General features: G+C 36.0%; 5 protein-coding genes and 2 long non-coding RNA genes across 8 annotated transcripts; 4 read left to right on the forward strand and 3 right to left on the reverse strand.

Annotated features, from left to right (window-relative positions):
• Positions 1–21,705: 21,705 nt before the first annotated feature.
• On the forward strand, positions 21,706–24,418 carry LOC144351882 (uncharacterized). The gene has a single exon (XM_078009135.2). It carries the CDS (start codon positions 21,957–21,959, stop codon positions 22,905–22,907), a length of 951 nt encoding a protein of 316 aa, XP_077865261.2. The 5' UTR covers positions 21,706–21,956; the 3' UTR covers positions 22,908–24,418.
• Positions 24,419–30,626: 6,208 nt separating this feature from the next.
• On the forward strand, positions 30,627–34,185 carry LOC144351881 (uncharacterized). Its single transcript, XM_078009134.2, has 2 exons — positions 30,627–31,866; positions 33,896–34,185. Exons 1-2 carry the CDS (start codon positions 30,627–30,629, stop codon positions 34,183–34,185), a joined length of 1,530 nt encoding a protein of 509 aa, XP_077865260.2.
• A 4,244-nt stretch (positions 34,186–38,429) lies between these two features.
• Positions 38,430–63,955, forward strand: LOC100373514 (GATOR1 complex protein NPRL3-like). Its single transcript, XM_085502403.1, has 13 exons — positions 38,430–38,604; positions 39,396–39,489; positions 43,477–43,609; positions 44,367–44,426; positions 45,054–45,283; positions 51,588–51,690; positions 52,325–52,516; positions 54,132–54,238; positions 55,250–55,376; positions 56,556–56,609; positions 58,131–58,257; positions 60,178–60,376; positions 61,278–63,955. Exons 1-13 carry the CDS (start codon positions 38,490–38,492, stop codon positions 61,438–61,440), a joined length of 1,704 nt encoding a protein of 567 aa, XP_085358529.1. The 5' UTR covers positions 38,430–38,489; the 3' UTR covers positions 61,441–63,955.
• Positions 63,956–65,399: 1,444 nt separating this feature from the next.
• On the reverse strand, positions 65,400–68,496 carry LOC100371106 (uncharacterized). The gene is made up of 2 exons (XR_438285.2): positions 68,264–68,496; positions 65,400–65,943 (listed from the first exon to the last, which is right to left on the reverse strand). It is a non-coding gene; the product is annotated as an uncharacterized LOC100371106 (long non-coding RNA).
• A 1,107-nt stretch (positions 68,497–69,603) lies between these two features.
• Positions 69,604–71,232, reverse strand: LOC102806702 (uncharacterized). Its single transcript, XR_438284.3, has 3 exons — positions 71,140–71,232; positions 70,361–70,512; positions 69,604–69,842 (listed from the first exon to the last, which is right to left on the reverse strand). It is a non-coding gene; the product is annotated as an uncharacterized LOC102806702 (long non-coding RNA).
• A 7,223-nt stretch (positions 71,233–78,455) lies between these two features.
• On the reverse strand, positions 78,456–80,023 carry LOC100373361 (uncharacterized). Its single transcript, XM_002734588.3, has 2 exons — positions 79,410–80,023; positions 78,456–78,828 (listed from the first exon to the last, which is right to left on the reverse strand). Exons 1-2 carry the CDS (start codon positions 79,810–79,812, stop codon positions 78,461–78,463), a joined length of 771 nt encoding a protein of 256 aa, XP_002734634.2. The 5' UTR covers positions 79,813–80,023; the 3' UTR covers positions 78,456–78,460.
• Positions 80,024–80,035: 12 nt separating this feature from the next.
• On the forward strand, positions 80,036–120,971 carry LOC100373213 (inactive rhomboid protein 2-like). Of its 2 annotated transcripts, none has more exons than XM_085502404.1 (15): positions 80,036–80,391; positions 85,004–85,227; positions 102,789–102,979; positions 108,544–108,743; positions 109,823–109,975; positions 111,237–111,484; positions 112,453–112,701; positions 113,338–113,449; positions 113,939–114,013; positions 114,635–114,796; positions 115,305–115,393; positions 115,887–116,112; positions 117,902–118,002; positions 118,486–118,639; positions 119,656–120,971. In XM_085502404.1, exons 2-15 carry the CDS (start codon positions 85,016–85,018, stop codon positions 120,091–120,093), a joined length of 2,610 nt encoding a protein of 869 aa, XP_085358530.1. In that variant the 5' UTR covers positions 80,036–80,391; positions 85,004–85,015; the 3' UTR covers positions 120,094–120,971. The 2 variants fall into 2 exon arrangements, with proteins under 2 accessions (XP_085358530.1, XP_085358531.1); XM_085502405.1 differs by having other exon boundaries at positions 111,294–111,484.
• The last annotated feature ends 925 nt before the right edge of the window (positions 120,972–121,896 follow it).

Below are 121,896 nucleotides of genomic sequence, written 5' to 3' on the forward strand. Positions count from 1 at the left end.
CAATTTCAACGGTGTTTGAATTTAAACTGAATGTATTCTATTACTATTGCTGCGGGAATCAGAAATGAATGTGTTATATAGTCGTAAAAGAACCTATGATGGGATTACGAACGTAAAGGGGTGAATGAAGGTTATGTCGTGAATGCATGTCGTAAAAATGACATAGGTGGCATATGTGTATGTATTGTACGTTATATATCTCGCATGTCTCATTACTGGCGTCTCTTGTGTGGAAATTATATTATTTGACAAGCACATTCGCAAAAAGAACAACGGGAATTAGACTAATACAAATGTATCTATTTCCCAAGCGAAAGGGTTGTATGACTGCGTGTGATATGTTCATTAATCATTTCACCACCTTTCTCTCCTAAATTTTCTCCACTTTTTTCTTTTATACTTCAATATTTCTGGAAATGAAAATTTGAGTCAATTTTCAGTTTTTATTCTAAAATTTGCCTATTTTGAACCACTTTTCTGAAGGAGAGTGCAGACTATTAACAGGACTATTTTGCGAATTTGCGATGAAAAGAAGGAACTGGTGGTGTAAAGGTTAATGCCCGGGTTATATATGGATTCAGCTTCCATGTGGCCAGTTGTGTAGATAGCGAGGTAGAGTAGCCATGCTCAACAAACTTATTAAAAAAATACACATGCTGATTTCAAAGAATTTCAGGGATCTATGGAACCAATTACTAAGTTGTAAGCATGGAACACGCCCGCGAACTCGAAACTCGTCTAGCATATGAAAACATATGACCGTACAGTGACAACAGCCTTTGACAACACTGATGAAAACCAGAGCCTTACACCGATCGCTAAGAAAATGTATGTACACGAGAATATTGGCACTTACATATGAGGTGATTCAGACTTGTAACCTACAGCACAAAAGAAATGGTATCACATTCTAGTAACTCGATCTCTATTTGCGTCACGGTGATGGTTTTATGACACATTCTAGTTGGTGTGTACTGCCCTCAACGGCATAACACGAGTGTAGCTATGATGTAAGACGAGTCTATAAGTCACTGCCAAGCATATATACGTGATGAACAGTTTAATGTCAATAACATTATTATGTATAATTTGTACGTGATTTAATAAAACAGATAAATATACTAAAATAAAAACAGATAATAATAAAACAGATATAATATACTAGTTGTCCATGAACTAATATTTAATTATCGCGTACATGTATTCCATTCACACTGGCGGATCCAGAAATTCGGTAAGGGTGGAGCGCGCTCCTATTGACTTGACCTCTGGTGGGCTGGGTTTGTTACATAATTTGTCATTTTGTTTGCGGGCTAAGGGGGGGCTGGCGCGCCTCCCCCTAAATCCGCGCGTGATTCAGATGAACACAATTATTCAGACGAAGGTCTTCGTGGTAGACTGCGTGGTACATAAAATTATTTATATAACAGCGCCCTCTCGTGTCCGAAAATTGATCTTATGCTTGTATACTTGATATTTACTGGCGGCGTGATTTGAAGTATTTTATCTAGAATTGAAAAAATTATATTTTTTCCACATTTCTGTTCCGGAGTTACTGTCTACAGCTAAGTTTCATTCGCAATATAGTGACAGGCAAAATGAAACCGAATCTCCAGTTTACTAAGGAGTCACATACGGTGGAAACGACAGTTCTACGAGAATCTTTGGCCACTTAGCAGTCCCAGTGGTATATCCATTCATGTGCATATTTTCTCTTCGAAGAGGTACCGCTCTTTCCTCTTTTCCTTTTAATAAGGAAGTTTTATTTCCTGACCTCGATGCGTTATTAAATTGTTGCTTGTCAGATGGCTTTTGTCAAATAATTTTAGAGATAATCTAATTAACCCGAATCTCCAACATCAGTAGAAAATATACATCCTCATTAAGAAAAGATTGGGATATATTTACCAACAACTAAGTCAAGCATGCACAGAACAAGTTGATTTGATTGGTCGCGAGGTTCCGACGCAACACACAAATAAACTAATCCTATTTTCCCGTGTAGTGTGCGTCCGACTCGGGAGATTTCACACCAGTATGTTAATTTGTGACCTTACGTTTTTTTAAAACGCACGAATGTGGGCAATAACTTTTATTTTTTCCTTATGGGGCAAAACAGGCAAAGGGATAACCAAAGTTGGAATTTTGGGTGAGTAGCATGATAGTTTTTTTCGGCCCAGTGTTTTTGTATTCATGTGTTTTGTGTGCTCCGGTCATTGAAGTGCGCCCTCTGTTATGTGTTCAGAATTGGCCAATATTGCTGAAAAAACAGCTGGGCTAATCATCTGACCAGATGCTGAAATCTCTGAGCATCGTACTAGTATGTCATTAGAAATTCTCGTAAATCGGGCATGTCTCATTTGTGGCATTTATATTTTTTTTGAAATTTACATGTGTTTCAATGGCAGGTTTAATATGAATGTGTGGGTACATAGATGGGTTGCCACCAACAGGCGCGGACCGAATGTCTGCGCAAAAATGCGTCCAGAGTGATCATTTTGGACGTCTGCTCAAAGTTTAGTTCGGTGTTTCTTGTCCGTAGTTGTGTGTAAAAAAAAAAGTTCACAACAGTTGATAATGATTATCATATTAATGCACAATGCCGTGAAATCGATTAAAAATATGTAAGTTTTGGTACCAGTAACCAGGCCATGGGACCATATAGACATTTCCTATAATACATATATAAATCAATACATCAACACTTCTCAATTTAATATATATCTCCCCGCTCAGAACCGCTTGGATATAATGAATGGACCTGGATGTCACAGAGAAAGACGCTCCTAGGGACATGACGGACAAACATACTTTTTCGGCGAACGCTCTATCTAGCACACGCACATCATCCGGTACATCAGAAGTTGTCTCTATAAACAGCCCGATGCAATCATGATTAACCTGATGTTCATTTAAATTTTCCAGAGGCGTTGTTACCATGACAACGAATAAGACATTTAATCGTGCATCGTGATTAATTCCAGTAAACTGACTACAATCGTGTATATAAGCTAGCTAACTTGATTACGGTCACGGCTGAATGATGGACAATCAATTCAAGATCACTGGTTTATTGAAAATGTCTGCGTCACCAAAGAAAATAAATCCACCTGGGTACCTAAACCGGTGATAAAGAAACGTGTATAAAATGCAATCAAGCTCCGTATTTAAAGTGGTAATGAAGCAGACAAATAAAGCAAACACTGTACAGTAATAGAAATCACAGGTGCTGCCCTGGAGGTAGTTTCTCGTCTCGGCGAAATCAGTCAGCGGAAAAGGACGTGTCTATGTCGGAGTATACATACACGGTGAGGTCGAGGTCGTGTTTTATAGAAAGTAGTCAATGTTTCAAAATGTTACATCATTTTTTTCATGGTGGATTTTTACATAGGTGTAGCGGTGCCTTGGTACGAAGTGTTTCTCATATTTTATTTCACGGCTACTTTTTTTATATCGGGCTTGTTTAAAATTGTACAGATTTTATAACCAACGAATGACTCCAATGAGCACCTTCTTGCTGACAAACATTTAGATATTAAATATGAGAGTTTTATGAATAGAGGTGAAGTAAAATAGTAAATATAGATGTGGCAATCAAGTGTTTTTACTAGATACCATCCAAATAACGTAAGTATGTGAAACATCACACACAGAATAAGTTTAAAACATAAAATGTGAAAAACATATAATGTATTCGCTGAAAAAATGTATGATATAGAAAAAGGAGATATCCCTTCTTGTTCTTGTCTTGCACATTTGAATTTGTTTTCGCTATTTCAGTGTAAATACAATCCAGTGCAAACACATGTTTTACGTTTAACTAATCAAAAGTTAGTGAAAATGTCATACAGCGACAGTAACTGACCTTCAAAAGCTAACACTGAAACCTCCGAAACCCAGCCTGTGTTTACAAATTTAACCAACGACACTATATATTCACATATATTTTAAATAGGCGTCTTAATTCAAGGGCGATGCTCAGGAAAACTTTACGAGGCTCAAGCCAGTTTCAGAAGAAGTTATTCCACAATTAATAACGTTTTCATGTTACAATCCGCGGTGCAGAAATATATCAAAAAAGAGGGGGCAATTTTACTGTGCCTTTGTGGATTCTTCAAAGGCATTTATGAAGTTTGTGAAGAGTGGCACCAAGAGGAAATATTTGGAATGTGCTTAACATTCACTCTACGTTTTACGGTTTTATTAACGGTTAAAGAAAGTGTTCTACTGAGCTTTTTGATTGCCGCATTGGTGTAAGACAAGGTTGTATATATGTTAATTCCCTTTCTCCTAATTTATAAATGAATTAACTTTTGCATTAATTGGATCAAAGGAAGAGTTAGCTGTCGCCAGATTTAGTTGGGAATTTTATTGATGTTGTTTGCTCACGGTGTAGTTTTTTTCCGACTGTGTAATTGGTTTGCAACGACTGTGTAAGTTATTTTGCGAAGTTGTTTTCCTCTCGATTAAATTGGTTCTGTACTACCAAATTGCTTGCTCAACAATGTAAACAAATATTACACAGTTTGTCAAAAAACTATGTATACGTACGAGAAAATTTCGTCCACAACTTTATGACCATTTCTTTAAAATATTTGACACAATGATAATGCCTATATTAACACATGGGTTTGAAATTTGGGTTTACCATGGATACTGAGCAATTGAAATACCTTAAGAGATGCATCAAATGTTGGGCCAAATTATTACGTATGTCAAAGATAAGGTAACCTACAAATGTTAGATTGAAATATCGTTTACATTTGGATTGGCATAGTGATATTTAAACTATGGAATAACTAGAAAACTGTCGATTTTTTTTTAATTCGCCTTGAACCTGAGCGATATTTATTTTCCGTGCCTGTTCCACTCACAGGTATTTGTTATTCCGTGTTCGTTGCTCGTCTCATTGTCCCGGAGAGAAACAGGACAAAAGGATATTGACGAAACGAAACTGCCCTTCATATTAGATATTGCCTTCATATAAGTGCGGTTGACACGTACTGCAATCTATGGAATCAGTACTATTCTTTAAAACTGAGATATGAAATTTACAAAAAACTTAAATGTAATTTTACTACATGTTTGATTTATTCATGTAATATTTATATTGGGACCTCGTGCCTTTAACTGCAACACGCACGTGGTAATTGATATTGTAACCAAGTTTAAGTACATGTAATTAAATGCCAACATTCTTGGAACTAACGTAAAACATTTTTCGAAAAGGAAAGTTAATCATGCTGGAATCTTCATGGACTTTGTTGCTTCACATACGTACGACCTCTTGCCTCGCCATGAATGAACTTTAATTTGAATCTCTTAAAGGAGCCAAATTATTGTGTGTAGCGCCATTGATGCTAAAATAAATACAAGACGCTTACGCCTTTTACACGTTTACCTATATTTATGTGACAGACTAAATCCACATTTGATCCGAAAAACCAAAGCGCCCCATCTACCGACTCCACGCCACTGATCCATACGTTTATCGCTAATCCTTAGCTTACTTCTAAGACTCGACAGACTTACCTGAATTCCCCCAGAGTACGATCCGTACTCGCTGATCGGGCGAGCATTCGGCAGAATATTTTGTACCACCAGTGATATTGCATTAGCAGTAAAGCCCCGAAATAGAAGATATGTAACTATGTCAAATACCGCAACACACGTGAGTGTTGTCCGCTGAATACCATACTGTAAGTTGGACGGATCATATTTACCAACTGATTACCCAGATCACTCAAATGTGTTCACTTAATTTCGGGTAGAAACCTATTGTACACAAAAAGAGTTCACCAAATCTTTCTAAGGACTCAAATTATCAGAATTCTCATTTATATGAGAAGAACACGTGCAATTGTATGATCTCATTAGCATGTTTGTATACTAGTGTGTTTTCCATAAATAACACATAATGCATACACTTACCGGTACTTAGGACCCTTAGCGCCCTGGCTGGACCTGGCTGTCGTTAGGGTCCTCCAGGAGTTCCGGTCTGCTGCCTTCTGTTTGCAGTCGCCCAGGTGAGGTCTAGATCTCGAAGCTCCTTTTCTGTCGAACGTCTCCATGTCACCTTGGGTCGTCCTCGTCTCTTCTTTCCCTGCGGCTTCCAGGTAAGGGCCATTCTGTGGAGGGCATCCGGGACATTCTTAGCACATGTTCTAACCAGCGCCATCTCCTATCCCTAACAACTTCTGAAAGTCTTGTCTACTCAGCCCATTCCAGAAAGTCCATATTGCTGATGGTGTTTGGCCAATATACACCTTTAATACTCCTCAGACACTTTGTTTTGAAGGTGTCCAATTTCTTTGGGATCCTCTGGGTCATCTTCCAAGACTGGCACCCATAAAGCAGCACACTCAGAACATTGCTTCTGAAGATCCGTAGCTTAGTGATGTGGCTCTTGGTTGGCGTTAGTCTCCTTGGCATCGACATCTACCTCACTGTCTCCATCAGCAGACATCTTTCCGTCCAAGTAGATGAACTCAGATTCCCCTACCACTGGTTGGTTGTTGACGGTGAGTGGCTGGGTGTTTTTTGGATTTAGCTTTTTGAGTTTCGTCTTTGAGATGTTGATGCAGAGTCCCATCTTGCCTGCAATTGGTGTGAGCGTCCATTGGATTCTAGTTCTCTGCCCATCTGTTGTTGCATTCATAAGCCAATCGCTTGCCAGTATAAATAGGAATGGTGAAAGGATGCAGCCTTGCTTGTCTGTCAGTTGGTTTCCACAGATACTTGAAACCTTCGTACAGGATCTTGATGATGTTGACCATCTTGGCAGGGATTCCATATCCTCTTAGAATTTTCCACAGTGCTTCTCTGTGTATACTGTCAAAGGCTTTTTCAAAGTCAATAAACAGTATGTAGAGGCTTGCATTCCATTCTATGGTTTGTTCAAGGGTCTGCCTCAGTACGAATATCTGGTCAGCGCAAGACTTGCCTTTTCTGAGACCTGCCTGTTCCTTTCTGATCTTCTCCTTCATTGCTGCACTTTGTAGGTTAGAGGTACTGCATACAAGTGAAGAAATATTACTTGCTTGCAAAAGTTGTCTTTGTTACGCCGTAATTGAATCAGGTATACCACATCGACCTTCATAACCAATTCTTAAATAGGTTGATTTCGTTTTTAAAATTGAACTCCGAGATCATCCATAAAGTTTTAGTGAGGGTCTTGGTACTATTATATACCAATTATTTGATGGTATGAAATCACGAGAAATATGTAATTTAACTCAATTTTAAATGACTTTCAGGGCGTACATAAGGTGACGATTGTTTCGGCTACCCATCTGATGTTTTTGTTCGAATTTCATTTGTTAACGTTTCTGAAAGTATACTGACACGAGTGTATATACATAAAGTTATCAGAATTCTCACATGACCAATTTTAATGCACATCAATCGTCGGTATGTGTTTAAATTTCAAACAATTATTATTTTACACGCGTTGACATGTGACCACGATTAGGAAAAACTGTAATCAATTTGTAATTACATTATCGATTCAAATTCAAACTTTCTACATGGATCCCACGTGACGTATACAACGCGTGTAAAATTCTTCAATTGTTTGCATGGATTTTTCTTTGGGTCGATCGATTGTCACGGTCACATTTCAGCCGTGAGACTGTGGAGTGTGAGTATTTGGTGAAGTAAAGATCCGGGGCAGCATATCATAGTAACATGAATGTGGTTAAATATAGTGTGAATTTATTTATATATTCTACGATTTAAAAATAAAGTGAAACTGTGCAGAGGAAATTTTGTATTGTTCTCATTTCAGAAATGTACATATGGAAAGTAATTATAGTTGCTATTTTATAGGTTCACTTCCGAGGCTGCCTATCTGGGCTTGGTTAACCTGAGTTTAATATTATGATTTTCTCCAGTCACTGGCAGATCCAGAAATTCGGTAAGGGTGGCGCTCCTACTGATGTGGGCTGGGTTTGTTTGCGGACTGAAGGGAGCGCGCGCCTGCCAGTGGCACCCTCCCCCTAAATCCGCGCGTGGAAGTGGTTGCGTGGCCGTCAAATACCGTTACTTTGGGAGAGGTTGAGCGAGAATCTCGAGATCGCTGTTTACTGAAAGTGTTTATTCTCACTCTCTGAGCTGTTACAGTTGAGCACCAGAGAACACTGAAGTAATAATTTTAAACGCGCAATAAACAACAACACACAATGGCTAACAACTCATGTGTGGTTACACGTTAAATAACATTGTTCGCTGTGTAATTTAGAACTATACGAGGTACGGAAAACGAGAAAAATATCATTGTCGATCTTTTTCACTTTCAAATTCATTAACTACAACAAAGTACATTGCTATTTCTGTCGACGAGTTTCGCCAACAACAATGGCTTTGGATTCAGATGGAAGGTCGTACTCTTTCACTTGACCAAATTGCTTGATCGCTTCTCAGTTTGTGGAAACTCATTACCCTGTCGTGTTGAGTGAGCGGGCTGAGTTACGGTGAAATGTTCTGATTAGCGATTGATCCCATTACAAATTAAGGGAGAATGCATGGTAGGAAAACTGCGTCAAATTATTGTCGTCTTTATTTAGTCGTGAGTTAGTGTTTTTTGGATGATGTTGCCGTAATTTTGTTGGTATTTTCCCTCTATCAAAATCTACCACCCGCCTCACCCCGAGTTTTTTAATGGCCAAACCCTTATAGAGTAAACAAGCCGGACATACTGCGAGACGGATGGGGTTTTGAAATGAATAGTCTGTCATCACGAATGTCGAACGGACTTAGTTCTTTTCTCTGGAAATAGTTGATGCATGTATGCTGACTGTAAACCATGGACAATTTAGAATGCCCTCTATTGATTATTTTGCCGATTTTTGTTTTCGTGTAAAATGTAATAACACACAATCGTGTTACCTGGCAATTGTGTAGAGTGATAACGTTCATACAAATAATCCCCATTCTGGGCACACCCCGTCCTAAAATGACACTGTTGTTTCGTCGTGTTCATTCGGAGTATTATAACAACAAGCAAAGATAATAAAATATACTACATGGGGTCGTGCTACCATATAAAGGAGAATAACGAGGTGACTGTGGTGTGAGGGCTTGTTGCTTGGTACGTGCCGGGTCAAAGTACCACATGCCTGTGTTGGTACTACGCTTAAAGAAATCATTGACAGCCTGGTATACACGTTCACGTAGCGAGAACAAAATAAAACAGCGTCGCTTGCCATTCTGTGTTACGTTCTCTGTACAGTACTGAGCTTTGTGTTCGGCAAGGAATTACCACAAAGAAAACAAACTGCTAGTACGGCGAACTATTTACTCCGCTGTTGTTATGGTAACCATAGTAAAAATGATTACTTATAGGGTTCCCAGTTTTGTATATGTTTTTTGTTTGCTATTGTTAAAAGTAACGTGGCAATCGGGTTACCGCGTTAGATAGTCTTGTTAGCAGGTAACACAAATCTCAACTGCTCTAACGAAGCTGTTCTACCATGTTTTCTTTGTCCTCAGACTATTTCTGTCACCAATAGCCCGAGTCATTAGTTAAAAACCTGCATTAGCTTACGACTAAATAAACATCGTAACATCGGAAGAATAACTATGTTGTGTTAATAAGAGAAAGTCTCTATGTGTTCCAAAGGCCGTGTGGGCGATGTACCAAAAAGACAACGAGCATGCGCAGGGTGTTAAAATCCACGCCGTTGCTAGGCCGACGCCGATTGATTACGCACGTCTCGTTAGCCAACCCATAAAACTTTTAGACTTACAACTTTGTTACACTTGATTTTATCTAGTAGGTTATTCCTCCAGATTTAATATACTTGAATCTGTCATCTGTTATGTTCGCTGTATGTGTTGTTGCCTTCAGTCGTTTTTAATAAAAGGTTCTTACTTGCTATTTTTTTCTTGAGAGGAATGAATAGAGTAAAAACCCGTAGGGATATTAAAAAGTTATGCAAAATAGGCCACAACTATTGTTGGTGTTTCATACTGGGGGTCCTTGGAGGTTTCTTATAAAGAAGTCAAGAAATGTAAGTCTTGAAAACATGTCAATACACCGGTTTAAATACGTGCACAGAGATGAGAAGAAAATCGTACATCAGTGTCATTGTGGGCAGTTCGCGGGAGGTGACCTCCATGACATATAATTACTCAGTAGACGACACATGATTTGGAAGTTCCATGGTCCCAAAGGTCTACGGGGCAATCGGTAAAATTTGTCAGAGTAAGCGTTTGATCCACGCAGCACGCTCTTGTTTCCACTGGTATCCGCGAATGTAGAACAATAGACAATGTACACAGTTACAGAGTGGTACACGATAATCAAAACAAAGCGTGACAAAGCTTGTCAGTTTCTTTACACACATAATATAATTGTTTCGTTTTGTTTACAGTGGTCATATATTACGTAGCGTGCCTACCCAGTATTCCAAAGTTGTGTATCAAAATAATGTACCCTCTTAAAACAGAAGGATAACGTAAAATAGCTCAATTTCACACTTGTTAAATTCGATAAATATAACAAAATGCTTGCGAATGATGATAACATAATACATCCAAAAATATCTCTGCAAATATTAAATACGCATTAAGAACGAGAACATGTATTTTTGTATATTGCATAATGGCAACATTAACGCTGATGTGGTCAAGTGAATGCAAAAGTACATGGGGTTGATGAGATAAGGGTTGATGCAGTGTCACTATCATACAATATTTCCTTCACAATGCGTCTTTAAATTAAATTGTTGCTTGTTTTTGTTTTTAGGTAAAGCGGTTATTATACATAAACCATATATTGAACCAGCAAGTGATTTTTTTTTCATGTTTGTTACAGTATTGCAAAATTAAATTGTATAAATTTACAATAAATACACCAATCGTTGCTAAGAATATATTGTCATTACACATACTCCAAGCAAATGTCACGATGACGTCACTGTTTCTTCATCATCGACGCTCCAAAAGAGCTCAAGCTTAGATACACGCTTTTAAATGCGTGGATCTGGTAGAAATCATGAATTTGCAACAACATATAGCGTGCACGTGCATAAATAAACAAGTGCACGTGTAGTCTGAAAATGTAAAACTGTGGACGGATTTAAATTGTAACATTTCAGAAAGTTGTGTAGCAAGGATCCGGGGCTTCATTATACAAACATTACCACTGGCATGCCAGTAATTTCCTCAAAATGCAGGAAATAAGTCTGTTCAAGGCAGCTAAAAATGTTGAAACCACTTGTGTAATCAGGAAACATTGTTTAAAATGTTGTAATGTTGGTAGATTTCACAATTATATGCTGACACCGATCTGAGTAAGATTTGATTGGCTCAGTACGAGTGTTTGTTATCACATTCATACACTGTCAATTCTATGACAAATACTTAGCGAGTCCAAAAGACTCGCACAATTAAAAGTTATCCGATTTCACGGACAAAGCACTCAAGGTTTTTCTCTCTATATATTTATTGTTAAACAACACTCTAGGTAATGAAGTCGGGGTCGTTTCAGAAAAATGCCAAATCAGTTTTGGTTCAAAGCACGCTCCAATTTAATTTCAGCTAATACGCGATGGAGGCCAAGAGTTGCTTTTTTGTGTGTATCGCGTTCAAACGTAATTACTTTGATTCTTGGTCAAGATGAAACGTGAAAGAAAAGATTCATTCCTAAGCTAGATATTAATTAACATAATGTCATATAGCACGATAAGATCATTTAGGCCATGCGACGTCATGTTGTCCTATCAGGCGGGCTGTCTGATTGGACTATTAAATAATCAGGGCCAATAATATCAGCCAATGGTATTCAAAATATTTTGATGCTTGCCGGGTTCGTGAGAATTAAGACGTGATTCGGACGTCGTAAAGTCCACCCTCACAGGTGGTTGCCGTCACTATGAATCTGAAAGACTGGCATTAAATAATCAATATATTGATATTGAATCAAGTTGTTAAAAACGTTTTTTTCACAAAGCAGTGCGTTCATTGTCATATGGAATTGCTTGAGAGATTTCCAATAAGAGGCAGTTTGAGGATTCCAATTCAAAGCCTGTTTGTCGGTCGCTTAGCCGTGTTGTTGTGGCCGTACAAAGCCTTGCATGTGGGTTTGTAAAACGAGACAGGTCATTATCATTGATCTTTGGGCCGAGTAAATTTGCTCTTGATAAGAAAAATCGCGTCCAATGTCTGTAGTGAATGAACTGGTACATTATAGAGGGTGGGTGGTGTTTTCAGTACAATCAGTTTTATGACTTTACTTGTATGTACGTTGCAGGTCAGAAAGAAGCCGAAAAATTTTTGTTTCATTCTTATACTGAAGTCAGCGAGTGCATGTTTATAATTAAAATATTCTTGCAAAAAATGATACATGATGTATATCTAACATTTAAAAATATCAAATCCAAACGAGACGATTAGATTACAGAATTAGAGCTCGTTAGAACAGTCTATCCTCACTACATGAGTTCATCATACAACGTAAAACTGCCATTTGGGTTTATAAATATGTAGGTTTCTCAATAATTTATAACGCACATGCCTTAGTTGTTTTCAGTGTATATTCCAATTGGCAATTAATGTGAGGCGGTCTAATTAAGATTTCATTAAATTAATTAATGAGAATGCAAAATGTACGGTATTTGGTTAGATATACAAATATCAAAAAAAATAGTTACTAGTATTTTGATTTGAGCGTGCATCGCCACGTAACACTGTATAAACAAACAAGTCCCTGATAAGTTGGTTTTAAAATAAACAACGAGCCTGGACACAGTAACGCCGATAATCACTATGTCGATTTATAATTGTAAATGTGGACGGTGAACTTAAATACCCACAGACGTAGACTACGTCATTCATCGATAAACGTTTTTATTTTACCTGACACGCCGTACAAAATAATGTGCCGTGTTTAGTTTGTAACAACGCGATTACGTAGAAACGGGTGTCTATAATTTATCGCTATTTGGGGGGGGGCAAACATTGGGTATAATTCTTCGCAATTTTTATCTCCAAACTGTTCACTTGATATAGCTATTATGATATAGGCCACAATGGAGTGCCTGTAAAACGGACTTTGGTTCACCCACAGTTGCACAGGTTACTTGTAATTTGCTTTGCCCTTAACAACGCCTCACAACAAAGCCATGTTTGGTTTATACGATTATACTCCCGTGCCGAGAGATAAATCTCAAACCCCGTCATTTTAATGAAGCCGAATAGGTTAATTTGATCGCGAGAAATTACCACACGGAGAGGACACTGAGGTCAAGGTAGCTGAGAATTGTAGATTTTGAGTTAAATAGGGTGGTTTTGATTTATATTGAGGTCGCCAGTGCGTGTAGGAATGTCAAGCCCGCAGACCGTTCCAGATTACATTTATAAAAAAGGTTATTATTATGTATTTATAACGCTTAACAATTCTTATAGACTTCAAGTGCTGTATACCCTCAGTTCTCTTAATATTTCCAATTCCCCTGGCAGAAAATGGATTGACTTTAAACAAAAAATTCAAACGTGTATTCTCAAATCTGGCCAATGTCGGCAACGCGAGCTGTGTGTTTTATAAGGCACCATTCGAAGGAATTCTGCGTTTTCAAATTGAGCTGGAACTAGAATATCGACATTAATTTTGGGGAAAAACACATTTGTTTGTCTGTTTCCTGAAGATAATAAAATAATCATTAATCAATTTATATAAAGAGTTAATCATACACACATTATCAACATGCACATAAAGTGCAGGGAATAAAATAGTCGTCATTTCAGCGGCGACGTCTGCTCTCTTGTGACGGAGCTACTAATCATTGCGTGTACCGGGAATGACGACGGGTCTCGGTCATGTAAAACTTTTGGGTGACTGACTAGAAGAAAATCCACAGACGTTGATTTCGATTCCCATACATGTAACGGTAGCGAGATTGATTTCTTCTGAGGTAGAGGGACGTGAAAATCTTTCGTTGTTGTGGCGTGCGTTCCGTCACTCCACGGACGGCGGCCATTCTGTTTCTTTAGGCTTCCCTTCATAATGGAGTCCACAGTGAGCGGAGGAAGACGTTCCTCGGGCTGCGATTGACTAGAATGAATATCTCTTCGGATTTTATCCGCAGTTCTTTCGCGTCTTTGTGCAGTGTATTCTTTCTTTGATGAGGGCAAGTTGTCCACAATACTACGAAGACTCAATCCACTCAGATCTGTCAGTTTTTGTGAACCGTGCTTCTGTTTTCTCCGGAATTTTTTCTCGACGTAAAGGTCGGTTTTTGATCGGTGTAGCCACGTGTGCGGCGCTTTGATGTCGTCCCGGGGATCTGTCAGGGGTAACGATCGTAATTCTTCCTTGCTCCGCATATATCCGTGAAAGGACCTTTGCCTCAGAACTACATATTTGTCCAGACTCTCGTTAACAAGGTGTTTTTTGACAACGATTGTGGAATTCGTAGGTTGAATAACGTCGATCAGATCCGGTTGTTTCTTGGGCTCGGCAGTCCAGTGCGGCCGCAGGCGGACCAATTTGACGTCCGCCGGGTCGCGCTCGTCGACGGAGCCTGACGACAACGAGTGTTGGTCGCCCTCGCTTTTTGCCGTCGAATGTTCGTGGTACTTGTAGCGATGGGTGCAATATCTCGGAGTTGTGTTCGACGCTGTAGTTGAAATCGTAGCTGTCGGAGTGATCGGCGACATGCCCACCTCCTGCGCCGGCATTTCGCCTCCGTCGTCACCCTCACAGGTACAGTCGACTAATTGACTTAACATGTCTTGATCGTTCTCTTGTTGTACCGATAGACATCAAACAAACAAATGAATTAGACTGACACGTTTTGCCTGCAACTTTAAATCAGTTCCTTACTCATGGCCGACAGACTCGAACTTTGTCACCATCAAAATGGTAGCCATCGAGCTGGCAATCAAGTCGACTTAATAGGCCGTTGAATTACATCCGCGTATGATTCCCCATGTAGACAATTCTGTAGCTCACCAAACATGATCAGTTCCTGTGTCCATTTAATCGCGTCGAGTTGCTACGGCCGAGCGGGTTGGTGTGGATAGGTTGACGACACAGGCAACCATTAAACACAAGTGTGACTCGAGGCCGATCAACGTCCGCTGATCACAGCTTGCCAAGTAACCATAAACAAATGGTTATGTGGTAATGAAGACAACCACTTAGTTATTCCGGGTTACTTTGCTCACAATTCAAACTATGTATTGATCTTCCTTTTACTGCCCATTCATCAATCCAAAATGCTACAATGCCGTGAATACCTAATCTTCGCCCAATTTGCATATAAATGCTCCTACGTCGACGAAATTGACTCTTCCGATGACAAAGGCAGGATCTCAGCGTACACACTCAGCCTGGTTCGTCTTCTTATGCCAGGCACTGCGTACAACATACGTAACGAGCTAAGTTGGCACTCTTTCCGCTGAGGGCGAAAGAGAAAATAAATGGTGGCCCGCGGGAGATGAATTCTTCGGCATTTAGCAATATATCACGCAGCAACTGTAGCGAACTCGCGCTCACAATCTGCATTATTATTACATTACCCGGGCAAAAATCATTTGAAATATAAAATATTAAATCAGATTGATTGGCGTATTTTCATATTTCACGTATTAATTAGGTCAGATAACACACGCCGATAACACGCAAACTAAAAGCCTTATCGAACAAAGGACATTCCACGTACTGAACCATTAAAAAAAACCGTGACGTATTAATTGAAAAACGAGATACACTTCGACACTCGTTGACACTGACGTCACGATAAAATTGAAAATGCAAACATCAAGAGACTAGTTCTAAAAATAATGTGATGGAAATTAAACGAATCTGTGCGTGCCACGATTTGAGATAACACTTATTTAAATATCCTAGCTATTAAGAAATCTAGCACATAAATCAAGCGTGGCATGCATGATTAGAAATAATGTCATCTTTAATTAATTTGCATTCCTAATGATCGGGTTGAATAATTAACTTGGCGCTGTGCAACACTTTCGTTTTAATGCTTTTTTTGAGAGCTTTCGATGAATTGTGTTTTTTACAGTGACCCGTGACACCAGCCAATCGTACATGATGAGAGGAGTAATTACGTTACCTTGGTTCCGTGACTGAAATACTAATCAGTTCCTCCGTTATTTTACAGATCACGTGATATTGCCTCGCTCTGAAGGTGATTTTTACAAGTGCGTGTCGTACCCGTCATTGGCTCACTCGCCCATTTCATACAGTCATCATTCGTAAATCACGCAGGATACAACCGGTTGTTATGAACGCCGAAATAAAATTTAAAAGCGTAGTTTTTTTTTGGGGGGGGGGGGCTTTTTTTATTTGAATTAATGGCGCTTTAAACTTTGTTTGATCAAAAGACCATTTCTAGTCATCAGCTTATATAAAAGCATGGGTGCTATATGACCATGTAAATAACCCTGCATGGGTTAAGTTCGTTTTCGATGTATTACCCTTTGTCTCCACCACATTACGTGTGCAACTGGAGTCAGTATCGAAGGGTTAGGTTAATAGATTAGGATTTCCGAAAATCGTCGCCATAATTGGGAACCTATAAATGGTACAGTACAAAATCCAACACATTTATTTTGGTCTTGATATTCTTGCTGAGGGCAGTGTGAACTATTCTTTACCTGTGTGTTGCGTTGGCGTCATTATTTGAAAGTAAATTACTATAAATGGACAATTAGTATAGTATACCTTGACACTTGGACAAAATGGAGACTATTATAATATCAAAGTACGATTTGATTTGATTTTAAGTAATATAAGTAAGAAAGTAATGAGCCCGTTATTTGGGATTCCAGTGTTGATACAAAATACTACTACGTCATAAGAGCCAGAATGTATGCGATTATGTGCCTTCGCAAGACAAGACGCGAACGGGGCGGGTCACTTGGTTACTGCTCGGACCAATTCAGTGTATATTTAGAGGGGAGGCTTCCCTAAAACCGCCGTTATTCGTACGCACATATAGTACCATAATGACGTCATTTACAAAGGTGTCCCCTCTAACCGAGTATCCTGAACCCGCCCTTTTAATCAGATCAAAAGTTCACGATGTGTTTTAATAATAATTTTCTGGTAGTTTGTTGAAGTGTTGGTAACAATGAAAGCCCATATGTATGTACGAGGAGATAGTTGAAATAACACAAAACAAGGTGAAATAATATTTTTTTTAAATCGATCGTAACATGATTAACAACACAAAGCATGGACCATCCACAAATAAGTGCGAAACGCAACTTTTACGTCTGTAAATACTACTAGAAAAACAGCAAAAGTTTCGAGTATCAAGTTGACTAAGTGTAGTACTCTTTGAAAATCCGGGGATTATATACCATTTGTCAGTTACATTTGTGAAAAACAAGTTTATAACAGACGCTGCTGTGCGGCAAATCCCCTAAAATATTCACTAATTCGCTAAGGCGAGTTTTGATAATCCCCCCGTCGCTATTTTCCGTCGGTGCTCTAACAATAGGCAGATGAACAATGCCAGTATACCCAAGAAAGAAAACAAAGTGCAATTGCACCGTACTGTGGCAACCCGGCCAAGGGTGCGTTTTAATTTCAATGACTTGCTATAGTGGTATGAGTTATTAACCGACTACGCCGTGACTGTGAAAAAAAAACAAGATCTCGTGCATTTCATGGCTTGCGTCCATGGTAACCATGGCGATGACCGCGTTATAGAGGACGGTCCATTGAAAGCAGTGTAATAGACTAGGGTATGTTTATACATGGAGCTCTATGGCATGTTGGATACTACGCCTATTAATATACAGGCGTTTGTAAATTAAGGGCAGTCAGTGATCTTCACACTGGGTCGTGTTCGATGTAGCACCCACGCAACATACACCACTTTCATAATTTGTTTGCATGTAATTCGAACGCGCACTGCAGGACGTCTATACCACTCCGAACAGTTTCTCAGAGGACATTTTCTCGACATGCCAGCCTGAATGCAGTGATTGGATGATCCGTGCTCAACATCATGGACATACGGTGAAACAGCATGTTCTTCAAATGCCTGGGATGTTACTGACGAATTTCACCATAAACAGTTAATTATTAAAGAGTCAGTGGTTTTAATAAATTGAATGCACCAATCACGTATAAATATATCGGCGCAACAATAGTTTCTTCATATTAAAATGACATTATCTACAGCTACGCAGTTAGATCGAACGTTGAATCGCTACGATTAAAATATTCTAAGCTGTTTACAGGCGAAATGCAAAATGGGCCAATGACATCATCAAAAATGATTGTCGAAGAATATTATTACGTCACTATCAACTTAACTAGATGCGATTTTGAAAATGTGATTTAACGTTGAAACATGAAGCTACTGTGAGTCAAAGGTTCCTTATATTTCCTGATTAATACTACAAAACTTCGACAAATAAGTCTTGGTGTTCTTTTAAATCTACAGTAAACGAATACCAAGTCGAGGTTGAGATGAAAACAACAATACATAAACGTCAAATACTATGCTAACGTGCAGTTATTACATGTCGTTCTCGTCACGGTTGTCGGCAACCCCGGTTGGTAACATTGATATGTAAAATAAACACACACATCTTAAATTGGTAGGAATATTGAATAGGGCGTGTAATTATGTTAAATGTACCCCTGTCTGTTACTGCTGCCCTGGTTTGCTCAATCATTGCAAATGTATATAGTTATTAAGACAATCTATATAGCATATAAAGTCCTGCTTCAAGACAGCAAGTGCAACACTATCGAATACCGATATATAATTATTATGATAGTGACTATAATTATGCTGGATATACACATTATATATAAGCTTATAAAGAAAAAGCAAATGTGTCACCATGGTTACACTATCTACACTACATAATAGTGTATTATAATTTAATATATTTCAGAAAAAATATCAAATGAAAAACAAAATTGGATCGATTGTGGACTATATATACTTCCGCTATACTAATATTCATGTTTCCGATTTTTGGTTATATTAAAGTCTGTAGTACCGGGGTGGGCAGTATCTGTAGTACCGGGAGGGCAGTATCTGTAGTACCGGGGAGGGCAGTATCTGTAGTACCGGGAGGGCAGTATCTGTAGTACCGGGGAGGGCAATATCTGTAGTACCGGGGAGGGCAATATCTGTAGTACCGGGGAGGGCATTATATGTCGTACCGGGGAGGGCAGTATATGTAGTACCGGAGAGGGCAGTACATCTGTCATCAGATACCATTTTGGGGCCAGAGAAATAGAGGAAGAATTTCATATTCAGTATCATCCATTGAAAAATAATCGTTATTTTGAGCTCATTCCGAGCAGGTGTTCAAATCCTAGAACGATTACAAAAGTACTTCAACATATGTGTACTCAACACTCATTTCATTTCTCAACTAGTTACACATCTACTCAATATTGACGTAGAGCTGCGACCACCAAGTGATTCAGTACCAAGTATCTGTACTGTATTGTGTAACCATGGTGATCGTTACGTGATTGAGGTAAAACAAAAACATACAGTTAATGATAATATGGTAGCAAAATACGAAACGGAAATACATTAGGGGAATTGTTAATAATAGGCGATTGTCAAGGATGAAGAGCAAAGCGAATCACGATGAATATCAAACAAACAAATAAATACATTTATATAATATTCTTTGTAGATAGTTTAAGTTGTATCTTGAAATGTTAAGTCTTAATGTTAACAAAGTGCTTTCTCATATTAGAGCGATTTCCGTTCGGATCATGTATTCTGGTTACTACCATGTTACTAGCTGTGTACAAATGTTGGTATTGCCGTTGGTGGCGCGATTGTAACGATTCTACATACATCGTGCCGAGTGTCTTTTGAAGACCAGAACAACTTTTAAGAAACTGAGTCGTACATTTTATCACAGTATGAGTTCGTGTTTTTTCACATTATATGTATTAGAGCATACATTGCCTCATTTCATATTAGGAACTGGTGAACAATCCTCACTCAACTATCAACAGAAGCTTAAAATGTTATTACGTTTAATGTATATGTAAAAATAGACGAGTACGCCAACCTCGGTGACTATTTTCAGAATTACCAGAATCTATCCAAATAATAGGATATGCCATACGTCACAATTATAGATCCACCACATGAGGGTGCACTTTTAAAAGTGTATTCGAATAAAAACAAAAGATGGGTAGATACAAATATTTGTATTCTGGTGGCGCTGTGAAAATAGCAGAATAAAGTGAGGAGTGAGATAGTGAATTTCAGAAAATATTAATTTATAGAAATATTTTGACAAAATACATACTAGATAATTCGGTTTCCAGTCAGAAAAAAAGACAGAGATGCCATACCAGTTTCCATGGAAGCAAGGTTATCCTCACTGGGTCAAACAGTGAAACTCTGTTTATTAACACATCGCGTGACTAACTTTGGAAATTTCCGGGTCTTTTTTATTTTTCCTCACACTCAAAGCAATATGGACAACTGTGAGAAAATAATTATTTACGCAACTGAATTTTGTTAACATGATTTTTTTAGTACATAAAACCTTGTTCGGGCAGGAAATACTTAGTATAACAGTCGTTCAATGAAATACTATATGCGCATGCGTCGGACTTGCCTGTACGTACATACAATTAATAGCTCGTGTTTTTGGGTATTCTATTGAACAAACACTTCTATGTGTGCAGCCGAAACTTTATTTTTATTTTACGATACATTTTACTCTAATGTTTTGTTTTGTTGTTTTTTTGAAAATGCAATATCGAACACTATTATTCACATTGCCTCTTTTTAAAGAACATTGGGCAGGAAGCAATCGGCTTTTTCTGTGCAGTGTGTATTTTGAATATGTCTTTTGTTTATTCCACATTTAATCTGAAAATTTAACTTAAAATGTAACTAAAACTAAGAGCCAGGCAAACTTTTGGTTGTAATATCACCCGGAAGGTAATAGAGACAAGAAAGAACTCGCGGTTATGAAATGAAATTTGGAATATTCCGCTATGCCAGACATTTGCTTGTTTTTTCTTTTTGTTTTTTAATTGTTTTCTTGTTATACCAACAAGTCATCCTTGCTTTCTTTAACTGGACGCCGAGGGCGTGTAACGTAAGTCTCAAAAGTACATCAAGCTGAGATATCACGTGACACCTATAATAACACTGTTATTAAGTGATCCGTAATCCACCAATGTTCCAACCAAAACAAAACAATTCAATTTAGGAAGCGATCCGGTTTGACGAGAGCCCGGGCAAACAAATGAGTCGCAGTCAGCCGAGCAGAACGATGCTCTGAGAAATGCTAGCTCTGGAACGTTCAATGTCAACTGCGAACTTTACCTTGTATATTGTATTCCCTGGTACGAAATTCGAGTATCAGTAATTTACACATTATTATGAACAGTTTATGTTTATCGTGTCAGTGGCGATATTCTTCAATATGTTGCTACGCTCGCTCCTGTTTGATCGGTGGTTAAGGGAAACCCCACCGCGAAACTCGGCTAAAAGTCAAACAGGCAAAGTTCTGAACAATAGATAAATCAATAATCTGTTTTAACCTCTTTTAAATGCGGTATAATCATTGCCTAACTGCGTTATTCGAACCTTTGCGGTCGATACCTAACAATGAGTAGTTGTAAAGACGCCGCGACATTCAGTAAATTAATACCGCTTTTCTCGTCGTGGTTTTTACTTGACGACGCAACTCAATCGTCTGGTGCCGGCTACGTCGCACGTTTTGAAGCTTCTACAGAAGGGAACGACAGTTCTTTATTCGGATTGAATCGAAAGCATCTATGGGTCAATTATCGACGCTTTCTACAGTGTGAATGCTGGGTAAATATTTAGGCACTCAACATGGACCGGTAAGCTATTCAAAGGAATGCTAAATTACTGAACACGCGTGTTGTTAGGCAGACTCGCGGCGACTGAGACGCCCTTCATTTCACGTGTACTAGGACCACAACAGTTGGACATCAGCAAACCACTATGCCAAAGAGAAAGAACCAAAGTAAACTGACTTTCTCTGAAGAACGTTCTGCGAAGCCGCTCATCGATACCTTAGCGACTGTCTTCGCGGGTCAGACAGCGCGCACTGCGGAAAGTCAGAAGTATCGAAAATGGCTACCAGGGAAGAGCAAAGTTGGTCGGATTTTACTGCACGACAACGGAGGTCAGGATAGACTTTTAGATATGAAAGTTTCGGGATTAGAGCAAGCCCAGAAGAGGACGGCCACATTTTTGGCTCAACAACAAAACTCGTTCGTCAATCGCATGGAGAGAAAACAAGACGCGTGGACAAAAGAACATTCGCGACGTGCCGTTCAGTTAAACCAACTCGGACCAAAGAAACACCAAAACGAGAACTTGGGAGATTCTCCGCGAACTGAGTCTGGGAAGAAGGACTTGAATTCAGCAGAATTGTCCTTGCCAAAGATTCCCAGATCTGCGAGGAACGATGCCAGCACGCCCGATCTGACACCCAGATTTCGGTCTAGGAAACCAATGCAATTTCCTGGTATTGGTAATCACACCAACAACCATGTTTCAAAAATAGATGACAATAAAACGGACCAAGAATCGGAGGAAAAGTCCGAAGAGAAAAACGGAAAGCATGTACGTGAGGGAAAAGCTCGCGAAAAATCGACTATTTCCGAAAATTTGCCGAGGATAACAGTGACGAACGAGACTAGTCACAGAATTAGAAAAAGACGACGACAACTGACGCCACCGAGCATTACTTCCCTCAAGCCTCAAGACGACGCACGGTTCACACAGCTGACTAACTCCCTTTCCCGTCTGCATGTTTCTCGCAATAACCAAGTGCTTACTGTCAGTGCTGTTGTTTCGGGGTTTCTCCGTGGCAATAAGTTTTTGAAAAAATGGAAACATAAACATTCACGGGATAAGGCAGACACCGACGAGTTTTATCTTACGTAACAATCAATTCAGTTGTTATTGTAACAGTAGTTGTATTGAAGTGCAACAAAACGCGATAGTTAAAGACGGAAAATCAATAATTGCAATTAGCAGAATTTAAACAGAATATCTCGTCACACTATTTTTAGCAGGTTTACAACTGGATACAACTTTAAATCGATAATCCATGCTAGCTGTCTCAAGATCGATGTTCAGTCCTGGCAAATCATTCTGAATAATGACGTCTACATATTCTATTCGAAGTATATTCTTTGAAGTGTTCAATATTTGCACTTTTTATCCGACTTTGTGTCTTGTAATTGTTAGTGTATTTACACTTATTTACGCATGGCCCCTTTAAAGGTAGTAATGAAAGCATTAACGTATGTTACTTTCACTCAATGCACCATGCTAAAACCTACCGACGTGAAGTTTAAACTTCGTTCCGTTTCTCCATAATACACATTTCTACGAACGCTCACGTTCAATAATTGCTTGCATATTGACTAAGATACTGCACGGTACCTCAACCCATATATGCAGCTACTGCTTAATAAAAAAACGTCAAGAGACGTATACGTCGACGACACAGAGGGTGACACTGGAACCAATGAACCATTTTATGTGTGTCGGTACACCACTGAGTGTCTACCACAGTATTTTGTAAATCTTGAACTACGGATATTTGTAATAGTTGTCTCGGATTTGTAGTTATTTGAAGAACATACTGACAATATGCAGATACACACAGGGGTGCAACTTGCATATTTGCATTCCATTGCAAGTCTGTGTGATTGTAAATTATTATATTTGACATGAATTGACGACGTGAATTATATTTCAGCTATGAATGCAAGAGTGTATTTTTAGTAACAACGCTACACTTCGCTGGCCGAAGAGGGTGTTGTTGCTGTTTTTATCGAACATCTCAAACTTGAGTCTTGCACGGTTTGCATTGTGATACGAAGCGTCGGACTGTTAACGTGACTTAAAAATCATGTTTAAATGACCCCAACGCATTTTTGCATGTCAAAGCTTGCCAACAGTTCTACTTACCCTTAGGAATGAGGGTTGGATTTCATGTTGAACTTGGAGACGAAAGTGGAGTTTATTGTTATTGTTAGGTCAGTGTGCTACATTTAAGTCTGTAACCAAATGATACTTGTTCAACTTGGTTCGGAATCTGCGACAGACTGACATGCTTGTGAGCCACATTTAGCATCCCACACGCTTCCCTGGATGAAAGTATGAAACGTTGAAACGGAAACTGACATAAGACCGCCACGTACTGTGCAAGAACGTGGTCAAATTGAGTAAGGCTTGCCAGTGGGTAAATACTCACACAATGTACTCTTTACAATATGTCGTGTGTTTGTTTTTACTTCTCGAATGAAATAAAATTAATCCCCGTAAACCCGGTTGCATTATTCCAAGCAGAGATCGGGTTTTGTTGCCATGGGGGAGTGGTTTTCTGTATTTTGGGTTGCTATTTAGCTGATGGGAGATTAAAGTACTTGTATTATGTTTTCAAATGCACGTCGTTCTTTTGTATGGAGTATTTTATTGACCAGTCTGTGTATGGTTTGTCGAGAGAAAATCTATGTGCGTTGTATGGCAGTGGCTCACGGCCATACGCATTATTTGAAAGCATAAATTGTATCCTTAGAATTATTGTCATTAGGTATATTTAGTTTTATTCTATTTTATTTTATTTTTTAATAACTTAATCGCTTACTGCATTACATTTAATATTGTTGCATTTGCATTTGAACATGATTTTTTGTTCTAAAATTAATCCCAAAAATGAAAATGCACAGTTTATAAGTCTAACCCCAAAACGCAAAAACAAATCGATCGATATAGAGATTTAACCTATTTATCGGACGGAGAATTCCTATTATGGAGAGTGTTGTCACTAATATATGTATGTACGTTGATCCAAAGATGTCGAGTCAATTCTCGACAATTCTCTAATATATCAATCCCTGGCCGTGATATACGACAAATGTACACGACAATTCAGCCGAGAAAGCAAAAAAAAAATGAAAAGATTGTTCACAAACGGGGAAGGGCAATCATCACGACAAATGATTCGAATTACCCCACCCCAAATGTACCCCTTCTCAAGTTGATATGCTGTCAAAATATACCTGGAGCTGTTTAATACCGGTGGGTAAATAAAGATAGAACTGGTATGATTTATCGAGTTATTTGAAGGGGACTCATAATTGAAAGCAAATCGTTTAAGGTATTTGTTAACACTCTAACGCCGAGCTCGTTCATACTATTTGCTTTCGATATATACAAGTTAATCACATATTTGCCAATTCAAACGTTGTCAACATTTTGCTAATAGTGCCTCAATACGTCGTCTCTCTATCTTGAGTATATTATAAATGAATGACTATGTGTGATATTTCGTTGTGCTGAGAGGGGAACAGTACTTTGTGAGTGATTCGTGGATATCTCATTACGCGATATCATGGTTACCGAAAGCACTATTCAATTCACTTGTCGAACGCCTTAACTTTTGACATTTTTTTGAATCTCTGTCATTTTCTGTGAATTCCGTGCCATATACGCCACAAGAAGGATAATCACTCGACCAGTCACGACTCCGTCAACTGTTAACACATCGATAGCTTGCAAGGATGAACACTATTGCGTTTCATTCGAAGTAAATGTGGATTTTTCGCTCACATTGATTTCCACACACAACGCCAACGATTAGACAATCTCTATTCATCTTACTACCTCAGCCAGAATCGTTTTCAAATGAAGAAACAAAAAAAGCAAAACTACGTAGTATTTTATATATCGTATCTCAGTCGCCGAAACAACGTAGTTTTTTATATATCGTATCTCAGTCGCCGTAACTACGTAGTTTTTTATATATCGTATCTCAGTCGCCGTAACTACGTAGTTTTTTATATATCGTATCTCGATCGTCGTAACTACGTAGTTTTTTATATATTGTATCTCGATCGTCGTAACTACGTAGTTTTTTTATATATCGTATCTCAGTCGCCGTAACTACGTAGTTTTTTATATATTGTATCTCAGTCGCCGTAACTACGTAGTTTTTTATATATCGTATCTCAGTCGCCGTAACTACGTAGTTTTTTATATATTGTATCTCGATCGTCGTAACTACGTAGTTTTTTTATATATATCGTATCTCAGTCGCCGTAACTACGTAGTTTTTTATATATCGTATCTCAGTCGCCGTCACTACGTGGTTTTTTATATATCGTATCTCAGTCGCCGTAACTACGTAGTTTTTTATATATTGTATCTCGATCGTCGAAACTACGTAGTTTTTTTATATATCGTATCTCGATCGCCGTAACTACGTAGTTTTTATATATCGTATCTCAGTCGCCGTCACTACGTGGTTTTTTATATATTGTATCTCGATCGTCGAAACTACGTAGTTTTTTTATATATCGTATCTCGATCGCCGTAACTACGTAGTTTTTATATATCGTATCTCGATCGTCGTAACTACGTAGTTTTTTATATATTGTATCTCGATCGTCGTAACTATGTAGTTTTTTTATATATCGTATCTCGATCGCCGTAACTACGTAGTTTTTTTTTATATATCGTATCTCGATCGTCGTAACTACGTAGTTTTTTATATATTGTATCTCGATCGTCGTAACTACGTAGTTTTTTTATATATCGTATCTCGATCGTCGTAACTACGTAGTTTTTTATATATCGTATCTCAGTCGCCGTAACTACGTAGTTTTTATATATCGTATCTCGACGTTCCAAATCTTTGTCAATCAGCCTATCACTCCGTGTCACACAAGTCTCGTAGATGTTGTGTCGCACTTTGGTCCACTGCTCCACCCCTATAGGTATTAGTCTTCCATTGTTTATTTAAGACGGGACAAGTTCAACATCCGGGGAAGCTATATGTCAAATAATGTAAACAACCCACCACTCCTTTATACCACAGTCCCTCTATCACTTATACAGGGACTGTGTTTATACATTCTTAGCAATATAGGACACATCGCAAATATACGGTCAAGTGGATGTTGTTTCTCTCTTTCTCTGTACTTGTATCTCCAGAACCCAACCCCCCGTCAATAGAATTGATGGTATAACTCTGAGTCCCCCACCTATATTATAACACAGACTGCGAAAAGGGATAGTTGAAAAAAAATCCATAAGATTACACAAGAGAATCATATTATAATTTTATAACCTTATAAGTTTAGTTTGCTCTGCGCCAAATTAGAATTGTTAAATTTCTAAACAGTTGCAATAAAGTCCTGCTTTATCATTATCCTATTATTTAATTGTCTATGTTGTCGCGGTTTGCACTATGAATTTGTATTTTGTTTTGCATTGTAATTGTATTTCAGTAAATAAATTTACTGTGCGGTTTAGGGTTTAGTCGGAGTTGCCCAAATAGGTTGCAATGAGGTAGAAGTTAAAATATAATGATGAGTAGTCAAGATTTATCGAGTTTAGTTTTTCATGTTTATTTCATGCAAGTGCTTCACATCTGCGCCTACGACGAAGAATAACTGACTGTCTACGAAACGTCGAAACAGTGACGTTTCATGGTCAGTCTATTTTAACACGTGTTTACGTAGGATATTGACATTTACACATACAATTAGCGATATGTCAACGTCAGACGAAAGAATAAAATAAACACCTGGGTAAAAAGACCAGACATGTCTCGTTTCATAGGTAGATCGTATACGCACGGGTTTGGACCGCCATTTATGAACAGTGTGTTTCCATGACGACATATTTGACGACATCTGTCATATGCGAATAGTGGGAAAAAACAATTACAATATAAGTAATGCACTTTCAATAGACAGTCGGTCGTTGGGTCGCTCTCAATGGCAACAGTTGGCTTAGTTTTAAATATCGACATTTTACGTTGCCACATTTCGCCGCGATATATCTTGTCGTTTGCCGCTTTTGTCTTTTTCATTTCAGACATAATCTCCTTGTGTACATCTTTTACAAATGTCTCACAATTCAACTTGAATATTGACGAGATAAAACTTCAAACTACTGGTATTTGTGTGATTACAAGAATTATAGATTATATATGTGTTATTTTGCAATGTTGCGTTATTCGACGTGTTCGACATGTTCGAGATCAGAACCGGTGTATACGCTGGCATCATTCAGTGTTGAAGCTACGGGAAACACAGATGCAAACAACACAGATTTCATTGAAAATGTCCCGAAGATCTGTAGCACTCGCCTCAACAAAGAAATTAATTCTATTATCGCATTGATACATCTGTGCACGGTATGTGTTTACGTGGGTTAACTGAGAGGAGGCACTGAGTGGTATAGTACTTACATCTTTATAACGTTGCCAAGCAGGTGTGGCAGGAGTGAAAAAAAAATATGTAAAACTTTGCCTAAACCGTGTGGTGTTTGTAATTTGACGGATTGAAACGTGACACACGAGGGCGCAAACACTTGTTCCCATCTGTAGTCGTCCTAGTGATGAACAGCTCCGAATTTGAGTTCCAGACAGTATCATTTTAATCATTATTTCTTGCGTTGAAGTGCTTATAATTTCGTAACGTTACGCATATTGTTGTTCATCCAACAATCAAAAGTTTACGATTTTGCTATGGTTTAAAAACACAACTAAACAAATATGTTTTATATATATTTGTTTTAACAGTGCCTCCGTTATGTGCTCTCTGATCCATGCAGATTATTGAAATATTGCTGCCAACTCAGAATATAATATCAAACATTAAGATGGCGATACTCAGACGCGACAGTTAACACTTCGTAGTTTGCTTCATATGGTTCGTTAACTTGTTGAATTTATACCAAAATCGGGAAATCTGTTGTACCCAGACTTTAGGGATAACATCCACGGTGATATCATTATTTAAATTTGGAAATCGACGCGACCAAAAGATAACTAATCACCCAACCCTCCCGTTAAAGAAACGCCCAGTCACGTACCACCTGTATCAGATTTTCTGCATCTGGAATCATTGCAACTAAAATAGATGCGAAGACTGTGTCAATTACGCGGCTTGAGAAAAATGGATTTGAGAGAGTCAGTGTTGGTGAAAGGCATGCATATTACTGGAATTGCTGTTACGTAACTTATTCCAGAAGTCGATATACGTTAACTCACGTAAAACTTAGTTTTGAAAATTAGACTGTCATTAACGTCCAATATCGACAGATACAAACGCAACAATCTTATTGAACTCAATGATTTTTATTGCTTTTTTGGCCAATTCACCACTGATTTGCGTGTTAGGCAATTCATTTTATTGCAATTTTATTCTATATTTCATGCTTTCCTTGTCACTCGTCTTGCAATCATAAACGGCGTGATTCGGCTCAGTTTAACTAGACTCGGATTGCAAAATTAGTTTGATCAATTCATCCACTTCAAATTTTCAGAATTTTATTATTAATTTTGTCGTAAATAAATGTTAAATACGATTTTGTTTCCAGATTATTTTCCAGATCAGGCTGATTACATATCTCCCGGTAGATCCATCTGTTTAAACACTACAGATCGTCTACCACTGTATCTATGTGCAATTACTCCCGTTTCGATGTATACGTCGTTTTCAAGTTATTTTGGGGGAAAGAATGCCCCCTGCGAGCTTGGCGAATGTGACAGCTCACCAATTGTGTCACTCGTACGTCATTAGAGCAGCAGTCATGTGGCGTGTGACGCAAACTACCCTCCCGTCTGGCGAGGAAACATGCCACACGTGTTGTACACCTCTTTCACCTCCACCTGCACGTAACAGAAGGTGTGGTACACGATGTTCTACTCACTAAGCTCCAAGCGAACACATGACACGTCAGGCAAGCCTGCCTATTAGTGATAACTGTTCAATCACAGTCGTTATTCTTTTGCCATCTATCCCAGGGCTCATATTATTGTTTTCCTTGCATCAATATGAAATGCTGTATTTACTTAGCCACAAAATGCAAAATTCAATCGACAAACTTGAGACGATAGGATGGAAACAAATATATATGTCCTTTTCTATATAGTGTTCATAATCAGTGGTATTATGGGCGAAGGCATGTAATTGACAGTTATCTTAATCGGCGTCACTATGGAAACGATGGTTTTGTATACTAGCATAACGGACGCACACTAATAACGCTTAATTAAAGGCACAATTATCTGTGAAGCAAAAAGTTCAATCCGATGATGGAATGTTTTGATTTGTTCGTAGCTGCACCTGAAAATCGTAGCAACGGTCTTATTACAGGCTAACGGCCCCTAAATTAATGTGTCTCTAAATAAAATAAAAAAAACAGACAATGGCCACGATCATGTTAATTTAAATGTAGAACATTCCCAATTGTCCGAGAACGTGACAGCGTGATCAATCTGCCCTGTGGGAGGGTCAAGAACAACAATGAACGTCAGCGTTAAGTAACTCCGTATGTCGATCAATAAATTAGTAAGACAAATCGATGGACAGGTCACTCACTAGCTCGCCGGGCATGCTGACCAATGATTGCACCAGCCGCTTATCATACAACTACACGACTTTTGATTGCCCACTGTCTATCTCATTATTTGAAGTACCCGATTCAACGAGTCGCTCATCACCAGTATACAGTGCTAGCGTCGACAGGACAGACGTACTCTGAGTAGTATCTCGTCTCCCCTACCGATGCTGGAATAGTGCAACATTGGTTTTGATTCTTTTCAGTCAGCGAAGGGAGCTGAAGAAAAATTCAATAATGTCGAGCAGTGCAGTTAATAATCTGGTTCTACTAAAAGCGGTATCTGTCGGAAGGCCTCGACAGGTAAGACTGCTTTTAGAATCAGATGTTGGAACAGAAACTGAAGACGACTGTGGACAGACCGCACTGATTCGGGCATGTTATATAGAAAACTTGAACAACCAGTTAAAAATCGTGAAGATGTTACTGAAAGCAGGTGCTGACGCGAGTAAGACAGATATAGTTGGGCGTACCGCATTGTCATGGGCCTGTCTGTATGGCAGAGAGAAGGTCGTCAGTTGTATACTGGATTACCGTGACTTGGACTTGAATCAGTCCGATATGAACGGGTGTACAGCGTTATTTCACGCTGTCACGTCTGGCAGCGCAGCTACTGTGAAGTTTATGGTCGACTACCTACGAAAATATGCGTTATCGGTGGATATGCCTAATTTTAACGGAGTTACTCCACTCATGCAAGCTTTGAGACTCGGACACGATGTATGTGCAAGTATTTTGATACATCAAGGAAAGGCTTCCACAACCAGACGCGATAAAGATTTTTTGAGCGCCAAGGACTGGGCGGAAAAGACTCGAAAGGCTAAGAAAATGGAAAGACGGCGTAGACCAACGTTCCCTCCAATAATTTCGAGAACCGCGGCCAATGTGATTCAGTTCCGCGAGAACCGAGCCCATCGCCGCGGCGGTTCAGAAACGGACGATGAAGATGGGTACAACTCAGATTTTTGGTCCATTGAATCGACAGATAAAACGAATTCCACCACTAGCATTGACAGAATATCATCCGACTATTTACAAGATTCGCCGGATTACACCGAGGTTGGTGCCGAATCGGACGATAACGGAATTGTTAAGGACCTCAGTGACGATGAGCAAGGCGATTGTTGTTGGTCGGAGGAAGAACTATTCGCAGACGACAATGAGAGTCTTCAGACCGCATCGACTACTTACTCCCGACCGACACACGGACAATACCGACGTTTTCACGATTTACCGAAAATATATTCTATCTATTCCAACCAATTATCTTCATCTTACAAACCCGCATACAGATACCAAAAATGTGCCCGGAACAAGGTTGAAACACCACACAATGCGAACTGCAGTCTAGACTGCTGCAATGGAGACACTGCAGTGAGACCGACTATATTTGTGACAGACGAGATGATCCAGCGAGCCGTTGTCGCCAACAGGTCACTAAAGAAACTTGCTTCCGCCAAAGGGGATAATCAAACAGGTGGGTTATATTTCGTTGTCATTTAGAGTTGGGAGCACCAAAAATACAGCAACTTTGTACTGAACCAAGCAAAGACGGGGGGGGGGGTCGCACTGGTGAACAGACATGTTGAACTACAAAAAATAATACATCTAGATTCGATTCAATCTATACAAATTGTACTATCAATACAACAAAACCATTTCCTTAATTTATATAATATTTATAAATCTCATTGGCAGTTGAATCCAACCAGCAAACCAACGAGCGCAGTGCGCATTGACGTCATTAGATAACGTTCTAGTGTTGTCCCATCGGCGAATAGAAACGTAACGTTTCAATTTGAATTTTTAAATTTATAAATATTTATAAAAATCACAGAGTTAACATTTGAGTAGCGGCCTTTCGGGCATTAACATATGAAGTCACCGGTACAATGAAACAACCCCTCGGGTAATGGCCTGTAACTCTCTAACTGTAAGCACTCCCATTAATCATTTCCGGTTATACTATTACACAACAACTATTCGTCTCACCGCGTCGTTTTTTTACATGGGTCCCTTGCGAGGTTAACAACACGTATAAAATATACGATATTGTCTGTACGATAGTCGAACGCGCTGCGCGGCGACTGTTGCGCATTGACATATTAGTCGTGACTGTGCAATCTGTACTTATTAGGACATCCTCTCAATCATGATTCGCGGGCGTATTAAAATACCAATGCGTCCATGTATCTGGGATACGACTGTATGGCTAATGGGAGTCGATTTGGCATGGCTCTTAAAATGCAGCGGTCAGTCCCCTCATGGGTTTGATGACGGCACGTATACACACCAAGTTTAACGATGGTTTCATGTTTACGGGGCAATTAAGGTATGCAAGGCGAATGAGGCAACAACCTGAATAATGAACAATGAGTTCTCCCATTGTTGGTGGTATCCGTGGGTGTTCATTTCTCTGCACTGGCACTCCGAAAAAAACAAGCACTTGAACTTTATCCAATCAGATCACGAGAAGGTCAACATGATAAACCATTTCTCGCAATGTCAGATTAATCACTGAGTATAGCGCGATTTGTTGATTTGATGAAGTGTGCTTGAGATAGAACGTGATAGTGGTTATAAATCTAGTGAATTATTTTTACAATTCCTTTGATTGAGTGCCATACCAAAGTCATGAGAACCACTCGTCCCAGCGAAAAGTATATCACCGATTTGATGCCAACATTTTCTATTTATGCATAAAAAATATTATTGAGTACAAATGATCAGTATTCATGGAATCACGTGTCTTTATGTTAATTTCATTTGAGCGCACATCTTAAATGTTCGTGCGTGTGTCTTGCATAATGACAGGGTGTGGAGTGATGTACATAACTCATTTCTCAGTGTTAATAAACTACGTATGTATTTTAAAAATGGTAAATATACATGTTTATTCGTGAAAATTATCGAACCTCAATGGCTAGGTAGACCAGTGTGCCAGTGGGTGGCCAGTAGTTGGGTCGATTCAAAGCTTCTTACAATATTATGCCCGATTGGCTACTCAACCCTAACACCTAACAGTCAGGCCAATCAGAGAGCAGCTAGCTTATTTTTCGACGTATCAAATGCTGCCTTGCATATATGCCTTGACTCAACTTCAATAGTTGGGCATCGCACCCAAGAGAATTCATCATACCTTCAAATTCATTAAAGCTGATATACAAATAATGGCGCAGAACTTCAATACAATCCAAATGTGTTATTCGTAATTGAAACCTGCAGACACGAGTAAAAAACAAAGAGATCTCTGAATTAAAGTTAGACGGAAATAACAATTTTCTTAGAACTGAACTGAAAAATAAACACAAAGAGAAAGACGTGCATTGAACTGCCACGATGATATATGCGACTCCCAGGGGCAATATTTCATTATTATTGTAACTTAATGAATCACATTGGAATTTAAAATTATGATAACTCTATATTTATTATTAATTCACTGATTTGAAATACTGTTTATTGTTTTGTATTTATCATATTCACGGTTTCATCCTATCTTGCAGTTCGAAAAGGTCGTGGACGCTGGGCCGACTTGAGGAAGAAGATTGCCGCTAAGAACATAGATATTCAGAAATCGGAACCAAAGCTTCCTCTGACGAAACAACGTCATGGCAACTCCCCAAACAACAATGGTGCTACAAATGGGAAAAAAGATGGAGCAAAAAAGTCGGTAACTTTTCCATTACTTGGAGATGGAAAGATTCCTCTTGTTTCTAGGCAACTCGTTGAGGAGGAGAATGAATCGGATGCGATGTTGCTATTGTCTACAGACAAAGACGAAGATGATGAATGATGAAAATCATGGTTAAACACTTTATGAAATGCAATATGTGTATACATAGTCTGTGACGACATTGAAATGGTTATCTCTGTTCCTTGCTTCAAATATTTTGCACAGTTTTGGGACAATTTAGCGTCATCGAGGGGGAAATCTTGCTTGACTCAAATTTTCTTGTTGTGCACTGCTACATTCATGTGGTTGTGAGTACAAATATATCACAAATGGCACGAGTTGAACTAGTCCTTTCAAACATCCAACCATCGATTCAATTCCAGGTAGTCAATGTCAAGCAGAAATTATTCCAATGCCGGATTTTTTTCTTCAAAATGCAGATATGTCAATCAATTTGTTTTTACTTATTTGTTTTACTTCATCATACAATTTTTTTTTGAAAGAAGAAGAACTTAATGTGTGTGTGTTTCTAATTGACAGATAACAGGATTTTCAAAATGGAGGTTTTCCGAATAAAACAAATATGCGTAATATTTGTCAATATATATTGTTCATATTGATGGGTACGACAATGCCATCCGCAATAAAGAGTTACGATACAACATATTGTGTTTATTTTTTCGAGGAAATGTACGATAATGGTATTAAGTTTGAAAGATTATTTATGTTCAGTGTACAGGTTAGGATTATCGAGAAACAAAATATGGTGTATGAGGAATGTTAGAAAAGATACTTATATCGGAAATACTACTGAGTAGTACGGTTAGAGCCATTCACTGTTTTTAGCTGTATTTTTCGGGTTCATTTCGAATATCCGACAATTTCACTTTAATTTACACCTCGGTGGAAAATTTGAACCGCGGTGAGAATATTTTTGTCCGCGGTGGAAATACTGTAAAACATATCTTTTTCGCGAGCATGTCTTTTTCGCGAGTTTAGCCAGAGAACTGATTCGCTAATTCAAGATGTCGCTAATGACTTTATTATAAATTCAAAATGGCCGCCAAACAAAGAAATCAACAATGACAAGTGAGATTTGCTAAATCAACATTTCGCTATTACGTCATTTTACCACAATTCGCTAAAATTGCAAGCCGCTTTTTCAACATGTTTTACAGCATTTAAACCGCGGTGAGAATAATTTTCTCCGCGGTGATAATATTTCCATCGCGATTTGAATATTTCCACCGAGGTGTAAATTAAAGTGAAATTGTCGGAAATTCGAAATGAACCCGAAAAATACAGGTGAAAATGTGAGAAATTCGAAAAACAGTGCATGGCCCTAACAAGCCACCGTAGAATAGTAAAATATGAGGAGAACAAAGATTGCTCGCATATGTAGGTACACCCAAACTGAAACAAATTACACAAATCATGAAATGCGTATGACGCAATATGACGCAATATGACACAATATGACGCGCCAGATAAAACATATTGCATAATTGTGTCTGCACTTACGCCCCAACTGAATAATGGACAACAATGGAAAGATACTACTAGTACTTCCTAGCATTTCCAGGTCCTTTCAAGACAGCCAAAATGTGAAAAAGGATACCCTTTTTTGGACAATTTGTGAAAAATGTGTGCCACTTTTTATACTATGGTTCCTTATTGGGACATTTTTCTGTTAGAATTAACGAATTTTTTGGCTTGAACTATGCTTTTTAACGATTTTCGAGCATTATATCAATTTTATAATTTCTGTAATAAATGCTGAAATTATTTACTCGTACTTCATCAATAATATATATACAGCCTGACCTTTTAACCTCTCCGCAGTCTGTAACCTGTCTGCACACCTAATGAATCGTCGATTTCTCACTGGGAATAAACAACCCCGATAACACAATAGCTTTGATATGCACATGAGTGAAGTGGATGCCGATTGTGCCCGGCAACAGAAGGTAGAAATACAAAACACATTTTGGGTGTATGTGTTGCGATAAGCTGCCGATCCCGAAATCAAATCAAATCAAAACAACGGTTTTTCACATAATGTGGGATATATTTTAATTCATTTAAGACATCGGTTTATACTTAACCTTGACATTCTTAGTGCCAGAGTCATTACAGAGTATTTGGTACAATCTCATGTAGCCGAAACATCCCAAATACTGGTATCTGCGCTCCGATAACGAGAAACCAGTGTACGCCCACGACCGTCTATCGACAAGTCTCTAACTTTAATACACAAACAATCTATATTTCGCGATGTCGCCGACGATGAACGATACATTACAGAATTATATTGTCAGTTTTGTTGTTGTTGAAACTGTCTTCATTATATTATTCAGTGATTATTGGCTTAGTTCAATTTCTTTCATTATATCAATGGAACCACTATTGGCGCCACGCTGATGTCTGGATCTGTGCTCGTAGAACATCTAGTTTAATATACCGTATTATAATATATAATTTCATAATATAATAGACACTCTGATTCAACATACAGCAAGCAGTCATGCATTGATGAGAAAGTAATACACCATTACAACAGTTTTGCGATCACAGCCCATCGTCTTATAATCTGCGTAGCTGGCGGTATCGTGTACTTTTAATATAATTAATGTATACTATATATACTGCACCTTTCCAGCTAATCAATCGAGTAAAGTAGTTTAACCTCCAAACTCCAACTTCAAATATGAAGTTCACATTACGACAGACTTTGTTTGATTTTTTTTTTCAAAGGGGTCGCGTCTACTCAGTCATACTTATAATCATTCACCACCGCTCATTGACATGCACGTTTCGGTGATGTTGACTGGTGTTGTTTTTCGCGCGAATAAAAAAAGTCATAAAGCCCATCCCATCCGCCTCCAACGTTGCCAGGGGCAATAAGCGTGAACTTTAGAAACGATATCGACAGGTATACGGCGCAGGATAATCGCAACGCTGATAACACTTATCGCATATAATGTTGTGTACGTTTTGGTATTAGAACAAGTAGCTACAAGGTGAACTTGACAGTGCGTTACATTTCATCATGATCATAACTCGAAATACACGAATGTTCCGAAACCCGTCAAACGAACACGAAAAAGCCAAATCATATATTTAAATTGAAGTTTGGTATCACTAAACTCTAACATTTCATTGCGCCTCGGTTATATAAGCCCCACCCTCACGTGCAAAAAAGTGTGTACTCCACCCGTCCCATTTCAATCTCTCTACTGAGAAATGCTACTTCTATCCCGGACTTCCATGAAGTATGCAGTGAGCTGTTTAAGATCGCGACTACAAACCCACTCCTTTGATTTTTTATCAATATTTACACATTTCAATGGAAGTCGAATCCAACCAGCCAATCAATGCGCGCAATAACGTCATTTGAAAATACTCCATCGGTGAAATTTACAAATATGGGTTTTCGTCGGTGATCATTTACACTGACCAGATAATAGTCAAAATCTCAAAGAAAATGGTTAAACAGTAGGTTTTCAAAACCCAGAATATGGTCGTCTCCATGTATGTTAGTCCATGGAACGGTGGTCGATTTCCCTGTTGTTAGTCAATCACCCAGTGACTACTCATCCGATGTTTATTATGGCGACTCTGAATAGCGGTAGCAAGAAATCACGCTAGGCAACGGAGCAATCAAAGGATACCGAGTGAATGATCGATGCCTGTCTGATTCGTGTTATTGAACAACGTAAACGGCGCAATACTACTGGCATGCAGCGGCTGGAGACGTTATAAACTGGGTCGTTAGATTCCGCTCGTGTTTATAACATAGCATGTTTGCACATCTCAGATGAAATTGTATGGTTACAAACTCTATTGAACGAAAATTGCTTCTAAAAAGGAAAAGTAGGATGGATAACAATGGAAAATACGGCGATGATTTTGGTGAAGTTATTTATAAAATAATATTTGTTCATGGTGAATATCGTTGCAAAACTAATTGCATAATTTTAACAATATTGTGAGATACATTTAGGGCGAATGCCGAGGAACGACCATTTTGTTAAATTTGTTTAGGCAAAACTTTCCGACACTCAATGTAACTGCTGTCTCTTCTGTCTATAATGCCGGTCATCATATAGCGAGTACATTGTTCTCTGCAGCATGTTGTATGTTGGAGAGTACATTACAGGGCAATTTAAAGCCATAACGGTGTACAGTTTTGGATTCCTTCTCTTCAAAATGTATGCCGTGAGTTTATAGAGACTCTCCAATAAAAATGGGGCAACTTGACCGGAGGAATTGCACGTGACTGTTGGCGCTACGTCTGAACTTTGGTGAACTTTCTAGCAAAGCACTGTGGGTCATACTACTACGACCTTGTGATTGGCTCTCCTGGTTCCAATATGGCGGCGCCCATGTGAGGACGATCGTTTGAGCGTAAGCTTTTTTTAAACATGTCCAAATGTAGCCCTATTGCAGTAATTTTGGTATCATCGGGTTCGAGAGGAGAGCGACTGCTGTTCAGATATCCGTATGAGTTTGATGAAAACAAAGAAGTAACACAGTTAAGTAAGTTAACGGTCTCAGTGCCTGTCAGTGCCACCTGTGTTATCGGAAGTTGTCAACAACAGTTTACTTACCCACCACGAGCGTTGGTACAGTAGACTTTACTACGGCGCACATTAAGCATCTAGATATGTAGTTCTGGTCCTGAAAACAAAAATACCTTCTAATTTTGTTCACATTCAATTATTATTCCTCCTTTGGGGGGATTTGTAGAGCTTATTTGAAGTAATATCCACTTTTTAGTCCAGTAACCCCTCTCCCTTTCTCCCGAGCTACATACGGCTTTTATAATTACTGGCATGTTACTGCTGGTGCGGTCCCAATGGAAACGAGAACCCCCAAATTCACAGACCTGTACATAGAGCGAGTATACTATTAAAGTACAAATCTCCAGAATTCCCACTGGTGTCAGGTCTATTAGGCCCTGGTCGTTCATGATCCTGGTAAATAAAATATGTTACGGCTCTGGTTTCGATATTACAGCCCCAAAACAGGTTGGTCGTTGCGACCCTGCCTGGTATAAATTATATTTGATATGTGTTCATATCTGGTGTTAATATATTGAACGCACAACAAATATATGTCCAAACCAGGACGTAATGTCTTTTTTTTTTTACCAGGGCCAGAATGTCTAGAAATCCTCCCACTACAATGTACCATCACTAGTCTTGCTTACATTGGCTTTCTGTGGAACTACCGGTACTGCTTGATTTAGTTTTAACACTAGGTGGTGCTACTATAGTTTGCTCAACCATTCATAAATTGACTATTTATCAGTGTATATGTCTGTACAGATTTGCCGCATAATCCATATGCTCTTATAGAAGAAGATGAGGAATCCAAAGATGGCAGAGCTTGTAGTACTATAAGTCAGGGGCAGCTTGCGGGGTAAGTGCTCTTTGCTGATTTATTGAAGTTCACATTTTTAGCATGTTCACATTTATTTATTTGTGTCTCTTTACGCTAAGGTAAACTAATGGGAAACACAGGGATGTTTGCGATATGGCATGCCTGATTTGGAACCACTTTGGATGTCATTTTTTCATAACACTGTTATGAAAAATATTACTTTTAATATTATATTTAAGTAATGGAAATTGAAAAAAAAAGTATTGAAAAGTCTGATATATTCATTGACATACAGGGTCCATAGTGTTTGGAAAATTCTTTGACAGTGTTTGGATTTTTTGAGGTCTGGAAAGTCTTTGAGTTGTCTTTAAATTACAGGAAAAATAAACAAATCTTTGAAAAGTCTTTAAATTTCTTCATAGTTATTATTAATTTATTTTAAAAAGGCCCATTTTCTTCAGAACTACCATATCCTCAGAACGTTTGGTGATGATGTAACATGTTGGCCTGAATTAAGGGTCAAAATGTATTGGAAAAATGCAAGAAGGTTTGGGAAAAGGTCTGGAAAAGTCTTGGAAATCATTTGGCTCTTTGTGCTATGGACCCTGAAATAAAAGTATTAAAAATTAAAAAAGTTTTTATCAATATTTAATATAATTTTAACACTCGGGGCTTAAACTTTCTTTGGTGACTGTTTCCAACAAATTACAATAATTCCAGGCACTGATTTGACGCTGAAGTAGTGCTAGATGTTGATAACTTACTACAAAAGATTACACACTATGTTTTCACATTTACATAAGTTGTTACAAATAATGCAGACAGCGCACCGGAAGAAAGCTCCGCCCATAAAAGTGGCAGTACATTAGTTTTGAATTTCTCCTCCAATAAACGATCGAGGCTCTCAACTTAGTTTTGTACTTCAATTTGCGTCACATGTTATTTCAGTGACAGGGCGCACACAGTGCACAGCACTGTAAAGAACGTTATTTTGCAGAACCAGCTGACCGACTGATCATGACAGAATTATTGATCAAAGTGTATTCATTATTCCTGCTATGGAAATATCCGTATCACGTCGATGTATATAACTGAAAACTGCCTGCAACAAATGTCCTATAAAAACTTCATCCAGTATATCAATAATGAAATTGAATACATAAGTAGTTCTCGACGATGAGAACCAAAAGGTTGATGTGCCACCAAATAATCGCTTTAAAAAGTTTATCACTGACAACACACAATCACACGTCAGGGGAGGGTTGCCGCCGTACACAAGTAGTTTTTATCGAATTTCCCGTCCGTAAATGCGCAGTCTCAATGTTTTATAATATTCGACATAGTCTATAACGTTGTCAGTTTCCTGGCAGCATACTCTCGGTGGTAACAAACCGTTTGACGATATTATAAGCTGTCTGCTTTGAAACACCATTTTGATCTCTAATCTCTGCAAATGACAGTCCACAAAAATACAAATCGACAACTCTTGTTCTCACTTCAACTGGTTTTTTGACTCCTTGCTTCTCCATCGTTGTGCTTAAACAACTTGGACAAATGCCGATTTGTAGTCGCAAACTACACGATGACCGACCAAAAGTGAATGAAAGACAGGCGCGCCTCAAAGTCTAGGTGTACCTGACTTTGTAGCAAAAATATGTGTATATTTCTAGTTACAACTTCTGTAAATTTGAAAACAAAGTGTGTAACCTACTGTAGTAAGTTATCAACATCTAGCACTACTTCAGCATCAAATCAGTGCCTGGAATTGCTGTAAATTGGTTTGAGAGTCCTAAACTGTATTAAATTGACATGGTTCACCTAAAGGCAGTTGAAGTTTTGCACTGCTTTGAATGCAACTGTGTGTATATGCAATGCATTATGAGGGAGAATATTCTGTTGTACAATGTATATACAATGGAAAAAATATTATCACATTGGAACCGCACTAAATTAAATTTAAATTAAACAGCTCCAAAATTCCGCGATTGCAAACGGCACACACGCATATATTTTGAAGCGTTTCGTTCAAAGTAACGACGTCCATCAATCTGAGTTTTTCTTTGGACTTTTCGAATACGTTTTCTGCAACTTCAGACTGCAGTTTCTTGGCTGAGACGGGGAGGAAGTTACAGTCATCAGATTCCCTTTCAGATTCAGTAGACTCAGATTCACTTTCAGAAGAGCTGGAAAAGTACTGTTCGTAATAAGAACCTCGATCGCTGTCACGCAATTTTGCTTTCGTACTCTCTGGCATTTTGTCCGATGTTGTCTTCTTTTTCCTGCCTCTGCATCTTTTCACTCCGCGTGGCATGTTGGAAGCGTCTACGTTCTGTCTGTTGGACCAGTTGATCACGCTTGCGTATATAAACAGGAGGCCAGGACAGGAAGTCACACACCGAATGTGTGCGTAGGCCAGTAACATATTTGCATATACTTGTATCAACAGTGACGTATCAATCAAAGAGCAACGTAAACACTCTTTCCGGATTTTTAATCACATACGCGTGCCTTGATTCCCTATATTTTAAAATGGATTTTTGAGTAGGTTTCACATATGATAGAGCTCCAAAACTTTAACAGTTTCTGGCCAAGACTGTCTTGGTAAGAAAAAGCCAAAAAATAATAAAAATCACTCCAAGTGCCCATGAACCTACATCTATACCTTAAATGTTTTAAAAATTTGGGAATTCATACAAATAATATTGTATTTGCCTGTATTAGTAGCATGGTGTGTCTATGATCAGATATTTAATGATCCATTATACTATACAGACATGTGCTTTTAATAGAGCATACATGGTACCGGTACATGGTACTTTTCGTAATAATTTTATCATGATATTTTTACTCTTTTCTTAATAAATTGTGTGATGACCCGATATTTTTTTTTAGATTTGGTCTCCTCGAGGTAACCTTATAATAATGAAATCAAAATCTTTTTTTTAGTGAAAGGTGCTTATAATTTTTAAACAATTTGAGTTGTTCTACAGGCGTGTATAAAGTTGTCAAACAGAGCTGTTTGCAGTAAATAAAGTTGAAATGAAAAAGCATTTTTACACTAGTGTCAATTGTTTGAACGATGATCTATGAAGTACCCTATTCAATTCCAACTATACTAGCTAATAGTGGCGTTCGTGATTCTGGACTCAATCTCTGTCCTGTTGGGTGCTCAGGACCGAAACTCATCATGTGTTGAAATTTGCTGCCTGAACGCTCGGCATGAACAGAAATCACACCTTTGGTGTTGAATTTAAGAGAACATATGCTGATTCATACTAGTATGAAATGACGATGAAGGGAAGTGCAGCTATATATGGTTGGATGCTATAGTAATGAATGAAATAAATTCAAACCGTCATCAGCCACACATATTTATGTGCTGCTGCAACGGTTTTTTTGTTGTTCCAATGCTACATCACCATGAAAAAACCATTGTTTGTCAATTCTTCTTTGCCGTTCATGTGTACGATGACTCGTGATAAATACCGTAACAGCAAATAAATATAATTTCAATATAGCAATTATTATTATCATCATCATATGCGTATCGTTTTCCATGTTTGTGTCAAATATGAGATCAACGAATGAGGGCGTGATTTCGACACGAGCTGAGTCGGCCCCAAGTGGATCCAGACAAACATGAACACGACTGCTGTAATCCCTCTGCAAACACAAAGGATTACAAATTTCGGGAATCTCAAGATCCCATAACATGAATGTAGCAAATGTTCTGCAATATTTATTCTCATGGCCATGTTTAGCTCCCCTTGTAAAGAAAGTGTTTATGATTACAAATTTATTGAGATCCTTATTTTTTTTAACTACCAGTCTCAACTTAGACTGACATAACATTTCCTAAAGGTCTAGTGGTGCAAATAGATTTTATTGCTTCATCAATACTTAAATCAGTTGTCTATTCTGAATTGGGGTAATAAAACTTTATATGTGAGCAGTATAGCTATTTATTACACAATGGCAATTCTAAAAATAATTTACTTAAATGTTCGTTTTTTGACTTCTCAACAGGTACTCTGATGAAATTCTGGCTCACATTTTAGCTACTAAAACCGAACTGTGTGGTCGGAAATTTGAGCTGAAAGTGGATGATATCAGATTTGTTTGTCACCCAACGATAATACAAGATGTCAATTCCAAGTTGGTATGTGTTTGATTTTGTTTAAGCTTAGGAAAGAAATTCTGGTTCATGTGTTAATATGAAAAGGGCTGCATCACTGCACTATTTTGTTTTTTAATGTCTTACAAGAAGAACAAAAGTTATTCATTAGATATTAGATTACTGTTTGGTTACTAGAACTAAGTTGGATTCACTCACATGACACCCCTCCCTCCTCTCCCTCATTTCAAGAGCTGAATATAAAAAGAAATAAAAAGAAAACTGCTAATTCAGCAACCGTGAAGATAATTTCTATCAATCATGCCTGTATTCTTGGTCTTTTTAACAGCCTGTACGCAATTACCGGTAGTCATTATATAACATGCGTCTATGTGGCATGTTTTACAACATTGAGTTCATGCAGCAATTTCATTTCTTGTCCTAACTTTTTATTCTTTCCTAACTCATGCATTACATCTTTCAGTTTCATGTTCATATTTATTTTCTAATAATAATAATAATTCATGGCCAAAAAGTTAGAAGCCGGAAATGGTGGCTGAAAGTTCTATGACTGAAACTTTTATGCACAATATAATAGTACCTTGGCAACTTGTGAAGTCATTAAGCAAGACATTGCTTATAAAAAATATTCTTGAAATCAAAGGATTGAAGTATACAAAGTATGATACAATACAATGATGTTAACACCTGAAATCTTTTGTTGAATATGAAAATTCATCTTTTTTAAACCAATATTTCCAATAAAATTCTAAAATATATTCTCTATTTCTACATTCTATAGAAAAAACGAAGTAAAGAGGCGCCAACTATGATTCTTTTCAATGTAGTGTTTGCGTTACAGGTTAGTTTGGGACATATTTTATAACAAATGTTTATGTTACTGTGTAGTATTAGTATTGTATGCACTTACATGAATTACAGAGGTACTTCTGTGGTCAAAATATTTCCTACTAGTAGTTTAATAATCCAGTATACAGGAAATGCAATTTTGGTGGGGCTTACGCGCACTTGTAATAATATGAACACTGTATCTTTCATTCTCATCATTCTTCTTGTATCTAAAATTTATTTTACAACCATCTTCAGATTTTCGGATCTTCAGAAATGTAAAAACCAAACTTAGACAATATTTGTCAGCTGTTAGGATCAAAGCATGGAAATTGTTTTCGTGTTGATATGAAAAGATCTGAATGATTTGTCATACTTTGCTTCCAATATTGATTGTGTAATATTTAGTATCCTGATTTAGAAAAACGCTTACTGTAGGTATGATAGTGCTTTGAATGGCTAATGTACACTTCCCCAGATTTAACCATCAAAAATAAACACTGTTTCTGATGAATTCTTCATTTAGCTTGATGTTCCTTTTCAACAATAAGTGTTGACACTCCAATAAATGATGAACACATAATAAACACAGAACTTTCTGTGCGCCAAAATCATGAAGTGTAAATCTCCCTCTATCCAGGGTGATGTGTTCCAATCCGTGGTCCACTGCTATCACGATCTTTCCAAAAGATTGTCCATAGCTTTGAAACATGAGGAAAGACGATGTGGATTCCTGAGTAGTCAAGCACAGATAATGCTTTCAGTACATGATGAAGTGGCAGCGCTCCCCGAAGACTGTCTTGACTCGCCGTTCAGACTGATGTTACCAAAAAGTAAATTGTGCAGAGACTTGAAAGATGCTTATGAAAAGTAAGTTTTTTTCCTGAATTTGACTGTTCAGTCACCAAAGCACAAATAATATTCAGCCTTTAAAATAAAATAACAATAATGATAACTCGAAAAACTTAACCAGTATGACTCTAAAAATTGCACTCACGCTTGTTGCAGTATGCAAGTATTTCATCGTATCTTGAATTTTGTCTTTACTATGTGCTGTATTTTGTTACTTTGAAGTCAGGTAAGCCATGTTTATAGTCAGAAGGAAACTTATAAACTCAACTGTATTAATTCAAAATCAGTTCATTCAAATTTAAATGTAACAACATTGTTTGGTTGAGCATGCATCTCTCTGCATTCCAAGATGTGCTCACACATAAATTAAAATGCGTTTAGACAAGCACATGATCATAAACTGTATAACTGTTATTTGTCATTTGAGTATAATTTTTTTTAAATAATTTATAACGTATCCGCCTTACTTGATTTTAGTATAAATACATACAATATTCATTAAATTTCTTTCTCATAATGCATTGTGCTTTTGAATACACTGGGTTTTAATGTAGCTATCTATAATTAGAGTGACAATGAAGTTGGTTTCAATACAGAGCCCTGTACAGTATTTAAGTGTGGTGTAATCTTTATTTTCCTACTGAAAGCCTCTGTGAATAGCCAAAATGAATTTTGTGTTAAAAATGAACCACTTTTATAGAAAAGCAATTAGTAAAGGTTGATTATATGTTAAATTACTATTACATATGATTGTCTAAATATGCTATTACTATACTCTTTGAGACAATAGTGTACTCCTCCATTGTATTCTCGCTATCCTGAATCTGTGCAAACATTATAACGTTTAATTTGGGAATGACACTTCCTAAAACATTTTTGGTGTAGCAGGGTTTGTGTGACATACAAATAAACCAATAATACAAACTAAAAAATGATGCATGTATCAACTTAAAATATGTTACACTGGCGTAATGGGGCTTAAATATGAATTGCAATGTTCATTCAACTGTATTAAGTTTATCTTAGGTGGGCAGGCTCGCATTGTGTGTCAGTTTAGGTTGTTATATTGACCTGTATACATTGTTAAAATCAAAGTAACATAGAGCTAAATAAAGATTAGCTCCATGTTCCAAAAAGTTTTTATATGTACCAGTTTGTATATTATTATGTCATTTGACATGGCCATGAATTGTTACTATAGTAGTGCTCACGCTACACGAAGTACGGGTTAAGATTTAAGCTTAACTCGCATATTTGCATTTTTGCTAGACCCAATTGCGTTCACGCACTGCAAGGGCCAGTCCTTACGGGCTAAGGGGCGCCATCAGCTGGTGACCTTTGTTAATTAAGCCGCTGTTTACGAAAAATCCTTCTAATTTAACTTGCATATCCTGCTAAGCATTTTTCCTGTTCCTCGGCGAGGTGTTCAACTGTCTCAAGATTTCGCTGTCTTTCCATATACTCAGTAAAGCTTTTGTCTCTTCGTCGCTCCAGTTTTTGCGAGGGAATGAAGTTTCATACACACTGAGCTCAATTGTCATTTTGGAAATGAGAAAGTTGCATATATTGGATCACATGCATAATATTCACACCTAAAGGTTGCCACAGAGGGCGCTTAGCCCTGGGCTTAGCGTTCACGCACACTTCGTTAGCCCATGCTAAGGGTCTGGGCCGCGTCTTAAAATCATATCAGATTTTACCCGTAATTAGCATTCCTCAGCCCGTGCTAAGCGCTCATGCACGTTTTCTCAGCATGGGCTAAGGAATTGACCTTTTAGCCTGTGCTTAAGGAGCTGTGGTGAAATGCAACTTATAAATGTTACTTATTACTGCTTGAATGAAAAAGTACACAAAAAAGATAAATATACGGTCAGACAAAACACCATTATGCGCATTATTTAGTGGTTGGCATATTTACATCTTTTGTAAGAATTGCTGGTGATTACGCCAGATTATGAGATCCTTATCTTTTTATTTACAGTCGCAACTTACGTTGAGGTTGTAAATTTTTCTAGTAAGGACATGGTATAAGTTTCTCCATAATGTTTGTCTTCGGAGAGACTTAGATGAAGTACATGTTTATTGTGTCTTATCAGTTGCACTTGAACTATAGCTTATTTGTAAACAGTCAGTGAATGCTAGTAGAACAGTAATGTTTGACAATGGATTATTCCTTGATTGGTGTATTTACATAACCATGGATACTTACATATCACTGGAAACATGCACAACTTCTCTTTTAATTTACACCATTTTCCGTGAAATTATTCTCCTGACAACAGGATTAATATACAGTAGCACTAGGCAGCACTTTGTTTTCTCAACTTTCAATAATTATTGTAACTAGGATAGAATAGGATGGGATATGGGATAACTATGTCACTGTGACCCCCCCCCCCCCCACATGAAATCATAAACCCTTTTCTCGGGTGTATGGTTCAAATGTGTTCCACAATTTACATGCTTTCAAACAATAACAGACAGAGATTTCAAAAATGTCACCACATCTTTTCCACTACCACAAATGTATCTGAAATTCTATAAGCTGCGACCTGTGATGACCCTGCATTTTGTGATGATATCTTGCAATTCACATCGCTTCAAATTTAAATCTTCATAACGCATATCACTGAAGTCACATACTCTTATCTTTATGAATCATACTTATAGTTGGTGATCATGTTAGAAATCTCGCATCTTCTCTGGGTCCTCAGGATAAACTTTCAAGGAGAAGTTATCAATCATTGCCATTGCGTATCTGTTTTCTTTGTGTTTCCCCAAATCTATAAATGTTAACATTGTCAACATTAACAGCTGGTCAATTTGTTTTACCACTGCACAGCCTATTTAAGTGAGTGGGTGGGTTGTCTGCCCTGGCTGCCTTGGTGTCCATCATTCATCAACGGTCAAATAGGGGTAAAAGGTCATCGTTTATTTTTCCACTTGTGTTATAATAGTACAATGACCTAATAATCCAGTTCTATACTGAGCTAGTGTTCGATTGTAGTTATGTATATATGGATCAGATTAGGTTGTAATACGGATTGTGCCTTATTTCACTGAAGTTTCATCATGTACCTTAATTACGTTCATTTACAGCAGAGAAGCACTTCATAAGTGTGACAAACACCTGTATTTGAGTTTTGTTTTTGACTCCCATGTGCGAAGCACAAAATGGGAGTCTTTGCAGTTAGTGTGTCTGTATGTGTGTATGTGTGTATGTGTGTATGTGTGTATGTGTGTATGTGTGTCCGACTGTTCCACTGCTATCTCAAGAACCATACATCGGTTTTTGATGAAACTTGGTGCATAGATGCTCTGGGCCAATGCGCAGATTTGATTAGGTTTTGGTAAAAATCCATGCTCGTTAATTACCTAATTTGCATGATAATTAGCTAATTTTTAGCTGTTCTATGACTGTTCCACTGATATCTAAAGAACCACTCATTGGATTTTGATGAAACTTGGTACATAGATGCTCTGAACATATGCGCAGATTTGATTAATTTTTGGTAAAAATCCGTGCATATTAATTACCTAATTTGCATGATAATTAGCTATTTTTTAGTGGTTCCATGACTGTTCCACTGATATCTAAACAACCACTCATTGGATTTTGATGAAACTTGGTACATAGATGCTCTGAACTAATGCTAGGTTTTGATTAGTTTTTGGTAATAATCCGTGGATACTAATTACCTAATTTGCATAATGATTAGTCAATTTTCGGTTTTTCCACTGATATCTCAAGTACTAATCATCACATTTCAATGAAACTTGGTACATAGATGTCATACGACACTGCACAGACCTGATAGTTTTTATGGTAATATCAGTACATATTAATTACCTAATTTGCATAATTAATTAATTTTCAGCATTTGATATAAGTAGTTAGCATTACATTTCAATGAAACTTGGTACTTACATACTCAAGGACTATGCAGAGATTGATTGTTTTCGATAAATATTTGTGCATATTAATCACCTAATTTGCATAATTAGTTAATTTTCAGCTTTTCCACATGTATCTCAAGTACTAATCATCGCATTTCAATGAAACTTGGTACATAGATCCTTTAGGACTATGCAGAGACCTGATTAGTTTTAGGGTAAATAATTGTGCATATTAATTACCTAATTTGCATAATTAATTTTCAGCTTTTCTACTGATATCTAAAGTACTAATCATCATATTTCAATGAATCTAGAATTATGCAAACCCAATTAGTTTCCGGTAAATATTTGTGCATATTAATCACCTAATTTGCATAATTAACCAACTTTCACACTGATATCTCAGGTACTATACATCACATATCAATGAATGTACATGGATGCTGTAGGACAATAGACAGACCTGAATAATTGTGGGTTAAAATCTGTACATATTAATTACCTAATTTGCGTAATTAACCAATTTTAATCTTTCACACTGATATCTAAAGTACCGTAAAAACTCCAAAATTTCGACTGGTTTTAAATAATTTGTGTTAGAAATGTGACGTGTTTTTAGAGTCAAAATTAAGGTGCATTTTCGGACGGTCGAATTTTTCAGAATAGAAATCAGCAAAAAAAAATGGGGATGATAGACAGTGTGCTTCATTAGTTTTTAAAAAATGCAATGTCCGTCAATTGACGTAAACTTCCTCATGTTTCACGGTAAAAGCAAAGGTCGTGGCCGAGTTGTAACTCAAAATCTAAACAAAGTCATCAATCAGTGAGTATTATGACAAGCAAAACAAAACATCAAGACGCGGAGAAGAGGTCAGCACAAAACTAATAGGTCAAAAGACAAAGCTGTCTCGCACTACCTAGGAAAACTTGCGAATGTTCGAAGTACAGGTACCCATTGGACAAAAGATACATGGAAGTTTAGCAAACGATCTCCCCGACCCAGTGCAATGTATCCGGTTAGAATCAAAGCTCACGTGTCCCTTATTTGAGCACCGTACCGGTGATTTGAGGGACCAAATTCTGCCGTAAATTCGCCCTTGGATTAAAAAATATAATGGGATTTAAGAAAATAAAATGGGACTTTTAAGGTGTATTTTGGCGTCATTTTTCGGACATTTCAATCAATCCTGCCGGCTAAAATAGAGTCTAAGTTTTACCGTAGTCATTGACGTTTGTCTATTCAAGAGTACACGTGTATGATTTTTATCGTGACTAGCGTGAGCGGGTAAGCTTCCTTTCGAGAATGAGCTGTTATCACTGTGAACAATGTTAAATTATTCTTCAGATGACCAGTTTATTTTTTAAAAACAACTAATTTTTTTATTTAAAAAAAATCATGCCGTTTTCGCATCATCCAGCTTTTTGATTGGTTAATTAGCGATTTGACCTATTTGACCTAAGAGAACATGGCGGATATCCTACAGCATCAAACGTTTATACGAGATCGGAATCATTCGCTTACGATGAAACTAAGTTGACTTTTATTTGTATTTCATAACCATTCAGCAAATTTATTTTGTGTACATTATTATAATCACTACTGAGTACAGTAATAATCAACAATTCAGAAACGCAGCATGCCGAGATTTTTGTGTTCGTTTTTATTTGAAACTTCGTTTATTTAGAATATATTTTCGTTACCAATAAAATAAAAATCTCTCAGTCAATCAGAAACCCGGATTCATGCCTTTGAGGAAGGTCCCGTTTGAACGCTCACATCGTTTTTTTTTTCGTTTGGGGGAAAACTAAAACTGGTCGCAATTTTCGAATAAGAATGAGTCGGCAATTTTTAGTGGAGTCGAAAATTTGGAGGTGAATAAAACACCGAAACCCGGCAAATAAATAGGCGTTCAAATTTTTAGAGGGGTCGAAATTTTGGAGTTTTCACGGTGCTAATTATTCCATTTCAATGAAACTTAGTACAAAGATGCTCTAGGACAATGTACAAACCTAATTAGTTTGGGGTAAAAATCTGTTCATATTAATTCCCTAATAAGCATAATAATTCATAATTTTTTGGTTCTAATCACATTTCAATTAAACTTGGAGACATAGATTTTCTGTTACATTGCGCAGACCTCATTAGTTTTACACTCAAATCTGGTCATATTAATTTTCTGATTTGCATAATTAGTTTTCAGCTAAGTAATTTCGAATTATATTTAATGTGTCTCCAATACTCTCAGCACATGGGAGTTCTTTCTAAGCTTTCTTTGATTGTTAATGTTGATCCATCTATGGTGTATGCAAGTTTAAATGTCTAAGAATGATAGCAATTATTGCACATCGCATATACAGACTTGCCAGTGATTCTCAATACAAACAAAAATCATTATAAGTTTATTTTTAATTTATTCGATTTCAGTCTATGCAGTTCAGGAGTTGTGAATTTGCTCATTAATAACTGGATTCAAGTCAGTTTTTGTCTGCCACATAAAGTACACAATGTGGAACAAATGCGTATTGATGTAAGTAAAAAAAAATATTATTGGTACTGGTAACTAAAATTCCATCTTCTGTCTAGAGAACACGATATTGCACCCACTATGGTGCAGCACCCTGTATGTGTATAGCTACCTGGGATGTACTATAGAAAATAATTTTTTTTACCAGATTTAAAGTTACATACCGGTAGATATTCTCTAAGTTTTGAATTCTCTGGGTGTGTGAAGGAAACAATACTAATGCCTTCATTGTGCTGCATGTTTTCAAAGAATCAAACATTGTATACTGTGGGATATATTTTCGCTTTAAGTATTCTGCAGTATGTGAATATCAACCATGGCAAAATATGATGTTTTAAGCAACTTCAGTTCTTGTCTGGAATAGACATGATATCTGCATTACAATTACTACGTAACAGTGAGATCAGGTACAAATGGCTTTAGTTAGACATCTGGATCACGTTTATCTTTGTTTGCTGTTTTACATACTATCCTGTTATTTAATTATAGCTTTCTTAGCGAATAAACCAGTTGTTAGTTGACCACAACATCGACTTGTACATACTGTCCAATCTCGCCCACATTTCTCCATCAACATCTTATATAGCACCCCCTTGTGGGGAGGATGTTTCTTACTTTGTTTTTATTCTGTACATAGCCTGATGTTATAGAGAAGAGTCTAGCTGCTATTAGACCCTACCATGCAATGCTGTTACTGGAAGAAGAAAACGAATTGTTAGAATTTTTACCGTTAGACTGTTCACCCTCACTTATTAGACTAATAAAGCTGACTACACCACTAAAGAGTTTACAACTGCTCTCTCAGGACTGTGACCTGGCCTTATCACAGGTACTGGTGTTTAATAATTTAAATATAATTTTTAACAAATTCAATTTTTAAACTAAGACATTATGATGTTTACCATAAAAATACATTGTTTGATTAAATTTGTCAATGTATGTTATGCTAGAGAGATTCATTTCCTTTTTTATTAGTCCTCGTCTCAGGTGCAGCCTGAAAGGCTGATTATTGATTCTTATTTCATTTTTCAGTCTGTGACTTCTCTAACATTTTTCTCAAAAAATCTGCAGCAGATATCAATGAAACTTGACAGGTTGATGAACAAGTCTCTGTTGAATATGCACATAACTTTTTTTTTCCAGATCTGAAAATCTTTGAGTCTTTTTCATCCAAAACTACCTCTCCCTACTGCACTGAGAGAACAACTGAGCATGCTCAGAATAAATAATTAGCTTAGATTGTAATACAGATGGGTCGTATCATTACCAATCTTAGTAGAAAAATGTAGAGGGGTGTCAGGGCTACATTTTGATCTGAATTATAGTGGTGTTACTGAAACAAACCCAGGTCCTGGTAATATACAAAGACCTGAATTAACAAAAAAAGTCAAGTTGTTATTAAAAGTACATCAAGGTTTACTCACATTTATAAATGCAGTTTCTTGAACTACATGTATGAGACATAGTTTGGTTGCACTTTTAGACCCGGGTCAATGAAAGTTTTCAGTTATCAGATTAAGGGAAATCACTTTATGATGAGTTGTACCCACATAGACTACATATTAATTCAATTGTTTGCAGATGTTCCATGTATTATTTTAACATGAGTATTTTATAATTAAATAACGGGGACTGTGACATTCATGTCTTGTTTTATTTTATTTTGTTTAATAATAATATGCATTTAATATTTTATTTATTCAATTTATTAATTATTTGATTTTTTAAGTTTTTGTAACTGCAAAAGCCCATGTGATGATAGGTAAAATAATAATACAGTAAGTTGTACGTAATTAACATCAACAAAAAATCACAAAATAATAATAAATATAGTGCCAATAAAATACATCAGATTTTTATCAGATTACTGTGATTGATGCACACAATTACAGCCAGTCCTGAGTGGTCCTTGCATGTAATGCACTAGAAACTGTAAATAAACTACCGTTCATCAGTGATCTATTAGCTTTTCTAAGTTTTTCCTTTACTTCAAATTTTACTAGACTCTACCCTCTCTAGCGGTATCTATACCAAAATTTCCCTTTAGTGCGATTACTTTTACGTTTTTTTTTCTTGTGTGAAGTTGAGAAGCATTTTTCTAGAAATCTGATAAATTGATATTTCTTCTTGTCTATGACATTGAATGAATGAAACAAGTGAACTTTTTAATTTCGCCGTTGGGGGCGCACTTTTACTATGCCCATCACAGGTTACTGAAGCATTGTTTCATGATTTGATTTAAATTGAATGGCTGGTAGCCATTTTGTTTTAATTCTTGTGTGTTTATACCTTTTTCTGGATTCTCTTTTTAACTTTGCAGTTGGAATAAAATATAAATGTGCACTTCACTGTGCCATTTTGGTTATAAATACATGGTATAAATTGCTAGCATAGCCAAGATTAGAGATATTTATTCGCCATGATTTGTTTTTTCTCCATTACAGGTTTTCCAGCTAGTTGGTCATTTAGTATACTGGGGTAAAGCTACTATTATCTTTCCACTGTGTGAGGCTAATGTCTATGTACTTTCACCAAACTGTGACTTACGAATGTAAGTGGCTTTCTTTTTGGACACAGTTCCAAAACAAGGAATACCGATATTTTGTTGTTTCCGTCTCATATGTTTAGAGCTTACATCTATTTTAGATTATCCATGTCTGTGGTTGCTTTGTGCGTTTTAAGCACTATTTGATATATTTGCCAACTTGATTAGACTTGAACATTGAACAAAGTAAATCAGCAATTAAACTTTGGATTATATTGCCCTCTATATAAAAAATAATGTTATGCTTGTATTTTGCTCATTTTAAATGCAGAATTTTAAGGCAGAATGCACATAAAAGTGTAGTGTTACCTTATATGTTCTATCAGTAGAGCATACGCTTATGTACAGAGGTATTTTTATGGTCAAAATAAGTCATATTTTAATGTTTCAGTACACAATAAATACTATTTTTTGTTTATATTATTATGGAGTTGCGCTTCTAATAGAGCAAATACGGTAGTACAACTAGTACCCCAATGACTTGATAACAAATATGTTATCATACTAGAAGGAACAAGATGGAAATTAGCTTCACTTTTTCATATAGCTGTAATCAAAATAGTAAACTTTGTGTATTATATGAATTGTGTTTGGCATATAACTTCTAACTCCAAACCCAAGGCTCAAATAAATATTTCACAGGTGCTTGTGTTAGAGCAGGTCTAGGTGACACTGATATAGCTTATGGTGGTGGTTGTCGTTCACCCTGCAATTAAATTATCATAGAAACACTTGTCACACAGTCCCAAATATTAAATAGGTTCCTGAGACAAAATAACAGGATGTGCATTTTTCACTCACAAATGAAAAAGTCAGGAGAGTCAATGATGTTAATCAATGTCCTGAGTGGTTGTCAGCACTGAATGTTATAAAAGCAATGCACAGACAGTACTGTAATTTTACATTATTTTATGATTTATTTTGTGCACTATCAATGCATGACGTACATTTTCAATGTATATATACACATCTCAGGTCAATCAAGGGTTATATAAGTTTTAAATTTTCTGTCAATAGGACATCACCGCTGGTAGAGGAATTCACAGACAAGTTTCCAGGTCAATCATTAACAGCAGTCTTGTCTAATTTTTCATTACCATTACCATTTGGAGAACATCGGAATCCGCTCTTTGAACAACAGCAGGTATTATTATCGTTTTATTTTTGCGTCTATCAGTTCTCTTCATTTGATAATTTTGAGGGTACTTGTAATTACAAAATCTAGAACTACTGAAAACGAGTGAGTTTATGAAAGAACTGGTCAGTGATTGTCTTTTGCTAGTACATTTATTCACAAAACGTTTACCTGCTACCAGTACATATTTGTTTTGTGTTTTCTAATTTGATGATAATCTCAATCAATTCTGTTTACACAATCACAACCTTTACCAGCATCCACTACAATCTATGATGTCATTGGTTAAAATACTGTGGAATACTTTATTTTCGCTGGAATTAATTTTCGCTGAAAAGGCTTTTTGGGTGTTTTGTATGGAATTTATTGTCACTGATTTTTTTGTGAAATATAGGAAAAAAAGTAAATTCGCTTGATTTTATGTTCACGAAATCATCCCTTCAGCAAAAATAGCAAACATAAATTCCAAGTGAAAATAAAGTATTCTACAGTATGTTTAGAACATCAATATGCATTTTGTCATGTGAATAATTACTCATGAAGACATTCAATTTAAACAAAAACTAAAACAGCAAGTAAACAAAAACTAAAATAGCAAGTGTCATTATAACTGTTATGATTTCTCAAGGGATTTGTTCAAGTAATAAACTGTGATTCACAAGAAATCACTGAAAAGTCACAGGGAAGTAATTCAGTTGGGGCTCCAATTGTGGTTATTGTCTGCGTATATCGTCCATCTTTGATCTGAATCATGAGCTGAATGGCATTCTGTTTTTATGTCAGTTTTATCTTTAGTAAGATCTTGTAATTGTAATCGCAATTCATGAAAATCACTGCCATTGAAGTTTTTAAATTAATTATATCTTGTAAAATTTGCAAATAATTTTATCTCATGAGATTGAGCGCCAAAGTCAATCTTTGTTATCTTTCATATAATAAACCTGCGTAAGTGTTTTCATATTTTTTTCAAAGATTTTGATTAACGCCTGTAGTAGATGAGAAATTATGTTCATTTGGTTCAAAATTTCAGAAGAAATTTTAGAAAATTTCAACAAAAATAAGAAAAATGTTGGTTTAAATTGTGGAAGGGCGACCATTTCTTGGTCATCATAATTTGCAGTCAAAATAATCTTATTGTTGCACATAATGCATTGTTCTACTAAAGGTTTTTTTGTTGTTTTTTTTCAGCTGGATCAAGTAAGGATAGTGATGTGGTTATTACAGAATAGATTACTAATACAGGTACTTTTCATCCTTGTAATGGCTTCTGTTCCATGCAGGAATGTATTGTTACTCTCAGTGGCTGACACATTTCTTTTTGGAACTTGTTAAATAGGAGATGACATTATGTGAGAGCATGTAGGACTGAATTGCATATATGAATTGTAAAATATTTTCTGATTTACCCAGATGTTGTGAAAATAATACTGTGACCAACAGTCATTCAGACCAATAAATCACAGCACTATTCAGAAGTTTTGGTAAATGAAATAGTCAATTAAATAGGATCCCAAACAATCACAAACATTTGGACATTCTTTAATTCATCGAAAATTTACTGTTTGGTACATGTTGCCTATGATTCATGCAAATTCAGACGCTAAGCTTAGGGGATGATGTCGGAGTGCAACTTTACTTTGGGATCTGAGTATACTTTTTTAATTCACTGTCGATTGCTGTCAACCACTTTAATTTTGCAAGAGACACATTTTTCATCACGATGAAAATTTGTTTCTGAACCCTACAATATGGAATGTGTGACTTTTGCAAAATTTTGCCATAAAATACTGAAATCACAAAAAAATGTCTAGCAGTGAAAATTAAATTGCTTACAGTATACCCCCAGTATATCAAGAGTGCCGAGTTTGAATACTTGCACATGAAACTAAAACTGTACAGTATACCCCCAGTATATCAAAAGTGCCGAGTTTGAATACTTGCACATGAAACTAAAACTGTACAGTATACCCCCAGTATATCAAAAGTGCCGAGTTTGAATACTTGCACATGAAACTAAAACTGTACAGTATACCCCCAGTATATCAAAAGTGCCGAGTTTGAATACTTGCACATGAAACTAAAACTGTACAGTATACCCCCAGTATATCAAAAGTGCCGAGTTTGAATACTTGCACATGAAACTAAAACTGTACAGTATACCCCCAGTATATCAAGAGTGCCGAGTTTGAATACTTGCACATGAAACTAAAACTGTACAGTATACCCCCAGTATATCAAAAGTGCCGAGTTTGAATACTTGCACATGAAACTAAAACTGTACAGTATACCCCCAGTATATCAAAAGTGCCGAGTTTGAATACTTGCACATGAAACTAAAACTGTACAGTATACCCCCAGTATATCAAAAGTGCCGAGTTTGAATACTTGCACATGAAACTAAAACTGTACAGTATACCCCCAGTATATCAAAAGTGCCGAGTTTGAATACTTGCACATGAAACTAAAACTGTACAGTATACCCCCAGTATATCAAAAGTGCCGAGTTTGAATACTTGCACATGAAACTAAAACTGTACAGTATACCCCCAGTATATCAAAAGTGCCGAGTTTGAATACTTGCACATGAAACTAAAACTGTTATGAATTGATTTTAATCTCTTTAAGTAAATACATTTGACAGTATTTGACTTTCTGTTATGTTCCAGCATCTTCTTGATTTAGAGAGCTACATGGAATTATTGTTCATTAGTTAATATACTTGTGGTGTTAACCATAGTTTGTTATTTGTTATTTTGTTTTAAGATGCACACCTATGTTTTCTTGGTGGCTTTAGACATTTATCTCGATCAAGAGGTTACCTCATTGAGGCCACATAGGTTGTCTGAGCGGAGTTTTGGTAGTTGTGGAAGCACCGCTGAGAGTCCGGGATGTGAGTATTGTAGAATGTAAAACCATAATACATATACTGGTTAAATTTCACTTTAATTTTGACAATTGTGTTTTATAGTGTTCACATGAACAAAAACTCTATCTGTGTGTTTTCTATAATGCACATGGTTGTTCGCTTGTTCCTCCTATAACTAAGTTTAGCCAATAACTAACAAGTATCCATTTACCGGTACATATTAGAGAATACAAACAACGTTGAGAGTCACATTGCCACTTACTTTTCATCGTCCTGTCTGTGTTACGATTTGTGTAACTGTAAATGCATTAATTATTCACAAAATTTTAATTTCGCTAGTTTCACTGATAATCCGCTATAACATTTAATTATTCACTAGGTTTTAATTTCGCTAGTTTCACTGATAATCCGCTATAACATTTAATTATTCACTAGGTTTTAATTTCGCTAGTTTCACTGATAATCCGCTATAACATTTAATTATTCACTAGGTTATAATTTCGCTAGTTTCACTGATAAACCGCTATAATATTTAATTATTCACTAGGTGTTAATTTCACTAGTTTCACTGATAATCCGCTATAATATTTAATTATTCACTAGGTGTTAATTTCGCTAGTTTCACTGATAATCCGCTATAACATTTAATTATTCACTAGGTGTTAATTTCGCTAGTTTCACTGATAATCCGCTATGACATTTAATTATTCACTAGGTTTTAATTTCGCTAGTTTCACTGATAATCCGCTATAACATTTATTTATTCACTAGGTTTTAATTTCGCTAGTTTCACTGATAATCCGCTATAACATTTAATTATTCACCAGGTTTTAATTTCGCTAGTTTCACTGATAATCCGCTATAACATTTAATCCACCTGTCAAATTACTATAAGAACACAGTGTCTCCAAACAAATATGTGAACTTAAAAAACCAGTGAATATGCTCAAAATAGTGAAATTGAATGTCAGTGAAAATGTATGGTTTTACAGTAGGTCTGGAGCAAATACTGGATTTGCTGTATTACAAGCACATCTCTAATAGAGGTTCATTAAATAAAAAGCATGTATTATATACAAGATCATTAAAATATGAATTATTTTTTTCATAGACACACTTCTGTTATAAAAATATAAATACGGTATACACATTTTGGGAGCAGAACTGTGAAGTTATTTCCTGATATCAATTATTTGTGGGGCTGGTTGATACAAGTGATATCATGGCCTAGTATAATTCATGAACTGAAGGTAGTGGATAATACAGCCCATGATGCCACTAGTGGCAACCAGGTCTAATGAATAAGTGACATCAGGACAAAGATAGACAAATTCAAAGTACTGTAAAATACTTTAATTACGCTTGGAATTAATTTTTGCTATTTTTGCTGAAAGAATGATTCAGTGAAAATAAAATCCAGTGAATATACCTTTTTTTCTATATTTTACATTCAACTCGTCAAAAATCAGTGAAAATAAATTCCATACAAAATACCCAAACGTCTTTTCAGTGAAATTTAATGCCAGCTAAAATAAAGTATTTCACAGTATACTGAATTACACTTATGAATCGTATGCTGATAAGGCATGGCGGTAAAGCTTGTCGGGGGAGACTTATTTGCAGTTAGGGTGTTGATGGTTATCGGTAATCACCAGAAATGTAACTCTTCCATTGATATTTTTACAGATTAATAAACTTTCATTCGAGATTGAGCTCGTGTCACTACACTAATTGTTATCCAATACATTTCTCCTATTGCTAGAATAAATATGATACCACCACATGATTTGTTTTTCTCTGCGTACTGTTCAAACGTGCATGCATAAAATGTTTAACGAGAATATTGTGACATTTAACATACCATACATTTACTAAATACATCGATGTTGGATGTTCCTAGTACATGTGTCATATTGGAAACATTTTTTTTTAAATTTTTTTTAGTTGGATCGGATGATGTAACAGTGAGTCAGAGTCTAGAAAGCTGTTCGTTGAAGTCTACAGATGTGGGTAGCGATGAAGATATACAACTAAAAAAAGGATTAAGCGATAATTTATTATCAGAACTTTCAGAAGCCGAACAAGCTAGTGTTTTGAGTATACCTGCCGCCAGCAATGAGGAAGATCTCAAATTGTTTGCAAGGTTTGTCTCATCTATCATGTCTGACTGTCATTGGATTTAATAGTTTGTTGTTGTGGATGTATATTTAGATTCATGTTGGTGGTTATTCAAATTACTCTTGTATGTTGTTAGCTGTAAATATTTTAACATTTATAAAATGTCGATTCAAATTCAATTGTGAAGTTGTGATTAGATATAAGGGCACTGCACTCTGTGTGTGAGACCGATTGCTCTTTGGACAACGCTAAGGTCATTTCAAAATTGCATTCATCCACACCAGTGACATCAAAAAGGAATGTTGTTTTTAGTTTTATCAAAATATTTATAAAATAACTATAAATCACATCCATTGGTGATAGGAAATGAGAGTAACAAGACACGCAAATATTATTTCGCATATCGCTATGAAGATGACACTATTTAGACACTATCATGGCTATATTTCTAATGACCACAAACAATAATAAAATGGTAGACAGTTGGCTACTCAGTATTTTACAAAAATGGAAGGTTGTAGACCACTACCCAAGATACTGCTCATGAGCAGTACAAATTGTACATTTCGCCTAGACATCCAAAATTGTAGTATTATGTACATGTATGTGCCAATACCTACATTTAAAGAAGATGTCCAGCATGCACCTAGAAACAGGAAGTGAGCACCCTCTAGTGGCCACTCTAGCAATAAAAACATACAGGTCAACATGAAAAAGGTTGGGTTACCAGAATTTTTTTTTTTATTTTTTATTTGGTCTAAGTATTTAAACCAGCTTAGAATAAACAGCTATAAAATTGCTACACTGAAAAGGTTTTTATTTTGTAATCTTATCGTTTTATAATTTATATAGTGTGCAGTTTTAATATTGATAACCCTTGATGATTTGTAGTGTAACTCACAACATATCATGTTCATCTTTTCTAGGCTATGCCCATACTTTCGTGGAAAACACCACCTGGAAGAGATCATGTATTATGAGAATCTCCGAAGGTCACAGCTGTTAACGTTGCTTGATAAATTCAGAGACGTACTCATCACATGTTCTCACCAAGATGCTGCCACAATAACCTACCAGGAATTCCTGTAGACTCCCTAGTGCACTGTCCACAATAACCTACCAGGAATTCCTGTAGACTCCCTCGTGCACTGTCCACAATAACCTACCAGGAATTCCTGTAGACTCCCTAGTGCACTGTCCACAATAACCTACCAGGAATTCCTGTAGACTCCCTCGTGCACTGTCCACAATAACCTACCAGGAATTCCTGTAGACTCCCTAGTGCACTGTCCACAATAACCTACCAGGAATTCCTGTAGACTCCCTAGTGCACTGTCCACAATAACCTACCAGGAATTCCTGTAGACTCCCTAGTGCACTGTCCACAATAACCTACCAGGAATTCTAGACTTCCTAGTACACTGTCTATAAAAACCTACCAAGAATTCTAGGCTCCCTAGTACACTGTTCACAATAACCTACCAGGAATTCCTGTAGACTCCCTAGTGCACTGTCCACAATAACCTACCAGGAATTCTAGACTTCCTAGTACACTGTCTATAAAAATCTACCAAGAATTCTAGGCTCCCTAGTACACTGTTCACAATAACCCAACATGAATTCATCTATATTCATCTACTACCTACCAGATATTTATTCACACCTTCTAGGAATTCATCTAGACTCCCTAGTACACTGTCCAAAATAACCTAACATGAATTCATCTATATTCATCTACTCCCTACCAGATATTTATTCACACTTTCTAGGAATTCATCTAGACTCCCTAGTACACTGTCCATAGTAACTTACAAGAACTTACTTACTCCCTAGTACACTGTCCACAATCACCTACCAGGAATTCTTCTAGATTCATTCTTCTAGTAATAATATTTGCGACTTGAATTAACCAAAATGTAATCAGGAATTAGTGCTTTTATAATTATTATATACAATATGAAAGTGCAGAGTATGAATCTACATTTTGATTTTCAAGAGGACTGTTTAAATCTCTAAAACCCTGGTATAAATACACATATACTGTAAACATCACATGAAAACTGTTTTATGAAAAAAAGAGGACCATCATCTGATAATTTTTAAGCTAATTAGTAGGGGCCATTATGCTTGTATTTTGATTATAAATACGAGGGGGGGGGGGTAATACCAGGTAATTCTGTCCATAGGTGGAACTAAATCAGTAATACTGACGTCAAATCGCTTTACACTTGCAGGAGACAAATTTTCACGAAGTTTTGTAACAGTGAAAATATTTGTGTCAGATGCCATAAAATCCTTGTATCGCAAACATGTCTAGCAGTGAAAATTAAGCCAAAAGAAAAAAGATTTTGCTTTTCACTCTCACTCAAATTTATGGGATGACGTGGTTTTAATTTTGTTTTTTGTATTAGGATTATTTATTACCAGAACATTTTACATAATACTCTTCAATATATGCATTGATTTAAATCGACAAAATATTCTTTGAAACTGAAATAACTAGTAAAATGTTAAAAATCAAAGAAAAACACAGTGAAATCAAATAAAAAAAAAATATTTGGTGTGTTTATGTATGGCATTGAGATGTACATGCGTACCAACACCAAGTAAATTGGACAGAGCATATCAAAGTTAAGAGCTGTGAAAGGACACATGGACTTTGTCCGCGAAGGCTAAAAACATTTCCTTATTCTACCATATGTGGTACATGAAATTACAACAACAAAATGTGCAGGTTACAACCTGACATGCATGATACCGAGAAACAAAATCTATTTTTGTTTTTTGCCCTTACTTTTCATCATCTATTTGTATATACACAGCATGTATAATTAGAATTAATTATTAATATTCATACATTGAGTAATTAAATTAATTGACTATTTTTGTCATTCTAGTGACTGTATTTTTTCAATACACATGGTGCAATATTTAAAAAAAAAAATTAGTAAAATCTCACACGTCTATCTGAACTGTTATGTACAATGTAAAACTAATGTCTGATTTCTACCAGTTCTGATATTGTCTTTGGTCATCCCTCTCCTAACCCATACACCAGACACCCTAGTATTTCTTTCATTCTGGATGTCACAGTACATGCGCTAAACATTTTTGTTTATGCACCATATGTTTTGGTTTAGGGATTGACAATTTGAAACTCTGGGAAAGAGGGAGAAAAAACAATCAGCATGGAAACAAATTATGAAAAAAAATTATCCTGGATAATCTAGAGCAATAAAAATCCTAAAAATGTTCGATTGCAGGAGTAAAGCAAGGAAGATTACTACTGCATCGCAGTTTTTAATAGTCAACCCCTTTTGCTGCAAAGTGACATTTTTTGGGTAAAATATCATTCATAAATGTATTTATCAATTAACAATATCTTGTATAGTTTCAGCCTCAATGTTGAGTACCAGTAGTAGTACCACAGATACGTGCCATCTTGGATTTCAGAATAATTTTCCCATGAGCCTTTGATTCCATTGTATTAGACATGTGATTATCATACATCTCATGATTGGTTAAATTTTAGAGCTTATTTTTTCATCCATTATTGTGTGGCTTTACTGAATTAAAGCATGACTTTATTTTATACCAAGTTTAATATTGTTTTTTTATTAATCAATGCTTACCCCCCGGTAGGTTTGAATGTTACATGGAATGAGCAGTTTTTCTGTTCTGGACTGCGTACACACCTGTATACTTCAGCTGACAACTAACGTTAGGCTAAAAAATTGTTTCAACTCTTAAAGCATTTCAATCTTACTCAGATTTTGCATGCTGACTCTATCTTTTTATGGTAAAACTGGTTAGTTGCCACCGAGGGTGCTCATTCACCTGTTATGAGATGCATGCTGAACAAAATCTTCACATAAAAAAAAATGTCTTGTATATGTACATCGTCATTATTATGAAAATTTCATTTGCAAAATGCTCCAGCATGGACCGCAAGATCAAATAATATAATAAAAAGATTTACCTTCCTTTACCCTATCATTATTTTCAAACTTTTTATTTAGCCTTACCATCAGTAAAAAATATTCAGTGTTCCTACCAGGAAAAAGCTGAAGCACAAGATCTAGGAATCTTGGACACTAAGTACTGCAAAAGCAATAATTTTAACTGGTATTTAAAATCTATTTTGAGTACACTGAATTCAAACTAATGAAATTTCAGAGAAACAATGTGTCCTATTGTAGTTTTACATGACAATTTAATTTAGCAAATTTCACTCGTCTGAGTGAGTTCAACCCCATGAATAATTAATGCAATGTAACAATGTAAAGCTACAAAGATGGTAAATCTAAGGCGGTACTGCCCACTATTTCAGGATAACAGTGCAAGGATGCAAATGTTTATGCAAACTGTGTTATAGTTCAATTTGTTATCCCATAGTTTAATTTTGTCAGTAAATCAGCAATTTGTTGCAAGACAGAATGGGAGAAATGGTGCCTAGTTTGGGTGTAAAATTATGTTTCATTTGAAGGTGTGCAAAGATGGGTCAATTTCAAGTGTTCACACTAACTAGGTTGAGTAGACAACATTTGTGAAAATGAACGTAAAAAAAATGTTCAAGGCATTTTATTTGAACAACTGGGAACCATATTTCTTCATAGGAAGATTCTATACAGGCAACATCTATTCATAATTTTACTGTGTGTGTTTTAATCTTATTATTGATTATAAAATACTGTAACGTCTCATTGCAAACAATTAAGCTGATTGGTCAGAAAAGTCACATGACATTACACATTAACATATAATGCAGTATGCTGTTACAATTGTGTATTTAATTTATTAAAGTGTGTTGTTCGTTTGGACATGTGTTCAATATGGGTCCAATGCAATGTACACAACGCATGTAAAATACAGCGTCTGTTCACACAAAATATGAACATTTGCTGTGCTATGACAACTGCTCGTTAATGTTGCAGCTGATTGTGAAATCTAAGTCAATGATGCTTGAATTCTTCCCCCTTGCGGCGTTATTCAAACAAAGTGAATCTTGCTAGGATGTTATGAAAAAAAGCAGTCCTGAGTCTTGTAGCTGTGTTGTTACACTATATTATTTATTAAATTTATACTTTAGAAATATAAAAATTCATTAAAAAATTGTTGAACCTAAATTTGTCACCGTGGTGTTAATTAATTGTACATTTTTCGGCATCATTATCACTGATTATTCGTGCCTTTTAAATTCATGACAATGTATATGTATGTAAAACTTCACAATAATGGTCACATGACAGCCATGTTACAGAAGGTATACCGGTAGTTTGTTTAACAACTTCTTAGTTTTAGTCCACATGGTGGCGTAATTTCTTCCCGAGATGAACAGTGTCCTTGTATTTGCTGCAGTCGTTCAGTCTCTCGAACGCTGGGTAGTCGATGACTTGGAATTAAATGCTGGGTACTCCTCAGTTCAATTCGTAGTGGTGATGTATCCAAAATCTGTTTCCCACTTTCTGAGTAGCTGCCTCCATGGGCCGGTCTTGATAGCCGTGCAACCATTTTTCGTGGTGCTATTCCACCTGTTGATCTACGAACTGTTTGTCTTGTCCTCGTCATGGCAATAAGTGTTTATACAGAAACCTGTAAATACACAAATATTCAACTGAAAAATATGAATTGGAAGGATCTGTTGGGAATCCTAAATGGTGATCAAAATCCTACTTTGAAAGAGCACACAGAAAACTAAATTTATGTAAATCAGTGAGTTGTTTTCACCACCAGACTTTCTCGACCAAATTTCTCAGCATTTTTTTTTCTCATATATTCTGGAAATGAACCTTAATTTTAGAGACAAAAATTTTTTAAGTTTTTACTCAAAAATCTCCAAAAATAATGTGCAGACTATAATCAGGACTATTTTGTGAATTTGTGATGAAAAGAGGGAACTGATGGTGAAAAGGTTAACAAGTGGTCTTGAAATGCGTATATTGAAGAAAAAAGAAAAGTGTAAAGTGAAAGAAAATTTTGAATGCATGTGTACTATAAAAAATTCCTCCTCGTTTTCAAGTGGTTAATTTTAATAATCTGTTTCAACTTAAGGGGTAGGGGATTCCTTAGTTGATTGCAGTAGAAAAAGTTTGCTCACTAAATTTTATTTTTGTTTTGATGGATACATTGAATTTTGGAAGTTCAAAAAACCCATATCCAAAAAAAGTAACCTTGACAACAATACACTACATGATAAAATAAAGTCGCATTTTACATAATTCTTAAAATTTCAGCAGCAGGTTTTGAAGACCTTGAGGTCTCACCACATCACTGAAATAAATTGGGAAAAACGATGTCAGCTGGTTATGTCAATCTGATTAAAATCTGATGTATTGTACGGCGTGAAATTAATTTAATTTTCATTATTATGTAATTTTTTGTATCATTATTACTTGCATCTTATTTTGTATTACTTTAACTATCACCATATACTGGCTTTCACGGTTTCAAAAATCTTGAATCTATGTTCTTTGTTGGCTTAATATTGCTCAATTTAATTTTTAGGATGTGAATGTTTGTAATTTTTTTCCTGATTTGTAGTAAATATTGGTGAATTGATTGAAATTTATTTTATTATCACAGCTGACTGTGTCCATAACGATAGAAAAATGTTACCATGTTGTGAAAAAAAAATCAGTAATGTGCAATGTTAATAATTCATGGACATTTGAAAGAATAATCAGCCATATTCTATTAAAACAGGATTTGCAAATGAATTCAGAGGACCATGAAATTCTGCAGTCTAACACGTGAGGTGACAAATAATTAAAAAAAATAAAAATTACAAAAAAAAAATGTATTGTATGCCAAAACTGTACGGTTTGAAGTTTTTACCATTTTAATAAATTCTATTGTATATTTACTATACTGGGGTATTTGTTATTATCTTGTATTTTTTTTCTTACAGACATCTAATTTTTGGCTATATGTTTGATTACAAATCAATAGTTGGATGTCTCTCAACTGCTTTTGCAATTTTATAGTCAAGTTTGCAAAATTCCATAATTTTTATTAACCACTACTTGTGGAAAGTGGTTTACAGTATTTGTCAATAAGCGGATACTCGTATTATTTTTGTGTAAGCCGTTACCAAGTAGGTAAATGGTAGCTTAAAAATCAAATGCAAAACAACATATATTTAGATTCTGCTTCTATTTCGCAAAAAAACAACAATATAGGTTGAGCCGGTGCCAGTACATGCAATTTCCAACCTAGAACCCCCTCCCATTTATAATGGTCCATCCCTAAAGCTATTGGTGTCATGCTTAATTTGCATATATACATTATCACCAGCCTTGTAATAATAGTATTACAGTGATATAATTATTGAAAACCAACTCGCCTTAGATCTTGCCCAGGGGATTTTAATGCGAAACTTAAAATAACAAAACACTAAAAATGTGCCATTTTTCAGAAATTTTAATTTCCCTATATGGAAAAGAAAAAAAATGCATCTCAAGTTACAAGCTGGCGTGACTAGGACCCGGTGTCGAAAGTAATGTTTTAAAACTGCAACATTCAATTACAATGTTAATAAAAATTCAAAAAGTGACACAGCAGTTACTTGTTATGCCGTCTCTCGCACATTTACATGCAATCCGGTATTAATCAAATTCAAACGCCTGTTGTGGTCACGTGATGCAGCAACAATTAGCATATTGAGGTCACCTTGGGCCTTTGATTATATCGAAACTGGATGCGATTCATAATCAGCCGTGTCTTGACAAAAGTGTGGAAACGAAGGTCGACAATTATTAACACTCACAAACAAAACACAAAGTGAGCAGTGACAGAAAGCTTGCAACTGTGGATGTGCGCCTACCAAGTCCACGGCGTCCACCACAGACTGAGACACCCATTTTTTTTGTCGAGTTGAGCTACATGCAGATAACATCAAAATTAGTGAAAATACCTGTATTTGAATTCTTCCGGTGTTGACTTCTTGAATAGATAGCGCCAGAACAGTTCTCAATAATCAACTACATACCTCCAGGTATACGGTGACATTCAAAATGGTGGATATATAAACGAAACCCCAAAACTGTAAACAAATGCGGTGGCGCTCCAACGACCGGAATTTCGTCATTTCTTTAAATATACTTTCGACAAGTCCATACAAGCTCTTAATAATATACAGTAATTTTCTCTGCTTTATTTGATCAAACGTTTCAATTATACGAATCTAGAATCAGTTGTAATAAAAAGGGGGCAAGGATTTGTTGACAGTTTGTTGTGGCCACCACAGTTAGAAATTACAAAACAATCGAACACTTCGTCGCACTGGGCGTCCTCCACCATTTTGGCGCCGTTTTTCAATCTATTCGGGCCGATCGTAACACGTCAATACTTGAAAACATGCAATTTTCCCCCGAAATTCCCGCCATTTCCAGCTAACTAACGCAAATGCTGTTTGGAATGTTATCGTGTAAGGTTGACTATAAAGATCGACATTGGAGGGCAAACAAACACAATAAATAAACTGCCATTTTATGATTAACACTTGAACATGTTATCTAAACATATCTCAGCTTTATGTTTCTCATCAAGATCCAGCATCAAAAATAAATACTCCGGGAAAAAAAAAAGTTAACAGTAATACACAAATAACTGTTCTATAGGGGTGGGTGGGGCGAGAGTCCTTGCATACAACCCTGCCACAAATAACACAATACAACCAATCATTTGATCTTTTCTGAGGATTTTATTTAATCTATTCAGTATAAAAACTTGATTAGGCTACTTTCCATCCGAAACACTGAGTATATTTCATTGCATAATATAAACAGCTGTGTTTTTTTTCTCTATCAGTACAATTGAAACATATATAATCTATATTGTATTCTTGAAGTTCGAGTTCATTCGTCATCAGCTTGTTGATACATTGAATGAATGGATAGCCAGCAATTCTAATTCTAGCAATAATTCAATCTTGAAATAAGATGAGCAATATGTGTATATTTATAATTTTTGTTTCCAGTGAGGTAATCATTTTTTTTCAATTCATCTAAAAAAAGCAAAACTGTAAGGAAAATGTAGTAGCCTAATGTACAGACAAAATTGTATTAATAATATAAGACTGAAAAATATTGATCTGTTCTTAAAATAAACAGAAATGGAATGGATGTGTACATGCGAAACTACAACAAAACAAGCAAACTTACTAACAACAAAATTTAAATAACTTCCCTAGACAGTAGGCATAGAGGAGACCTTTCAAGTTGATAATAAACAGAAAATAATAATCTTTGCTCCTTGATTAATTATAAATGTTTATTTAATTCAGTCATCACTGTTTCCTAGTAACTGCTTCCTTGGTGACTCCACTCTTCATTTTTGTGTTGTTATCCAGTACAGACAGTGTTGCATTGGAATGTTGATTTGCTATAATGTATTGTTGTTTATTAGGAAATGTTCTCAACAACTGATCTCATCTAAACCTCCTGTATGCGAGTTGGAAAAGTCCTTTTAAAAATAAATTACTTCTTCTTTCCCTGAAAAATAAAATAAATAAAAACATCAGTCAGACAAGGTATGTTCCATCACATTTCCATATCGTGCTACAAAGTTCAACAATTATAAGTTGTGTGACCTCATCACGAAATGCATTTATTTTTTTTAAAAATTTTATCAAAGAAATTGACCCATGTATATGATTAAGACATAATAATAATAATAATATTTGTAAAACAACATCTTGGAAATGAATTTGACACTGTGTGACTGACCATACACACTTTAGATCAGAAGAGTCTATGGTACAACTATTACTATGTGTAACGCACGTACTGAACAATTGAACATATGGACGTGCAAACACACAGAAACATTTCCTGTTCACAAAAAACCTGTGCGCACATTAAAGCTTGCAAAATGAAATTTACTACAAATAGTCAGAACAAGGACATAATACTGCTGGACAGTGATGAAGCTGTAGCACCACTAACGATTCCAGTTCCAACCTTGACCGCCTTTTGTTGTTGTGGATCGGATTTAATTGATCAACTCTTACCTTTCCCTTTGCCGCCTTCTTTTTCTGCAATCTCTTTGCGGGCTTCTTTGCCTTTGCTTTGGGTTTTGGCTTCGCTGCCTTCGGCTTGGCAGCTTTTTTCGCTGCGGGCTTCTTTGTTTGTTTTGTCTTGGCCATCTTCTATCAGCGGGAGTCTAATAATTATTGACGATGACAAGGAAGAACAAAGAAAAAAAAAGGTCAACATATATGAACGAAAATTCTCTGTATTTTGGGCGGTCACTTATTAAGAATCAAAACGTTAATTATTTCATATAACATAATTTGAGTAGTATGTTGAATAAACTCATTTATTAAAGATAATATTATACGCCTGCTCTCACAATATTACCACCCCCTCTAATGTTGCTTTCTTCAGAGTTTTCGGAAGTGGTTGACACCCTAAACAAAGCATAACGGCAACCGGTTCGAAAAAAATGGACATTTCGCAAGATGTAAAATTAACTGGAATATCATGTTGGGTTTAGTCCAAAACAAAGACAGTTGTGACCGGAAGGCGATATGAATGAACATCAAGAATGAACATCTCTGGACAATACGATGACATGGAATACTATGCATATTTTAGCGACGTCAAAAACCAAACAATTTGAATTCAGAAACTCGTTAGCAAATTTGCGCTCAAATTATAGTATAAGAAATATGGAATGTTTATGGGGTTAACAGGCGTGCAATGAAATGAATGTACGCGTCTTACAAAGAGTAACATATACATAGATGTTAAATATTAAATTCCATACAAAACAATTTGAAAAAACTACCTGGTTACAGTCGCTTTTTTAGGTAGAAACTGTTAACGGCTTCTATCGTGCAGCGCAAATGATGGCGTCGTGTTTATACACAAAGCTTTGTACACAAGGTCAAGAGGTGTGGCTACCAGTTATTGACGGATAATTCTGACACACCATTGGTCACTTATCTCCCGCGATTGTTTATTTGGGTTCAAAATGAAATAAATTAATAGATAATGAGCGTCACCCGATGAATGGCATGGCTCCTCGTAGGAATACTCCGTGAAAATGACGGTTATGCCTGCATATGGAGGCTGTGCACAAGCCAATAAAGCAACGACTTTAAATGTTCAGTGTTTCGTAGGGCTACTTAGTGTACCTATATAATTTGAAATTTAATATTTCTGAAGAGCTGACAAATATTGCACAAGTAGTTATTCTGTTTTTTTACATTCTGTTTATAAATTTAAACCTAAATTTGCGTGTCTGGATCCGAGGTATGAACCATCAGCGAAGGATATAACACTGCCATCATGGTTTCGAACGGAAATAACAAACAAAAACGAAAGTTCAATCTTTCTGCCCTTTGGGTGGCCTGGTATTCGCCAAAATATGGCGGCTTAACATACAATATATTATACAAAGAATAACTTCACCCATTGGCCAAATGTTTGTACATATGAAAAAGTATTAGCCATTTCTGTAGTGAATGCAAAAAGAGAGAAAAAAATCGGGTCCGATAATGTACATCAAGCCGTTCCAGCCCACATTTATATTCCGATATTATTGATAATATATACAAATTTAACACAACTAACGTGGAATATTTTCACTGTTAACGTCTTACGATGTTATTTGCAATTCCCCCCTCGTTTATTTGTGCCAGCAATTTAAAACTGCAATCGTGAGTGTTAGGCGTTTAGCTACTTTAGTGAACATGGAATGTGGCGAAACTGTTGTCAATACTACTCGAGATTATGAAGTGTTCTGAAAGGTCGTTACATTTCGTATTTTAAAATAGGATTGGTACTTTATCCAATAACATAAAACGTTACCTTGTATACATTATATACACTTCCATTACCGCCGATTATCAGTAACCAATTACGTACATCTTGCCCGATCTCAGTTCTTTTGTTTTTACACAACTGCAACGTTGCATATAAATAAAACCATGGCACAATGGCACAATCATTTGAGCTACTATCTCCAAGTTTCGTACTTTTTTTTTTTTTAATTCACGGGCAAGCTTTCCACCCATGGGACCATTCCCGTGACAGCGATCTCAGACACTAAAGTTTGTTTCAGTGGTCTGAACAGCTCGTCACAGTGCTTCAAAGTAGTTATAATTTTGTTTTCAAATAATGGTTTGTAATTCTGTTATGTTGCCAGGACACAATGGAAGCCCCTTCTCGTTGGCCGAGTGCCAACAACGGCTTGCGAACGACCAGGTCTGAATTCGTTTTTCCCACCTCGGGGGTCATATAACAAAGACTTGAAAACATACATGCTGTATAAAATTCGTGAATGACGAGGACAACGTGAATAATTTAAATATGACAAAGAGAAAGTGAAATGCTTTTATTCTCAAAGTTTTCATAACCCAGTGGATGTGATCCTCGGGTCTATATTGTCACATACATCAACGAAGCTGTACTTTTTTTCAGTCATTTTTCTTGAAGACAGAAACAGTGAAAAAGCAAGAGCTACTCTTGTATTATTTACGGTGTATCAATTAATGGTATCCCCTACGTCCGAACTCACTCGCTTAAAAAAAAATCATTCATGCCACTTTAACCTATCTATTCGATTCTTTGAATTCAGTACACAATTTACAAGAATAATAAAATATATTTTTTTTACTACAACCATGGACCAATAAACCTATGTTGGGGGGGGGGGAGGGTTATTTTCGTTCAATATTTTTCTGTTCGTACAACGTAAGTTGAAATTCTGTAATCACAGGCTAGACGTACAACGTAATCAATCAAATATTTTTTTCGTACACCGTAAAAATGTGTTATTTTTCTCGGTACGCTCAAGAATTTACATCCAAATAAAAAAAGTCGTAAAGAATACTGTATTCCAGGGAAATTACATTTTCAAAACTCTAAAACGACTAGATGACACAATTCACTGCAAAATTCAATTTTCACCGTAAACTGTAAAAACGTCTTTTTTTTCCTTGTAAATTGTAAAAAGCCCTTTTTATTTCGCGTAAAACTGTACCAGCTACCCACTTGCCTCCCCTCTATGTTTATAGGTCCATGCTCCAGCGAGCGTCACTGGTTTAGCCACGCCCGACTGTACCGAAACGAGAACAAAGCAAAGCAAGGTACACACTGCCACTCAAACTACCACGTGACTGCACTGTGGGAAATTTACGATCACGTGCACACAAAGTGCAGCTTTTGTTACATTATTATGAGCCATATTTTAGCATACATGTGGATTTTGATGAAAATATGAAATTAAATATTAACAGACATGGCACTTGTATGGTTTCACAAAACCTTATTAAAAGTTTTACATATATATATATATACATTGCAAAATCATTTTAATAATTTTGTTTCAGAATTACATAGCCTAGATTTGTAGAAAATTAACAATAGTATTATAATTTTATACAATTTTCAAAATTGACAACTATGGTAACCAGGTGTCTAATTTAGCAATGAAACATTTAATTAAAAAAAAAAACGAAAAAACAAAACAAAACAAATATTTGAAAAAATAAGTCTGGAGTCAAATGAGTTGGAGAAGAGATACTTTATAATTTTGGATGCACAACATTGTTATGCTAATTAGGCACTTCACTATACTATTTTGTCAGTCATTTGTTTTGGTATTCTTGGACCTGTAAATTTTCGTATACAACTGCTGTATCTTTTTGGATCTACGATTGGATATCTTATTTCTACTGTTCCTGGAAAAGACACTGGGGGCGCAGGTGCAACCTAATCTAGACTTTCATGTTGATACCCTATTATACTCCAAAATTTGCTTTTGTGAATTGTTCAAATTTAAGTGTTGCTTGGATGAATGGTCTGACAAAATAAACAAATATTTTAACTTCGAATTAAACGCTAAGCACATAAATGTATTTGCATTTGTGATTATGCTAATTAATATTCATGAGTAACCAGCACTCCCACTGGACTGGCCAGATCTGCCCATTTACATCACCTATTTCAATGATATTATTGTCCTATTCATGAATGATAATTGCCAACATTTATTATACGATGAATCATGCAAAATGTGCAGGTACTTAACTCATTATAATACAAAATTTGAGGCATTTGTTTTAGTTAAACCATATATTCTTGTGTTTGCTGTATACCTACTCCCTTTTTAGTTGCACATGTGCTTCCATAAATTAAAGCTGTATCAATGTTTAAAATAAACCAAATTTTAATAATTCAATATAAAATATTTTACATGTGCTTCTAATAGAGCAAATACAGTACGAGTCATGCATGTGCTTATGTAAAATTTTTGTGCTGTTTTTAATTTTATTTTTGCCTGCTTACGAGATTAAAAACATGAAGATTTTATAATCTTTCAGCACCATATAACAGTAGCAAAAAGTACTAATACAATAATATTACGCCGGTATTACTAACCACATTAATAATATGTAAACCCATAAGATAAAATACTGTGTTTTAAAATAAGCAGATTACCCATATCATGATCTAACTGATGCATATTAATGAACAGTTAACAAACAACATTAATTATGTTACGGTGGATTGAGCACACCTGAAATTCTACACAATGGCAAGCATTAAGCAAAACAGTGCATTAAACCAAACCTTATTTCCTGTTTAGGTGTGCTAATATTCATACAGGAAATACAGTCCATTTGTAGAAATACCAAGGTTTAATGAAGTAATATTAAAAGCAGGAGAGTCGTCACATGTGTCAGATGGCCATAACGTGTCATTGTTTACAAACTTGCGTCTACCCATGAGCCTTTGTGTTTTTAAGCAGGTGACGACCCTCTCGCTTTAACTAGGTTGTGGTATATTAACCTTCTGAGTGCCAACGTTTGTCATTTTCCACAAAACCCGCCTGCATAATTTTGGATACTAGTAAGACCTGTAACCAATGAGAGAATATAGATATTTGTACACAATCAACATCAAAATTATAGAAAAATTAGTACAAATGGGTAAAATTACAGCATTCTAAGAGTTTAACTTGGTTGATTTACAAAAGTACCATATAAATTATAACTGTAATACCGATATGGGTTTCATCATATATATATACATTTATTTTATTACAGTATTTTAGGCCTTATATACAACAAAAAGTTTACAAAACAAAGGAATGAGCATTCCATCTTAATCAACATTGGAAATAATATTGTCTCTTAATTTGAAATCATAGATTATATACTTTGATAAAGACAGAAGTACAAATGGGTTAAAAGTGAAATAAATTTTTATTTTTGATGGGTATTTGTAATAGTGAGGAAAGAAATTTTTTCTCTCAAATTTTTGTGTAAGGGACATTTGCAACAAAAACAAATGCAGATATCAGCAAGAGAAACTGGTAATTTGAGAGAGTCAATGCCTATTTAAAATAGGAATTTTTGAATGACTACAACTCTTCTGTTAAGAATTGTGGTACATGTCATTTTTGCACCTGCAAACAATATTTAAAATTCTCATTAGATGAGATTGCAGTGGATTTTGTCAAAGTTTATACAACCTGAACAATGCATTACAAAGCTGGACACTTAAGGTGGTCCTACAGCCCGGGACAGAAGTAAAATTTGCCATTCCTACAACCAAATGGTTATCCTCTTGCCTATAGAAAATCCTCAAAATGCAGCAAAAAGGTTTGGGTTAATGTAATGTTCAGAATTCTGAAATAAAAATATATGGTTATCGAACTAATTCTTCCACGAAATGACTTTGTAGTTTACAATTGGAACTTATGGTAGAAACATTCCATCATATCTCAAAATTTTGTTTGGTGACCTATGCTATAAAAATGATATGTAGTGTTATGAGAGCTACATATGACTGTTGGCGTGAAAAATTGGGGAAATTTAAATATTGGTAAGTTATCCATGGAACCATGTTTTTTTTTTTTTTATGAAAAATGTATCAAAATGGCCACTTTTTGGATTATTTTGTACATATTTTCTTAAAAAACATTCTTCTTTTTTCGTTAAACTTAAAATATCTATGACTTGCATGTATGTGAATTATTACACAACAATGTTTGAATGATTTACAGTGATTATTTTTTTTTTCCAAGTTTTATTTTAACAAACTACCTTAACATCAAGCTCTGCATTACACATATTTTTACAAGAGAGAAAAATTTCATGAATTCTACAACTCAGTAAACAATTGGCTGGTGTTTTATAACACAAAGCGCTATCGACTTTCACAAAATGTTGTTTTCATGAAATAATCATTATATCACAAAAATACTTTAAGCAGTTTACAGTATATTGCATCAATTTGAATTGTGGCTAAGCCAGTGACGTTCGCTGGAGTAAAAAAAAAAACTTATTATTCCTGTAAATTGTGTACTGATTCGAAAGAATCGAATTGATAGGTTAAAAAGACATGAATGAGTTATTTTTTGCGCGAGTTCAGACTTTAATAGGGGATATCATTAATGGATATACCATAAATAATACAAGAGCAGCTTTTAGTGTTTGACTGTTTCTGTTTTAACAAAAAATTATTGCGAAAAAACAAATCAAATGCGTTTCCCTGCACTTGGGAGAAAAATAATAAATTGTAAGAGATAAGCAAGACGTTTCTTTTGTATTGCTGATATATAAATCGGTTATTAATTATAGTTGGTACCCTGTTTTTATTTATAACTTATAAGCAAATTCATCTGTACCAGATGTCCAAGTAATAAGTGTAGGTAAAGGAGTAAATAGTCACTGGGTTTTATTTGAGTGGATTGGACGGTAAATGGATATTTGTACGTCTTATATTTACTGGTTTGTGCAAGACGTCAAGCATTCTATGACTAACTTAGAATTCACTGGCTTTCAATTTGGCATATTTAAGTAGCCAAATAGGCAAAATTTTTTGGAAAACAAAGTGTTAGGTCAATTACTGATTATTTACAAGTTCATTAACAGAATGCATCCTGTCGCTCACTGGGTAAGTAAGATATTTGCAGGAAATGATTTCTCCAGAAATTACTTTAAACTAGCTATAAAGCGTTAGATTAGATTATACCATATGGTAAAGCCAACAAGAACAGACATGAACTAATGTGTGTGTGATGATTAATTTCTAACTACAAGTATACAAATAAATGAATATTTCAAAACTAATATAAGGACATTCTCATCAAAAGAAAGTATGTAAAATAGCTAATTAAAAAGCTTATTAATAGGAACAGATTACAAGTTATGAGGCAAACGACCGGACTGAGATCCAGTTCTGGAATTGTGAAGATGTGCGATTTTGATACATTTTTTACATTAAAATAGCTGCCATTCAGCCATCTTCAATCAAATCATGAAACAAACAGATACCAGAGTAGTGTGACATCTTAGAGAAACATCTTTTATCTAGATAATCTTCTTCACAGGAAATATTACCAATATACTGTAAAATGATTAATTTTCACTGGGTTTAAATTTCGCTGATTTACCATTTCAGGCATATTCAGTGGGTTTTAAATTCACAGTTTTATCATTTAGATAATGTGTTCTGTGCTAAATTTTACATATTCACTGGGTTTTAATTTAGCGCATTTTCCTGTCAGCGAAATAAGCAAAATTAAAACCCAGTGAATAATTAATCCTTTTACAGTACTCTATCATCAAATTCATGTAATTTGGCACATAAATCAATTATTTCAGTGGAAATATTATTATTATTATTATTATTATTTTTTAATCAATGTCTATTTAATAATTATATTTAGAATTTGTTCACACTTTCCAATTTGCATTTAAAAAACAAAAAATTATAACACTATATACAAATAAAAAATAAATAATACCATATTTGTATCTAACAAAAATAAAAAAATATATTTTGTTAACTTTATACAAAAACTATATCTATATCAATTACGTTAAAATAACCATTCCATTTGGAATAAATATGCCTCACAAAATATTATAATAATTTTAATAATTCAGTACACAATAAATGCAACTAGTGGTTTACATGTGCTCCTATTGGGGATGCACTTCCAATAGAGCTCTGCAATAGATACCCTTTTTTGCTTTATTTAATATTAATGCATATGCTTATGTAAATGGTAAAGGTGAGTCTATGGTCATAATAAGTCATATTTCAATAATCCAGTATACAATAACTGCACTTCTATTGAAGATGTGATTCTAATTGCCTTTCTCAACTTCTTTATTCTTCACACTTACGTTCTTATTCCCTTTGATATAAAATCTGAGTGGTTTGGTGGCCCATTCTTTGGCATAATCTATACCTATTCTGGGACATTCAATGATTTCAGATGCGTCAACATCTACACCCTTTTCAACCCACATCTCATCAATCGTTGTCAAATCTTTACAATTAAAGTTTTTCTTATCGATTCTCATAGCCTGGCATAATTTAGACGGTCCGTTGCAGAGTTCGTGGTCTTTGAACGGTTTACTTTCTTTTTTCCTTTTCTGTGATCTCGAGATATGCATCGCTGCCAGTCCATTTACCGGATCTAATGCCCGGATCAAGACTGCTGCACCTTCTCCTGTGAAAACAAATCATGATCATTAGGTATTGCCCATAATTAATAGAACAATAGGTAAAAATAGTAACACTTGCAAATCCATAACATTATATCCACTAAGGAATATATAATATTAATTTGTTTATTGGCATTATAATAAATAAAAGATACATGCTGCAGCTAGAAATATGATACCCATGTCAGAGTTCACAAACGGGAGAGTTGTGTTGTATTTTCTAATCACAAAAAACATAAAACACACTGTATCTCAGATTTAATCAAAATATATTACCCTCTTAAACCATCGCTACAATTGTTTTTTCTAGTTGAATGCATGCCATATACATCTTAAAAGAGAATGTAGAAAAAAAGTAAATAAAAGTTGATATTTTCAAAGAAAAAACCCTCTACTCCATGTTTTTTCATATATATTTTAGTTTTCACTTTTTTTTTTTATTCAGTCTTATTTTATAAAATTCTAAAAAAAATTGTGACCTGTTGTGATAACTGCAAAATTGAAAACAAAAGAGCAGTGAAGAAATTATAAAAAAAAAATACACAAAAAAAGAATCTTGTTTTTAAATCAGAATGATATCTATTACCTTGACTGGATATATTTACACATGAATACAATCCATACACATAATAAACATAACAAGTGCCAGGATCCATAAACATTGCAGCATTCTTCTCTGTTTTCTTACCACCATAAGAATGGGCACCTTTATCTTCACCTCCTAGGTAAGCCTCTGTCTCAACAATCTTGCCAGCCAGTCTCTCTCCATCTTCTGTTTTTCTCACTAAGATTTTACCCAGTAAATCTCGAGCTAAATCAACGCACGACTTTTTATAATATTCTTTCATCAACCTGGAATCTGTGCTTTTAACAGCGAGTTTCGTTTCAGTGGTCTCGTTTTTATTTTCGCTGACTGTTGTCTTTGGTATTTTTGCAAGTGTTGAGGTCGATTTTGAACTTGCGCTTCGCTTCCCACGTTTGGACCGCATCGTTTATCCCGAAGTAACCTGTTGCTTGGCAACTATCTTTCTAGTTCGTTTCCTCTTTACTTCTCCCACGGTATAGTGTTTCGTATGTGAGCACTCAGGCTGACCGATACGCATTCGTCTTCGTAACGCAAGATATACTACATCAAGAAGACAAGAAAATGCAACCACAGCAGAATGCATTGAGCTTGCTGAAACACGCTTCGGGCGTAAGGTCATGGGTTATAGTTTGATGCGCATGCGTTAACGCAGGAACTTGACTGTTTCTCAGTTTCTCCATTCCTGTGTGATGGTGTTTGACTCACGTCTTTTTTTACCAGCGAATGAACCGAAATCGTGTCATCATCATAACCACGTATTCCACGGTCTGTACAGATATATGTTATTCATGTGCAGCAAGGACGAGAAATGTTAGTTTGTGTCAGCGTGTGCGACTTCGCTAGCTGTCACACAGGAAGAGGTGTGGACACTCGTATACTGAGGCTGAGCGCGCATCCATTGAACATTTCCAACTCGATCCCATGCAGGAGGATATCAAGGACAACTGAAAACGTCAACTGGACTGGTATTCAGTAATTCAAGGTAGGTTTGCATGACAATGCAACATGACAACGCATCAAGATCATGTCACTTCTAGTCGATCGTATATCCATTTCGTTATGGCGCAATACCAATAACAGGGAAACCCCTTGCTGTTTAATTAGACGATGAATATTAACTCACGTTTTTGTAATTGTTAGAAAGTGTGTCATTACACATTCCATGATTGCAGAGAAAGAAACTTTGGTTTATCATAATCATCATTTTTTTTAACATTAATTATGTCGGATTTAATATATTAGCATGACCAAATTCCTTTTAAAGATTTATTTAGAGTAAGAATCGAACTTCTGAAAGTACTAGTCATGTTCAGAAATAGACACTGTGTTCTTTCCTGGGAAATTCCCCAATACACAGATGAACTAATGAAATATGATTCTCTGAGCATGCAGATCACATGTGATGATTCACCTGTGGTAATTGTGTCCACCCATAAACAGACACTGGGAGACACCCATCTAAGTAGGTGACATCACGTGTCCGTAACAACTGTTATAGTAGACATATTCCTTCATGAGCTGATGTATCAATTTCTAAAAAAAAAAAAAAAAATGGTAATATCAATTAAGGAAAATCACCAAAACACATGAAATAATTAGTATTTACAAAGAGAAATGGTTAAAATAGTTGCAGTCATTTTTATTTACTTATTTTGGTATGCATAGATAGTTGAGTTTCCAGGTAAATTTATTTTGGTATGTAGGTTGGCCCAATTCAGAGTTACATTCCTTATCATTTTAAATGGGTTTACTCATATTTTGTACTTTTTTTGTACTACATGGTAACATGGAATAGCACATTGTTGTGAGTAGCTGTACTGTATTTTCAGAAAATTGGCAAATAGAACAGTTTTATAAAACACAATATTAAAGCAAGATAGGAACTAATTAAACAAAGCAATCCAAAAGGCTGCCATTAACTATTACTGTAAACCGCTTAATTTTCACTGCTGGAAATTTTTTCAATATCAAGATTTGATGGCATTTGTGAAGGAAAAATTTTGTGAAAATTACTGAGACTCGGTGTGCTACAAAATTTCCCAATTTTCACTGACTCGAAAAATTTGCAAAAATATGCAAAATTAACCATGTATTATTTTCCCGAATACCCGGTAAATAGACTAGTGATCCCAGTAATTTATTACACCCATATTTTGACCAGAAATACAATGAACTAATTCCGGGTGCCGGCATTTTCATTTACGTGAGTAGGCTTCTACAAAATAAACAGTTTAATATTGTATTTGGAGCTTATATACACAGGAAGTATTGGCTTTAGGTGTTGTTTCCGGTAACCCAACCTTTGCCTAGATTTTGCATGCCTGCCCTTGTATCTTTCTGTGTGTGCAACTAGAAAGAAGAAAGCTTCTGGACTAGATTTTGAAATATATGCTGGACAAATTTTAAATGCTGCCTTATATATACATTATCTAAGTTTATAAAAATGGTAAAAAAAGTATGTTTTTGTATGGACCAAATCCGCCACAGTGTTACAGAATAATTAAAATAAAATTAAAAAAAAAACTAAACTTCTAATGAGGATAAAATTGTTTTAACCATATTAGCTAACACTATCTGTACATTTTTATTAGCCATTTCAAACTTCTAAATAATGTAGTGCTGTGTTCCTTTATATCAAGCAATATGGTTTCCTGGTGTTTAATTCACATTCCTGTGGGTAACAAGATGCTTTTTGACAATTTTTATACAATATATAAATTATGATTTGAAAAAAAAAATTACTGTCAGCCATCAGTGGCAAAAGTTACACTGTTTTTTTGCAGCCAAATCAAAATGAAATTTGCCATTGGTGATTAGCAAGGGTTAGCAGAAGCCTAGCTACTCTATTTTTTGGTTTTAATGTTATTTATTTTTTTTGGCCTTTGTGGTGTGAGGAGTTCTACCTTGACCTTATATAGGACCACACCCAGTGGGTATTCCGTGCAAACTTTCTCTACCAACCATACTGGCAATTATTGTATTTTATAAAACTTGTGTGACTGTTAAATAATTTAATCATATCATATTTGCTTCGTTAGAAACACACTTCTCTGTGATGTTCAGCAAGAAAATTCAGACATAAATATCTTGCGAATATCGTAACTATTACATTTATTGTATCGCACATATAACTGGCCTCATCAAAGACTTCAAACTAAATTTTGCCGATAATACAACTGACTTTAAAGAGAGATATTGCTTATCAGTAAATCAAGAAACAAACTGAATTACAGTTACCAAAAAAAAAACACTTGTGAAGTAAAGGATTATAATCAAATATATAATTGGTATGAAATGTTGGTCTTTTAATTAACTAATTAATTGGTGTCACTCATTATGCATGGTAAAATCATATTTAGTTTCAAACAGGGTATACCGCAACTATTTAAGGTATAGTGCAGAACGCTGCATCTCAGTCAACTCACCGCGTAACTATAACCTGTTTATAATGAATATGAATATACGGTACAATATGGCAAACAAGATTTACATTTTCAAGATCAGTTGTTTCCTCGATATGACCCTGTTAAATAACGTCAAAACACTGTGAAGCACAATTTGGGTATATATGCAAAACCCATATAAAGCGATTCTTAGAATGCATCATGAACAATCTCCAATATACCTAGAGGGAACAAACCTAATCTTATCACGCCAGAGGTATTGAATTTAATTGGTCAAACAATTTAATTAAATATTCCACTTTTTCATGCCCAGTTGTATATTGGATTATTATATTACATGACTGCCAGACTTTACTGTTTCTATACCCCCCCTTGCTGTGACATCCTTGCAACCAATATACTGTGAAATAATTTATTTTAGCTGGAATTAATTTTCGCTGAAAAGACTTTTTGGGTATTTCGTATGGAATTTATTTTCACTGATTTTTGGCGAGTTGAATGTAGAATATAGGAAAAAGGTATTTTCGCTGGATTTTATTTTCACTGAATCACTCTTTCAGCGAAAATAGTGAAAATTTATTCCAAGCGAAAATAAAGTATTTTAAAGTATATATACATTTACTCAAACTGTAACCTCAGCCATGAAATTTCCACTCCCTGGATCACTTACAGACTGTATAATGGCTGACGTTTTGGATTACTGTAAAACCATTTGTTTTCACTCGCATTTAATTTTTAGCTCCGCTGTCGACTTTGTCGAGCGGAGCTTATCATATGAGTGATTGTCCGTCGTCGTCGTCCGTGTCAATGTTTTACTTTTTTCGACTTCTTCTTGAAAACTACAAGCCTGAATGCTTTGATACTTGGTGTATATGTACCTTGGGTAGACCTCTCTCAGATTTGTTCATTTCATGATGATATCTTCAATTCTCTAATTTTGGTGAATATTTTTGTCATTTTTAGTAAAAAGTGATATTTTTGACTTCTTGTTGAAAACCGCAAGGGCAATTGCTTTGATATTACATATATAGGTACTACATGTCGACCTCTCTCAGATTTGTTCATTTTGTAATGATATCTTCAATTCTCTAATTTTGGTGAATATTTTTGTCATTTTTGGTAAAAAGTGATATTTTCAACTTCTTGTTGAAAACCGCAAGTCCAATTGCTTTGATATTACATATATAGGTACTACATGTGGACCTCTCTCAGATTTGTTCATTTCATGATGATATCTTTAATTCTCTAATTTTGATGAATATTTTTGTAATTTTTGGTAAAAAGTGATATTTTCGACTTCTTGTTGAAAACCGCAAGTCCAATTGCTTTGATATATTATACATATAGGTACTACATGTGGACCTCTCTCAGATTTGTTCATTTTCTAATGATATCTTCTGTTCTTTAATTGCCATGTGCATTGCTAACAGCGGAGCTATCTCAGCCGACAGGCTGCTTGTTTAATTTTTTTTACTATTTTAATATTTTGAGAAATTTCACTGCGTTTTAAGTTCACAAAGTTGGCAGGGAAACAATAAGTTCTATTTTTATTTTACATGTTCAGCTGGATTTAATTTTGTGGATTTTACTAAATTGAAATCCAGTGAAAATTTAGTGCAGCCACATGTATCTTGCAATTTTTATTTTCACTTGCATGTAATTGAGTGAATTTTAGCGCATCCAACAATACAACCAGAATTCATTTATACATGTTTATACAACTAATTTTCTCAATAATATAATTTATAATATATCTGTCACTGTAACACTATAAGGTATAGCGTGCCATCATTTTGCGGTATTTTACTGGGTATTTTCATCCTACCATATTAGAAAATGCGAATTCCAAATATGGAATGACTACGCTCATAATAATAAAAACAAACATGGCTGCCACCAGGGTTTGACCGGACTCCATACAAAGAAGTTCGCTGATTCTGTTCTAAACTTTTTAGATTTCCCATGATGTATCCTTGGTAGGAAAAGATATATAATAATAAGGTTATTACGATGATACCTCAAAGTATACACTCAGACAGTACGCTGTTGCATCGACCTCGATACTGCCGCTGTACTGACTTCGTGCATACTTTGAGGTATCTTCGTAATAACCTTATAGTATATTTATTATCATAAACTTTGCTTTTAAATTACTGTAATAATAACACCATTTTTTTTTGTACATTGCAGTTCTTATAGACTATGATTCAACCTGAACCATCTAGAAACACAGGAAGAATCGCCACCCATCATAACCCACCTGAAAACCCAAAGTCAACAGGCGTAATGAGACACTTATCAGAGCCCGCTGACTCGAAAAACAGATCGATTGAGCTGGTTGAGTCTGGAATCGCTACTAGTACGCCTGCAGTTTCCACTAGACCAGCAATTCAGAGACAACAGTCTGTGAAAGAGTAAGTAGAATCTCTAAAATATGAGTTTTGCATTTACTGTCTTTTAAAATTGGATTCGTACAGTGTACTCATTTTGATGTATTGTTTAATTTTTGCCACTAGAAATTAGAAATGTTTGCTGTTTCATTATTCAAGGACAAAAATTTTGTGAAAGTCACTTGTCATTTTCCTGTCTCAACCCAGTGAAATAGTCACTGCTATGATAATTCCTAGTCGTTGAACCAGCTTATAAATTGACCATTGTCTACTTGTTTTATTGTGTCTATAGCTCCGTTTATGGGTTCTTTTGATGCTAAAAATACATGACCGCAAAATAAACCTGATTTAAGTTCATAGATTGCATAGATTTACCAAAGTCGCAAATTACAGGCATAAATCAGTGTTAATAGTGAAAATTACACAAATTGTGATTTCTATTATTTTGGTTAATTTCACGCAATCTACAAGAAAATATCATGCATATTTGTCACATGCCTATTTCTACAGTCCAAGAATGTGAAACAGTGGAGTGTTGAAAGTAAAACAAACTTACTGAAATAACACTGAATTTGAATGTACCATTGACACGCTTGGTATGCTAATTTTGGTAATCATACTTGCATACACAATGTAGCGAGTCTGCTCGTAATATTTACTTCACTTCACCAAAGTTTTTTCAAATTTCTTGTAGCGACTGAATCTAATTCTAAAACACATGAACTCGCTAAAATGAACCACTTTCACCATAATCCTTAGAAAATGAGCCATATATAAACTCTGAAGATATGGACAGATTTCTGATAGTGTATACAATAAATATGATTCATATAATAAAATATGATTGCATGATTGACAATCAAAACTTGCAAATGTTTATCAGGATTATATTGTAAACTGATAAATAAATGGCACAGAATATGTCTATGATCATAATAAGTCATATTTTAATAATTCAGTATACCATAAATGCAATTTTTTGTTTATGTGCACTTTTATTAGAGATGCGCTGCTAGTAGAGCAAATACAGTACACATATTAGTGTGAATTTATTCTGAGGTTTTAAAGATTTTTTCTTTCTTTTTTTCTGAGTGGAGATTCTATTTGCTGCATTTATATTGTTTTATGTCAGGTTATATTTCCCAATGTGACTCATACTTGCGATCAGTGTTCGAAATTAACTGAAAATTATAACAGGCCCGAAGGACCTATGTCAAATTAAAACTGTAGGTCCTTCTAGCTAACTGTAGGCCCTGATATTTAACAAACAATGACTAAACGGATAATACAAGCTTGCAATTGCAAAACCTTTATTTACTAATTAATCAGATATATTAATCTGAATCTGACATGCATTTTGCATCGTGTTCACAATCTTACTAACCGACAGCTGACCGTAGGATCCTCGACAAGGTCGGCAATACATCGCCTTGTTGTTGTTATCAAAAAGTAACTAGTCTTTGAACTCCGCCTGCCAGCTAACTTGGAATGTGCATGGTTTACGCCTAGACCGTTCGAATTCTTGCTGTTTGTCACACCTTTCTTGTGTAGTTTGCACACGTTTAGCAGCAGGCTCCTGGCAGTTTAAATATCGCCACATACTTCGATGTAGACGAAATTCTGCAACTATTGATACCAGCGTGTTTGATGCAAATCAAAGATGGCTTAAGGTAGCGGGAGTATTATTTGCATACTTGTTTTCATCTTCTAATTGTGACTACAAATAGACCCAGGAAAGTATATATTTTTGAAATCGCAAGACTTCAAGCTTTTTAAAGGTGTGTTTTTCATGCCCGTATCTGCATTCTACGGTGCGTTACTTAATCAAAAATGAAAAATTACTTTTTTTGTAAAAAAAATAACATAATAATTTTAACATGTGTAGGGGCATCCAAATGTGTAAGGCTATTGGAAACCAAAAAAATAAAGGAATGGGATAGCTATAATACGATAAAATCGGCAGATGAAAACACCAAAATCAATGATTTTTTTTCAGTGGCTGTGTGACCTTGTGTCTGACACATTCATATGCAAATGACTAATCTGTGAAATAAACAGGGGCGGAGACAAACCACCCAAATGTTTAGAAACACTCATTGTGTGTCAGATAGCTACTGATAACACATCCTTACATTGCTTTGTCTTGAGTTAATCTTTGAAACTTATAGACACACAGATTAAACCTGTGTTGTTGATTTTGGAAAACACTACTGAGGCTGCCTTGCTTCCCTTCAGAAAATCTACATTTTAACCAACTTACATGACATTCTAGGTTACGTTGACTTTATCAGATGAAAGTTTATAGTGCATTTCATCAATTAGTAAATAAATGTGAAAATCGTAATTTTCAACACAAATAATAGTCTTGCTACCTTAACATAAAATGTAAGCGCAAATTCTATTGGTTTGAATCGGAGGCTTGATCGGCCTACAACCAATCAGATCGTTTGTTACAGTTCCCACGTTCCGCACATTTCGCGATCATTCGGCGAGCCTGAATTATGACTCAGGTCGATGAGTGATGCCATTTGTTGATCAAACGTGCAAGAAAACGCAATTGTGAAACAATTCTGAAGTTAATATCGATATTTATTATATATTTGGTCTTACAATCATACTAAATAATGGAACGAATAGAAATTCATGGTCGGTCACAAGGACTGATGGTTTTTCACAGCTCTAGGCCCTTTACACCCACTATCGGCGTGAGGCCGACGGACCGACGTTAATTTCGAACACTGCTTGCGATTTCAAAACCTTGTCTGTTTGATCCCAGTAAGTGTTTTGTAGTAATTACTACTGGCTGAGTGATGCTAGTCAGAGTAATTATAGGGGTGACTAGGAACAGAAGGGGACACTTATCAGATTAATACAGGGGTGACTAGAAACAGAAGGGGACACTTATCAGATTAATACAGGGGTGAGACTCTAATCTGATTAACACAGGTGTGACTAGAAACAGAAGGGAGACACTAAATACAGGGATGACTAGAAACAGGGGAGACACTAATCAGATTAATACAGGAGTGACTAGAAACAGAGGGAGACACTAAATACAGCGATGACTAGAAACAGAGGAGAGACTCTAATCTGATTATTAAACACAGGTGTGACTAGAAACAGAAGGGAGACACTAAATACAGGAGTGACTAGAAACAGAGGAGAGACTCTAATCTGATTATTAAACACAGGTGTGACTAGAAACAGAAGGGAGACACTAAATACAGGGATGACTAGAAACAGAAGGGAGACACTAAATACAGGGATGACTAGAAACAGAGGGGAGACACTAAATACAGGAGTGACTAGAAACAGAGGGGAGACACTAATCAGATTAATACAGGAGTGACTAGAAACAGGAAAGACACTACTCAGTGTAATAGGGTAATGAAAAACAAGGGGAGGGGGCTAATTTTTAGGAAATAATGTCATACAGTACAGTTCTCGCGGAAGCTTTGGCTTCACTTCAGCTTCACTTCAGCTTCACCTTCGCTTCAGCATCGCATCATTATGGCATTGTTATGGATTCAGCATCGCATCAATGTCGCGACATTAAAAAGTTAGGCGGTTATCGCTTCGCTTCATTGTGGCCTCATTATGGCGACAATGTGGCATCAGCATCGCTTCATCAAACAAAGAAGTACAGAACTCATTTCGCCCAACTTCTCGCTCGCTTCCGCTTTTCAATCGCTCGCTTTTGCGACCGCTTGTTGAATTTCTGCTTTATTTTCGACTGTGCAAAAATTCGGACTACTAACAATTTTCTGGTTTTCATAGATCACAGTTACTAGTTTAGTAACCGTGCATGGATGTTGAACAACCGTCAAAAGTTCAAATATTTTTTGTTTTAACTATCTATAATTATATGCACGCAATCTGACCCTTTGACCTAGATTTGGCTGGGATTGACTATTTTATTTTAAACAATATTCTGACGCACTGCTACAAAATGTATTTCAACAGAAGTACGACATGGTTGTCCGGGTTTCTTTTCCTGACTGTGTTGAGTTTACGATTTGTATAATTATTGTTATTTCGCCCAAGGAGTACACAAGCCGAAGGACCATGAAGCTAAATAGAAGTCCCACGCATGGACTGAGTGAAAGAAAATATTTCTAAGGCTAAAATAAAACCTAATATCTCTTTGTGTATTTGTCAATTTTGCATATATTTGGTGTGACAGTATGTTCGTAAATATCTGAAAAAATCTCGTCTTTCGTTAATAATTTCATTTGTCTGAAATGTCTACCGACCGTGTCCCAATAATTTGTTTGGAATATCGATGCCCGTTGGTTTCTCCAAACAGTCCCGACGTCCATTATTCAACACAATCAGCATTTATTTATCGTAATTCATGTCGATCATGTCCCGTAATTTGCGGGCTGTAAAACCAAATAATTAAACAAGTACTATTTATTATATATATTTTTTTACCTCATGAAACTACAACACAGCGTAGAGTTGTCGCGGTGAAACTGTCGCCTTGAACTTCAATCATCCATTTCTCGCCTTGAAATAAAATTTAAAAAATTCGAAGAGCATCGGGGGATATATTATTAACCAGTCTTACCAATCGCTAGCTTTATTTTATTCAAATCCATAAAATTCATGAGTTTTTTGACATTTGTTGGCAACTTCCGCGCTAAAAATGGTTGAAAATGTGGGTGTGGTTCTCTCGCAAAGTCCCGTTGATAATACGAACAAATATGGTTCTGTGACCCAGGTCGTGCTCCGATCAGGTGACTTTCAGCAAATCAATGATGTTGTAACAAAGCATATTTGACGCTAATTGAAGGGTCGTCGTACTGTCCAATCTCCGGCGTCGATTCACTGTGCTGTGACAGGCTTCACAATCATTCACTGAAAAACATCGGTATATTTTGACAAACGGCTGGGATTTGACCTCAGTTCAAAAAAAAAAGAAAAACTGGGCTGAGATACAAATCAGTTTTGCAAGTTGGGAAATAAGGTAAACCAGATTGGGGTCGATGATATTCAGTATCGAAGGACTTCCGTGTGTATAATGAGTTTCAAATTGTTCATCGACTGGTCACCAAATATTTACGGCTACAACTAAATGAACACTTTTTTTCTGAAGCCCAATAAATTATTTCTGCATGTCAAGTGCTATTCGTTTTTTTACCAGGCCTGTGGCTTGTTTTTATTCGAAAATATTTTTTTGTGAGAATACTTTTAAAGTACGTATAGATCGAGCTCAGGTCACTGATCGTGACTTAATTTTGAAAATTGGATGTAAAATTTTACCTGACCGATGCCACCACAACCATCCAATCATAGTTGGAAATGTACACACTTGTTTTGGAACTTTGTATCAAGATGGCAGGCGACAACGCCGACGCACCAGGCGGCGTTCGCGTGTTTTGCATGTGTTAGTAGTCCGGGCATGGGATCGGACTCGGCTAAAACTAAACGAAACACAGAAAAATACCACCAAAATGAGGAATCTGAATCTGTTCTCTTACCAGCAAATAAAATGAACGAAAATAAGGTAATTTTATAACAAGAACAGTTTCATTTCGTATAGCAAATTGTGTTGTTTCCGAACGACGATTGCATCGTGTGATTTAAATTTATCACGTTTTTCCTTGCAGTCAATATGACACTCGTCACCTTGCAGATTGCAATGTACTTCACATAGTTTTTGGTACCCAATACTCGCAACATTAAATAATTAAACAAGATATCTTTTTAAAATGTCATTTTACTCTTGGTCATATTATTTTATTCCCCTTATCGCTTTGAATTTCAAATCGATTACATATCGAACTTCTGTACACGTGTTTTTCTCTACTGCCTTTCCATGTGAAAATAATGAGGTCATACTCATGTCACAATACTTTGAAGCTGATGCCATGTTGATGCCATGAGACTGCGAAGCTGAGGCCACGATGATGCCACAAAATAAGAGAGGCGAACACAGCTTCAATTTTCAATGACGCGAAGCTGATGCCACAATGATGCGATGCTGAGGCGACAATGAAGCCATGCGTATGCGACAATGATGCCACAAAAGCCAAAGCTTCCGCGAGAACTGTACTGTAGCTTGTGTGTGTTTTAACCATTTCACCACCAGACTTCCTCACTCAAATTTGTCTGCACTTTTCCTTGAATTCTTCAATATTTCTGGAAATGAACCCTAAATTTGAAGCCAACAGACAAAATTTTTAGTTTTTACTAAAAAAAATGGGATATTTTTTTCCCAATCTTCTGAAAAGAAGTGCAGACTATTTTGTGAATTTGTGACGAAAACAGGGAACTGGTGGTGAAAAGATTACACTTTTACCATGCATGTAAATTGTTTATTATTTGTTGGGCTTTTGCAATGCTGGTAAATTTTTAGAGACATGGGACAAAGTACATATCCCATCATGCATCTTAAACAAGGCATGTGAAACACAATTATTTGTTGGGCTTTTGCAATGCTGGTAAATTTTTAGAGACATGGGACAAAGTACATATCCCATCATGCATCTTAAACAAGGCATGTGAAACACAATTATTTGTTGGGCTTTTGCAATGCTGGTAAATTTTTAGAGACATGGGACAAAGTACATATCCCATCATGCATCTTAAACAAGGCCTGTGAAACACAATTATTTGTTGGGCTTTTGCAATGCTGGTAAATTTTTAGAGACATGGGACAAAGTACATATCCCATCATGCATCTTAAACAAGGCATGTGAAACACAATTATTTGTTGGGCTTTTGCAATGCTGGTAAATTTTTAGAGACATGGGACAAAGTACATATCCCATCATGCATCTTAAACAAGGCATGTGAAACACAATTATTTGTTGGGCTTTTGCAATGCTGGTAAATTTTTAGAGACATGGGACAAAGTACATATCCCATCATGCATCTTAAACAAGGCCTGTGAAACACAATTATTTGTTGGGCTTTTGCAATGCTGGTAAATTTTTAGAGACATGGGACAAAGTACATATCCCATCATGCATCTTAAACAAGGCCTGTGAAACACAATTATTTGTTGGGCTTTTGCAATGCTGGTAAATTTTTAGAGACATGGGACAAAGTACATATCCCATCATGCATCTTAAACAAGGCCTGTGAAACACAATTATTTGTTCACATGAAACAATGCAACAATTGTGGCTGTTTAAAAAAACAGAATAAATCATATGAGAATTGTGGTTTTGTGGCAATATGGTGAGTTCTTTTGACAAGTCTGTGTTTATTTCATAACATTTTAAATTGTTTTTCAAGTTGTCCAAAGCTATCTTAAAATGAGTGAACAGAAATAAACATATTGGCTGTATATTTCATCAAACAGATTCCTTTTTGTTTTATATTAATCTTTATTTTTCAATCATAACGTACACATTCAAGGCTTGGTTAATAAACTCGTCTATATTGTGCATTTGAAAGAGTATATTGATCCTAAGAAATATTGGTATTATTGTATTTGCTTTATTATAATTACAAACTCAAATGAATACAAGTTTGACATCAATATTGTCATTGCAAAATTGAAAGATTTGAATAATATGATGATGACTGATTTAACAAATATTAAATAAATTGGATTCACCACATCAACTATGGCTGGAGAGGAAATAATAAATCCTTTATTTAAAGGTCAATTATTAAATATATAAATCTTGTGAAAATTAAATTGTATAAAAAAAAATATTTGGTGTTAAAATAATAATATTTCATAGTGGGTAATCCACACTACAGATGCTCACTAGTGTTACATCAGAGGCCACCTCCGTCAGAGTTTGTCTGTTATCCAAAACTATTTGCGGATAATAGTTTTGATGAAATATAGACTGCACTATAAATAAATAAATTTAATTACTATTTTAGATTTAAAATTCAAAATGAAATTTGATAGTGTTCACCTAACTGAATACTCAATAACTGTATTGATAACTTGTTTGAGTAAGTGTGGTTTTTGTTGTGTCTGGGATTGTCTATATTGATTTAACACTGGGCTTTTTGTGTATTTATCGTAGATTGCTTGATGGAATTATTGAAACTGTTTTTCATTCATTCAAGTTGTTGCACTGATATATATTCGCCATTTTAAATAAATCCTGCTTATCCTATAACATTTGAATCCTGTAAGCTTTTTAATAGATGATGTATCTTTAATAACGGTTTACTGAGATATAATTGCAATTGTGGATAAAACCAGTGTGAAATTACAGCATTAATGATTTAACTAGAAAATTTATCAAATATTAATTTTTTTTTATATATATATATTAAAAATAAATTTCATTTGAGTGCCATGGTTTTAAACATATTACTGACTATAAGTGCAGTCCGATGAGCAAATCAATATGACTGTTGAATTTGATTTTACTCTGATTTATAATACTACTTTTGATATTGCAGAATGAGACAAACATTATCAAATATCACAGTCTGTAACATTAAGTTAAAAATACATGTAGCTTACTTTAGAAGATTCTTAAGAAATCTTTTGCTCAGCAGGAAATTATTTCATTTTTAATTCAGATACTGAATTTTAACGATTTTGTTTCTGGATATCTTGTTTGGTATTCACTTAACCAACCAAACATTTTCAAAACAAATGTTGTTTGTCTTCTTATCTTTATCAAAGTGTTTCATTTCTGGTGACTATTAAGCACATATTGCATGGCCATGAGGGCACTAGTATACGTCTATTTCCTGGGGGGGGGGGTACCAACAATACCTGCTATTTCATGAGGCCGCAGGCCAAGGGAAATAGCAGGTATTGTTGGTAATCCACAACCCTGAGGGGAAAATAGACGTATACTAGTGCCCGAATTAGGCCATGCAATATGTGTTTTATAACACATTACAGGTTCATACTAGGAACGTGCATAGATCGTCTGTCGTCTTCTTCTCGACGTCTGCTAGCGGTGTCCCGATTTCTTCACAAAACAATGTAAAGACGCTTCTAGAAAACCTGATTGCGTCCTTCGTCTTCGGTGCATCTTTATTTTCTACTAGTGTGTCAAGTTCTTCTTCTGAACTGAAGCTAAATCGTCCAGTTTTTCGAGGTGGACCATCTATATCAGCGACTGAACTAGCAGACGACATATTAGAAATCGCACGATCAGGTGACCAGTGATGTCATCCCCGGGCACTAGTTAATGTACTAGTCTCCTTAGGGAACTAGTAATTTCCCTGGCGCTACTATGGTAATTTAGCCGATAACATGTGATCCTGTCTTGACCAATTACAGTACAGTATTAACGAATGATGTGTTATAATGTGTTATATTGATGATCATGAACAGTTAACTGCACTGTGAACCATTTGATTTTTGTCACTCTGATTTTCATGATTTGTTAATAAAAGGGCAATCACAAAATCACAAATAATGACCAAATTACTGTCTAAAAGCTTCTAGATGAAATTCATGAACATTTGTGTTAAAGCTGCTTTCCATAAATGTATGTACAAACCGCAAAGCCAGTGTGTCCAATACATTTATATACATGCATGCAAGTTCATTGTTAATTCTCAAACTCGCATGCATTTTGTAATCCATTTCCATTTTATAAATAAGCAAAAATTGTGAAATTTAAAACACATGAACATTTTGTGTTGCCCAATCAGTGGGTCCTTGCTGTTGCACATAACCGACAACTTAATAAAGCGTGAATTCATTCGTAGATGCACCATTCTTAGTTTTGACTTTGGTTGATGTGAAGCACATTTACACCACATTGCGAAATCATGAAATAAAACTCACAAAATTTTTATGATTCTACAGTGAAAGATATTGCATATAAATTATTTTCAAAATTCAAAGTATCGGTAAGTGCATTTTGTGCATGCTTGATTTACATGCTAATGTTATTGTGCATGACATTCAATGGCTTGCTGATAAATAGTGGGAATACTTGGACACACTGGCTTTGCAGTTTGTACTGTCAGTTGTTATATGGCAGTGGTGTTTGACATAAATTAGAACATCACATTGTACGAGATTAGAGTCTAAACTAGCAATTTATTGAAACCTAAGGAACATTCAATCACATTTTTGTTTTCTGAAAGTAGTTCAGAAAGTATCGTTTATTATATATTTCCGCGTTATTAGACCAATTTACATTACCATCTGCTTAGACCAAAATCAATGGTATAATTAATTAATACAGAGAAAATTACATAAAATTACCAGTTTTACTTTAAGTTGAAATAAAGGCAATTAACTCAAACAAATTTCTAGAGGCGTTTGTGAAGTATATGGTCTGCTGAGTTAGAAACCAGGCTTTGTGTTTGCACACAATGCAGTTAAAAAAGGGTGGAAACAAAAGAAACCCATGCAAAATGAAAACTGTATTCATTAATAACCTTGACCATGATTCTTTATTTAATACAGATAACATCTCCATCTGTTCTTACCCCAATTATAAATTTTGTGATATTTAGTGTGTTTTTTTTTTGTCAAAAGACAGAAAACTTGAATGTATATTCATTTTGTTTCGGTGGCTGTTAGAAACATAGAACTCAGTAACCAGTTCTCTCTTTTCATCACAAAATAGTTTATAGTCTGCACTTTCCTTCAGAAGATTGGGACAAAAATAGCCAAATTTTTTGAATAAAAGCTGAAAATTGACTCAAATTTGTTCTGTTGGCTCCAAAATTAGGGTTCATTTCTAGAAATATTGAAGAATAAAAGAAAAAAACGGTTAAATTAAAATCCATCTACCTTATGTAAGAGTAACAGTTAATTTTTATTGCATCTTTAAAAGAAGAACATTTCTATCAGTTGTTAGCAATAAATATATGTGTAACATCAAAAATAACATCAAAAGAAAATTTGTTGCAATTTTATTTTGTGTTAAGCATCTGTTTACAAAACTTCTAATGCTTTTGATAATTTCCTATTTTCTATTTTTAAGTAGATATACAAGATTCTAGGAGAGAATCCAGTATCTATCAGGACTTCTTGTCAGTCTAAATAATATTTAGGACAAAGTAATTCATCTTAAATCTCATTTAGTGAACATTGTTTACAAAATCTATTTTCTAAGGGTATGACTTCTTTTCTCTTCTTTTCTTTTAAACATAATAATTTTTTGTTTTATGGTATATGATGTATCGAGTTATGATATAGAATACTTTGTATAAATACTGGTATGAATTGTCTTTGTTGGCCTCCCTTCTTTTTAGCTCCGCTGTCGACTTTGTCGAGCGGAGCTTATCATATTTCATATTATCATATTACTTTTTCGACTTCTTCTTGAAAACTACAAGCCTGAATGCTTTGATACTTGGTGTATATGTACCTTGGGTAGACCTCTCTTAGGTTTGTTCATTTCATGTTGATATCTTCAATTCTCTAATTTTGGTGAATATTTTTGTCATTTTTGGTAAAAAGTGATATTTTCGACTTCTTGTTAAAAAACGCAAGTGCAATTACTTTGATATTACATATATAGGTACTACATGTGGACCTCTCTCAGATTTGTTCATTTTGTAATGATATCTTTAATTCTCTAATTTTGGTGAATATTTTTGTCATTTTTGGTAAAAAGTGATATTTTCGACTTCTTGTTAAAAACCGCAAGTCCAATTGCTTTGATACTACATATATAGGTACTACATGTGGACCTCACTCAGATTTGTTCATTTCGTGATGATATCTTCAATTCTCTAATTTTGGTGAATATTTTTGTCATTTTTGGTAAAAAGTGATATTTTCGACTTCTTGTTAAAAACCGCAAGTGCAATTGCTTTGATATTACATATATAGATACTACATGTAGACCTTTCTCAGATTTGTTCATTTTGTGATGATATCTTCAGTTCTCTAATTTTGGTGAATATTTTTGCCATTTTTGGTAAAAAGTGATATTTTCGACTTCTTGTTGAAAACTGTAAGTCCAATTGCTTTGATATTACATATATAGGTACTACATGTGGACCTCTCTCAGATTTGTTCATTTTGTGATGATATCTTCAATTCTCTAATTAATTTATTTTGGTGAATATTTTTGTAATTTTTGGTAAAAAGTGATATTTTTGACTTCTTGTTAAGAACTGTAAGTCCGATTGCTTTGATACTATTCATATTGTTCATTTTCTAATGATGTCTTCAGTTCTTTAATTGAAATGTGCATTGCTAACAGTGGAGCTATCTCAGCCGATAGGCTGCTTGTCTTAACATTGGTATATACCAACAGTTTTTGTTTGAATTTCTCTGGACTATTCTATTCAAAATAGGGTAGGAGGGTTAAGAATTTGTTCACAGTGCACACAAAGCTATTGAAAATAGTTGGAACATTGTTTCTTTTTAAATTTCAATTTGAAACCCAGCATATGCAAACTTTATCACTTTTTTTTGAGACAATGAGTGGAGCTTATTATATTTACTTCTATCAACAAGTTGGCATAATTTTTTTTTTTTTTTTTTTTTACCTTTTGAGCAAAGGGGTTTATATTGAAAGTGAATTTTGATGTGAGTGGGTGTGGCATTGTCTGTTAACGTGAAGGACCATTATGGTAGTACAAGGGACATTTTTTTAGTGCAAAATTTGCATATTGTGATGGATGCTTCGTTGCACATGATATACAAGTCAGTCTACGATATGTTAGCTACTAGTATTCTATGGGGTGAGAATACCGCCAAAATTAGCTTGGTGTCATTATTTGAACATTGTTTAGTTGTTGGATCTTTATTTGGAAACTTGTTTGGTTATTATTTGGTCATTATTCGGTTATTTGGTCTTTATTTAAACATTATTTTGTGCTTATTCCATAAGTGTGTTATTACTGCAGCATTGTATTGCCATTGTTTCATTATTCCAACTTTATTTCTTAATTATTTCATTATTGTGCAATTATTACAATATTATTTTGTCATTGTTTCATAATGTTACAATTGTGTAGTTATTTAGACATTATCTTGACATTCAATTGTTATAAGATTTGGTTATTTTCACGTCCAAATGTCTTGATATTTGGTTCGCTTGACTTGCGATTACCTCAACATTCGGTTCGCTTGACTTGCGATTACCTCAACATTTGATTACCTGACCTACATTATCTAACACCGCTATACATGTAATATTCAATCCATAGTCCATGTTGATAAACATATATAAAATTAAATTACTTAGTTTTTCTACAATATCTAGTTTCTAATGGTCAGACCTTAAGAAGTTTGACACCCCACCCCCCAAGGTAATATATGTTATCTTGTTTTCACCTTTGACCCTTAGTGGGGTCATATTGGGGGCAATGTTTATTTACATTGGCAGGTACACCTTTGATATGTCACTGAAAGCTGTGTCATAAAATAATCTTTATTTATTTGTGTTGTGATGGTAATCATGTGATTACATCATTTTTACGCGACACAATTTTTTTTTTTCTGGTCGTGATTGTTCAAACTTGTCATCATGTGATCTTGACACGATGCTGTAGTCATGTGACTACATTTCAATCTGGTCCACAAGTGTCAGTATATAAATACACCTGTCATTGTGGTTTTCAGGACTAGGGACTGTACATTACATATCTAAAAGTTATTTCCTCATTGTACTATTTAAAATTAAAATTAGAAAAACCGCAAGCATAGGCAGCTTCCATCTGGAAGAAAGGTTGACATACTCTTGTTTTTTGCAAACACACGCAAGTTCAACTTTTCAAAGCTTATTCAAATTTGTTGTTATTTCACGCAAATATACATTGTTGCATACATGTGTGAACTGATTCTAACAAATTATCTGCTTTTCCACTTTGCTTTCAGTGTAGAATTTCAAACATGCCAAAGTGACACATCCTCTATTTTAAATCTTACCAAGACATTTATTCCTCAGCTCCTGAGAGCGAGGTTATTTGTAGATATGTTGGCGATCGCTGCTGTGTCTGCGGAAGTACTATGGGAGATTGCATGATGGGAGTGAAAAGTTTTTTGATCAGTAAGATAATTTTAGAAAAGTGAAAACTAGAGTGACTGTGAAATAAAGGTTGGTTTTAAATATAAAATATCATGGAATCTGGATGAAATAATGAAAGGAAATTGAACGGGTATGAAAGGGCAGTAAATGTGGCAAGAATGCAAGGTCAGAATCCAGGGATCAAAATACGTCACAATACATCCATCATCATCCATCGGATGTCAACAACTATGGATGCGGTAAAAGTCTTGATTTGCAGTTTGCGTGAATGGCTGGGAAAAAAAGTCATGTGCTTCAGTAACATTATTTGCTGCTTTTTTGTGCAATGGAAATTAATGCTGTCAAATGACATTTCCTTCTAGTAAACAAAACAATCCTGGGACGTTTATCTTGAGAAATTGAGAAGACGAAAATCTCTTGGGACAGTCGTTGTTGTGAAACAATGGACATACTTCCCCAGGGTATCCAGGATAGTTTTGATTATTAGAAGAGGGAAACTGCTGCTTTATGGAAGAGCAAATTTCAATGTCATTGGCCACAGTAATTCTAAATCGATGTTGGTTTTAATTGGTGTTACCTGGTGTAGAAGTACAGTCAAACCTGTGTTAACGACCACCTGTGCAGAGCGGCCACCTGCTCATAGCGACCACCTTAGTACAGTCCCTTCGCAATTTACACGTTAAAGACACTGGATATAGCGACCACCTGTCCAACGCGACCAGCGACCACCCTATTGTAGACCTATTCACACTTTAACCTTTGTATAATGACCACCAACATTTCCATTAGACGGTCTCAGAAAAAAGACAATAGCTACTTGCGAATCGCTAACAGGAAAGTGGCAATATGTTACTTTCAGATTTCCGAGTAGACAATCTTTAGGGCTATAATAGACAGGAGTGACCATCGCAACTTGGTTTGTGAAGTTGCGAAAAAGTAAAAAAAAAAGTTGAATATCATCTGAATGTAACGTCTGGAGACTGGAAAGATTCAAATTAAAACAGTTTCATTCAAAGTTTGAAATGTAAAACTAGATTGTTTCCGATCGGTACTACCCCCCGGTATACTATCGATCCCCAGCCGGCCAGCGGCACTTCTGTGGACTGTCTCGCACATGAAGAGCAAATTCCTCCCGTCTCGAAAACAAGAAAAATGAACCAGTTTTATTGAATGAGAGATGTTTTATTTACCTTGTCGACATGAAATATCCAAACAAAATAATAAAACATTCGTTTATTTCGTTTCCATCGCGGGATTGCAAAATCCGACCTATTTTGGCCGCCATGTTGTTTGTTGTTGATCGTTATAAATTATGCTAATGAAACTAGCGCATGGGCAAAACGTATTGTTACTGAGGGGTCATCTCGGGGTTATTCTCAACGAAAGATGTTTTCTATTTTGATCCTCTTTTTTTATAAACGGTAATATCAATAATTCGCAATCGAGAAAATTCGTTTGGGCAGTTTTGACACGTCGATGCTTGCAACAAATAACTGTAAAATTGCGTGTACGATGATCGTGTTTCATTTCCGGTTCGTTTAACTTTCTAATTCAACACCCACCGAGAGTTGGAGCAATTGTTATGAGTTTGGTAAATTTTGTTTATTACCAATGCTTCTTCATTTTTAATGCTTGTTTGTTTGTTTTTTCAAACACGGCAACTTTGTCTGTGCATTTTGTCACAGTGTACAATCGACAATACTAACGATGGGACTGATTACCGCCTGTGATGGTATATGTGTAGAGACTGGCGAATAAGACTGCATGGCGAGAGTGTGAAAGTCAGAGCTGAAACGCCAATGCGGCCGATCGTTGACAATCGTTCTTATGCATTAAATACACCAATGAATCCATGGCCAGAATCACTTGGTTTCAGTGAATTTACATGATATAATTTGTAGTAAACAAGTAAAGCTGTGTAATTATCAAGATGAAAATGAGTGACTTATTAAAAAAGACCTATTCATTGTAGGTTTGTTTTTATGTTTTGCTTATGATCTGCCTTAAAATTCCGGCCCTAATTAATATTCATGATTAAATGAATAAATTAGGCCACCTCCATATAAAGACCACCTGTCTATAAAGGACAGTTTGGCTCAGTCCACTGACTGTCCTTTATAGACAGGTTTGACTGTAATAACATTACGATGTTTTCGAGTTTAATAGTAAATTATTAATATTATTAAAATATACAAACATCATTTATATCAACTTGGAAAAGTGAATGATAAAACGACAATCAATCAAAACAAAATGAAATATAAATAAATTAAGATCATACAGAGAATTAAAAAACAATTTTGCTTCTGAAACCTACCTTGTTACCCTGCAAAATATTGAGAAGTGCGAAAATTTAAATAATTCCGTCTCAGTGACCATAACTTGAAAACTGAGACTGACAGACACAATGCAATACCCCTTGCTAATAGATTATGTAACCTTTGTGATCAGAATCAAGTAGAAGATGAGTATCACCTAATGATGTCATGCAAAAGTTGTACCCCCGATAGAAATGTCTTATTTGAAATGGCAAAAAAACAAAATTTGTCACCAAAGACACAATTTAGTTTTCCTAAACAACAGTGGTCTAACACTCCCTGTAGCAAGGTACCTAAAGAAGTGTTTTGAAATAAGACAGCAACCCCAGTGATAATTTTCTTTCCCAGTTAAGTTTTGCATTTTTTCTATCTTTTTATTGTATAATAATCTAGTCTTAATATTTTCTTTCTCTGTTACAGTAATGTATTAGCTTAGTTTTTTGTATGTTTTTATTTTATTTTATTTTATTTATTTAATTTTTTTAACCTTTTATTCTTTCTTAAACATTTGTAGCCATTGCCAATCCCTCCGGGGAATGTGTAAGTGTTAATAAAATTAATATTATTTAATTAATGACCCCGCACATTAGTGATTGGCCTTGGATAGTTGAAGAGATTTTTAAATGGGCTACTCGATAGAAGTATTCGCTGTGACTCAGGACTTTTTATTCAGGTTTATACAACGCTTACATGTTACTGTCAGGAAGGTTTAATGTCTTATTTGTATTTGCACAATGTGAAAGAGGGGTTTATTGTCAAAGGGTACTAGTATATGGGTGGTTGTATGCATAGTGAACTATACAAAATCTGAATTATGTCACCAAACTGTACGTTTTGATTACTCGTATGCAATTGTAAGATTATATTTCTGATATACTCGAAGTGAATCTCAGCACTATGCTTTTTATAATAATTTCCTTGAAACTGTACAAAAAATCACAGACTTTCATTATTTTTTTTTCATAGTTTTTCTAAATTTCAGTTTTTATTGTTCATAATTATTTACAACAATAACACTTTTTTTCTGTTGTGAAACCATTTCCAGTTATTATGAATGTGTACACGACAGCTTTACCCCCACACAATAAGACATGTATGGATATGTGCGAGTATGTTTCATGGATTAATAGGCCACTTCTTTATATCCCACAATGTCTGGTAATTCTAACTAACTACTATTTTGCAAAATTTGCGTAGCCTTGCTTCTACTCCCATATTGTCCTTAACAGTGAAGGTTAATGCAGATATATTGTAAATTACACAGAGGTAACACTACAATACATTTCCCTTTACATTCCCCTGCATTAAACAACAGTCTTTTGTGCTGAGGCAGTTATGGTTCACAACCATCACCAGTTCTCTTGTTTTAAATTGATAGGCGAATCAGCAAAGGCACTGCTGGTTTCTTTGGTGTCGGGGCAAACTGTGATGAAGATCAGAAGAAATGGCAGCAAAGGAGGTGTCGCGGGAGGAGTTTCCGGCGTTTCAAAAAAGATGTCGTGGAGGATATTCAGACAAGGAGGATGGAGCAAGAGCTGGAAGGAATTCCGCAGATTGTTGATCCTTTGGGTAAAGAAAATTGTTTCTGTTTTAAATTAGCCCACTGTTGCTAAGTTGAAACTGGCACACAGTCGTTTAATTGGGGGAGGGGGGTATTTTGTTTTTATTTTTTGACTGTGAAACTGTGAGTGTTGATTGCAAAATAGCAAAATTAAATACCCACAGGAATTACAAAGAACACCCTTCTCAGAATTTATTTTAAGTGTTCCACTTTTAAATATTTCACTTTAGAGAAATTTTGTTTTTTGGGGGAGGAGGGAGATTTTAATGATCAAGGACCTTAAATTAAATAAAATATTTTTACTTTTAATTCATTTATAACAATGCTACTCCAACAACATTGTAGTTTTTATTATAAAATAATGTCTGTATTTTACCGTTTGTATTTCACAGACCAAAATTTATCAGAAATATCCCCAAGTCTGAAACTATTGTCTAATCAAAAAGAAAGTCAAAAAGAAGAAGTGTGATTAACTTCCTAAAAATTAGTGCAATGACAATTTACATATTTATTTCAGGAAATTTTAATTTTAAATATTGGGACAATTAGCCACAGTTGTAGTTCTTTGGATTTCAAGAGTTTGGTAAATGAATATATTATTTTAGAGGTAAAATTTACAAAATTTACGTATCAACAAATGAATTTCTCTGTGTTTCTCATAAAGGTATGAAAATTGTGGTTAATTGTTGCTGCAAAATATTAGCAACAAACTAATGATATCAGCATTTTACTAGTGTAGCTAGCCTTAGTGATAATGAATGTTTTGTTTTGATAACGGGCAGTAATCGTCTCGCAGCACATAATTGAATTTTGTGTAAATAAAATTTTACACATGTGGGAACGTATGGGTATATAAAACACTGTAAAATATTGTAAATTCACTACATTCAATTACCCACCATAGACTCCGGTCAGTCAAAATGACTATTTTGAACTGTAGGCATTAATCAGCGATTCTGCCAGTGACGGAGAGATAGAATCTAGGTCAGGGGAAGCCCCATGACCCCAAGATTCTCTGTCCCTTATGTCACGAACCACATGACCGAGGCCATATGGCAGCGACATTAACGGCTGTACAATCGCTCTTCTCTCATCTCCTCCTCCTCATCAGGAATGATTCGGAGCGGCTCTGCCTGGCTCTTTTGCTTTTTCCTGTCTGGGTTTCCAGCTTAGGGTTGTTGCCGCTGGGCGGCATTTGACATTCTTACTGGTAGGATAAGTTTTTCTTGTCTTCTTTTCCCTTGTGTCGTTTTCCCCTTTGTCTGTAATATTTTTTTTTTCACAACAAAGAAATTAAAACCTGGCGCCACTACGTAACCACTTGTTGGTTTCATGGCGGCACCTTTTACTACTGTAATTCGCTGCCCTCATGCATGTCGTCTTCATTTTTGTTTGATCTACGTATTTAGAAATAGAAATGAATAGATGTAATGACAGCTCCATGACTCGCATGATCTACTCGTTTTTGAGTCAACTGTGCAGTGGTTATATTCAGAATTTACCAGCTTAGAACCTGCATCCGATATGCTTTTTCGCCGTGGCTGTGTGCGAGGCTCGGGGTCCTTGCCTTGAAGGCGTGCTTTTTTCACTGGAGTTCTGAGGCCTCAGATATTTTTTTTTCAGAGCCATCAAAATCGATGAGACTGACCACGTCGCTCGTTTTTTCACAGCAAGGTCGAGCGTCCAGTAAAAATTGGTTAAAGTGAGTTTGGCATGAGTGGAAAGTCGTCACACTCAGCTACTGGTGCTTCGCGTACCGGGACGTCGAGTAGGAGGCCCGACAGTGGAGGTACCGATATCAGAGGGCATCCTCACAGTCTGTGTTTTCAGGCGGTGGTTTACCCGATTTTACCGACTACAGTGAGGCTGTGCCCCCTGGAGGTTTTTTCCTCCTATGGGGCCCGTCGCGGGTTCCTTTGTGGATCCTTCCTCACACGGCGCCGGGTTTGCCTCCGAGTTGAGGGCTTTGGTCGAAGGACTGTCGGGGGAAAAGGGGTCCCTGGCAGGCTGGGTAGATCAGACGCAGTCAGAGCGAGCTGTCTCCACTGCGGCCCCCGATGGGCAAACAGGAAGAAACACGAAAGCATGTTTGCATTCAAACACGTCTCTTCCGGGGAACCCCCGTTCACAGCCACGGCTCTCCCACTAATTTGGGTCAGGCTGAGGCTCAGGCTAATTGCACCGGACCTCCTCTGGAGCCTCGGGCACTGAATGCCAACGGAGTGCTGGCAGCCAAGCCTCCGATCTCAAGGCATGGCTTTCAGAGGAGGGCACACGTTGACCCCCCTACTTTCAGCCAGCCAGGCTTCGTCGCGCGGTAATGGTACAACGATAATGAATTTATTCTTGTGTCCGGTCTCTGCTGTGGGTTTTTGACTCCCTTCTTACCAACTCACGGGCGTCCCCAGAGGGAACCGACCCTGTCATGAGACGCACAGTCGAACACGCTGTCTCTCACATATTTAAAGTGAAAAGAAGACACAGGTTGCTCGCGTCGGATACAGCCGGTACCTTGGGCGACCCCTCAGAGTCTTCCATCCGTAACGACTCGATGAGCCACGCTTTTGGGTGATAAGGAGTTCCATAGATCTTAGTGATACAATGTAAATACCCCCACCCCTGGCGTGTGTTCGGTGAGTGGCCAGGTCACAACTTAGTGACTACTTCAGGCCTTGGGGAACTCACTTCATGGGAGAAGAGAGCACCCCCCTTGCAACTGCCGAACCCATGGCCACATCCCTGTCATACACAGATTGTGCCGGTGTAGTCCGGTTTGGAGACAGCGGGTGACCGATCCCTGGACCTTTCCAGGTGGTGACATCCTGTCAGTGTCTACCCCGTCAGTGTCAGTGGGGCATACCTGCACATACCGATGCACCCAGTTGCCATCTCCTTCGAATCGCCCAGCTGGGCCAAGTATTCAAATTTCGGGTGCCCCCCGTTCGGGTTATGCACAGCGCCCTACGTGTTCACCAGAGTGATGAAACAGGTAGTGCAGCTGCTTCACCAAATATCGGTACACCTCAATCCGTACCTAGACGACTGGTTACTACACAACCCGGACAAGGGGTTAATAGCCAAACACGTCAGGCTAACATAGGATTTACTTCACCAGTTGGGCTCGTTAGTAAATCAACAAGTCCCATCTCGACCCAATGCGCAGTTGGTGTTCCTGGGCATGGAGTTTTGACACAGAGGTAAGCTTGGTATAGCTATTTCAAGCGTGTTGCTTAGCGCTAAGCAGCCTAGCTGAACGCCTAGTCAGCGTTCCCTCAGTGTCCCTCCGAAAACTAATGCGGATCATCCGAATGATGACCTCGGTTCAAAGGGTCGTTCCCCAGGCCGCACTACGCAGCCGCCCGGTATAACGTTTGTTATAACGCTGAGCTCTCCTATGGGGACTAGATAAACGGGTTTTGATCTGGGACCAAGTGAAGGAAGCCCTGCCCTGGTGGTCGTCACTGACCAACCTCGGACTGGGGGCTCCCTTGGACCCACTCGCCGCAGGTATGACTGCGTATGGTAACAGATGCCTCCTCCCAAGGTTGGGGAGCGCATTTATTGGGCGAACAAGCCCAAGGATATGGCCCCCGCATTAGTTTTCGGACTACCATATCAACCAGCTCGAACTGAAAGCTGTATACTTAGCACAACCACGCTTTCTACCCGTAGTTCAAGACCACAGAGTCCTGCTCCGCATAGGCAACGCAGCGGTGGTCTCCTTCAAGAAAGAGGGGGTGACGCGTTCCCATCGTTGTCAGTCCTAGTGGAGCAAATTCTCCTTTGGTGCCTGGAATACAATGTGGAGCTAACCGCACACCACCTTCCAGGGGTGAGGAACAGTCTGGCAGACGCCCTTTCTGGACGGCTCTGTCTCCAGAACACTGTGGCTGATACTGGGAGGGAAGAAGGGCATTGAAGGGAGATTGATCCATACCATCCCTCTATTGGCCAGGTAGCAGGCTCTTTCGTCCACTTGTTTGATGAAGTAGGTTTGTCCTATTATTAGGAGACTATTTACTGCTTTCCAGACGCCGAGACCCCATACAAGGAAACCGCCCAACTGGGACTTGTTGGCTGTCTTGTCCGCTCTAAGCAGACCGCCCTTTGAGCCTCTCTGATCAGCACCACTAAAATTTTTGACGTGGAAAATAGTCTTCCTACTGGCCCTCGCCCCAGGTAGGCGTCGGCCAGAGCTGGGGACATTGTCCTTCTCGGATGATGTACTGCCGTTATGGACAATCAAGTTGTGCTAAAGACACGAATCTGGTTTCTAGCCTAGAACCATATCCCAGGACACGATCCTCACCCGATCGTCATCCCCCGGCTGTCAAATTTTGTCTGCCCGGAGGGTTAGAAGGAATTGCCTTTCTGCCCGGTTCGAGCACAGAGTTGCTTCCAAACTGTACTGAGGATTCATTCTGTGTGATTGCCAACTCACTAGTGCTAGCGTCAGGTGTCCCCCCTCGAGCATACATGGAGGGCAGGCTTCTGGAGAACACAGAACATCTTTATCAACTACCACCTAACAGACACCGAATCCAATGAAAAAGGTCTCTTTAGGTTGGGTCCCGTCGTAGCGGGTCAGTCTTGGTTTGCTGACCCAGCCCGAACAACCACAAGGGTCCCTGCGCATAGGCAATAAGTCAGTCTCTGCATTTTTTTGCGGACAGATTTCTCTACCATCAGCACTCCCTGGAAGCTCCCAGGGCCCGCCTTTCGGCCTATGCCCTCATGCAGAACTGTTTCGGTCTTTACTTCGAAAGCTTACTACCCCCAGAATTGGATTGGGGTCTAGCTTTCTCGGGCACACCGAATCCTGTCACCTGTCACACTACCCTTTTTGGGTCTTAACTAAGGTGTTGAGTTTATTGTATTTATTTCATCCCGGACTAGGAAAAGACTTTCATCATTTTCTGTTTGCTTGGAAAACCCGCCACCTATCGGCGTTTGACTCTGCCTACAGTTCAAAATAGTCATTTTGACTGACCGGAGTCTATGGTGGGTAATTGAACATAGTGAATTTAGGCAGAGGGTTCTCCGAACCCACCTATTCACATAGTTCATACCCACAATAGACCCAACCACACCACTCTTTCCGTAGCGTTGGTCTAAGTCCTTGAGGCGGAGAGAAAGGAACCAGAGTGATTGTACAGCCGTTAATGGCGCTGCCATATGGCCTCGGTCACGTGGTTCGTGGCGTAAGGGAAAGAGAATCTTGGAGTCATGGGGCTTCCCCTGACCTAGATTCTATCTCTCCGTGACCGGCAGAATTGCTGATTAATGCCTACAGTTCTAAATAGTCATTTTGACTGACCGGATCGAGAACCCTCGCCTAAGTTTGTGTGCCCCTTTATATTGTCTGAGAATGAATAAATGTGCATCTACTTATTCTGAATCATATCGTTCAGTTTTTACAAAGGAAATTACGCTGCTTTTAATTTCCAGTCCATATTCTGCTGTACCTTCTTATCTACTTCCCTTGATATTGGTGATATGACTTGATCCCCAGCTAGCTACTATGAAATGAAATCGCTTATTATATGTGGTCTGATTTTTTGTTATTTATAAGCTCGGGGACGTGCTTTTAGATTCCCGCCTGGTAGTGACGAAGTTGATGCACCGAGGCAGTTGCGGCCGACGCTTAGTACTGCTACAGCTACGAGTAGTATTGTCAGGAGGCAGGTGACACGGGCACAACAACGTGGTAAGAGGGAGTCTGTAGCCAAGCTAGGATGGAAAACCCTGGGAACTGTGGTCGGCAAGATGACGGTAAGATACATGTTCAGATTTATTACAAAGTTTCTATTGTTCTAACCTAGAATCTATGTGGTATTGCACTCAATATGTACCACTGATGCCTAGGTACGATGCTAGTAGTATCCTATCACTCATTTAGATTTATGCATACATCACACACTATGGATGTCATAAGCATCTGTAGCATTTCACTCGCTTCATACCTAGGTACATTGCTAGTAATATCTCATTATCTATTCAGATTTATGCAAACATCACCCACTATGGAATGTACGTAAAACGTCTGTGTAGCATTCCACTCGCTATAAGCCTAGGTACATTGCTAGTAATATCTCATTATCTTTTCAAATTTATGCAAGCATCTAAATAGCATTCCACTCACTACATGTCTAGGTATAATGCTAGTAATATCTTATCAGGTTTATGCAGATGTCACATATATGCTATAATATATCACAGGCATCTATTCAGCATTCTACTCGCTGTATGCCCATGTACATTGCTGGTAATGTAAACTTGACACACTATAGAAATTTTATTATTTTAACATATTTTGTGATATTGTGATAAAAAAAAAACTTTATTACATGTAACATGTAAACCAAAAAAGAAATGTCAAATTTTCTTTACGGTGATAATAAAGATTATTATTATATATTATTATTATTATTATTATTATTATTATTATTATAGGATGTCATAAGCATCTTGAGAAATGAAATAATGTATATTCATTGGTCAATTTTATTTCACACTTTCAAAATAATTTATGTAATTTTTGGAAGGAAAATTTTACAAAACATCAGGTTTTGCTATTCACAGTTTATAATGTGTTTCATTCAGAGCTTATGATAACTGAAGTCAGATAATTTATGTTTATACAATACTTACGGTCATACTTGAAATCTATCTCACACAAATCGACTCTTCTGTTCAGTGAAATACTAGGTTTAGAACTCACTCATAACATACATGCTTTAACTGACCTGAGAGTACTTTACATGTTCTAATAGTGATATATAATAGCATCTTGCAAAATATAATTGGCAAGATCAAACTTTCTGAGATGCTTTCTGTTCTGTCACCTGTAGGGGGCGCCACGACGGGGAACCATTTCTCAGAGTACCCATACTCAACGAAAACCACCAGGTCTACATAGTCGAAGTTTTGCACCTTCAACTCTCATTGACGAAGATAGTGATTTTGATGACGAACTTGACACCTCGTTCTTCACAGGACATGTGGTAAGGTCAAAGGTTATTTCATGGTCATGACCCTTAATTCTCTTGTGATCTTGCAGAGTTTGCATGTCGTATTTCTTTTCAGCGACCGGATGGATCTGAACTTAGCACACTGTAATGTTAAATTTATTTTCCGTTTAAATGTTTGATTCTATCAGCCATAAATACTAGCGCTGTTTAATTTCATTGCTATCGTTTCATTTAATAAGCTAGACATAAAATATCATGACCAAATTTTAATTTTGTATCTTATTTTGAAGGTGAAATATTGGTTGTGTAAAAAATCTGCCTACTCCATACACATATTACCTGCCACAAAGAAATTTGGTTCCATTTCTAAAAATTTTACAAAGTATTATGAAAAATTTGATAAAAATAATTTACTTTTATTGAAGAGTTGTGGTTGTCATAGCATACTTGTGATGTTTCACAGATTAACCGCTTGCTTAATTTTTCACCAACCAAATTTTGAAAAAAAGCTGACAATGCTTCCTCATTTTGATAAAATAGCCAAATGGTTGTGCAAGGTTTGTGGGTGTTTTTTAGTGTTTCTTTTTAAGGGATTTATGCATATTAACATGCTCGATGATCTCATCCAGGTGTGCAGTAAGTCAACACATCTATGCAACTTTAACTTAAAGGCGTATGTTAAAGATGTGTTCAATATTGGTTACTGTAAAATACTTTATTTTCGCTTGGAATTAATTTTCACTATTTTCGCTGAAGGGATGATTCAGTGAAAATAAAATCCAGCGAATGTATTTTTTTTTCTATATTTTACATTCAACTTGTCAAAAATCAGTAAAAGTAAATTCTATACAAAACACCCAAAATGGCTTCCCAGTGAAAATTAATTCCAACTAAAATAAAGTATTTTACAGTTTATGTAGTGTGTGTACAATGCGTGTAGAATACATAATATGAAATATTAACACAGGATGCATGCTGAGTTCGGTGCTTTGCTATTCCCAAAATTGTTATTAATCTTTTTGGAGAAAATATCAAAGTTGCTTCATGGCAAATTTGCATTGAGGGGATTGCTTGTTTTTCTTTGCTTCTCTCGATATCAAATTTCCTATTTGATGTCATGTTAAAATATTCATAATACTATGAATTGCATGATTTTTTTTTTGTTCATTCATTTTTCCTGCATGTCAATGTTTTTTTTTTTATCAAATCTTCATTTCTATATTGGGCCATTACATATTTTTATATTGTGTCTTTGTGTTTTTTTCCTGTTATTTTTTTTTGTCTCCTTGCAAAGCTTTCCCCATCCTCCGAGTCACTGTATGACGAGGTGTTCTTTGATTTCTCACCAAAGACACCGAGACGGGCTATGCCGACCATCGAAGAAAAGGCATTGGAGAGTGAGATGACTGCCTCATCTCACTTTCAAAAAACACTAGAGAAACCAGAGAAGCCAGGCTTGGATGAGATAGATGCCACAGCTCAACCGCCGCCTGCGTATGATGAAGTTATTCGACCAAAGGAAGTGGAATATCTGCAGATGGTGTAAGTGTTCTAATAATAATTGACAAATTCTGACTGAAATACTGCTTTGAAATCGACACACAGATGATGCATATAATCATATAATCATATAAAACCACATGGAATCAGTGCATTGTCAATGATTGCTTCTACTCACCAACACATACTGTGACACTTTGCTTGCAATTGAACTGTTTATAACTTTCATTGATTCCAGCCCGTCTTCTACATTTGAAGGGACTTGGAAAATTTCTGTTAGCGAAAAAGAGAGAGTGTTCTTGTAATTCCTGTTTTATATCACCGCTTTGCCTTGACTGCTGCTGCATGTCAACATGTTCAAAATATAAAATCAGTAATTTTGTATAATATTGGTAAAATGCAGTCATTAAAATCTTTTCTTTCATAGTATTGCAATTATTATCATAATCATCTACTTGGATGCAATAAACTTTTTAATGCTTGTGGTTGTTACTGAATTGCCCTTTTTAAACCACACTATTTATTAATAAGCTAATTAGGAAATCATAGTTTAAGACGCGCCATGTTTTTCACTAGTATAGTATACAAACTATACACATTATTTTCAGATGGTGAAAGTATATCCAGGCCCACCCATGCCAATTAATTTCGGTTTCTGCATGCACCGTGAGTGAACCAAGTAAGATACACTGTTCATATTCAGGTCATTCAGCCGTTAATGTTCCTAAAAAGTGCATTTCATTCTTAATTGACGATGCAAAACATTGCATTATCGATTCAAATATTAAATTCCTCTTTATAAATAAAAGTAATTCTTCATTGTGCTAGTGTAAATCAGAGAAACGGACATGCATTATTTACAATGTTTTCTCTGAAAAGCAACAAACGGCTAATGTTCATATCCTGAATGTTTAACGACCAAATCTGTGTGATATACAGTGCAATTTAAGTTATTACTTTTAATAGTGAAAAATAGTATTAAGCTGAATTTCAATCTTGCTTATTTCTAGACCGACTGGATTTGGTTGGAAGAAGAAAGCCGCAGACAAGCGTTTTGAGGTAGCCCCTACAGCACCAGAAAAGCCAATACGACGTAACAAGATTGACTTGGATAAAATATTGGATGCTGCGTTTGACAACTCAGACCGACATGAGTTTGGTAAGGGATTGGTTGGAGAGTGGTTACACACAAGTTATAAAACGCAGCGAATGGATACAATGGTGGAGGAGCAGTTGGAGAAATTAGAGGCTGATCATAGGTAACATTTTTAGTCTATTAGTAGTGTAAATGTGCGTCTGACCTTTTCACCAAAAACACACAATAGTCGCTTTTATAGTCTGCACTTTCCTTCACAAGATTGGGACCAAAAAAGCCAAATTTGTTGAATATAAATTGAAAATTTTGTCTGTTGGCTCTAAAATAAAGGCTCATTTCCAGAAATATTGAAGAAAATAGGAAAAATATGCAGAATAATTTGGGCAAGAAAGTCTGGTAGTGAAAATGCCAAGGTCATATTACATGCTAAGGTCATATTACGTGCTAAGGTCATATTACATGCTAAGGTCATATTACATGCTAAGGTCATATTACATGCTATTTGAATGATTTCACATACAATAAATGCAAGTTTGGTTTATGTGCATTTTAGCTGCGCTTCTAATAGAGCAAATAAGGTACATTTCTCTCTTATAATTATGATTGAATCCATTCCATGATATTCCCACCAAATAGTTATTGGTATCTAATTTTCATTTGTTGTTAATTCTAGATCTGTGGTCTTGATTACAATTTTCAAAAAAAAAAAAAAACATGACATAGTTGACTGCTATATTCAGTCTTGCATGATCTGTTGTACATCAGCTGTTTATTTTAATTTTTGTTGTATTTTACTCAGACCTTACTTTACTTACTGGATAACTTTTGTACACGTACTGATAACAATTATGGCTATTGGAGTGTATGGTTTTGCACCAGTAGGATTTACATTGAGAGAGCAGAGCGATTTGGTAAGTCTTCGATTGGACTGCTTAAGGTGCTAGTAATTATTGTCTTCATATTTGAACCCCTTAAGTCACCTATAATAAGTATTGTTATCATAATTGGACTCCTTAAATTGCATATAATAAGTATTTTCACTATAATTGGACTTCTTTTATAATTATTCATAATTAATAAGTAATACATTGTTGGCCAAAAATGATAGGAGTGCAAATAGTTGTCATGGCAACATAATAATGAGAATTACTGACTTGATACGCAATTTGTCTGTGACCATTATATCTTGGACAAGTGAATCTTGGGAGTATGATTTTCAAGATTTTATAAAACAACGCTGCCATCAAAATGCTTTAATTTTCATTTTTCCTATTTTAATATCATGAGTATATTTACTAGGTTTTATTAAATTGATGAATTTGCTAATTTGCATCAGTAAACAATTAATGCATTACACTACTAATTACATGATATGATAATATTTTGCTCTTTTCTGATAGATTCTGATGTCAAATTTAGCTGTCGAAAGCGTTGGTTTCTATGAACCAGAGAATTTTTGGCTGGGACCAAGATCGGTAAGAATCTTTCTTTAAATAGATAAACATGTATGTTGTGACTGAATGAATGCAACAAACATTACATTGCCAAATGATGCCCCTGTAAAGAGAGATACAGGCAGTTGACAATGTTGCAACTGTTTTCAGTTCATATGAATGCCCAATCCAACTAGTATGTGCATAGCGCCCTCTACAGGCGAATTTCTACAAAGATTGTCATGATTTGTCACACATCAACAATCCTTTATCTTTTTACCACCAGTTCCTCCTTTTCATCACAAATTCACAAAATATTTCTGTTTGGACTCTGCAATTTTCTTCAGAAGACTGGGACGGAAATAGACAAATTTTTTGAGTACAAACTGAAAATTGACTCTAGATGTTAGTTGGATTCAAAATTAGGGGTCGTTTCCAGAAATATTGAAGAATATAAGAAAAAAATACAGAAAAATTTGGGCGAAAGGTGAAAAGGTTTATATTGGATATTGGTGTTTTACAGATCATGTGACACTATGGTGACGATGAATATTCACATCTGATTATTAGCTTTAATTAAGACTTCCTATGAGATATTTTGAACTGTACTGATACACATAGATTCAAAACTAATTGGTAATACAACGCATTGTCTCATTGTAGGCTGATTTAATACATCTTGGTGCCAAGTACTCGCCGTGTATGCACACTGACGCTAGAGTTTTGCAAGCAATATTGAATGATAAAGAGTATGAGAATACCACGGGGTGCTGTATAAAAAATGATAAAGCTGGTTGTGTACAGACTACACAGGCTTTTTGTTCAGTAAGTCAGGTCTTAATTAGTGATATGTACCATGTGACACTGTGTAACCAATGAAAATTAGTGATATGTACCTTGTGACACTGTGTAACCAATGAAAATTAGTGATATGTACCTTGTGACACTGTGTAACCAATGAAAATTAGTGATATGTACCATGTGACACTGTGTAACCAATAAAAATTAGTTATATGTGCCATGTGACATTGTGTAACCAATGAAAATTAGTGATATGTACCATATGTGACACAGTATGGAGCTAACAAGATGATGTGTAAAGCATATTGTAAACATGAATTTTCAAACCTAGAAATATGTTATTTAATGCGGAGGGAATTGAGTTTGTAAACAACTACACGCCCGTCTGCTGCATGCCCAGGTTATGATTCCCCGGCTTTAAACTATTTATCGTTCTTAGCCTGATTGTTGACATTTGTATGGTTGCTGCTCATGGAACAATTGTACCATCCACAACATGTTTGACTAACAATTATAATTTATTCTATAAAAGGAAACATTTGCAGTGTTTGAAAAGTGGTCTGATACAAATCCAGGTCCACAAGGAAGGACATCGGGAGCTGTATGTGGTCAAGATCCAAGGTAAATCATCTTAAAAACTTTCACGGCTAGTTGTAATCTATATTTTGTTTACAAGATGGCAATACCAGTTGAACTGATTTATGAATTAATCAGTGAAATATTGGACTTAATCACCCCAGTATCGATTACATGTATCTTAGTCATAAATGTGTAATATACGAGATAAAACCACATTTCCTTTGCTGACTGCCCAAAAGTATTTGGTTCTTGTAGTGTTCTACTGCTGTATTATTGTGGCCTTTGACCTAGTCTTGTTTTGTAATTAATTATGCGGTCATGCTCAGTAGCACCTAGCAACCAGGAGTTCAGTCATCATTTTAATTAAATAATTAAGAACATTACAGTTCTTTATCATCATTTACCTTTATTATAAGAACATCAGGTCAGCTGTAGGTATTGCCATCTTGTTCCAGTCAGTATGTATGGCATCTTCTTGGTTATGTAAAACTGAAGAGCAGTTGGTATAATGTCCATATGCATTCATAATTTTCAGAGCCTGCACGACTCCAGCCAGTGTTCTCCCACACGAATGGCCCGATGACATCACAAAATGGCCGATTTGTCGGAAAACTGCACAATCTAGTCTAGATCACATGAAGTGTGAAATGTCTGGGCATCCCTGCTGTGTAGGGATACAAGGTGAATGTCAGATTCATACAAGAGAATACTGTGATTTTGTCAGTGGATTTTTCCATGAGGAAGCCACGCTATGCTCGCAGGTCAGTAGAATACTGTTATGCACCACACATTGATATGACATGCACAGAATTTTAGGTTATAGACCTCATTTGATTGAATGTGTGGAAATGTTTAATTTACACAATAATTTACATAATGGCTTGTTGCATTGTCACATCACAGTGTGCTTATAGTTTGACCTTAAAAATAACAATACACTTAAAGCAATTGTTTTATCAATTGATTACATTCTATTTGCATATGACACACTTAAACATCACTGTTTGATATTTTTTTTAATAATGAATGTTTATTTCCTTTTGAGTTGTGATTTGTTGTCATAATGTCTTTTGTTTAAGTAGTGCAGCGAGGTTAGGATTTTAAAAAACCTATGCCAATGCGCGTTGCAATAGATGAGTTTCACGTTTCCTAGGTTCAGTAGATTCAGTTCCGGTCAGCAGAAATGAGCAGTTTTTGTCAGTTATTGTACTATACTTCAGTTTTGTTTCAAACATGTTGTTTCTGTATTGTAGTAACCCACGTTGCCTCTGAAATTCATGAACTTCTCATAAAATATTCACATTCATTCAGACAAAATATAATTATTTTGGTATCCATATGTACCTAAATGTAAAATATTTCTGGGGGACAACGTACAAGCATGCATATTCAACCTATTCACAAAACTGTGACAAACAGACTCCAGGATGACTGGTTGTGAAATCGTCATCCCCATTGCTGTCACACATGTGTTCAGTAACGTGGCAATCATGGAACATTCCCAGGAACTCAAAACTCATACAAGTGTGATCAGATGGGCATTTCATTTCATGACCAGGAAAAAAAAAAACCTCCCAAAAAAACACACACGCTAAAAACACAAAGGCTCATGGGTACACACTTGTTTGTAAACAATGACACACTATGGCCATCTATGCCAGCTATGGCATATGCAGGTGACGACTTCCCCGCTTTAATGATCTGCTTCAAAACTGAGCATCATTGAGTGTCATAAACATTAACAACCTTCCTGTCGTTTTAGCGCTTTCTTTGACCACACAAACCTGCCTCACTTGTGCTATAACTGTACTGTAGGTGCAATCAAAATCAACACTTTGGGCAAGCTTACTTATACTTATACTTTATTAAACACATTAAATTCCCCAGGAGGAATTAAAATGGTTACATTTACACTAAACAAAACTAGACTAATAATACAAAACATTAAGACTAAAGTAACGATTAAAAAAAATAGTAACAATAATTTAAATAAAAAGAAATAAAAAACATGAATAGTAATAAATCCCACTAACAGCAATAATAAAGGTAGAAGAAACCATTGTTAAAAAGTAATAACAATAATAATGCGTTAATATATTAAGGTTTAAAAATCTTGGAGGTGTTGCTGTCTTAAGTCGAGGGCAGTTTTAATGAATTGTCCGAGTGTGATATGAAATGAGGTAAAATTATAACTCATTGTCAGTGCAAATTGTTCATTAATTGTAAAATTATCAAAATTATTAATTTTTTTCTTACATTTCTCAAATATTAATTTTCTTTGGTAAAATGGACAAGTCATGATGAAATGTTGTTCGTCTTCTATTTGGTTTGTTGTGCAAAGTTCACATACTCTTTCTTTTACAAGTGTTTTTGGTTTGGAATGTCATCCTGTTTATATTTTTAAATTATGGTTGCTTAGTCGAAATTTACATAATGTTTGTCTTAGTTCAACATTTTTCATTGATATCAAATAGTTTTCTAATTCAAATTTATTTTTAAAATAAAGCTTACAATAGTTTCACTATATTTGTGTTCTTTTGTTGTTATCAGGTGGATTGCATTGACAATATCTGTGGTCTTATCCGGCCTCGTCATCCTAAATATCCCGATCAGTTTTACAGATTATGGCTTTCTCTGTTTCTACATGCTGGGTAAGAATATGGCAGGCTGCCTGCAACAAAATAATATTTACTGTGCCGTATATATAATATTGTATGTCTACAAAGTAACTTTATATGCACTATTTATAGAAACTTTGATTATTCAGGTCCTGGAGGTCTTACAAAGTAATACTATATGACTATGGAAACTTTAGTATTTAGACCCTGGTGATTTAACAAAGTAATATAACAGAATCCATGGGAATGTTAGTATATTTAGAGGTTTAAAAATGTAATATGTATCCATGGATACTTCAGTTATTCATATTCTGGTGGTTTAACAAAGTAATATTACATGTATCCATTAAAACAGATTTAAAAAAGTAATGTGTATCCTCAAAAAATTCAGTTATTCAGCTTTTGGTTATTCAACAAATTGCTTTGCTGCTGATTAATGCACAGTGAGCAAACCTACATTGCAATGGAAGAAGCAGTAGTGTTGTTAGTTATGCTTTACTTATTTTTTCACTTCAGACTGCTTCACCTTGCTTTAACTGTGGTATTCCAAATGACTATATTAAGAGATTTAGAGAAATTAGCTGGCTGGTTGCGGATATCGTTGATTTACATGATGAGCGGAGTTGCTGGGAATTTGCTTAGTGCTATATTTATACCATACAGAGCAGAGGTGAGTCATCACGGCAGTAAAAATTCACTTTGATCTTGACAGGCTACAGTCGTCAAGCACTGCGTGTTCGAACTTCATGTAAATAATTAATGTAATTTTACTTTGCTTATGGGTCCCTTACTGAGCACATTGTGATGCGATGACTGTAGTACTTTTAATAGTTTGAGCACAGTTAGTAGTAGCACACTAATTTTAGAGCTAACAGACAGCATTTGAGTCAATTTTCAGTTTTTACTTAAAAAATTTTGCTATTTTTGTCCCAATCTTATAAAGGAAAGTGCAGAATCTGAACTGTGAATTTGTGATGAAAAGAGGAAACTGGTGGAGAAAACATTAAAGTTTGAGTTTTCAGATCTTGTTGCGTTATCAAATCACCGAATCGCATACATGATTCATCGTTCGAATATGAATTATATTTGATGTATTTCCCACTCTGGTTATACTTAAGATGCACACACAGACTTTTGAGTTGTTTTGCATATAGCACTAGACGTTAGATCTATGAGATGTCTATCTTATTCAATGTTACAACTACATATGAGTAAATGTCAAACATTGAAGATTAAATGCTTTCTAGGGTAATTGTGTTTAGCTTGAATTCAAAGCAGAATTCAAACTGTAACATATGATGGGATTTATTGTGTTGAAAGCAATAACAATGAATAGCACAATATCAGTATAACTAGTGAACACTAACTTTCAGATTTGATTGTCAGTCAAGTTACTCAATACTGAAGGAACTTTTATTTAAATTTTGTCGACAATACAAATGTAAAAAATGCACTGAAGTCCATTTCATGCATAATTATTGTGTATCATCAGATCAAAAATGGCCAATTGGCAGCCATTTGTTTCTTTAAAAAATCATTTGAGAACAAGAAAAGTGAAAAACCTACACTAATTTCCAGTTTTCAACTATAAGATTTGAATTGATTATTGGCAGGCAGCTTGAACTGTCAAAACTGTTGGATAACATGAAAAAACCCTAATTAATCTGTTATTTTGATGTATTCCAGGTTGGTCCAGCAGCTTCCTTATTTGGTATACTAGCCTGCTTGATTGTAGAAGTACTGCAGAGCTGGCAACTTTTAGAGAAACCAGGCATAGCTCTCCTAAAGCTTCTAGGAATTGTGGGTGTTCTACTGATTCTAGGTCTTCTGCCGTGGATAGATAACTTTGCGGCGATTGGCGGCTTTTGTTCGGGAATCCTTCTCGCATTTACTTTTCTTCCTTATATTTATTTTGGTGAGTTTGACAAGACAAGAAAACGAATTCAGATTGGAGTTTGCTTAGGATTATACATTTTGCTGATGATTTTAGGTTATATGGTATTTTATTTGTATCCTGTTCTAGACTGTAGCTGGTGCTATTATTTCAATTGTATTCCGTTTACCGATAATTTCTGTGATAATATGGAGATGAAATTGAAACCACGACAGTATGAACTAGTCTAACTGCTGCATTGTGGATTATTATCTGTCAATTAACTCAATAAATTTTGTACATTCGTTTTGTTTTTTTATTCATACTTGGTACATTCATGAATGAGTGCTGTCGCAACGCTATCATATTTGTATTCTTAATGTCTTTGCACTTTCAATGATTGGTACGTACTCCACAGCCACAATGTAGCACACATTCAAATTTTGTACGTAATCATCAGGACTCATTAACGAACATGACACGGTGCGACATTTGTGACGCTTTAATTCAAAGTGCTTGTGTACATCATTTCATTGAACATTGTACTTTTTTGTGCGATTGACAATAAATCATAATCCAGAAGCTGCAACATCAACATTCACATCTAGGTATATATACATACATATCGTACAAAATATGATATTCATTCAGAAATACACGTTTTCAGGAAATATATCAATATATTCAGTGAAACTGTTAAATCATATCAAATGATTTTTGTACTTTTTCTCAGTTACTTGGGCAGTTATTGTCTTTTATAAACTCCTTTTTTTTTTAATTGTCTTTGAGGCGCATGCATTCCATGTCCAGTCATGTAGAAATTTTGTGATAGCGCCCTCATAGTATGAATTGTGTAGTTGTCTATGTACATATTTGCTGCTTCCATCTCGTATGTTTAAAGTGTACACCCAAATTACTCTGTGAAATGAAGAAGATAATTGTGTTTATAAAAAAAAATCTTTATTTGCAGTAAATAAAGTTATCATGAATATTGTCTGTCAGTTCATGTGTGGGTGATAAGTTTTTTGTTTTTTTTGGGGGGGGGGGGTACAACCTTGATAGCATGGGAATGTTCACCAGTAATACTGTACCCTTGTTAAAATAAAAACAACATTTTTCAAAAATTGTACACTTGGCAGACTAGCTTTCTTTTTTGTTGTTTATTTCCTCTACCATAATGGCAATTGTTTTGTTGATTTTCCAACCTGAAATAGATACCAAATGATTTACTGTTGATTTCATCATGTTGTGGATGTCCACAATCTAGTCACAAAGAAATGACCCATTTTTGGTATACTTTTATGATGACCTTCCTCAATGGTTAAGGTCCTCAACATTTATTTTACAATTTCAGTTTAATTGAGAATATAACAACCACTCCACCAAAATCCCAGTGTTTTGTCATTCATCATAGCAAGCATTGTAATAAAAAAAATTCAATGTAAGATTATAGAAAATTTTTAAAATTCTTTAAATACTGTATTGTATTTAGAAGCACAAATAAAACCAAAACATTGCATTTATTGTATGGTGAATTTTAAAAATATAACTGTACAAAGTGCCTAATTGCTCGAATGACAAATTTCAATTTATGAGAATATTTTTGCAAAACCACGTCCAATTAACAGTTAACCGAATGGACAATGGGCTACTGAGGGCGCTCTACCCAAATACTGTGATCCTTCTACACCATATATTACCACCTTCAACAGCGGTCGCAGTAAACATACCACAACATAAATTCGAAAAAAAAAACTTCAACTCTGTACAAAAAAACACACTCATTACAATTGAGTTATTAAATAAGGGATGGTGACACAGCAATTTGCGAGGGCTAAAACAGCACGGGCGCTTGCAACAGGATTTATGGTTAAGGGTAGGGTTATATACTATTTAAATAGAAATAAATTAGTATATAACCCTACCCATGACCCTACCCTTAACCATAAATCCTGTTGCAAGCGCCCGTGTAAAACAGTGTACACAACGCGTGTAAAATACATTGTTTTCATGAAACTCAAACGCGCTGCGTGACCACTACCGCTTTTTAAAGG

Source organism: Saccoglossus kowalevskii, chromosome 8, assembly GCF_978046115.1.
Source record: "Saccoglossus kowalevskii chromosome 8, keSacKowa6.1, whole genome shotgun sequence".
Classification (NCBI taxonomy): Eukaryota; Metazoa; Hemichordata; class Enteropneusta; family Harrimaniidae; genus Saccoglossus; species Saccoglossus kowalevskii.

Coding starts and splice junctions, on each gene's coding strand:
- LOC144351882 (XM_078009135.2), top strand. CDS start 21,957: ATGCCAAAGAGAAAGAACCAAAGTAAACTGACTTTCTCTGAAGAACGT.
- LOC144351881 (XM_078009134.2), top strand. CDS start 30,627: ATGTCGAGCAGTGCAGTTAATAATCTGGTTCTACTAAAAGCGGTATCT. Junction 31,867..33,895: donor CAAAGGGGATAATCAAACAG/GTGGGTTATATT, acceptor CCTATCTTGCAG/TTCGAAAAGGTCGTGGACGC.
- LOC100373514 (XM_085502403.1), top strand. CDS start 38,490: ATGTCCAAATGTAGCCCTATTGCAGTAATTTTGGTATCATCGGGTTCG. Junction 54,239..55,249: donor CCAAACTGTGACTTACGAAT/GTAAGTGGCTTT, acceptor TTCTGTCAATAG/GACATCACCGCTGGTAGAGG. Junction 55,377..56,555: donor CGCTCTTTGAACAACAGCAG/GTATTATTATCG, acceptor GTTTTTTTTCAG/CTGGATCAAGTAAGGATAGT.
- LOC100373361 (XM_002734588.3), bottom strand. CDS start 79,812: ATGCGGTCCAAACGTGGGAAGCGAAGCGCAAGTTCAAAATCGACCTCA. Junction 78,829..79,409: donor TGTAAATATATCCAGTCAAG/GTAATAGATATC, acceptor TTGTTTTCACAG/GAGAAGGTGCAGCAGTCTTG.
- LOC100373213 (XM_085502404.1), top strand. CDS start 85,016: ATGATTCAACCTGAACCATCTAGAAACACAGGAAGAATCGCCACCCAT. Junction 114,797..115,304: donor CTACACAGGCTTTTTGTTCA/GTAAGTCAGGTC, acceptor ATTCTATAAAAG/GAAACATTTGCAGTGTTTGA. Junction 116,113..117,901: donor AAGCCACGCTATGCTCGCAG/GTCAGTAGAATA, acceptor TGTTGTTATCAG/GTGGATTGCATTGACAATAT.